The sequence below is a fragment of the Dama dama genome, chromosome 8, assembly GCF_033118175.1.
Source record: "Dama dama isolate Ldn47 chromosome 8, ASM3311817v1, whole genome shotgun sequence".
Taxonomy (NCBI): domain Eukaryota; kingdom Metazoa; phylum Chordata; class Mammalia; order Artiodactyla; family Cervidae; genus Dama; species Dama dama.
In genome coordinates, this window is record NC_083688.1 from 9,487,384 (window position 1) to 9,627,536 (window position 140,153).

General features: G+C 48.0%; 3 protein-coding genes and 1 long non-coding RNA gene across 10 annotated transcripts in view; 3 read left to right on the forward strand and 1 right to left on the reverse strand.

The window, feature by feature from the left end:
• Positions 1–7,334: 7,334 nt before the first annotated feature.
• Positions 7,335–75,904, forward strand: ARID1A (AT-rich interaction domain 1A). Of its 4 annotated transcripts, none has more exons than XM_061148295.1 (20): positions 7,335–8,529; positions 31,679–31,891; positions 33,407–33,859; positions 35,126–35,242; positions 58,453–58,693; positions 58,963–59,055; positions 59,607–59,774; positions 60,471–60,783; positions 62,105–62,250; positions 62,339–62,448; positions 63,640–63,849; positions 66,489–66,696; positions 67,821–67,953; positions 68,124–68,299; positions 68,624–68,774; positions 68,861–68,995; positions 69,084–69,180; positions 69,650–70,541; positions 70,905–71,035; positions 72,814–75,904. In XM_061148295.1, the coding sequence occupies exons 1-20, from the start codon at positions 7,384–7,386 to the stop codon at positions 74,542–74,544; spliced, it is 6,864 nt and encodes a 2,287-aa protein (XP_061004278.1). In that variant the 5' UTR covers positions 7,335–7,383; the 3' UTR covers positions 74,545–75,904. The 4 variants fall into 4 exon arrangements, with proteins under 4 accessions (XP_061004278.1, XP_061004280.1, XP_061004279.1 ...); XM_061148297.1 differs by having other exon boundaries at positions 68,127–68,299; XM_061148296.1 differs by having other exon boundaries at positions 58,966–59,055.
• A 6,195-nt stretch (positions 75,905–82,099) lies between these two features.
• Positions 82,100–91,874, forward strand: PIGV (phosphatidylinositol glycan anchor biosynthesis class V). 4 transcript variants are annotated; one of them, XM_061148299.1, is made up of 5 exons: positions 82,100–82,149; positions 83,155–83,234; positions 84,939–85,073; positions 88,149–89,270; positions 91,070–91,874. In XM_061148299.1, exons 3-5 carry the CDS (start codon positions 84,996–84,998, stop codon positions 91,349–91,351), a joined length of 1,482 nt encoding a protein of 493 aa, XP_061004282.1. In that variant the 5' UTR covers positions 82,100–82,149; positions 83,155–83,234; positions 84,939–84,995; the 3' UTR covers positions 91,352–91,874. The 4 variants fall into 4 exon arrangements, with proteins under 4 accessions (XP_061004282.1, XP_061004283.1, XP_061004284.1 ...); XM_061148300.1 differs by having other exon boundaries at positions 82,115–82,149; positions 83,150–83,234; XM_061148301.1 differs by lacking the exon at positions 82,100–82,149 and adding an exon at positions 82,156–82,601 and having other exon boundaries at positions 83,150–83,234.
• Positions 91,875–109,511: 17,637 nt separating this feature from the next.
• Positions 109,512–135,748, forward strand: ZDHHC18 (zinc finger DHHC-type palmitoyltransferase 18). Its single transcript, XM_061148304.1, has 8 exons — positions 109,512–109,865; positions 114,250–114,410; positions 128,652–128,801; positions 130,428–130,565; positions 130,693–130,741; positions 131,236–131,338; positions 132,796–132,908; positions 133,791–135,748. The coding sequence occupies exons 1-8, from the start codon at positions 109,549–109,551 to the stop codon at positions 133,906–133,908; spliced, it is 1,149 nt and encodes a 382-aa protein (XP_061004287.1). The 5' UTR covers positions 109,512–109,548; the 3' UTR covers positions 133,909–135,748.
• A 2,051-nt stretch (positions 135,749–137,799) lies between these two features.
• The window catches only part of LOC133060669 (uncharacterized), a 4,107-nt gene continuing 1,753 nt past the window's right edge, over positions 137,800–140,153 (reverse strand). Inside the window, exon 3 of the long non-coding RNA XR_009693802.1 lies at positions 137,800–137,842. This is a non-coding gene — a long non-coding RNA (uncharacterized LOC133060669). The remainder of the gene's footprint in view (positions 137,843–140,153) is intronic.

Consider the following 140,153-nt stretch of genomic DNA (forward strand, 5'->3'; position numbering starts at 1 on the left):
AGGAATTTGGAGCCTAAATAGAAGACCCATTTGGGTGGAAATTGGGTCAGAACAGCACATGCAACTCAAGGATTGCTGAAGAAGGGCAAGCGCATAGAGTGAAGCTGCTTCATCATCAAAGGTGAATATTCAATGTATAGACTGTGTGCCCTTGGTGAAATTTATAAAATGGTTTCTACCTAAACTTTCTGTAATAGTTACCACTTGTGCTCATAATAGATTATTAAAAATTTCAGTAGCCAATCAGGTTGTGACCTCCTCAGCTCTAAGCTTCTTCCTAGAAAATATCTTTTTGTAAAAAATAATTTTATTTGTTTACTTATTTATTTTGGTTGTGCTGGGTCTTCACTGCTGCACATGGGCTTTCTCTAGTTGAGGACAGCAGGAGCTACTCTTTGTTGCAGCGCACGGGCTTCTCATCTCGGTGGCTTTTCTTGCGGCCGAGCACAGGCTCTAGGCCCAGGGGCTTCAGTAGTTGCAGGTCATGGGCTCAGTAATTGTGGTCCATGGGCTTAGTTGCTCTGCGGCCTGTGGAATATTCACAGACCTGCATTAGCAGGTGGATTCTTATCCACTGTACCACTAGGGAAGTCCTAGAGAATATCTTAGGAAGGTTATGTAGTATCTCAGTTCTCCTATGTTTTCATCTTGAAAACACTGGCTGCTAGTCATAAAAAACCAGAGTATGTGCGAGTCGACTAGAATTCTTCTTTTCTAGTTACTTTGGACTTCCAGCTTTAGCTGGGCTAAAGCAGAACAACATCAGTCATGAACTCCAAGTTTTGTAGGACAGACTGCCATATTTTTAGGTGACTGTGATTGCCTGGGGAAAAAATTACTTAAATGAGCTCTTGGACTTTGTTCTGAGATCAAAAGTGACCTCACATTAAAAAATGGGTATTTTATATCATGATCTTGGTGTTTGGGGCAAAAATCGTACCTAATGTTGTGTGATATAATGTATTCTTTTGCTTGAACATAGTTTGTTGATGGACTCTATTAGACAAAATACATTGTGGTGGAGAGGAACGTGCGTGTGTGTATGTGTCTGTGTGTGTGTGTTTAAGTTTTTTTTTTTTAAACTTTTTATTTCATAATGGAGAATAGTCAATTAACAATGTCGTGATAGTTCCAAGTGAACAGCACAAGGACTCAGCCATACATATACATGTATCCCTTCTCCCCTAAACGCCCCTCCAATCCAGGTTTCTGCCTAACATTGAGCAGAGTTCCCTGTGCTGTACAGTAGGACTTTGTTGGCTATCCATCTGAGATATAGCAGTGTGTTGTTGTTGTTTAGTTGCTAAGTCGTGTCTGACTCTTGCTACCCCATGGACTGTAGCCCACCAGGCTCCTTTGTCCATGGAATTCTCCAGGCAAGAATACTGGAGTGGGTTGCCATTTCCTTCTCCAGTGTTTAAGTTTTTAAATGGTCTTTTGGGTAGGCTTGATGCAGTGTGTTAGGTTGTTTTACCTTTGTCTCCTGTTCTCTCTGTAGCAAGACTGGAAGAACAGCAACACACTTATACCCGGGCCTCCAGGGTTCTCTTCGAAGGGTAAGCCAATCGGAACCAACCTACTGGTCTCCACCCCCAGCCCCTCTGTAGCTTCATTTCAATGTTGTTAAATTTCAGGGCAGAAAGTGATAATTTGGAAAAGTGCCAAAACCGACTGTAATTTTTCCTGGCAGCTTTCCCTTGGTGTCACTGGTAAGTTCTGCATTTCACTGGAGTACCACACCACTACTACTACAATACCCCACAGCAGACTTTCTCAATTGGTCCACTTTCATCTTCGGAAGAAGCCATTTTTCGGTAGGGATAGATGGATTTACACTCTCTTAAAGCTAGTCGGAATGCTTTCCCTTAAGGGCCATTCACTTCCTGCCTTATGCCTTGTGAGTTCCTTTGGCTTTTCCTTGATGCTTACATAAAAAGCCTGGGATGATCATGCTGGAGTGTTCTCTTGAGGTGGCTGTGTTGCACACTTGCTGCTTTAGCCTCCTTTCGTGTTTCACAGGACTGTACGCCCTGCCTCCTTCCATTTTGTCAGTGCTCACTGGGTTTTTCTTTACTTTCCACCTCTCTTCTACAGATTTGTGTTGGAGCAAAAGACTCCATTCCAGATCCATTCCAGAGTTGCTATGAGAAACTTCCCCACTCTTTTTTTTCTCCTATCTCAGTAAAATGGCAGTGTAAGAAAGCTCTGTGCAATCAGGGTTGAAATAAATACCCACCTAGAATATTTGATTTTCTTTCTGATATTCTTCTCCACTCTCAACTTTCAATAATTTCCCTCACAATCACTTTACATGTGTGAAATGTTCTAGACTGGTTTTTAAAGAATAAAGCAGAACAAAAGCAGCCTGTATTGGTTTAATATGGGAAGTCAAAGAAAACAGACTTTTCCTGTTCCCGAGCAATACCTTCTGTATTAAAACTGGTGACCTTATCTTTCTTTGGTAGTGTTGTGAGTGTGTTGTTTGTGTTTAGTTCTCCAAATCTAAAAACAGCTTTGTGTATTAAGTGCTAAATACAAAATTGTCCTGTGTCTTCTGATGGACTATAAAGTGGCTTTCAAACTTCTTTGTAAGTAGGTTTTTCAAATATGCTCTGTCTCTGTGTCAGTTGGTAAATACAAACCTTCAAAGAGCCTCAGCAGAAATGCCCAAATTCCTGATATTTTCAGTGGTTTTATAAAACTCCTGTCTGCAATGGTTTGTCTTATAATATTATTAATACTTTTACACTATCTTCTGCAAAAGAATTGTCAGCAAGCTCACCAATGAGACAGGTGGATAAGGAGAATGTATATATTACAGTGTGAGAGAATTGGTGCCTTTCTCCTTGTTAGATTGACTCTGAGTCCTTGCTTTGTTTGAAATCCACCACAATCCAGATCAGCCTGGACCTTTATCTTACTTTACATTTCAGTTTTGGGGTAATTGATGGTGAGGCTAATTCTTTTTATAGTGGTACAGAAAAAGCAAGTTGACTTATACCTAAGGTTTTTTTTTTTTTTTGCAGGGCTCCTCTTCTGGTGAAAAAAAAAAAAAAAGACTCATTGAGAAATTAACATTTCTCCAAATGTGTTCTTTCTTATTCTGAAAGATAAATTCCTTCAAGTTGTTTATTTAAAATGAATGGCAAAAGGATCGAGACAAGCAGTTGTTGAGCCACCACCATGCTTGCTACCTCTGGACTTGCTTCTTTGGAATTCTAGGTGCTGGGCAAGCGCAATTTTACCAGGGTCTGTTGAGAGCGCCACTCGGACTCCGTTCCATTTTTTTCCGTGACGATCCAGTTCGTATCTTACAGCTCCCGCCTAGAAGCCGGCAATATAATGAATTGCCTTGACTCTTGCTTCAATCCACTTTCCTCGCTTAATATGCAGCCCAAAGTTTTGCAGCTCGCTGTCAGATGGTAGTGCTAGACTTTCACACTGCTCCCAAAGCCTCCGCTGGGGCTGTTTCAGAACACGGAGTTACAAACTTTAAGAAACAGACAGCTCCAGACGGAAATCCACGCCAGGCTTTGAGCTCTGCTTCTGGCTTCCGTCAACTGACATAGTTGCCCTTTTGCTCAAACTCGCAGCTCCAGTTCTCACTCGGGAGAGCTCTGCTGGGTGTCTGCTTGCTTCGCCGCGGCTGAGACGCGTGCAGGGCCACCACCCGGCGCTCCACCCGATTTCCCCGCCAGAACCTAGGCAAACCTTCACTTGGGTCCCTGGACTTAAACGTTTATCCTTCAAAAAAAAAAAAAAAAAAAAAAGTGGAGAAAAGAGGGAGCCGGGCCCGATCTTTTGTTTATGGAATTTTGTATTTCGGACACTTAGGGGAAGCAAATAGCCAGAAAGGAAAGGCTGTCCACCTTGCAAACGTTTCCATCTCTCAGCAAACCCTCCAGGCCTGGGTTCCACATTTTGCAGTTGACTGCGTGGATTTTAATAGGTTGCTCCCTTACTCTCAGGCCCAATCCATGCACAGCATGCAGCCAGATTAAATGAGAGCACATCCTCTGCCATTTTCAGTCGGTTTGTCCTGGCAGCCCTGCCCCCCTTCCTTGGCTGCGGCAGCCGCGGGAGTTAAGGCTGAGCGCAGAAAACTCCGCCTGATCCTCCGGGCCGGAGATCCAGTCCACGTTTGCCAAGTGCCGTGCGGTCGGGGACGGCGATAAGAACTCTCTCGTGAGGGAGCGAGCGAGACTTTAGTCCGGTTTCCATGTCAACGATTCAGTCCATATTTGCCATCAGGCTGTTGGTGGCACTGGAGCTTTCGTGCGGGTAGCGCTGTCCTAGTCCTAGTTCTCCAATCTGCGCCGGGATTCCTGAGCTGCCAGGGTGTGGGGTTAAAAGGCAGGGGCCGTGGGGGAGAAAACTCCACCATCGGGAGGACCCCCAGTCCCAAACCCGGGTCTCGGAGCTCGGGCCAGCCACGTGCCCAGCTCCTCCCCTCCCCCCCTTTCCCGCTGCCATTGCCCCTAGGGAAAGCTGATGGGCCAGTTTCTAAGAAAGTTCCCGTCCACTCGGCTGTCCCTGGGACAGTGATGTGGGCTCTAGAGGTAGCCGTGGAAGAGGATCCTAAAGGATTTGAAATTAAAAAAAAAAAAAAAAAAAGGTGGGAAAGGAGAAATCATACATTACCTCCTCCAACCCAAGTGGATAGATTTTTTTGCACTTTATTGCTACATAAAGATGGTGGCTATTTTCAAAACAGCGTGCCCACGTGTCAGAAAGGGATTTTGTCACTGTCCAAATTTCACAGCCATTGAAGAAGGGGGATCAGGGCTTCCTCTGGGGACAAATTCATTCTGGCTTCCAGATTTTCACTGGGCTCCAGGTTTCTCATTACACTCCAGCTCTGAGGGAAATGGCAGGGTAATTGCATGTAAAAAATTCTTCATTTGTGTGCAGGACTCAGAACTGTTTGCCAGCTCAGAGGCAGTTGATTAAATAGCCAAGCTCCATTTCTGAGGCAGCCTATAATTTGGTTTCTAGGACCTGATGCACCAGGAGAGTTGTTGCCCCTGAGGACTGTGAATGAAAGGAGGGCACTGGTCCATTCCAGTCAGTTAGATCCTGGTAGGCTGGTTTGGTTCTTGGCTTGAGGGGAAGAAAACACCACTCTTAGAGTCATAAGTTTGTGCCTTTTTAGTGTAAGATGATCTTGGGTTTTCTGGGGGTTAAGAATGAGCTCAGGTTTGGGGAATTATTCAGTGATCAGTGAGTGGCACAGCCAAAAAACTCCAGGGGCCTGCGGAATCTGGAAATTCTAAGGTAATGGTTCTGTGGTCATGAAGTGTCTATTTACAACATTTAAGCGGGGATGAAGCCCTGGTGTCTAATGACTAGCTGACCTAGCATCTCTCAAGGCAGCCCTGGGCTTGGTGAGGAGCTGGTATCCCCTCTGGCCTGTGTAGCCTGTCATGTCAGAGTATTCTAAGTCAGTCAGAGGAGGACAAGGCTGCTGCTGAGATGTGGTGGAGCCTGTGAATCTAGAATTTTCTGTGTATACCTCCAGTTCACTCAGAATCTCTTAAAATATAACAGTAAAATTTAATGATTCCTTACAATGAAGGATAGGAAAACAAATTTAGGTTGCATCTATTTTCTGAGTGAGGTGTTAGACTGCACCTTTTCTCTTTTTAAGGAGAAAATGGTTCCCTCTATTTGGTCATCCCTGTTCGGCAGTGGTTCCTTTGAACACTCAGGTTCCACCAGTCCCTGGAGTCTCTTCTGTGTTCTGTTACAGTCTTACAGGTACTGTCTTTGGAGACTGGGGCCCTTGGTCATTGTGGGCAAAGGTGGGGCTTGTGTCTTTCTGCAAGAAGGCTGTCATATGTCCCCAAAATATCTTCAGGGGTGACCATATCAGTTGAGATGACCAGTTTTGATCTCAGACCCATTCTGGTGTTCTGATCCCACTGTTATATATGGCACCACTTGACATTACCATTATTTCTAATGCTAAGTAGACAGCGGCAGCATTGGGTACTCTACTACTTGTTAAAGTCCCCCTCCACTGGCTAAGTGATAGTCCCGTCCCCTACGCTGTCTTATGACTCTGTAAAATGGGGATCAGGGACTTCATGCCCCTAGGGCCTGTGAGGACCGGCTAATGAGGGCAGACAGAGTGGGAAAACGGACAGTCTGAAACAATGATCTGTCATTCCATGCAGCTTGCAAAGAGGATACAACGTAAAGTTCAGCTGGGTCTTTGGAGCAGGTCTGCAAAACGCTTTGAAGAAGGAAAAGTGCCGCGGAGATGCTAAGTAGCGGCCAAGAGACCAGGCCCGCTGCCAGGGGGGTCAGGTCTGGGCCGAGGCGGCCGCGGTCTCGGGCTCAGGCCAATTTTGCAGCCGCGAGTAAAGTTCACGCTGCCCGCGGCGCGGAGGGGACCGACCTGGATAGGGAGGCCAGGAGGGAGGCGGCACGCAGGCTCCGGAGAGGCGCGAGCTCCGGGCCGGGTTTTCCCCGAAGCCTTCGGCGGCGGCGCTGCCGAGCAAGAGCGGCAGAGCGCCTGCCGCCGCCGCCGCCGCCGCCGCCGCGGCTGGTTCTCTCCCCTCCTCCTTTGTGAGGGGAAGGGAGCGAGTCCGTTCCACGGCCTGCGCCCCGCTCCGCGCTCCGTTCCGGGTTTGCCAGGCGGCCGCGACGGCGCTGGGTAAAATGGCAGTGCTGAGCCTCGTGTCGGAGTGAGGGGGACTCGGAGGAGAGTGGGGCGCTCTAGCCGCTCAGTCCGGCCGCCCGCCCGCTCGCCCGCCCGCCGCCGCGCAGCAGCCTCGGCCCGGCGCCGCGGCCGGGGAGGGGAGGCAGGGCGCCCGGCCCGGCCCACGCTCCGACTCTGCCTGCCGGCGCCCGGGCTGCTGCCGCGCGCCCTCCAGCCCGCCCGTCCCGGGTCCCCCTCCCCCCGCTCCCTCCCTCCCTCCCCGCCCCCTCCCCCTCGCCTCCCTCCCCTCCCTCCCTCCCTCCCTCCTTTCTCCGGCAGCAGAAAGCGGAGAGTCACAGCGGGGCCAGGCCCTGGGGAGCGGAGCCTCCACCGCCCCCCTCATTCCCAGGCAAGGGCTTGGGGGGGAATGAGCCGGGAGAGCCGGGTCCCGAGCTTACAGAGCCGGGAGCAGCTGAGCCGCCGGCGCCTCGGCCGCCGCCGCCGCCTCCTCCTCCTCCGCCGCCGCCGCCAGCCCGGAGCCTGAGCCGGCGGGGCGGGGGGGAGAGGAGCGAGCGAGCGAGCGAGCGCAGCGCAAAAGCCGCGGAGCCCCGCGAGGCCCGCCCGGGCGGGTGGGGAGGGAAGCCCGGGGGGACTCGGCCCCGGGGCGGGGTGGGGTGGGAGGGGGGTGAGAGAAGACGAGGACAGGGCCGGGTCTCTCCGCGGACGAGACAGCGGGGATCATGGCCGCGCAGGTCGCCCCCGCCGCCGCCAGCAGCCTGGGCAACCCGCCGCCGCCGCCCTCGGAGCTGAAGAAAGCGGAGCAGCAGCAGCAGCAGCAGCGGGAGGAGGCGGGGGGCGAGGCGGCGGCGGCGGTCGCGGCGGAGCGCGGGGAAATGAAGGCAGCCGCCGGGCAGGAAAGCGAGGGCCCCGCCGTGGGGCCGCCGCAGTCACTGGGAAAGGAGCTGCAGGACGGGGCCGAGAGCAATGGGGGTGGCGGCGGCGGCGGAGCCGGCGGGCCCGGCGCGGAGCCGGACCTGAAGAACTCGAACGGGAACGCGGGCCCTAGGCCCGCCCTGAACAATAACCTCACGGAGCCGCCCGGCGGCGGTGGCGGCGGCAGCAGCGACGGGGTGGGGGCGCCTCCTCACTCAGCCGCGGCCGCCTTGCCGCCCCCAGCCTACGGCTTCGGGCAACCCTACGGCCGGAGCCCGTCTGCCGTCGCCGCCGCCGCGGCCGCCGTCTTCCACCAACAACATGGCGGACAACAAAGCCCTGGCCTGGCAGCGCTGCAGAGCGGCGGCGGCGGCGGGGGCCTGGAGCCCTACGCGGGGCCCCAGCAGAACTCGCACGACCACGGCTTCCCCAACCACCAGTACAACTCCTACTACCCCAACCGCAGCGCCTACCCCCCGCCCCCCCAGGCCTACGCGCTGAGCTCCCCGAGAGGTGGCACTCCGGGCTCCGGCGCGGCGGCGGCGGCGGCCGCCGGCTCCAAGCCGCCTCCCTCCTCCAGCGCCTCCGCCTCCTCGTCGTCTTCGTCCTTCGCTCAGCAGCGCTTCGGGGCCATGGGGGGAGGCGGCCCCTCAGCGGCCGCAGGGGGAACCCCCCAGCCCACCGCCACCCCCACCCTCAACCAACTGCTCACGTCGCCCAGCTCGGCCCGGGGCTACCAGGGCTACCCCGGGGGCGACTACGGCGGCGGGCCCCAGGACGGGGGCGCCGGCAAGGGCCCGGCGGACATGGCCTCGCAGTGCTGGGGGGCTGCTGCTGCTGCGGCGGCGGCGGCCGCGGCCGCCTCGGGAGGGGCCCAACAAAGGAGCCACCACGCGCCCATGAGCCCTGGGAGCAGCGGCGGCGGGGGGCAGCCGCTCGCCCGGACCCCGCAGGTAACACGGCTGAGTGGGGTGGGGGGGGCTGTGGCCAGTGGGGTGGGGGCGTCCTGGGAGTGGGTGGCGGCGGCGGGGAGCGGGCCACGGCCGTGGGCTACCCCCAGTCTGGGGCCCCCACTGCTGGGGAGCTGCCATTGTCTCGCTCTTTCTCTCTTAAAATGGCTGCCTGTCTGCCTTCCTCTCTTTCCCTCCTTCAGCCTTTGTGTGGGGCTTTCCCTGAGGTGTCTGCTCCCCTCCTCCTCCTCCCCTGGTCCCTTCCAGCTCCGGGGGGTCTTCAGAGGGGTGCGGAGCCGGGTGTGCGGGAAAAGGGCCCGGCCCGGGGTGAGGGGGTGTTGGGGGCTCAGGTTAGGGGTGTAGGCAGCGCTCGGAGGTCGGGAGTTGAGTGAACAGTACTTTGCTCACCTGCCGCTCCTCTCTGCCCTCCCTACCTTCCTCTAGGCCGGTCCCCATCTGTGCTTTCAAGGAGGGGGCCCCTCGGGCTCGGGGGGACCTCGAGGGAGGGCAGGGGCCTGCTTGGGAGCAGCTAGAGGCCGGCTTCGGTTCACCCTGGGCAGCCCGGGTCGTCTCCTGTCTTAGTCTCCGTCGGCCCAGTGGCCTGGGCTTCTCCCTGGAAGTGCTGGTAAACAGCTGAGTGATTGGAGTAGTAAGTGCAGATTGCTTTGGTTTGGGATTTGAATTATGGAGGTAAAATCCTTCTGTCAAAGCCAGGAGACAGTTGGTCTTAGGTTGACATCCTATCTGTGATCTGATTGGCTCCCCATCTCCTGCTCTTGGCCATTTATAATTGCCTCTGATGTAATGGTACAACAATCCTGATGAGCTCATAAACTTTTACACTCTGCTTTTCTGCCAGTGATAACCCAAACCATCGCTGCCACTATCTGCCTTTTATTCCAGAGCTGAAATTGGCTGTGACCTTGAGGAGGGAGGTTTAAGCAGCAATACTGTATCAGCAGGAGCAGAGCCCCAGACAGGCTGCCCTTGTTACATTGTGCCCGGAACAAAAGAGGAGGCAGTGGCATTTTGCTTGTACCTTGGATTTATTTTGCTTGTTATGTTTTATGCAGCCTGAAATAGATTCTGTGTTATCCGAACAGTAGCTGAGTTTTTCTCTACAATGGGTTTGCTGTTTGTTTTGGTTTTGTGACTTTCCTGATGGTATAAATGACTTCTTTGATGGCTCTGAAGATGCGTTTTGTCTTGAGTAATTTTGACCCTGTTCGCTTTGCAGAATTGAAATTATTTTACTGAGCTTTTTATTGAGTGGCAAATGTGGGATCTTTATCAGAGGGGGTAAGAGAAAACTTTGAGAACTGGAGGCTTTCTGAGAATTTCACATTTAAGTGTTCTAAGGAAGGCTGGCGACATTCTTTGTTTACATGTTGAATCTTGTTAACACTTTCTTTTGTTAATTAAACTTTGGGAGAGCAGCTCAATTTAAAGGGAAGGACATCTTTCATGATCTTGAGAGGGACTGTTTCTTAAAGGCTTGGTTTGGTGAAATTTATCATTTATTCCTGGAATTAAAAAAAAACCAGTTTTCTCTTTTGTCATCATTTTACAGCTTTGAAATACAGGTCAGTTTTTTTTTTCTCTGCATTTTAAGTTCCATTTATTTCTGTCTTCCAAGATAATAAAAATATGACCTGCAATGATACTTAAGATTTGCTTAGAAATTACAACTTTTAGGTATGTTTCTGTGCATTCTGCTTTATTTTGCTCTTCTTCTTTCATCATGTTCTGTCTTCAATGCTTTGGTCAGGAATATTGGGTATTCTATGGAGTCATCTTATCTTTTCAAAGCAAAGGAAAAAGGCTCGATCCTTTTTCATGTCTGCCCCTCTCTCAGCAGTACCCAGTTATACCTTTGTCCTGTGAGATCTTGTTCACATTTTTTCACTTAAGTGGCATAATTTTATATATATATATATATATATATATATATTCCCTCCCCATCCTAGAACTGCTTTTCCACTGTTACTTGGAGCTGGGATTTTTAAAAGTAGTTGTATCAGATAGCAGGTTTAGAGGTCTGTGCCTTGACTCCATGTCTTCCATGATGTCCTATATCTGGGCAAGAAATAGGGGAATTTTAAATTGGATTCCTAGTGTTTGGAGGATAAATTTTGTTTTAGAACATCCTCTTGTCTCTGGATCATTCTATAGTTTATATCTCTTTCCCCTCATTCTTCGTTTATTTGTGGTGGAGGGGGGAAAGAGGGCTGACAAATTTGCCTTTCTTAAACCATTGGAGGAAAAATTTGGGGTAAGTCAAGGCTCATTTAAAAACAAAAATCACCTTGAATTCTTTAAGTTTGGGGATATTCAGGCAATTTTTTTTTTTAATGTTTATTGTATAGCATTTTCTGCTTTTCAGTCATTAAACAAATATTTGAGCATTCTCTATGTACTTGGTACTATGTTCTATGATGGGTAAAAGGTGGGAAAGTAGATACAGTCCTTGTTTAGAAGCTTGTCTATGCTGCCTTTGGGCAAATTTTCTGACTCCCTTTTAACATTACCAGGCTTAGCACTTCACACAACATAGATTCCTGTTGGATTTCAGTTCATTTGCCTATTCCCCTGAGACCCACAGCCATGGGCTGGAGAGCATTCACTCTTAGGAGAGACGGTGCAACTTCCAGTTTTGTAGATTGCTTCAGATATGTCATCTAGATGAAGGTTGTAGGTGGATAGATTTCGTACTGAATTCCTTTTTGCTACTTAAGGATAAATTTCTTGTCAGACCATGATGGCCTGTTCTTAACATTCTTAATTAATAAGATATTGCTCTGTTCTTTTCTTTCCCTCAGTCTTGAATTAACAGTGTTTTGTAGATACTTGATTAACACATCTAAGATAGTAATGCTCTCCTTTGACTCTGCCTTTATGAAAGAAAGATTAGATAAGTGTGTATATTGTGGCTATGTCTTTTTTACAGGATCTGGAAAGATCCCAGCAAACCAACTTTTCCTTTATGCCCTTCCATAAGTAAAATTGTATCTCAAAGAGTTGTATCCTGCTAGTAATGAAATACTTTTCAGTCACCTATGTGACTGAACATCACTTAAAGCTTTTTACTTGGGATGCTTTTAGCTATAGTACCTTGAGAGTAGTACCAGCTCATCAAAGTAAAAAAAAATCCAATAGAATATGTAGTCCAGGATCAAAGTGAATTTGATTGTGGAAGCTTGGCTGTTAGTTCCTGCTATGGAAATATCAAATGATACTTCCGACTCCTGGGAAACAAACACAGGAATCCTAGGCTTATTATGGGAATGCCTACTGGCAGAAATTCTGGGCTGGCTGAAACACAGGACTCTTGGAGCTCTCTCAAGTAGGAGGGATCAGGGTAACCACATTGAGACAGCACTTAGTTGTAGGGGCTTCATGTGTCTCTGCTCTCCACGAGAGAACTGGGGGTGATGAAGTGGGATTGATGGTGAGAGAAGAGAGAAAGCTGTCAGGACCAAGGCTGGCTTCTTTGTATTGGGCCCTGTGGGGACTTTTTAAGGTTCCTTCCTTTGTGTGTGACACAGAGTTACCATGACAAGTGGCACCTGCTGTAACAAGATGTCCTGGATTGCATTAAACATTCATATGTTAGATTAACTCCTGTAGGGTGTGATGTCTCTAGCAGGCCTTTTACAAAGTTAGTGAACCTTTTTTGAAATGTGGGAATCAGCTAACAAAGTAATGGTCAGGGGCTTTTCCCATCCCCGTCCCTCAAAAAGTTGTATTGATTGGCTACAAATCCCAAAATTCTAGAAGGATCTGAAGCATGCAAATATGGTATTCAGAATAAATTGGCACTGAACAGTTCTTTTCTGCCAGTGAGCTGGAGTGATACCTCGATTTCTGATATGGAGTCCTAAATTCCCTTTGCTTTTTATCTCTTGAGTTTTTCCCTGGTTAGATTGGTCATTATCATTACCGTTGTACATCGAATTGCGTGTGGTGCAGTAGTGAGGGGTCATGAGCAGAGGACTCGGGAAGAGGAGCTTTGGCTCCATATGCAGCTCTGGGTTAAGCTGTGTGACTTTGGGCAGGGCATTTGCCTTCTCTGTTTCATTTTCTCTCCCTCCGGACTGCATGACCTTCCTCTCTGATGCTACGGATCTGTCTGTGCTTCCATACCTGGCTTGTTAGGAGGGCAGCCTCTTCCTGTACCTTTTTTGATAGGGATCTGGAGACCATCTTTCTTCCCCTGGGCTCATGGAACTCGAGGCTGTTTTCTCTTCAGGATTTACAGAATCAAGCTCTAAATAGTTGGGTACCACTGTGTCTGTGGCCCTTCAAAGAAAAGGCCCTGTCAGACTCCTTTGCTTTGAGACTGTTAATCTGTTTGTTATTAGTCATTCTACCTGGCTTGTGGTATTAAAACACTAAGTAGTAATTGAAAAAATTAGGCAGACTTCATTAAAGCAAGACTTGAAAAATAGTTCTTTCAGAATCTCCATGAGAGGATTTTAGAGGTAGATTAGGGAAGGGGTGAGGAGTGGATATTCATAAATTGAATGTTAACACCGTTTCTTTTCCGGGGCAGGGTAGGAAGGTGGGGAGAGGTAGCATTAAGCTCTCCAGCTTCTTTGGGTGTGTGGGCAGGTCTAGGTCTGGTTTGGGCGGTTGGTTGTAATCTGAGTGCCTGAACTTGCCCCGTAAGTTTTGCTGAGAGAGGAGTAAAGGTTCCTGAGACAGGAACAGGAAAAGCTGAAGTGTTTCAGGGTCAGCTTCGTAGGTGTATTGCTTTCTCTCATACCCCTGGTTTTGTTGTTGTTGTTAAACTATGTGGTATGGTTTGCAATTGGTCCTGCATATGCTGTTCTTTCAGGTGTTCTCCAGTGCCCCTGAATTTCCAGTCTTTCTCTTCTTGGTTTAGTGGTTAAAAAGTGTAATTTAGGCATCTTAGAGGGGTGCTAGAAGGAAGCTTACCTTTATGAATGAGGGAAAGGTGTTTGAGAATTCTCTGCTTGACACAGCAGCTTCTTCTCTCTGAAGGAACCAAATGTTTCAGAGCTTTGTGTAAATACTTGCTGAGCTGTCAATATGTACCCAGGAGGTTTCTGTAGTAAGATGTAAACGGCTCTATAGAATGTTTGACAGGCAAATTAATAAACAGTTTTCAAGCAAAGATAATGCTAGTTTCTTTTCACGTGGTGGAATAAAATAACATTGAAGAAAAAGACCTGGGGATAGGGAAGAGAGAGTGATGTGGGGGGTGGGGGTGGAGGTGAGGGCAGGGAGCGTGGAGATAAGAGATCATCTAGAAGAATTTGAAGTGAAAAGATGATGCCATGGAAGAGAAGCCTTCCTTGTCCTGGCTCCGTGCTAAGTTCAGGACACGTGGAACCCTGTTTAAAATCGATTGCAGTTTCAGAGTGAAAATAAACAGAAGTTTGGAAAGAAGGACCTAAGTTTCAGTCAGTGAATTAAGTGTGCTTCTAACGCTTTGTTTATGAGACTGTGAGTTTTAAATTTAAAGCCTTATTCTTTCAGAAAGGTTTTGTAGTTTGGTGAGATGTTTTTAGGGTTGGGTTTGCGTTTTTAGAATACTATAAAGAGAAAAAAAGATACTACAATTTCAGTGTTGTCTGTCCCAAGCCTCTGTTGTGCTTTGGCTCTCAGGATTATAAGCCCACTCCAAGGGCTGGTTTTATTTATGTAGTTTTTACTGGACTCCTGTGCATCGCTTATTTATATATGAAAATTAATACCCAAGGTTTCAGTACAGTGTTTGGGGACTCACCAAATCCTGCCTGAAGGGTTATGTGGGTAGATTCAGTTTTTGTTTTTAAAATTGCCGTTTTAGGATTAAACACGTTTCTGGGTTCTTTTAGTGAAACATCCTTTTTATGGAGGAGGAAGTATTTTAGAATTGTTTGAACTGTCTTCTGATCGTACTCTCCCTTGGTGGTCTTGTGAGATGACTGGATTTACTTTCTCAAAGTCCCTTTTCAAACATAATCCACTAACTCTTGACACCAGTTTTCTTCGCAAGAACTGTTTTTTAGACCAGATTCCTGGAAGTGCCTTTTTGACTCAGCATAGTATCGATAGTGGGGAGTATGAATGTAATTATGGCTCTGACCATAATTTTTAGTTAGGTTCAGCTCACTTACCAAAGACTATCAGCTTGTTTTAAAACAAGATACAAAAACTTGGGTTGACACTGACATTGGTTATCCAGGCCTTTCCCAGTATGGTGGTAGGGAGGGTATTAGAACTTCAGGTTTGTTGCTGAGAGCCGGATTTCTAGCTCAGGGAGGTCTGGAGTTTCAGATGAGAGTGGGAAGTAGCTCTGTGTGAACATACCTACTAGATACTAGGGAGGGACTTGAGAGATAGAGGTAATATCTGCTTCAGAGGAATTTAGTTTTCTTGGGAAGCATGCTTATGTGCACACATTTGGAAAACTTGCAGAGCCAGGTTTTATAAATGGACGTGGACCAAGCTAAGTGTATGTATGGCCTGAAGGGATCTGGGAATAAGGAGCGGTCAGATTTGGGCAGGGTAAACCTGGGACAACTTTTCAGAGGCAGTGATTTGTGAAGTTAAATGTCCAAAAGGGAAAGTTACTAATTTGCTTTTTCATAGTGCTACTCTGGGTTTCACGGGCTTTGCAGAATCCAAATTACACATCCATCCCCAGACCTGTAGTTGTCTCATTCTGGTGACTTTGGGAATTTGGACTGTAACCAATTCCATGAAAGAGAGTGGTTTCAGGGTCTTAGTGGTTCCTGTGGTTACGTGGGGCCTTTAGTACAACCTGCCAAGTTCTTGGCCAGTTCAGGGCCTCTTTTGTAGTAATTTTGGGTTTGGAAGGTTGTGTCACCTTCAGAGTTGTGTGCCCTGGACACTTCAGTGTCAGTGGTTCAACTTTGGTTAGAGAGCCTGAGTTTTTTCTTTTTTGGCAGAGTTAACTGACCTTTCTTAAAACAGAAGCCCTGAGGTACCTGTCCGGATCTTAGACTGCTGCTGTTTCTGAAGATTTGGGAGCCATGATCAAGCTGAGTTGTTTGGATCAGACCTTATATTGCGGGATGTTGGGCATATGCAGTTTGCCCATCTGTTCACAGAAATGGCCTTTAATATTGTTTTTGACTAGACTGACTGTGGCCAAGAAGCTCCTAAATGCTGCACACACATGCTTATTCCTTATAGGAGCCTCTTTAATGTAGTGATTTTGGTTTCTCTTTACCTGCTGGTCCATGTGTGATTGGATCACAAGCAGTTTTGGGCACTTCTCAAAGGGCTCTAAGTGATGCTTAACAGATAAAGGTGCTTGGAGGGTCCAGTGCCCTCCACCTAGAGGAGGAGGGTGGGTTACGCTGTTCCCGTGTAAAGGTGTATGGAGTTTTGAATACAGATTCTAGTTTGGAAATATCTCTCGCACCACCTTTTCCGGGCCATTCTGGCATTTTGCAAAAGTGAGTTTCCAGCCACTCGGAAGTGGGCACAGTGGTTCAGCAGCAAGTTTATAGGGGCTGAGATGAACTCCTCAGTCAATCTAGGTTTTAGAAGAATCCAAGTTTGGGTGAATGTTGACTTAACTGTCATGAGTATTCTTCCCTGAACTCACTCTTCTCCCTGTTTAAGTGGATGCCATTAGTTTTTATTGAATTTGAAGGGACACCTGAGTGAACTTTTGTTTATTTTTGTTAGTCATTTGTGCATACTAGAAGATGGTCTTGGGACAGGTTGAATCTTTATTTCCCAGTGGCGTCTGCATTTTCTAAGGGTGGACTGCAGTGGGAAGAAGTCTGATGCCAAGAATGCATTCCAACATGCAGCCGAGTAGGAAATTTGATCCCTGAAATGTTGACTTAGTGTTGGTTATGGTACATGTTAGAAATCACTCAGTAATCCGGGACAGGTTTCTGTCGCCCTCCAGGAAGTGAATGTTGATATGAAATACTAAGGGGCTTTTGGGCGCTGGGCTATGTGCTCTTCAGGCCCAGAGTTGCTGCTTGGATATGAAGAGGAAATGTGCCATGTGCTTTTTTTCCCCCTTTTTTGCATTTGGGCTTCCTTATGGCTTCATAGCTTCTGGGTTCCCAAGTCTGCAGTGTTAGATATTAGACTTCCTCTTCCCTTGGCACTGGCGCATTCATGATTTTTTTGTGGCTCATCACCAGCAGCCAAGAATTTTGTATGCGTTTCCCTCTTAAACTTGTTAGCTTTCAGCTTGCTTGTTTATAGACATCTCTGTTAAAAGGAACTCCCCCTTCGAGATCTAGCACCAGCATGACAGCAGCAGGGGAGATCAGGGACTGGTGTGATACCAGTCATTTGAAAACCCATTTGCTGTGTGCTGAGTGTTTTTTATTTTGCCTCCTGTTTTCCTTGAGGTCACAACTTGCATGAGTGCATCTGGATCCAGCTGTTTATTCTCAACTGACTGGTGCCTGGTGTACTTTGGCTTTAAGAAGAGTGTGAGTTCAGCCACGTGGTAGAGGATTAAAGGCTACAGCGTGCTGGGTGCTTCCTTTTAGAGGAAACAGATATGTCTTTGGGCTCTTCTTGCCCAGTGATTTCCCCTGTCTCTTGGGTAGACCTTATTACTGCTTTCTGCTGTTCTTAAAGAAGTCATCTGAGCAGAAATGCTGGAAATAGGTTCCTGTTTGTTACTACATCTTCTCTGGTGAGTACAGATGGCATTCTCTCTTGCATTTTGGACAGGATTCTGTTCTGGCCACAAACTGATGGAGTTTCATTAGCATTAGCCTGCCTTTTGTTTCTAGACTTCTAACTTTTTTATTTGTTTAGGAATCTGGGCTGCCAAAGATATTATAAAAGATTTGGGGATCAGTTCTATAGGTAATGTATCCACAACTTTGTCCTGGGCCAGGGATAGGCCAGGGACCTCACTGAGGTCCCTGTTTTCAACTGATGGCATGTTAGAGGTGACCATTAATGACAATTACTGTGTATTTGAGTACTTACTATGTGCCAAGAGCTATGCTTGTGTCTCTCCATGAATTTCTGCATTTAATCTTCAAAACCCTGAGAGGCGGGTTCTAGTGTTAACTCCTCCCACTTTACAGGCAAGAAAGTAGAGTAAGAATGAGAAATTTGCCCTAGGGCAAAAAAACTAGTAAAAGGTAGATTTGAATCTAGGTTTGTCTGATTCTCCAGAGCTATCTAACATTATAAAATACTAAGTTTGCTTATCCAAAATAAATTATTCAAGCACTGGAGCTTGTTGGAACATTATTTTTGCAATAGTCTAGAACTCTTAAATGGGGTGAAAGACTGAAAAGCCTTTAGTTACAGTTGACATTATGCCAAGATTTCTGTCCCATCCATCTCTTCCATTTAGATTTTTATTTAGGTTTCTGATGAATGGCTGTATGATACCAGTGGTAAGAATTGGCAGCATTTGGTCCTGAGGCCCTGTTCTCTTTGACAGTGGGGGTGGAGGTAGGATTCAGACTCAAAGATAGAACCCTTCACTTTGATCTAAGTGAACAAAACTTGCATTATGAACATATTTGCCGAGTGATTTTACTTTCTAGAAGTTGGAGCACTCACTGGAGAGATGAAGATTTTTGTCTTAATTTTCCACTTCAAGAGAGTGAACGCACAAAGGTTAAGTGCCTCACACAGTTTCATGTTAGAGTCAGTTCTGAAATTGAGGTTTAAAGTTACCTTAGGCTGTGTGACTACGCAAGTCACTTAACTTCTCTGAATCTGTATCCTCAACTGTGTAAGGAGGAAAACTACCTACCTTGCAACTGTAGTCAATGTTAAATAACATATGAAAGTGTTATTTTTTATCAACTGAAATTCAAACCCAACTCCTAGTTGGTAGAGGCCTCTGCTTGAGAAAGGGGTAGAATTGAGTGCTTAAACACAGCATTAGTCTTTGCTGAATTCAAAGCTGTCCCGTAGTATTTAGCTACATCTGAGTTGTATTAATGCTAAAACAACAAAACCCCAACAGATTTTGTTAAGCATCTGCTCTAGTTTGAGAGGTGCATTAGTGCAGTGGTTCTCAGTGTCATCCCTAACCATTCGTCATCACCCAGCACTACCTGGGTCCTGTTTAGAAGTGCAAAGACTCATCCAGATCTGCTGAATCTGAAGCTGTGGCAGTGTGTTTCAATAAGACCTTCAGGCCACTGCAGTGCACACTCAAGCTTGAGAACTACTGGATTTATGCTCATCTAGGCTACAGAGTATATCTGAATTACCTGAGGGGCTTCTTCCAAATTGTACCAAAGGCTAAAATGTTTCAGATGTAACTGCCCTCACATTATGTTCAAAGTATGTTATTGGTTAGAGAAAAGTTTAAAAGTGCTTGGAGTTGGGGGAGAAGAAAGGAAATACTTCTTTTTAAAGAAAATACTTTTGATATACATAGTATATTTTCTACTAGGCAATAATGACAAACTCTGTTTATAGGACCTGGAGACTCCTTGCCTTCCATTTCTTTCTCTTCTAACTCTTTGGTGGCATAGCATGAGGATAATCTGAACCTGTGGTCTGGTTGTTTGATGAAGGTGGAAAAGCTCATTTTAGGATGGTGACCTATGGTGGTCTCCAAGTATGACCAGTTAAGGAAATTGCCTGAAAACTGATTCTTAAAATGCTACTCAGAGGCTAGTATGGGAGCCTTAATTAAATGCTGTGATATCCTTTCAGCTTGTTGATGGCCAGCTGATCTGAGAATCTGGTGGTCTCTGAGTAGATCGTTCTTAATAACGTCCCTCTGTCTCTCATCCCCGCCCCATTGCCCCAGTAGCCATCTTGCGTTTTGTTGTTTTTCCTTTCCTTGTGTCACTTGTTGTGAAGTCCTAGTAAATAAACCCTCTAAGAAGACTCCTGACAAGTTACCCCGTCTCTGAAGTGGATGAGGTCTCTTTGAGTAATGGACACTTGAGCCAAGACCTGTCCCTTGTTGTATGTCTTAAGGATTGTGGTTGGCACAGAAATGGAGGTGACAGAAATGGTCAGACAATAAACATTAATAATGGAAAGACCAAAAAAAAAAAAATAATAATGGAAAGACCAAGTGGAGAACCAGTGTTCTAGTTCATGTGGGCTTTCTGAAAATCCTATGTGGTTTCTGAATCCTTCCCATTAAAAATAAGTTTCCTGTACCAGACCGCTTGTCCCTCCTGCCTGAGTAGGGAAACTGTGATCGCTGTGACCCGGCTGCGATGAAGGCAGAGGCTTCCAGGAGGCAGTATGTTGGCAGTTTGATCTGTGAGTTGATATTTGTATGGACAGATGAATACTCTGGTAGGGAGTCATGTGCTCTGTGTGTGTTTCTGTGTTCTAGATTCACTATGTCATCCCTCTGCCATTTAGCTTTATTTTCTCTCTGTTCTTGCTTTTTCATTCTCTCCTTTGGTGTCTAACTCTGTTAGTAGAATGCAGAGCACATGGAGACATCAGTAACTTTAACACATCAGAGCTGGTAAAACATCTTAAAAGAACTGGAGAGGCAATTTATACCACTTTCAGGTCAACATCGTTTCAGTGAAGATTCCTGGTATCTGCTCACCTCTGTTGGAATGGCCTGGCTAACTAGAGGCAGGACGTGCCTTTGTCTAATTAAGTAATAAACCAGAGTTCCCTAGGTGATCTCTGCCTCTTCTCCTTTCCCACTTTATTTCCTTTGGTCTGGAGATTGTTTCTCAGCCCTCCTTAGTCTGTTTTGGGGGTTCTGTTGGTCTAGAACAGATTTGTAGCATTCTTGTTTTTCTTTCTAGTCTGTGATTTCAGTCTTCTGCTTTCCCAGTGCAGCTTTGAATTGGCTTCTTTAAAACCCCTACATAAAACCTCAAGTGACCAATATGTGGTCTCATTATGGTATTTTGGGTTAAAATAAAATGAGATTGAGATAGCTGTGTTCACCCACCCAGACACATTTACCAAAAGGAAATTCGGTGTGCCTTGAATAAGACAGTCTCAAAAGAGTCTGTGAGCCAAAACAGACTAGGGGGTGGGGGTACGGATAAATATTAGCTAGATTTCCATAGCTTAGCATGCCAAATATCCATCCCAATTTGATTATACTGGCCAGAGATAGCAAGAAAGACAGCTGGTATCTTTGGTCTGTTCTCATGTATTTCTGGTATAAATGATGATGAAGCAAGGCTTTTCTGTACACATTTGTGTGGACAGTGGTGTAGAGGAGGTTGGTACCCAGGTACATTTGGAGCTCAGAAGAGAGAGAATTGGAGAATCTATAGGAAGGACTCTATGGCTTTTCATTTGGGGAACTAATGACCTTTTTTAAAAAGTCTGATTTGGAAGCATCTCAGAGGATGAGATGGCTGGATAGCATCACTGATGCAATGGACATGAACTTGGGCAAACTTTGGGAGATGGTGAGGGACAGGGACAGGGACTGGCGTGCTGCAGTCCATGGGGTTGCAAAGTGTCGGACACGACTGGGCGACTAAACAACAGCATAATCTTAGTAATGTTGGCTGTTCCTTCAGCCATTCTTTAACTAGTTTTATTGTATCTGTTATAGCCCCAGTGGACTTAGGGGGACCAAGGGAAAGGCTGGCATTTTTGGAGAGTGGTCCAAGGCAGCCCTGGGAATTAATGAAATAGTGATATGGCTGCCTTTTCTCAGTATCTTTATCAAAAATATAGTACTTGTTTGGATTGATGACAGTCAAAGCATGATGACAAACAGAATCCCCTACTGCATGTAAGTCACATTCCTACAGCTAAGTGATGTATCACAGATACCTTTTTTAGTAAAGGAAAAACTGGCAGAATGTAGAACTGTGCACTCGGAGAAGCTTGGGATCTCTTTATATGACCCATGCCAGATCAGTCCAGCTTTGGAGATAAAAAGGAATGGGAGCCAGGGAGAGGGGAAGAGAGCTTTTTAAAAGAGAAAGCAAGGAGGCCTTAAAGTTTCTTGGTTAAGAGCAGTTTTTGCCTTTTTTCTTTGTTTTTGAGCAGTTACCCACGGAGCAGTTTAATGCATGGAAGAAAGAGTAGTATTTTAGAAACCAGGTTAAAAGAACTTGGTGTGATTTAGAAGTGTTGTCCTTACTGAAAAGTTGATAGTTACTCTCCTGGGTAAGGTTATGTGACCCTTGTTTGTCCAGGTATCCCTTAAGTGTACCGGATCAATTCATGATGAATGACAAATAGGTAGGGAAGAAAATATCTTAAAAAATTTCCCCTCTTGTTTGGGCTTGTGGTCCATCCACACTAAGGTCCTTTCCTGAGTAGAAGCACCAAGGGATGGCTTGCAGGAGGAAATACATTTTTTCTGATGTCAACCCATAACACTTAGTGCGGGTAGCAAGATCTGTACATTAAGTTTTTAATTATTAAGCATGTACTAGGGATACAGTACACCAATCTGTCTTCCTTGTATATCATCAAGATTTCTTAGGCTTTGATCATGCTTCATTTCTCAAGAATTTTCAGGATAAGAACTTTTTTTTTAGCTCATTTAATGGTCCAGTCCTGTTACTGAAATATTGTCTAATTTAAAGCATTCGATAGTTGGGACTTGCCAGTGTAAGAAGTCTTGTGGCAAAACTTTTTTTGAAAAACCTGTATCTACCTGCCATTCGGCAGTTGCTTACAGTAATGCAGCAAATATTTAATGAGCTTCTACAGTGTATCAGGCACCAGGATTCTAATGCCACGGAGTACTTTCTAGTAGGAAAAGATGTATATATATAAATAACCACAAATAACTATATAATTGTGATTAACACACTGGGAAAGTACCACCTTCAATAAATTATCTTCCAGCTATTTCATAAAGTAAATATTTAATTTATTATTATCTTGGCTAGTGGGTGACTTTGTACTTGGGATGGGTACCAGTCAGTTCTGATTCCCTTTCCCTCCACTGCTCCCGAGTCAAGTGTTACAGGAAATTCTCCATCTCAGATTCAGCTTGTAATGGGCTAGAGTCCATTGTTTCTGAGAGGCTCTTCTTTGTGTGGCGATACATTGCAGGACATTTGGCATCCTGCTCCCCAGGTAACAAATGCCAGTAACACTACAGAACCGCTGTGATAACCAAAAAGGCCACTTTTCATACATTTGTTTCCAAACACTTCTCAGGGGCTCGTATTGTCCTGGTTGAAAACTGCTGGACTTTACTGTCAGGATTCTTGGAAGGAGCTATTGAGCAAATTCCTTGGGAAGAACACACTGAAAGTAGGCGGAGCTTGGGAACTGGACTGGCCAACCCTCTGGTGTCCGGCTTGTGTGCTTCTGTTTTTTAAGTAGGTATTTTGAAACCGCTTTCAGCTCCATTCTGCTTTTTCTCCTGTTGAAGGTGTAGAGAGGGAAGTAATTTGTTAACTTCTAGTTGACCACTTTGGGTTTCTGGTCTTGAGTGTGTGGGACCGGACCTTAACTATTCTGGTTTCTAAGCTTTATTGCTAGAAATTTGGGATTTGTGTAGGATGACAATAGCTAATTTTAAGTTCTGGAGGATAGAGCAATCATTTAAACACAGACACATGCTTTGTATTCTATCTTGTAGCTTATACTAGTCTCAGTTATAGACATTAAACAAGATAAATAAGTAAACTTTAGCATATAGTATGCTTAGTGATATGTGCTCAGGAGCAAAGTTAATCAGGGGTCAGCTGCGAGAAGTGTGCTGGATTGAAATTTTAAATAGATGCATCAGGGGAGGTCAGTTTGAAGTGATATTTTACATGAGAGAGCTCACGTAATACCTGGAAGGAGAAAGAGTATTCCAAGTGGAGAGATCAGTGAGTACAAAGACTGAGGCTGGAGCATGTCCAGCTGGTTTAAAGAACAGTGTCTTGTGTTGTTTTGTTTTAATGTATTAACTTATTTCATTCAACCCTGAGGGTGCTACCACTGTCATCTCTATTCTGTTGACGTAGAAACTGAAGGACAGAGAAGTTGGAGGCAGAGCTCTTAGGACTGACCATGTTTAGCCAAAGCATTTCCTCTCGACATGAACGCTGGTAGGAATTGCCAGGACCTACAGAGTCCCACCTTCTCTTTCACAGTCTCCTTTCTTTTCCTTTTAAAGTGGGTAAGTGTGTTTTACATACAGGTGTCTTATGTTCCTTCCCAGAGCTTATGTTCTACTCTAGGGTATAGACAGCGAACAGGATAAATAAATAAAGCTTATAGTAATTATTAGTAATAGGTGCTTAGGTGGACAAGACAGTCAGGGATTGAGTATAAGAATTTGGGGAAATCTTCGCTTTGAGAGTGCTGCTTACTTGGGAATCTGAGTTCCATTCCTGGTTTTGCTCTATTGGCCGGGCACTGCCCTCTTCAGACCATTGTTTGGTTAAGGAAACCAAACGTGCATCTGAGTGCATCTGAGTTCTCGAGTCGCTCTGTGCTGGAGGTGGGAGGAGATTTGGAGGGAGGCCATGGAGCCCAAATGCTCCCAGACTGGACCTGAGAATCGCCTGAGGAGATTCCTGGCCCTATCCCAGAGCTGCTGATTCAGAATCTGGAGGGCAGGATTCTAGTATGTAGCTGAGGAGGTTAAGGTACAACCCGGTTAGTACCTGCCCCTGTGTCCCCAGTTGGTCAGAGAGCTGGGATGGAAACCCAGTCGTTCTCTCAGTCTGGTGTACTCTTTTCACCATTTCACTCTTGATTAGTTACTGTCTTGGGGCCTTGTGCGCCTACATGCTCAGTCGCGTCTGACTCTTTGTGACCCTATGGATTGTAGCCCACCAGGCTCTTCTGTCCATGGGATTTTCCAGGCGAGGACACTGGAATGGGTTGCCATTTCCTCCTCCCAGGGATCTTCCCAACCCAACCCAGGGATCAGACTCGTAACTCCTGTGTCTCTTGCATTGGAGGTGGATTCTTTACCACTGAGCCATCGGGGAAGTCTTGTCTTGAGGCCTCACTGTTTTATATATTTTATCCCTATGTTTTAATAGTACCTTTCTCAAGAAGATGGGTGTCTTTCATAGAGGTTTTTGTAATTCATTGGAAATTGGGAGAACTTGGTTTGGTAAGTTTGGTCTTTCAAAAAAGTGATCATCATTTTTGGAAGACCACTTTCTCTGTGAAAGGTGGCTAATGAAAGTGCTCTGAATGAGAAGAACTTTATCATTTGTTGGGGAATTTATTACTTTGATGCTCTAGCTGCTTTATTTGAAGGCCCTTTCAGAAACCAATGAAGAAATAAAGATGTATCAGCCACCTGGTTGTGGTTTTTCTGTCATATGCCTCTTTTGGATGGACAGCTGTGATGTGGTTATTACAGTTGGCTCTCATAATCTGAAGATTCAATGACTTTCCCCCTCTGGCCTCTTTTTTCTACCTTTAGTGAGTTTTTTTTTTTTTTCCTCCCCTGATCTTCTGGTTAGGAAGGATGGAGCTCAATAGCCTAAATACCTCTGAGCCTGGACAAGCCAGGCGTCCTTTCTTGTTCTCTGTCACTTTCGAGACAGTGTGGATTGGAAGGTCCTGAGTCTGTTTTCTGGTTGCAGCCCCTCCTAGGGGTTCCATGAGGTTGATGCTTCAGGCGATGTCTTTGAAATGAGCTCTTACTTAAGGCTGCAAAGAGGAATGTGCCCTGATCTTCAGGAATCACTTCAGTAAACAGAATGGGGGTAGGTAGAACTTTTCATTGACTTTGGATTTTTGTGAACACGTACAGAACTTTGAAAGAATTTTTTTTTTTTTAAACTGTCTCTTTGGAGTGGTAGTTGTAAACTAGTGTAGGTAATTCCTCTTTCACCACAGGCGTATGACCAGTTTGTTGAGAACTTGAATGAACTAGAACTAAAATGAAAGAATTTTCAGTCTCTTGTGAAGTAGAAAAATGGGGTGTGATTCTCAGGTTATGAATGATAAGACATATAGGCTGAGTGGGTTGATTTCCTGGGTCAGGTATGGGTAGATTTGATGAGAGATTTTCATTATCAATTTAGATTCAGGAAATCATCAGTGAATGCCTCTGGTGAGACCAGATAGGAAGTAAAGAATCTCTTACTGCCTTGGGTCACATTATCGGTGGGGAAATGACTGCTGAACTGCAAGAAAAAATGAAAAGGAAGGAATCTCCTTATTGTCAGAGGCAGGATCTGGGATGGAACTAAATAAGCAGGTTTCTGGGCAATTTATCTGTGATGGGGGTTGGGCTCCTAGACCAGTCCTCAAAGCCTTGAAGTGTGCCGGAGGAGTGAGAGAAGAGTGGGTGAGGATACAGATGTCTGTGTGGCCGGGGAGGGGAGCACAAGGAGAGTGATTTATGCTGGTCAGCTCGTGTGGCTCGGGGTGCAAAGGGCGGGTCTGTTTATGGAAGTCTGCTCTGTCCTTCCTTAGATCTGAGTGGGACCACGTGGAGCTTGCGGGGAAGCCGAGAGCCCTTAACTTTTTTTACTTGTCCCTGCCTGGAATGCTGCTCAGTAGGGGAGGGTCCCACACGGGAACTGGATCAACAGCTGCCGCCCGTCCCTATAATCACAGGAAGCTGAGGCCGGGTGCCTTTGTATGGGAGCTCCGCAGCCAGACAATAGTTTGTGCTGGCGGGGCCATGTGGCGCGTCACGTGACCTGGGGCTGTTTTCTGCCGGGGTCCTTACCCATCTGTTCTCTCGGCTCTTTCTGGGTTATCAGGCGCCAGTCCAAGTCCTCCCAGGCAGCCAGCTTCATGGCCAGAGATTACGAGCACTAACCTTCCTGGCAGGGGCGGTATGGCTTCGCGTTTATGCAGATTAGCCATGTGTTTCTCACTTCAAGGCGTTCCACAGGAAAAGCCTTTTCCTGTGTTTGGCTCTCAGTGGGCGGTTCCCAGCTTACTGTACCGGGACTCAGCAAGCAGCAGGCGTGCACGAGAGGGATCACAGTACACTGGCCCCCTCCCATTCCACCTCCAGTGCTACGTCACCACAACACAACCGCTCGCGCGCTCATACTGTTGGTGTCATTCATTCGGTGCCAAGATTGCTTTAAAAAATTCCCTTGGCCCCAGTTCAAACAGGAGTACAGCTGGGATGTGTTAGATTTTAGGCAGTCTGCCCTCAATTTGAGATGAGTTATAAATAGCAGTGCCGACTTCCTTAACTACCGCTCTCTGAGGTAAAATGCAGGTTAATTACTGTGGGAATCAATTAGGGGGTTCTTTCGGTTAAAGAGCCAGGGATGTTTTTTTTTTTATTGTTATTATTAAAAGTCATACAACAAATCTGGCCAGGAATAAATTTGAAAGCACAAGGAGTAGGAAATGATATTCTAGGTTTCTTCCGGCCCCAACTAGTTGGCATTTAGGGTGACAGGACGAGCGGCAGTCAAGACTTCTGCTTGCTGATGGACGCATTTGGGGCAGCCCCCGGCCCATCCCTCTCTGATCATGTTTTTGCTGGTCCTTGGGTACCAAATCTGGCTCCTTTGGTTTGCTGCCTGGTCACTTCCTTTCTGCATCTTTGGATTGGGACTGAAACCTGGAGCTTTTCTCAGTGGAGCTTTTATTTCAAGAAAATTAAGAAGTTTCTCTTTCCTGTTGCCCCTGCCATGTGGTGTGGTGCGTTTTGATGAATTGTATATCTTTTGCTTGGTAGTTGGGTCCTTGGTCCTGCTCTCTCTACTGCCTTCTGAACCAGTCATGATCACAAGTTGGAGAATTTGGAAGTCAAGTGTGTTTTATCTCAGCTACCCCTTAGGTGGTTATGGCTTCCCTTGGTGCAATAAGAAGTTGTAAGGGATTCCATTAGCCCTCTGATCTGGTGGGGCTTTTAATTCCATTTGCTTAGAGCAGGGGGACTCTATGCAAGTGGTGAGTCTAAGTTGTTTGTTCTGAATATATTCAAAGGGTCCAGCCTGCCAGGCATCCTTTTCCTTTTGATGCCCCTAAACAGCATCTTTTGATGCATTTCATTTGGCAGGCAGTTTGTAACACGTCCAGTGATCTGGAAAGAGATAAGTGGTGAATGGAGATGGGGGTTTTCTTATGGCTCTTTTCCTCTGTTTTATTTTTATTTTTATGAATGCAGGAGAGTATATAGCAGGGGGCCCCGACTTCCCTGATCAAGGGGGCAGCATTTTCCTCTCAATTATGTGTCTTTGTGGCAGAGCCTTTGCTTTTGAAGTGTAATCACAGTAATCTACCCCCGTGGTTTCCCATTGAAAGGATTTCCTCTCCGTCTCTCCCAGAGTGGAACCTCTGGCTCTTTGGTATTTCCCATCCTCTGCCTCTTCCTGGGTGCCTGCAGACTGCTGATACTGGTTTTTCTGTCTTGCATGTAGTAGGGATTTTTTTCTGGTCTACAATTGCTACTTTCCAATAAAACTGATTAGTGAAGATTTAAGGCCCCCTTCTCTGTTACAAAAGATTGGAAGATGACATTTCATCTATAACTGCAAGTCACAAATCTTTCACAATGGTTTTAAATGTCAGAAGTGTGAGTTCAGTCCCTGCCCACCTCCCCTCCTAATATGAGCAGATGTTGAACTTTCACATGAGACCAAAGTAATCTGATTGAACTGAATACATTTTAGTTTGCTAAGCTGCGTATTCTCTTGAAGGGAGGGGGTCAGAAATCTCATGTCCAGGAAAAGGAAATGTCTTCATTTCATTTTTTTTAAGAGTAAGAATTTCTTTAACTTGCATTTATTTTTGGTCTGCAAGGAATTTCTTCTTAATGGAAGAATCCTTGAACCCTTTATTAACTAGCCCCTACATTAGTAACTGTCCTTAATTGGGAGTGCAGTCCCCCTGATATGAGAGAGGAAAAAGTAAGTTGCCTTTAGCCTTTTTGTTTTTTAAGCAGTGTGTTTGTGGACGCCTGTGTAGTTTGATGACCTCTCTGGTTATAGGGTAGCACCCACGATTCTCCTCAGAAATGTGCTCATTCTTTGACTGCTTGTTCTACCCTCCCTCCTGCTTTTTCAGTCCCATCCCCATTTTCTTCTGCCCTCAGAGTCCTAACCTGGTTTAGGGTTTAGCAGTGCCCCTGGTCCTTTGACTCGATGGTTTAATCTAGGCTTTCCATCCATGGTATCTGCTACCGCTTCCTAAAGTAAGACAGCCTGGCACATTGAAGTTCCCGAACCCTAGTTCTGCAGATGGGGTCTTGGGGGGGACTTTGAAATAAAATACCTGGTCTCTGACTTCCAAGAACTTAGCCTTGGGAGGTGCAGTCAGTTAGCTGGACAACTAAGTGCTCAACTTGTGCTTGTGACTGATTTTACAGCAGGACCTTTAGAAATGTGAAAGAGCAGAATGTGCTAAAGAACTGGGAAGTGGCTTCATGTTGAAGGGTTGAGTTTCTGCTGGTGGAAGCCATTGTGGGCAGGAAGGTGGGGCAGGATACAGTTGCATGGAGCTGAACAGTGGAAAGTTTGGCGTGAGGCTGAAAAATGTGAAGAACCGGAGCACACTGGGGCAGACTTTAGAGCCAGGCAGAAGCACTGTTTATCATTATTGATAATAGCTGCTATTCACTGGGTGTTTTAAGTACCGGGCACTGTGTGAAGTGTGTTATGTGCATTTTAGATAAAGAACTGATGTGTTCAGGGTCAAACAGTGATAGAGTTAGGTTTTGAACTCAAGTCTATCGATTTACGATGTTCTTTGCTCTTTTCATTTGATACAGTACATGATGCAGTAGGTGGGAAGTTTGGAGCTGTTGTTGAACAGGGAGAAGTGCAGATGATTTGTGAGTGTTGTTCTAGGACTGCAGTCCAGTATGATAGCCACCAGCTACGTATGGTTATTTGAATTTAATTAAAAGTAAATAAAAATAATTCAGTTCCTCAGTCACTCTAGGCATATTTGAAGTACTTAATAGTTATATAACACAGAACATTTTATTGGGCATGTTTCTCTAGATCACTGGTTCTCAGCTAGTAATATACATTAGAACTGGGGAATTTCCTGGCGGTCCAGTGATGAGGACTTGGCGCTTTCACTGCTGTGGCCTGGGTCCAATCCCTGGTTAAGAAACTAAGACTAAGGTCACTCAAGCTATGCATCTCAGTGTGCATGTGCAGTCCAATATGCACATACTGGAATCATCCAGGGTTCTTAGGGGATTCGAGGGGAGGGAGCCCAAGGCTTTCTGGACCCACTAAGTTGAAATCTTGAGGGACAGGCCCAGGCATTTGCGAAGCTTCACAGAAAACTGATCTGTAGCCCTGGTTAATAGCTGCTGCTCTAGAAGCTCCATAGTAACCATGGTAGTGACTGCCCCTTGTGTGTTGGGGAGACCTGGACTGACAGAGATACCCAGAGTGGGCTGGTCTCTGTTCAGCAAATGTAGTCTCTTCACCTGGGGGCCACGTGGAAAGCAGCTGCAGTCTAGGATAAAATGGGAATCTCCTTGTCATCTGCAGCATGATGTGGCTGTGTAAGGCCCAGAGTCCTTGTAAGAGAGAATGGTGGTATTCTGGCTCCATTGCCAGGTGTATCTGGGGAAGATCACATGATATTTATTACTCACTGGTGCAGTTGTTGAATTTGAATTTCCCAAAAGAATGCATGTAGCTCCAAAATTATGATCGGAAATGTTGTTGGAGCTTCTGATACCGAGGCTAGACTGGGCAAAATTGTTCAGTTATGGTTGTTGGAAAGAGCACTTTAATAATACCGATATGTAATAGTGATTTGGGACATGGTTTTACTATGATTCTCATAGTTTAGAAACTTGGAGAGTATTCTCATGATCCGTGTTACCTTTAAGGCTGAGATTTGAGAGAGCTTTGCTTCTGCTTTTTTTCTGTTGATATTTAGAGGAATAGTCTCTGTGGCTTTTTAATCTTAGCTATTTTCTTCAAGACAGCTCAACTTCCTCTATCATAAAACACTTAGGTGTAGTATGCTACCAAAAAATAAAGGGGGATACGTACAGAGAACCAATTACTTGAGTGCCCCCTCCCCTTATTTTTTTCTTTTTTTTTTTAAGGCTAAAGTAATGTATTAATTAGAGAATAATAAAATCAGAAGGGGACCCGTGGTGTCATCTCGGTCAGTGGTTCTCAGTGTGGTGGTCCCTGGACCAGCAACGTCAGCATCACCTGAACACTGTTATAAATGCACATCCTAGGCCCAGCCCCGAACCTCCAGAATCAGACTTGGGGAGTAGGTTCCAGCAGTGTGCATTTTAACCAGCCCTCCAGGTGATTCTGAAAGTATTCTAAAGTTTGAGAACCTCTGAATTCCGTAATTTGAAGTTACTGATATTCAGGTCCGTGGTATTAGTATCTGCTACCCACCCCCAATTTAAGATTCAGTTTTCAAGTTTTATGTCAGGTCCAGGCCTGCTCTGCAACCAGGGTGTACCTAGTTAAGTGCTTGGAGACACTCCCTCCTCGCCTCCTCACCCCCAAAAGACATGGTTGGGTGTCTTGGGGAGGGGACAGTGTGCCAGGGCTCTGTTCTATGCAGCTCCACTAAGGTAAAGTGGGGTCAGAAAATGAATGAGTTGATTGATCGTGTTGCACTGTAAAGAGCTGAAAGCTTTGTTTGTAGCCAAATACCTATGAATTGAGCTGTCATTACTGGTACCTCTGTATCTTGCTCTTTAAAGAGATGTAAGTTATACCCACCTTGCCACTCTCAAGGAGGTGAACTTGTCAGTTGAGTTGTACAAGGCTCTTAAGTAAATTCATGGTCACAATTCCCTCAGCAACAGTAACTTAACTATGTTACCCATTTGGAAGAAAGCATAGATTTAAGTGCTTGTGCCATAGTACAAATGGGCTACTGATATGCAAGGAAATAAGATTTAACCATTTAAAGACTAGAAACATCTAGATGCTTGTATATTTAATTTACCAACCACAGTGTTGAGGCATCAGTTTTGGTATTACTGAACAAGATCATGGCAGAGTATAGCGACACCAACCCCTCCCAACCAAAGGGCCTATGTTCTTGTTTTCTATACCATAGAGTCCATGTATTCATTGCTCTGTACCTGGCCTGTTCCTTGGGTCTCGAGTAGTACCATAGTTACAAGGTAGAATATAGCTTACAAGGTGCTTTCATAAACGGGTGGTGTTTTTCTTTCACATATGACAAAATCCAGTTCTGAAGAAGGTTAAATGACTTGTCCAAGGGTTACTGGGTATATATCATTACTTTTTCATAGTAACTGTTTTCCTCTATGGTATACAGACTTGTATGCCTAGGTTGTGTTCATATTGGCCAGAGGCCATCAAAGCTTCAGGTTAATGAAATGCTCTTTATTTTGTAGCCATCCAGTCCAATGGATCAGATGGGCAAGATGAGACCTCAGCCATATGGCGGGACTAACCCATACTCGCAACAGCAGGGACCTCCATCAGGACCGCAGCAAGGACATGGGTACCCAGGGCAGCCATATGGGTCCCAGACCCCACAGCGGTACCCGATGACCATGCAGGGCCGAGCGCAGAGTACCATGGGCGGCCTCTCTTATGCACAGCAGGTAGATGGTGACTCCAATGACCTTAATCCTTGTTGCTGTCCAAGATCTAGTCTTGAGCTGTAGGATCAGAATGTGTCTTTGGTTTCTAAACCCTTTGAAAGGAACATAGGCCAGCTGACTCAATTTCAGTCTGCTACGTACAGGGCCGAGGTTGTGGTCATCATAGCATGTATACTTGAAGGAAAACTGCTCCCTGGCCACTTGCTATACATAGCTGTCTTCTTTGACCTGGCTGGCCTGCTTGTATCCACTGTGTGGCTATCTCTGAAGGAGGTAGAAAGAAAGAAAAAGGCAGTAGCTGAACACCAGTCCACTGCTACCAAGGAAAACCACTTACATACCATGTGTCCTGGGGAGAGAAGTGTTAGTCGCTCAGTCGTGTCCACCTCTTTGCAGCCCCATGGACTGTAGCCCGCCAGGCTCCTCTGTCCATGGAATTCTCCAGGCAAGAATCCTGGAGTGGGTTGCCGTTTTCCTCCTCCAGGGGCTCTCCTGACCCAGGGATCAAACCCAGGTCTCCTGCATTGCAGGCAGATTCTTTACCGTCTGAGCCTCAGGGAAGACGGAGGGGAGAAGAGGCCTTTTGTGTTTCTCAAGGCCTTCAGCACACAGCTGTCTGGCTTACAGTGAATTCGTAGAAGAGACTGGGAGTGGCAGGAAGGGGAAGAGCGAACAGTAAAGGTGCTAACGGTGCTGTTACAGGCATTAAGCTTTTACTCGGCTCCTTTTGTCTGACCATCCGCACCATCATCTTTTTATCACCATTTTTTTTTGTTTGTTTTGACAGCATTTTCTATCATCTATATGTGAGTTGAAAATGGTGTGAGGAATAGAATATTAAACCTAGCTTTACTTCTAAGACTGTGAAGCAAAGTATGCCCTTAAATATAATTGCCTTTTTTTCCCCCCACTGAGAAAATAGAGGAGATTTGGGGTGAATATTATTGGTCTTTTTTCTTTCCTAGTTGGCCAGATGTATCCCTCGTGCCTAGAATAGTGCCTGGTACAAGTGAGCAAGTAGGCTCTCAGATACTTTATGAATAAAGACAAAGTGAAAAAGAGAACCAGAGTAGTTCAGTCATTGGCATACCATCTAGACTACTAAACCCTAGGTTTTCAGTTGACTGAGCCAGTCTGCTAGTGACTCTTCATTGTGGCTAGGATACAGATTCCTAGCGCTTATAAAAACAGTTTAGGCCATGATAAAAAAGAGTAGTCTCATTGGTGAAGACAGCTGTTCTTGAACTCTTGTAAGTTGCCCAAATTTTTATTAAACAGTGTAAATTTTCCATGGATGAATGTCGTCCATCTGTAAACAAACCAACCTTGTAACCCAGCTTGGCTGAGCCTCCTGGCTCAGTTTAACAGGGTTGGTAGAAAAACCCTGGGCCTTCCAAGTGTGAGGCTTGGCTTGCCTGCTTTCTGTACCCATCTTCAGGGCATAGCTTCTGGCAGAATACCTCACGTTTCTTCATTCAGAAGTGTCAGTGCTAAAAGTATCCTTTCCTTTTACAGATTCCTCCTTATGGACAGCAAGGCCCCAGCGGGTATGGTCAGCAGGGCCAGACTCCATATTACAACCAGCAAAGTCCTCACCCCCAGCAACAGCAGCCACCCTACTCCCAGCAGCCACCATCCCAGACCCCCCATGCCCAACCTTCGTATCAGCAGCAGCCTCAGTCTCAGCCACCGCAGCTCCAGTCCTCTCAGCCTCCGTACTCCCAGCAGCCATCCCAGCCTCCCCATCAGCCGTCCCCGACTCCATACCCCTCCCAGCAGTCCAGCACCCAGCAGCACCCCCAGAGCCAGCCCCCCTACTCACAGCCGCAGGCACAGTCTCCTTACCAGCAGCAGCAACCTCAGCAGCCAGCATCCTCGACGCTTTCCCAGCAGGCTGCGTACCCTCAGCCCCAGTCTCAGCAGTCACAGCAAACTGCCTACTCCCAGCAGCGCTTCCCTCCACCGCAGGTAAGATGCGTCCTCCCTCCACATGACCGCAGACTTTGGGGGTTGGTGTCATGAGAACTTTGCCACACGAATTGGTTCTCTAACTGAACTAGCTGCATGAAAACTTGTAGCTCTCTTTACTAATAGGGCAGTGGAAAGTTGCATAGACAGACAAGAATAAAAGATAATGGACTAGTTTTTGTTTTGTTTTTTTTAAACTGAGCATTCAGAACTTGAGCATCCAAGTGAGTTTGGTCTTTTTTAAAACAGTCACTTTGGGAGACTGTACTGTACTTTCATGCAACTGCCATTCTGTTCTGCTATTACTCAAAATATTTTGGACCCCTTCAGTTGACATTGCTATCAGGGGTGATATAACATTCTTTAGAATATGCTTAGTGGTGAAAGTGAAAGTCGCTCAGTCGTATCCAACTCTTTGTGATCCCATGGACTGTAGCCTGCCAGGCTCCTCTGTCCATGGAATTCTCCAGGCAAGAAAACTGGAGTGGGTACCCATTCCCTTCTTCAGGAGATCTTCCCAACCCAGGGATTGAACCTCGGTCTCCTGGCACTTGCAGGCAGATTCTTCACCAACTAAGCCACCAGGGAAGCCCGTTCTCAGTTGTAGCAAATACTTTTTTTTGAGAGTGGATTTTGGGAAATAGCTAAAATTCATTTGTAGCAATGTCTATGAACAAGTTAGGTGATAAAAGTCTGAAAATAACAATTTGGGCTTTATTCTCTAAAGAGCAAAAAGGAGAAATGACTGAATGATGACAAGTCCCCTAAAGATTCTGTGCATTGGTGGCATTGTTGGAGTCTCATTCCAGGCCAGTGCCTTTAAAGGAAGCACTACTCATTTTAATGCAGAGGTTCTAGTATGAGTTTTTTGTTGGTGTTTTGAAATCAGTTGGTCTCTTTCCTTGATAGATAACAATTTGTAGTTAGCTAGATTTGGGCCTTTAGTCCCAAAGAACAGTTTTCTGTTGGTGGTGATAAATGGTCAGCAGTGCCATCAGAGAGCCTTATGTCCACTGTTGACATTCTTTTTTTTTTTTGATAATTCTTCATCATGAGTTTTTATTTACTCCAAATAGTAACTGTTGACATTCTTAAGAGCCACAGTTTGTATTTTTCTGCCTTTGAATAGTGTTGTGTGCGAGTGGTCAGTCTCTCAAACCCAGTTTCCCCTGTGTGATAGAGTCCCATAGCCCTTTTCACCATGAAGCACGCTGGCCTGGTTTATCAATAATCAGGCTCTCACAGCCTTTGTTTCTCTTGTTTTAGGAGTTATCTCAAGATTCATTTGGGTCTCAGGCATCCTCAGCCCCCTCAATGACCTCCAGTAAGGGAGGGCAAGAAGATATGAACCTGAGTCTTCAGTCAAGACCTTCAAGCTTGCCTGTGAGTATTTCTGCCAACCTCTAAAAGCTGATGAGGGCAGAGAGAAAAGCAATGAAGACCAGTTTCTGATTGGATGTTTTGGTGGTATTGAGCTAAATGAATGATGAACTATTCCTTAAATTCAAGCTCAGAATTCTGAATACGAATTGGTGGACTGACTTTATAGAATGTCTGTTTTGGTTTCCTGCCCAGGGAAGAATATATTTGTGATCTCTGTTCGGAGATCTCAACATTGTTTAAATGGTTTTTTTGTTGCTGTTGTTTGTTTTAAATCTTGGGCTCTTAGGCACAGACGCAACTGAGGGACAGAGAAGATGGACATGATAGAAGCACTGTCTGCTCTCCATCAAAGCTGAGAAAAAGCTCAGTGTTTTTTGCTTTTTTCTATATCTTACTTTTGAAGGCTAAATTTTTAGGTATTTGTCTTAACTTTAGCTAGGCGGTAGAATCTGGAGTGCTTTCAGCATGGATTGTCACGTTTGAGCATGGAGGAGTAAAAGCAGATTTTCTGGTTGTTTTATGTGAATAGGTGCTTTTGTCTAGTAGAGTTTTCGGTGCCAGATACTTGATGCAGTGTTTATAGAATGGATGGACAGTATCCTGAAAAAGACAGTATGGTCTGCTTATGAAAAGCTTGGGCTCTAGAGCCCTGGATCTGCATTTTGACTCTGCCACTAACTGTAGCCTTGAGCAAGTCACTTAATCTGTCCATGTCTTAGCTTTTGCATCTGTAAAATGAAACCAGAAGTACACACTTCATAGAGAGGTTAATATTAAATTAGTATAAAGAGAGTGTTGGTGCTTGTAGGCCCTCCATAAACATCGGCTCTAATGACCATCATCTTCAAGGAACTATACTCGATACTCAAAGGCAGGTACAGCAACTGTTTAATAGTAGGCTGGTCCTGGGAGCACTTACCCTTGGTCTTAGCTCTGTCACTACATGTCGGCAAGTCCCTCAGGCTGGGCACAGGAATAAAATGGACTGTCCTGAGAAGATTATAGGCAGCAAACCTTTCCTTACAAATTGGCTTCAGTTAGGAAATGGAAATTCAGCCACAGGTAAGAATAAGATTCTTTTGAAATTCTTATTCTACTTGGATTTGAAGCTTGTCTCTTACGTTACTCTGACTTGTAAGAAAATGGTTTTCTGGATATTTAAGGTAGGAGATGGAAACTCACTTTATCATGAAGGCCCCATGGCTTCCCCTGAAGATCTCTAAGCCGTAACCTTAGGAGGACAAGGTCTGTGGAGTCCCTCAGCACCTGTAATTCAGGCATCCAAGGCCAGGATGAATTGCCGTTGTCAGCTAGGACTTCTGAGACTGTTGACTATTTCAGCTGAGGGATTGGGGGAGGAAGTGTCTGAATAAGACAGTCACTCTTGCCCCCTTCTCATTAACGTCTGTTGCAACCCTGTTCTGTATCCTGCACTTGGCTGGGATGTGCTTCTTAACCTGATTCAGTCAGAGCTGTATAACCACTCCCTCGTCGCCGCTCATCTGTGGCTGGCCCCGGGCGAGGCGGCTCTGTGAGGAGCTCAGATCGGCGGATTTCCGCCCGTGCTGTAAGTCGTGCCTCATCAGGAAGGTTCTGCTTGCTTCTGGTGACATTTTGGTTGAACTGCATCTGGTAGTTTTTAGTCCTGAGAAACCTACCATCCAAACACGTTGTCTGTTAAGGCTTGAGAGCCTTATACTGTTGAATCCAAGAGCTTGATTTGACCTACTGAAGTGAAGACACCAGTAGCCTGTAGCCTCTTGGACCCAGGAAAGAGTTGTTCCTGGGTAGCCCATCACAAGGAGCATTCCCAAGTTCAGGCCTCTGCCCTGGGCTTATCCAAACAGGTCGTCTGTTCTGTAGTAGTAGAATCTCCACATGGGAGGTGAACTGGCCGGGTTATTGGCATCTTGTTTGTTGAATTGCTTTTTATCCCTCTGCTACTTAGACAAAGAAACAAAAGGTGGTTTATTCTTTGAAATTTATTCTGGTTTGATGCCAGATTTGCCTAGCCAGGCTGGGGAAATAGTCACATCTGAAGAAAGGAGAAGGCGGGATTTCCTGCAAGGAGCCCGCTCCTATCTTAAGCAGCTGTTTTAAGGGATCCCTGGGTTCACAGTGTATCCCTCCACTCAGCACGTGTTTGTGTTTGACTCCAGAGCAGATGTTCTGCTGACTGGAGGGCAGCCCCTTCAGTTTTTCACATCCCTCTTTCCACTTAGGCACCCTTCCAGCTTAGCCCTAAAGGCATTATGATTGTGACCCCTGATTTAAAGACTCAGTATGGTTTCTGATCCTGATTATTACAAAAATTAGATTTTAAGGAGTTTTTGCTCAGCTATTTTGTTTTGTTTTGTTTTTTTTGTTTGTTTTTTGGCTCAGCTATTAACACCAAACCATTTAGTTACTGTTATGCTGTTATTCCTCTATTTAAAACCTCTCAATTATTTTTGATTAATTTAAGAAGAAAATCCAAAATCCTTAATATTACCAAGGCTATCCCCACCTCCCCAACTCTCCACCTCTTTCTGATTTAAGTCTGGAGTGAGACCTGAGAATTTCTAACAAATTCTTGAGGCTGCTGATGCTGCTAGACCAAGAATGGCACTCTGAGAACCTTTGTATGTGTGCTTATCACTCAGCCGTGTCCGACACTTTGCGGCCCCCATGGACTGTAGCCTGCCAGGCTTCTCTGTCTATGGGGATTCTCCAAGCAAGAATACTGGAGTGGGTTGCCTTGCCCACCTCCAAGGGATCTTCCCAACCCAGGGATCGAACCCAGGTCTCCTGCATTACAGGCGGATTCTTTAATGTCTGAGCCACCAGGGAAGACCCTGAGAACCTCTGCTTCATCCTTTTTTGCTTTCTGCCTTCTCAGTTTCTGTAGGGCCCCATGCCTTTTCTGCTTCCAGCTCTTGCACACGGTCTTCTCTTTGCCTAAGGTACTTTTCCTTCTGACTTTTTTTGTTTATATTTCAGACTACATCTTCAGAATCATTTCCTCAGAAAACCCCTTAAGCTTCAAAATTCAGCTTAAATAATTTCTATGTTGCCTTCACTGACTAAAGGCAGATTTTATTTTTACTTTTTTTAAAATATTTAAGATGTATGAAATGTTATAAAGAATAATCAGGTGCCTGAGCCAAACCTTGCTGCCACAGGTAAAAGCATCTTATATATCCATTAGGATCACTTCCCCATCCTTGTGCCCAGAGAAGCATTATGCTGAATCTGAGGGGTTTTTGCTCCATGTTGCTAGAGCATTTTGCTAATACCTCTGGGTTGTTGGGTCTTTTCCACTAGATAGAAAGCTCCTGGAGGGCAGGCATTGTCTTACTGTCTTTTGTACCCCAAACTGTGTCTCATTATACCCGAGACCAGCGGTTCTCTACCTTGCCTGCATGTTAGAATTACCTAGGGAGCAAATGATTTTTAAAACCAATGGCCAGGGTTCACAGAATTCTGATTTGTTTGGTATGGGGTAAGGGTTGGGCTTTGGCATGCTGGAAGCTATGCTGGGTGATTCTGGTTTACAGCCCTGGTAGAGATGCTCTCTAGTCCAAACTGTGTCAGGTTCCTTTACTACAATAGACCGTCTTAGCACCCATGCTTCTTGTCAGTGCTCGTCTCAAGGGTAATTCCTATTACTTATTTCAAGCTCACTGAGGGTCAGACTTGCTCTGTCTTGCTCATTGCTGTCCTAATGCTTGTCATATAATAGGTTCCAACTGATTGAATAGGTACACCTGAGCAGATTCATTGCTCATCCAAAATGTGTATGACTGACAGGGCACAACTTGACCATATTGCCAAATTGTTGTTTTCCCTGCTAGTGCAAGACAGTTATTACAGGCTGTTATAGGACCACCCAAACTTCATTTTAGAGGATGAATTAATTTATTTGTGCTTCCTGACAGTGGCCTTAGGAAGAAGTGGGGTTAGGATTTTTCATTATCTTGTAAAATAGTCTCATTTCACCTTATGTTAAGAAGGTTCTTGGGACTTCCATGCTGTAGTCCAGGGGTCTAGAATCCACACTTCCATTGCAGGGGGCACAAGTTCAGTTGCTGGTCAGGGAAAACTAAGATCCCACATGCCACACAGTGCAGCTCACCACCCACCCCCCCAAAAAAAATAGTTCTTGTAAGGGATAGGTGAGCAAATCTCGTGGTGTTTCATTAAGTCTTTCGTTTTCTTTATTTGGGGGTGAAATCTGTAAGGGACTCATCTGAAAATTGGTTTCTGACTTTTGATTATAGTCATTTCTGAGAATGACTTGGAATAGTTGCATCTTGAAAAGCTTCTATTTAAGTGATTCATTCAAGTGTATGTGGTTTCCTTAAGAGTAATGATGGCCTCCCGAGTTTTTCTTACTGAGGCACATTTGTAAATTTACATGTTAGTCTTGCAAGTGTACCTGGAATAGAGTTTCCATTCAGTGGTGCAAAATGGATATAGGATTAAAAGCTTTGATCTGGGGAAGTTAGCTGTATCACTGCTTCTCAAACTTAGGCATGCATTAGGAATCATCTGGAGATTAATTAAAACACAGATTACTGACAGCCACCCAGAGAGATTCTGATTCAGTAGTTGAACCCAAGAATTTGCATTTCTAACAAGCTCCAGGTGGTGCTGTAGTTCTTAAGACCATACTTGAATAGCAGTGAGCTTTGGTCTTCCTTTGAAAAGGGAAGAAAAAACTACTGGACTGGGAAGCCACAGTGGCAACTTGGGTAATAGTGGTGACTTATGCTATCGTTTGACTCTTGATGATCTGGAGGGAAGACTGGGTTGAAAATGGGTGAAGGAAGAGAGACCTGGGAGAGACAGACTGCCTGCATCTGGGACCCCTGCAGTTTATTCCTGGCTTTAGGGTACCTCTTGCATTGCCAGCTCCACCCTGGGAACTCTTGCTCTCTGGCACTCATCACTGGATCCCTTGTCCTTCCTCACTGCCTTTCTGTCGGTCTCCCATTATCTCTTACCTGGTGACAGAGTCCTGAGCTGTTTCTTTTCCTTCCAAGTCCATCCTCAACATAATCACCAGGGTTGATCATCTTTAAAAAATCAAACTTCACAAGTTACACTACCTCTGACTACTTGATTCCTATAGGTCTAAGCCCAAGTGTGGCATACAGATTCCTTTGTGATCTGGAGGATTGAGGATATTTCAAAAAGAAAAGTAGATAAACTCCCTGTCTCTGGAGTAAATTCTGGCACTCCATTTGCTCTGGTTTTTGTATAGAAGGCCTAGACGCATCAGGCAAGGGTTGAACTCCAATACTTCTGAGGTAACCTGAACTCTTAAGTGGGTGATTCTGACTGTGATATGGTTGTAACCCTCAGGGATCCTCCTCTGTTTCATTGGTAAAATAGATCGAAGAATGTGTGCCTGAATGTTACAGTGAGTGCTATCAGGGTTTGGTGAAGTCAGTGATCCATTTATGTCTAAAGAGTAGAGTGGGAGGGAGATTTAAGAGGGAGGGAACGTATGTACACCTGCGGTTAATTCATGTTGATGTATGAAAGAAACCAATATTGTAAAGTAATCATCAATCAATTAAAAATAAACATAAAAAAATAAAGTCGTAGAGGGGAGACATCATGGCAGAAGTTTAATTAGAATGAACTAGATATGGATGTCTTGGGTGGGATGGAAAGGAAAAGTGCTGGGCTGAGGCTTGGTGAGGGTGGGGTGCAGTGTGGATGACCTCTAGGGGGCTGGTCAGAATCAGGCTTCCTGAGGTGGGCAGGAACAGGAAGGAAAGCTAGATCACAGGGGCTGGAGCCCTGGTAGGATAAGTAAGCCACTTGGATGTGATCTCATAGTCCTGCAGATACTTAATTAGGCAATAACATGATGAAGTTAATGTTTTAACAAAAATAATCCACTGGTGTGTAGTATGGTTTGGAAAGGGGGTAGTCTGCAAGCAAGGAGATGAGTTAAACTATTGAAATAATTCTAGCATTCGGTGGAGTTCTGCTCCTCAGCCTCATTTACATAGCTACCTAGTCTTAAGTTGTGAGGTGCTCAGGAAAGAATCTATAGAACTGGGAATAAGTGGATTCTACTGGCTGGAAAACTTAACAATCTTGATATACCAGGTTTGGGGAGGGTGGGGCTCTCATTGACAGAAATAGAAGGTTAATAGGAAGACTCACCTTTCAGGAGAAGTTACGTTCCATATAGTGAGATACCTAAAAACGAATGCTTCATTGCTAGTTGGAATTTAGGAGGCTGAAACTCGGGTAAGAGCTGAGTCTGGATCGAGTTTGAGAGTTGTCTGCATAGTGGTTAATAGTTAAACCTCCCAGGCCATGCAGCATGGAGCGAGGAGTCAGATGGAGTGCTAGACTGTGCTTGGGGCCACTGAATAGAAGTGACCAGCGCGTAACTGGAAAGGTTGGAGGGGGCCCAGAGTTGGGTCATATTTCTGGAAGCCAAGGAAAGGGACAAAGATGGTCTGCATCTAATGTGTTTTCAAGGAATGTAAAGTTGAATTTGTCATGAAGCAGTTTATTGGGGTCCTTCTAAGGTAGGGAGAAGCCCTGACTTCTGAGCCTGGAGGGAAGGAAATGAGTAAGGGAAGGGTATAAAGGTGAAGAGGACTTTTGAAAGGCATGCTAGGAAGAGTCAGCTGAATCGGCCCAAATTCCTCAGCTTCATCTCAAGACCCATATATGTATAAAGCATATAGGGCACAAAATGGTGAAGTTGGCGCCAGAATGTTCAGTTCCGTCACTCAGTTGTGTCTGACTCTTTGCGACCCCACGGACTGCAGCACACCAGCCTTCCCTGTCCATCACCAACTCCAGGAGCTTGCTCAAACTCACGTCCATCAGTCAGTTATGCCATCCAACCATCTCATCCTCTGTCATCCCCTTCTCCTCCTCTCTTCAGTCTTTCCCAGCATCCGGGTCTTTTCAGATGAGTCAGTTCTTCACATCAGGTGACCAAAGTATTGGAGCTTCAGCTACAGCATCTGTCCTTCCAATAAATATTCAGGACTGATTTCCTTTAGGATTGACTGGTTTGATTTCCTCGCAGTCCAAGGGACTGTCAAGAGTCTTCTCCAACACCACAGTTCAAAGCAAAGAGGAACTAAAGAGCCTCTTGATGAAAGTGGAAGAGGAGAGTGAAATTGCTGGCTTAAAACTCAACATTCAGATAACTAAGATCATACCATCCGGTCCCATCACTTCATGGCAAATAGATGGAGCAACAGTGGAAACAGTGCCAGACTTTATTTTCTTGGGCTCCAGAATCACTGCAGATGGTGACTGCAGCCATGAAATGAAAAGACGCTTGCTCCTTGGAAGAAAAGCTATGACAAACCTAGATAACATGTTAAAAAGCAGAGATATTACTTTACTGACAAAGGTCCATATAGTCAGAGCTATGGTTTTTCCAGTAGTCATGTATGGATGTGAGAGTTGGACCATAAGAAAGCTGAGTGTTGAAGAATTGATACTTTTGAGCTGTGGTATTGGAGAAGACTCTTGAGGGTCCCTTGGACGGCCAGAGTGTTAGGAAGATATAAAGAGGCACATCCTCCAGTAGTTAAACAGGAGAAGAGAGTCAAGGGCACTGGGTTAGCTTAAAAGGGACACTATATCCTTGATTGAAAAAGTCTTATTCGGCTGCTCTTGAAGGTCTAGACCATACTTGCTTGCTCTGTTTGGACAGGAGTGAAAGTTGTTGATGCCAGGAGTGAGGTGAATAGAAATAGGATTTTTAATGTCTGTTAAATTATCGAAAGATATTCTTTGATAGTTTGAGTTTCCAAGCCCTCCTTTACATTTCTACTTAACAAGAGAGTACCTAGTCACACTCAGGCTTTACTACTGTGATGTTCTCAAATCTTGAGAGCTTGGGTTATAGTGATCTGGAAAGAAAAAATGGAAAGGAACTCTTACAGAATCTGAATCTTAAAGGGTAGGAGTGAGGCCAGGAAAGGATCCTCAGTCATAGTGAATCCTCCTGGAAGGGCAGGAATTGAAATGTACTAAGTTTAATAATCGCTTCTATTTTACATGGGAAACTAAGGGTTGGAGTTAAAGAGTTTGAATCCAGTTTTCTCTGATATTTCAGGTGAAATATTTCCCTTACCATCCCGCCCAGCAGAGGAAAGCCATGGACAATCTGATTCTCTCTTAATATTTAGCCAAAAACCTCAACCCTTTGTCATTTTTCATTTACTAGAGTTGTCCTAAAAGGAGGAGTGTAAATGGATATCCATTTCACTTTCTTCCCTCAGACCTCCCTGTGATGGAAGCATAGACGAGTTGTGAACTGAAGGGACAGGGAGGAAGGTGGTTAAATCTATAGGTGAGGCCTGCTGGAGGGGCTCCCGAAGCAGGGCATCAGCTCCGACAGCGCAAAGCTGACGAGAGCGGTTCTTTGGTTCCCTTGTGTTGTGTGGGAGCAAGCCCTGTCCTGTGCCTTTTTACCTTAGACAGTGTCCTGATTAATGGTGAAACTTGGATCAGTCAGATCCTTGTTGCTGAGGAAAATGTGGTCCATTATCAAGCAGCACAGACATTACCTGGGAGCTTGTGAGAAATGCAGATTCTTGGGCCCTATACCAGCTTGATTGAATCCAACACTGTTAACAAGGTCTTCAGGTGATTCATGTGTCTTATGGTTCTGGAGCAAGGAAGAGTTGGACCCTGAAAGCTGAGTAAACTTTGCAAATGAAATATCTTGCCAGAGACTGTGTGTGTGTGTGTGTGTGTGTGTGTGTGTGTGTGTGTGTGTGTGTGTGTGTGTGTGTGTGTGTATGTATATGCATGCGTGCGTGTGCATGCCTGCATGCGCACACATGCAAGTGTGCTCAGTCTTGTCCGACTTTGTGACCCCATGGGCTGTAGCCCACCAGTCTCCTCTAATAAATGTTACATGTCTAGTAAACTAGTTGTTCTGTGTGCTCTGGAAGTACCTGTACCTGCAGCCCAGAACCTACTATGGGGCCATCCAGAGCTCCCAGCACGCCTCTGCAGCCTCATCTCTGGCCCCTCAGGGGTGCCTTTAAGCTCCTCACAGCTCCTTGCGCTCACAGAGCCATTGTCCTCTGGCTTAAGGTGTGTGTGACGTCTCTGTTCCTCCTCCCCGACCTTTTTTTTTTTTTTTTTAAATGCCCAGCAAAGTTCTACTTTGGCTTCAAAACCTAGCTGTGAAATACCTTCTCTGGGACTTCTTCCCATTTGCTTCATGCTGGTGTAGCATTATGCTGGTACTTCTGCTTGAGCATTCAGACCTGTGTCTGATACCTGTGTTAGGCAAATCTTAGTCTACCTTTGTTGACTAGCCCATAGGTTCTTACTACATACCTGAGCTTTGGGACCTGCTTTTCATTGTCTAGGTTTATTGGTGAGGGGTAGGAGAGGTGACAGAAATTCTCTAAAGGCTTAATAAACTGGAATGTTTGAAGGATTTAAGTTTTACACTATGTTCCCTTTTGTTACATTTCATGGTAAAAGAACGCAGGACCAACAGTTTTTGCCTGGGTTTTTGATGGCTTATTTTTTTAAGGGATAACAGAAATGTCACTAGCAATTTTGGTACCCAGAGAAGCTGAGCCATTCTGAGGTCGGTGACCTGTTTTCTTTATATCTGACTGTGTATCTGTGTTCGGTCCCCTTGAATTGTAACCCAGGTGCTCTTACAAAGTCTCAGAAAGGAAATCCCCACCCCCTCTGTCACATCTGCCCAGAGTGCTCAGAGCAGCATGTACCCTATGCAGGTAGCCATCCCTTCTCTAGAGTGCCGGTGCTCTGGCAGGACCAGCCAATCTGTTTCTCCATCTTAGTCATGCTGCTTCGGCCCTGATACTGCCTGGTGCCTGCTGGAGCTGGTGCTGCTTGCAGCAGATTACTCTATGCTTGTTCCTGGGCCCGTTTCCTGTTTCTATTCTAGTTGCTGGTGGCTCAGCTCTGCTTCCTGCCTGTGTGTCTCACACAGATTCCTCTTGCTGGAACCTTTTGTTTTCTTCAGAAAACTTCATTCTGAAAACTAGCGGAGCTTTACCTAGTGTGATGGCTCTTGGGTTTAGTTAGCATCACTGAGGACTGGTGGGAAATGCCCCATCACACCAAGCATGCCACTTGGATTTGACCTTGTTTTTTTCAGTTTGTCCCCACTCCTGCTACAGGAAGCTGGTGGTTTGTTACTTCAACCAGAAATTGGTATAAGAAGATAAACTAGGATCTTGTATGGGCCAAATGTGTCTTTGGTCATTAGCTGTGCAGGGCCGTGCCCTGGTTCTTTACCCCCTGGATTATGTAAACATATTTCCTGCTTCTGAGGAAGACAGTTGATATCCTCTCCAGCCCAAGCGCAGAGAATACTTATTTGGGGTTGGGCAGGTAATGCTACCCTCAGCAGAGTAAAAGCCTGCAGAGAATATAGGGATGGAAAGGAAAGCGTGTGCTGACTCAACCTTCCATCTTCTGTGAGCCATTCAGCTCCCCCCAGAGCTTAGAGTGGGAGGGAGAAAGTACAGGAAGATCGTAAAAAGGGAAGAGGTGAAGGAAGTTGTCCTGGGCAAATGTATTTTAAAGTTCTAGGCTTCCCCATCTTGCCCGTTTTTCCTCAGAAGACTCTGACTTAGGGAATATGCTTTGTGAATAATTTCTTTCTTCTTCACAACTTCTTCTTCATGTCATCTGACAAAATTGTGCCAGTGGTTTCTACACGGAACCTAGGCCATACTAAACCCTAGGTAGTTTAATAGCGAAGGATTTAATATAGCAAATAAGGCTTGAAGATTGGTCAAAGGGCTGAGGGAGCATGTCTCTAGGCTTGTCCTCGGGAATTGGGATCTAGACCTAGATTTGACCCACCAAGGGAACTGCTTGTGCGTCACTCTCAGCGTGAGTGCTCTCAGTCTGCTATCCGGGGATCAGTGAGCTGGAATCCAGCAGCAGCAGCTGCAGCCACCAGAACTGTAGCACCCAGTTAACTGGAAGATGAAACCAAAATGCTCCTGTAGAAACCAGTGAAGGAGACAGAAGTATGGTCACTGCCATACTTTGATCTAATCTTGAGTCTGATTCTAATTAGCAGAACCTGAATTATAGCCAAAAGCATCTGCAGGGAGATTCTGGGAAATGTAGTTTTTAGCTTTTTTACCTCTGCAGTTAGGAAAAGAGTAGCGTGGAGGCAGCATGAGCTACTCCACAGAAAATTCACCACACTCACACAAACACCACCATCCCCCTCACCCCACACTTTACATAAATGAGAACCTAAGGCCCAGAAAGGGTAAAGGACTTGCCCAAGGTCATTCAGTAACTGAGAACAGGGGTTCTCTGACTTCTAGCCCATTGCTTTTACTATGAGGACCAGCTCCTATAAAGGATCTGCAAAAAGCTCCTTTAAGAGAAGGAAGAATGCCATATTAAAAAGACAAGACTTTGTCTTCCATATTTTCTTCTCTTTGGAGAAAGCGAAGGAGGTGGGATGGAGAGATGTGAGATTGAGACTTCTAGGCAAAGGTAATGATACTATAGCTTCTGGGTCTGGATCTGCTCCCCAGGAAGATGTAGGAAGCATTTATTCTGGAAGGAAGAAACCTCAAAAGCTAGAATTTCTTGAATTTCCCGAGTCAACATATGGATGAACTCAGTTGCCTTGGTGATAATGGCTTTCCTCCATCTTTACCTCCTCTTCCCCTTCTCTCCTGTTGGTGCTTTTACAACCTTCTGCAAAGCTGTCTGGGAGATGACCTCAGTGAGGTACTTGCTCTGGTTCTGCCATTGTCCTCCTTCAAGAAAACCAACTAGAATCCAAAAGCTAGCCCCTAGGTGTGGGACTGCCAAGCTGTGTCTTGTCTTTTTGGGGGAGAGGGTGAGAAGCAGCGGAGGGTGAGGGGTATCTTGGGCTTTTTGAACAAATTTCCCTTAGCAATGCTGTCTTTACAGAAACCACTAGGACCCCTCTGCAGCAGAGTAAGAATCTGGGCCCAGAGGGGAGGGCCCAGAGGTGTGGAGCTGTGTTAACATACCTGATAAGTCAAGCATAGAATCAGCTCTGTTGTCTTTTTCTCATGTTTCTAAGATGTTTGGTGTTCTACCTGAAAGCTGTTATGAAAGTGGTATGTGATCTAGTGCTGTTCCTCTGGGGACCACTGCTTGATCTCTTGTTCCGTCCACTTCTGTGGCCAGAACCTATTCCTCCTCCACACCTGCTGTCAGCATAGAATTGTCTGGTATTGTGACATAATCTCTGATTGCCCTGAGGCGGAGCTCACCCCCAAGCTGTTAGCTTGCTTCCCATTTGACTTTTCCCAAGGGAACTAAGAAGCCTTGCCTTGTTGAAGGTGGGAACTGGGCGTTCAAGGTTTAAGCTGACAGCATATCTGTCCCTTCCTGAAGGCCAGCTTTGATGTGGGAAGAATATTGAATGTTGTTTACTGAGATCAGACAAGGTAATTTCCTGATAGTTGGGGGAAAGGTAGGAGAGAAATTGAGTTCCAAATAGATTCAGAGAATCTGTATTCAGAGGAACTGTTATCAAGAATATTTATTGTTCCCTCCTCCCCCTCCTTTGTCTTCTACCTTTAGGACTTGACTATCTCTTTCCCTATATATAGAGTTGGTTTTTTTGGTTTTAAAGGCCTTCAGGGTTGATGGCTGTCTTTTCTGGTTTAAGATTCTATCCATTTCCCACTCAGATTTGTTTGTTCTGCTCCCTTCCTCTAAATCTTTGGATTTTATCTAGATCTGTAGGTCATGGTAGGGAAGACCACTGGCAGATACACATTTAGAGCTTTAAATATCAAACCGAGGAGGCCATCCAGCCCCCCAGACCTTGGTCTGCGCTGAGTTCAGCACAGTGCCAACCTCACCTTCCCCGCTGGTGCACGTCACATCCTCCTTGCTTTCTGGTTGCTGTATTTCTGAGGAGCAGCCAGATGAGGTGGAAGCTTAAGGCAGTACCCCTCCCCCTTACATTTCTTAGACCCAGAATTCTACTGTGTTTTCTGTGTTATTTTCCTCTCCCCCTTTTCCTAGTCTCCTTGCTCAAGTTCAAGGATTCAAGCTGATGACCACGAAGGAACACGGTCTGTGTGGTTGGCCTTCCTGATGGAATGCAGTACTTGGAGAAAGTAGGGAGTTCTTCACTTCTTTGCCTTCTCCAGCTTTACAGTGCTCTTTTCCTGCTGGGATTAGAATAGCCCTTTTCCATAAATATGCACTGGCCTTGACTGCTCTAACTCAGACCCAGCTCTGCCCTAGTTTCTTTTTTTTTTCAAATTTGAGTCTTAGCTAGTGACCCTTAGAACACGCTGTACATTTTTGGCCAAGAGGTGGTTTTTGACTAAAGGAGACATTTTCTATCCTGGCCTAAGTGAAAAACCCTGGTAGGGGGAGGGGTGTGTGTCAGAAGACTGGTCGGGTAGTAACATGGGTATCGTACAGACCTGGTGGGGTCTGTGACAAAGCAGCAAGCAAGGTTTCAATCCATCAGCACTCTCTGGGAGTTCCAGGATCTATTTGCACAAGTTGGGAACCTGGATTTTTTTCTGTAGAACGTCTGCATCTTTAGAAAGGTCTCTGTGGGGATGTTGGGCAGTGGATTAAAAGGCTCTCTGGGGTCTGTGGGTTGGCCCAGGCAGCGTCTTGTGGGTTGCCCATGTAGCTTTGGTTCCCTTGAACTGGTGTTTATAATTTTTCTGGGGGTGGGGGTGTGTGTGGGGAGCACCATCTCTGTCACCAACTCACATTGTGTTTGGTGTTTGTTTTATTGGTTTGGGGAGGGGCCAGTGCAGGGAGATGTTGGGCAGAAACACTCAGTGTGATTCAGCCTCCAGCTGAGCAGATCTGTGGGAGCAGAGTATCGACCCCTGGAAAATCAATGGCTGCTGCAGTGGCCGAGCTGCCGTTCGAAGGGGTGCCCATTGTAGGAATGCCGGCAGCCCGGCACTCTTTCCTCTCCCCTCTTCTCACCTCAGTGGCGCCCTCAACCTTCACTCAAAGGGTCAGACCTACCTCAAGAGATTCTGCTGAGGTGGATTAGGACAGCGGGTTCTTGTGTCTTTGTAATTAGATGGAAATTTCTCCAGTGACACAGAGCCCTGCCTCCCAACAGCCTCCTCTCCAGACGTTCCTCCCTGCAGTGCAATTCTGTCAAGAGTTCTTAGGAGGTGGCCAAGGTCCTCTCAGCGTCGCGCCTCTCAGTTTTAGTCAGGAAAGTCCGTTGCCTTGATGACAGCACCCAGAGTCCCTTCTTCAACTGTGGAGGTCTAGAGAGAAGATACAGTGCTGGGGTGAGGGAGGGACTGTTAAAGAAGAGAGAGAGACTAGTAGAGATTGGATCTAAAGAGGATGCTTTTGAGTAATATTTATCAAGCATTTTATCTTTTGTGGGCCTGGCATTAATAGTAACATTGGAGGATCTCATCCCACGAGCTAGTGAGGAAAGGGGCAGATTTAGCACAGTGCCGCCAGTCCTGAACTTTGGTTCTGGAGGATCTTGAAGGGACTCTGGGTTTTGTCTGTGGAGGAAGAGGGGATCAGGAAAGTTATCCTGTGGTTGTGGAGGCTTTGCCCCCACGAAGCTGTTTTCATCTTTGAAGTTCCCAAGGCAGAAAACAGTTTTAGTCTATAGTCGCTGCACTTCACGTGCGACTTCACGCGACTGGTCTTCCCACCCGGTTCTCTTTGAAAGCTGGGACATGGGCCACCCGGTGCTGTTAAGGGCGGTCTGTCGCCCCATTTGGAGCACGGCTGTGGGCAGGGGGTTGGGGCTTGCTTGGCTCATGCCCCTGGAAAGGAGCTTTCCCATGTTGGGGGTTGGAGTTCCTCAGCAAGACCCAGTGGTCCTTCAGTTTGGAAGGGTGGCTACAGGGCTAGATGAGGAAGAAAGTGTGAGGGTTTGAAATTATCCGAGATGAGGCCACCTGGAGGCCAGGAATGTGTTGACTTCTCTCTGAGCCCCACCCCTGCGGCTGATAGTAGGATTGGGGCACAGGGACACAGGCAGAGACGACATCCCTGCTTCCATGGGACTTCTGTCTGTCTCCCCAGATTCAAAGTCATTCTCGCCCCCTCTCCATCCATTAAGTACCGTTCTAAGGACCCAGAGGTGAGAAGTACTGTACCCTTTAGTTTAGAAAAAGTAGGCTTAAATTAAGAAAGTTATAGGTGAAAGGGCTGACTTGAAATAACCATGAAAGAAAAGTTTAGTAAGGAAGAGAGGCTAGGAAAGAAAGGGACACATAGCGTGGTAGACTTGTGGAGTTGAATTATCTAGTTTTGCTTTTTCCTTCTGCAGAAGAACTAAGTGATGCCTAGTGAGGTTAGCCTCTCAGGGTCGTGTAGCTAACCAACCAGCATGTCTGGAGACAGGCTGTTGCCTCACGTTGTGTGGAGCATGGAGCCCAGCCTTTGATGGTGGCAAGCTTCCACCTTATGGTGGGAAGAGTGCAAGCTTTGGAGTCAGAAAGACGGGTTTAAACCCAGTTCTCCTGTTTAATAGATTTCTCTCCTTGGGCAAATCATTTAACTTCTGAGCTTCTTGCTTCTTTGCTAAAATGGGCATGATCCCTACCTCAGAAGATGATGTGAGGATGAAGTGTGAGATAGCCATGTCCCCTTGGGTTGAACACCTGAGAGTCACGTATTCATGTCAGTTGAGTCCCTTCAAGAGGGAGATATGAGGAATCTTGCTTTACTCCTCTTTCTAACATTCTTTGAATTTGGAGATTTGGGCTCCTAGAGCTTTCTTTATGAAATTCAACACGTATATGTATGGGATTTCCTCTTGGAGGTGGGTGGGCCCTGAAAAGCATCCTGGAGACAAGAAGAGTCTGACCTTTCTCTACTGTGCATTCCCCACCAGGCAGCCAGAAGGTACCGAGAAGAAATCATTCATTGTCCACAGAGCAGTAATCTGTAGAAAAAGGGAAGAGGGAGTTTGGTGAGGGTTTTTTTGGAAACTTGGGGTGGGGGGTTAAGAAATAAAGAGTTCTCTGAGCTTTTCCCAGAGCGGTTTCTGCTTTTCCACACAGTGAACGCAGTCCAGGCAGGAGATGGTGCATGGCTCCAAACTATCGGACAGTGCCAGGCTCCTTGTCTTTTCTTTCTTCTTCCTTGAAGTGTAAAAGTCACTCAGTCGTGTCCGACTCTTTGTGACCCCATGGGCTATACAGTCCATGGAATTCTCCAGGCCAGAATACTGGAGTGGGTAGCCCTCCCCTTCTCCAGGGGATCTTCCCAACCCAGGGTTCGAACTCTGGTCTCCCACATTGCAGGCAGATTCTTTACCAGTTGAGCCACAAGGGAAGCCTGCTTCTTCCTTAGCTCCTGCTTAAACCCTGACTGCAGAGTAAGAGGCAGCCTCTTCTGTGTGTTGATTCGTTCCTGGTATTTCAGCCAGCAATGCTCTCTAGGGAGGGTTGGCATTTAATCTCTTGGACGAAGACCACTCATTGGAACAACAGAGCAGCAGTCATGTAACTCTGGAGTCCCTTCTAGTCTGGGTGGGTCAGATCACCCATCTTTCCATTTAGCAAAGACTGAAGGAAAGAGAATTATTGTACTGAATATTTGGGGTGGGGGAGGTGTTTAATAGAGGTAGTCTCTTCTTCCTCTGATCCCTGACAAATAAATGTTGCTTTAAAGAAGGCTTTATGAAAAATCAGGCCTCCCCAAAACTTATTTGCCTTAAGTCATTCCTAAGTAATTCAGTTTGTCTTTTCCTTGAAGTTTGTCAAAACTATTGCCTCCTTTCCTCCCACTTGCTCTTCATCCAAGGTTAAGTTTCCCAGCCTCTTCTGTGTTCTTTAGGATTTCCTCTCATTCTCCAGCCTGGGAGCAGCCTCCCACCATGGCTGTGGATCCGTTAGGCTAGGCTGACAGAAGTGCGAGTGCAGATTTGGTCTCTTCAGTCTGTGCATTTGGACTTTTCTCATCTGGGACTTGTCATTTAAGTGAGTATGGCTGAGTTGTGAAGTTCCTACCACATACACACGCACACCATGCTTGCACACACACACACACACACACACACACATTTACTACAAGTATGTGTGTAGGATTTACCTGGGGTGGATGGCTTCCCTGCCAGCAGTCGGCACAGCTTGGCAAAAGCTCTTCACAAGTGAAAGAATATGAGAACTCCATCTGGGGGGTTAACAAAAGCTCCATTTCTCAAGGATTCAGCCAAATTTCTGAGAAAACCCTGAACTGAACATTGCCATGAAACTTCCTTATTGATATTGTTTAATGTGTTCAGCAAAACGAACTGATGTCATCCTTGTGAGTCTCTGTTGGGAGATTGTTTAACCCCCTTCTGTAACCCTGATGTGGTATCTTTCTGCTTGAAAATGTACTCGATCAGGCAGCCAATTCATGTTAGAACTCGCAGCTCCTCCCGTGAGAGCACCAGCAAACCCCTGCCCCACACCCCCGATGAGGTATGGGCGGTGTGATTTCGGGCATGGTTTTGTTGTGGTGTGAAGAGGAGGTGTTAGCTGCTGAGTTTTGTTTGTCAGCAGAGCCTGACAAACCCATGCTGGCACTCGCTGGGGCTGGGCAACCAATCACAGCTGGAACGCTTATCGTCATGGAATCCCTATGGGCTTCCTCTATCAGGTCACATCCCAAAATAACATTGGGCAGTATTTCAAGTGAAGAAACGAAGGCTTTCGGGGCCGTAGCCAGCCTGGAGTGTGAGATTCTGTGTGAAATAGTTGGACCTGCTCCAGCGCTTTTGATCTGCATGGTAGATGAGCAATAAAATGCATGAAACACGTTGGAAACACGTGAGGAAATTCTCCCTGGCCCTGCTGCTTCCTTGGAACTGGCAGGGCACTGAGTGGGTTGATCCTCACCTCCTGTCTCTCAGCAGGATTGTGCTTGGAGGAAAGCAGAGCTGGGAAAAGAGATCTTTCCACTTACAGGGCGTTGCTGTAGTTTTTTCAGCAGTCCTCCTAGGAGGCACCTGTTGGGTGGACTTGGGAAAACTGGGAACCAGAGTCCTGAAATGCTAAAAGGTGGCCCCACCAGAGTGAACAGGGGCTTGGATTGTTTGGACTTTGTGTGCTAAGTGTTGTAGAAAGTCGAACTCAGGCACATTGAAGTCTGACTCAACAACCAGACATCCGGCTTTTTACGGAACAAAAGACCTGAAAAACTGGCTTTTTGTAGGGTAGAAAGCAGAGGTGTGTCCTGTGCAATAACAGGACACGGAGTTTAGAGCAGTGTCCATGTAGATGGAGCGGGGAGACCTCTTTTGGAGTCTTCCGCCTTTACCTCTCCCTCTCATTTCCCAATAAAAACTCTTCCTGTGATTAGCTGAGACTGATGGGTGTGTCTTACATCTTATACCGCCGCGTGTTGTTGTGTCTCTTATTCCAGGGTCCTGCTGCTGGTATTGCACTTTCCTTATGGCCCTGACCGTGTGGTGCCAGTAGTTTCTTGCAAATGCCCCAGGGGCATCACAGACTCAGATTTGTCTAGTCGTCTTGTTGTTTTAAGTGACAGAACTGAAGCCTAGCTTGTTGCTAGCTTGCTCAGGGTCACAACTGATAACTACCAAGAGCTTTAGTCTCCTAACTCAAGGTTGTGATGCTTTTTCCTCAGTCTTTATGGTATCACAGCATAATGGAGAGAGAGAGAACACAGACTTTGGAGTTCAGCAGATCTGGGTTCAGAATCTTAATTTCTGTCACTTACTTGGTGGGTGGCTTGGGCATATAACCTAGTCTCTCAGAGCATCAACTTACTCCTTTTTAACATATTAGTTGTAGTGGTACCTACATCTGAGAATTGTGGAAAATAAGGAACTCCATAGCATGGCTCAGATGGTAAAGAATCTGCCTGCAATGCAGGAGACCCGAGTTTGATCCCTGGATGGGGAAGATCCCCTGCAGAAGGGAATGGCCGCCCACTACAATATTCTTGCCTGGAGAATTCCATGGACAGAGGAGCCTGGTGGGCTACAGTCAGTGGCCTCACAAAGAGAGTCAGACATGACTGAGCGACTAACACTTCCACTTCCATAAAATGTTCGAAGCGTCATAGATGCTCAAATGATCGTTAGTATTGATATAAATGCTCAGTTCTTTCCTGTGCTCACATTCTAGTTCTTTTTTTTCCTCTTAATTTGTTCTGGTTGCACTGGGCCTTTGTTACTATGCGTGGGCTTTCTCTAGCTGCGGGGTGCGGGCTTATTGCAGTGACCTCTCTTGCTGCAGAGCATGGGCTGAGTAGCTGTGGCGTACGGACTCAGTTGCTCCACAGCACGTGGAATCTTCCCAGACCAGGGATGGAACCCATGTCTCCTGCATCGGCAGGCAGATTCTTACGGGATCTATGCCACCAGGGAAGTTCAACATTCTGATTCTTAAAGAATTTCTTTTTTTAATCAACCCCTCCCCTGACCAGTTGCTATCTGATGAAAAGGGTAGTTTTGAGGGACTTGCCTCATACCAATCAAATGAGAGAGATAAGAAGATTAATGCTGATTCTTTCCCTACTGTTATTCTCTGCCCAGGCATTCCAGTCCACGTGGGCTGCTGTTGACAAGTGGTTTATTCAGTGCTTTTTCTCCAGAGGAGCCTCGGGGCACTTGACCAAAACTGACAGCTCTCCTCAGAGTGCCTCTGTGAAGGGAGCAGCCACGTTGCCGCCACGGGCCTCTAGGCCCCTGGGGTCCCTCCGCTGGACTGGGACATTTGCCTGTGTGTCTCTGGAGAGCCTGATTGATAACACACTCTGTAACTGAAGGAGCATTTGCAGGCTTTACTCTGACCTTGTAGCAGTGGTTGGTGAGCTGGTAGGGTTTTTTCCTTTTATTTTTGTTTATTGAGATACAATTGACTTACAACATAATATTAGTTTCAGGTATATAACATAATGATTCAGTATATGCATATATTGCAAAATGAGTACTGCAACGAGTCTAGTTAACATCATCTGTAAAGTTTACAGGAGCTTCCTGGTGGCTCAGACAGTAAAGAATCTGCCTGTAGTGCGGGAGACCCGGGTTCGATCCGTGGATCGGGAAGATCCTCTGGAGAAGGGAATGACTACTCGTTCCAGTGTTCTTGCCTGGAAAATTTTGTGGACTGAAGAGCTGTAGTCCATGGGATCACAAAAGACTCGGACACAACTGAGTGGCTGACATATAGCTGCAGAATTTTTTTTCTTGTGATGAGAACTTTTGAAAGACGTCACATACACAGTTTTATTAACTCTAGTCGCCATGCTGTACATCACATCCCCTTGGCTTGTTTATTTTATAACTGGAAGTTTGTACTGTTGACTCCCTTCTCATTTCTCCTTCCCCCTCTGGCAGCCAACCAATGTGAGCTAGCTATGTTTTGTTTTAGATTCCACATGGAAGTAATATCATATGGTACTTAGCTTTCTCTGACTTTTTTCACTTAGCGTAATGCCCCCAAGGTCCATCCATGTTGTCACAGATGGCAAGATTTCATTCTTTTTTATGACTGAATATTCCTCTGTGTGTGTACACACCACATTTTCTTATTCATTCATCTGTCAATCGGGTTAGGTTGCTTTCATGCTTTGGCTATTGGAAATAATGTTGCAGTGAACATGGTGGTATATGTATCTTTTCAAGTTGTTGCTTTGGTTTACTTAGGATAAATATCCAGAGTGAAATAGCTGGATCACTTGGTAGTTCTTCTTCTTCTTTTTTTTTTTTCTTTTTCATTTTTTGAGAAACCTCCGTACTATTTTCTATAGTGGCTGTACCAGTTTATATTCCCACCAGCAGTGCATAAGGGTTCCCTTTTTTCCACATCCTTGCCAATATGGGTTTCTTTCTACTTTTTGTCAGTAGCCGTCCTAATAGACGTCAGGCTCATTATGGTTTTGAATTGCATTTCCCTGATATTTAGTGATGTTGAACATCCTTTATTTTTTTTCCCCTCCTCAGTTCCTCGGAAGGTCTCCAAGGATTCCACCAAATGGAATTGGGTGCCTCTATTGAAAGTGGCCAGAAGAGAGCAGAGGGGGACTTGAGTTTACTTGTACTATCTGAGCTATTTTTACCATGAAAATGTTCATGTTTTACTTGTTTAATTAAAGACAAATGTTTAAAACAAATTTTCAAGGCCATATGAAGAGTTCTTATCTTATGGCTGGACCATTGATTCTTGTTCTGTTCCAAAATATGCTGATTTTTTTTTCCTCTAAGCAAGTAGCTCTTATTACTAGAAGCTGGTGGTTTGGTGAGGAATGGAGACAGTAGGAAGGAATGCGAGGGAAGCTCATGGTCCCTAAAACAGAGCATTGGGCTGTGGTTTCTGTTATAGACCAGGGCTTAACAAGTGGCTTTCGAGGCCTTTTCTGGCTGACACAGTTGGCTCCTCTTGTCATCTTGCTGCCACTTTGGGTTTACCCTTCTTGGTTCAGAAGCCAGGTGTCCTGGGACAGCTCAGCCCTCAACGTGGAAGGAATCCTCTGTTGGGATGAACCCAAGGCTCTTTAGAACTCCAGGTGCTTTAGTCCTTTGAGAAGAAAGAGACCCTTTGGTGTTACCTGGAGGAGGGCTTCTTGAGTTCTCTTCCATGCTGGGACTAATTCTAATTGCATTTTTAAAAGCATGCTATGGTGTACTGGGTCTGCTTATAGGAAAGCTAGTATTTTCTGAAATCTCAGCTAACTCTGAGAGCTGAACACAGACACAGATGTACATCTACCTGCCTGCCTTGCCTTCAAGGCAAGCTTTATTCCCACAAAACTCAGCAGAAATACTCCCAACCTAGTGAAGTAACCAACTGGTTTGCAAAAGGTCCAACCAACCTGGACACTTGGGGAGAGCTTAACAGGTACTCTTTGATCTCCAGTGTTATTGTCTGACTCTAGGGTCAGGATCCCCTTGAACTCATCTTTACAAGGTGAGCTTCTTGTGGGAATAGGAATAGACTCAAATCAGGCCATTTTGAATTTTTTTCTTCTTCAGATGTGTCTCTTTAAGAGAACTCTTTTCTTAACCATTTGAGTCTTAGGATTTTCCCAGACCCGAGCCTGTTCCCAAAGCTTTCGTCCTTTCTTCAAGGTATAGTTAGTTCCCACCTTGGAGTTAATGTATGATGTTGAGCCTGTGGTGTTGCCAGAGAGTGAAATTGGGGCTGAGATGCATTTCCTGGGGTGAATATCTTCCTTTTTTTTTCTTTTTTGGCTGGGCCACATGGCATGCAGGATCTTGGTTCCCTGACCAGGGATCAAACCCAAGCCCCCCTTCAATGGAAGTGTGGAATCTTAACCACTGAACTGCTGGGAAAGTCCCTCTTTTTTTTTTTTTTTTTTTCTTTTTCCAAGTATTTTTTCATATTGAGGTCCTAATAGCTAACCTTGGGGTTTACTGACGTAGCGTGAACTTTTTTTTAAGAGTGAACTCTTTAGTTTAATTCAAGACACAGTCCCTAAGCACAACCCCCAAATAAACACCAAGTTCTCATTGAAACATAAAAGTAAAAAAAAAAAAAAACTTGGTTTGTTCAGTTGGCAAACATTTGTTCATCCCTGTTATTGGCCAGGTGTTAGGAACGTAGTCCCAGGCCTCCTTGGCAGTTAAGGAATTGTCTGTGTAATATATCCCTCTCTTACCTCCTAGCCCTTATGTTTTAAAGTATGGCAACTTGGAGTGAGTTCTTGGTAAATGTAGGTTATAATAATCTGATGCAGAGGGGGTCTGTGAATGTTGCCCAAGCTTGTTAACATTTTCTTATAGCTCCTGGTGCCATGCTGGCAGTGTTCTAAGTTTCCCCATTGGAAGAGAACTAAAGGCTCAAAGAGCTGCTCTCTTATGACTATAGAAGTTTGGGGCTGGGAAAGAAGATGAAAGGACTCAATCTGCTTCTGGTAGATAGACCAGGGGTCAGCAAACAATCGCTTGTGGGCTAGCTACTTGTTTTTATAAATAATATTTTGTTGGGGCACAATCACATCCATTTGTTTACGAATTGTCTGTGACTACTTTTGCACTCTGATGGCCTGAGTTGAACAGTTGTGACACGGACTATATGGGCTGCAGAGTCTAAACTATTTTGTATCTAGCCCTTAATAGAGAGTTTGCTGTATGTAAGCTCTAGTATCATGAGTACATAAATGTGTGCCGTGTATTTACTTTGGGCTGTTTAAGTAAAATGTTAATCATGTAGTAGGATTGTTGAGCAAAGAATCTTTCTGCCTCAAAATTGCTAATCCATATCCTTGTGTATATGTTCCAGGATCTGTCTGGTTCAATAGATGATCTCCCCATGGGGACAGAAGGAGCTCTGAGCCCTGGAGTGAGCACATCAGGGATTTCCAGCAGCCAAGGGGAGCAGAGTAATCCAGCTCAGTCTCCTTTCTCTCCCCACACTTCCCCTCACCTGCCTGGTATCCGAGGCCCCTCCCCGTCCCCAGTTGGCTCTCCTGCCAGTGTTGCTCAGTCTCGCTCAGGACCACTCTCGCCTGCTGCAGTGCCAGGTACCTTCAAGTGCTGGCCTTTGGGGAGAGGGAAAGAGGACTGCTGTGTCCCCCGCATGATATCAGGGAGTCCCAGGCTTCCACTGGCTGAGAGGGTCCCTTCAGCCTTTGAAGAAAGGAGGCAGGAGCCCCTTTGCCAGATCCTCCGGTGTATGTGATCCTAGGAGGTTCTTGGCCCTTCCCAGAAGCCATTTGCACTTCAAACTTAACCTGCTGACGAGGATTTCCAGGTTTAGCCATGACTGGCTTACTTCTTTCTCTCTCTGGAGCAGGCAACCAGATGCCACCTCGGCCACCCAGTGGCCAGTCGGACAGCATCATGCATCCTTCTATGAACCAATCAAGCATTGCCCAAGATCGAGGTGAGAGCCTGGGCTTCAAGGGAGAGGGGTGGAGGGCAGAGGCGGACCTTTGATCGATTATCTCTGGAGCAGCTTTTGGAGAACTTTATGACCGTGAAGCTTAAGACAGTCTCAGCAGCAGGTTGTGAAGTTAGGCTGGGCTTGGCCATCTTGGTGGCTCCAGAATTACGTTCCCCTACAGCTGTTTTTTGTTGGTCGTGTGTTTTGATGAATTACCCCTCCATTGTGCCTAATTTGGTCAGCAAATACTAAATACTCAGCATCAAATCTTTACCCTGTAAATCCTACAGCGTTTTTCAGGGATTTGGGGCAGGGGTCATTGCTTTTTTTTTTTTTCAAACCTCCATTTAGTAGAGACAGTTGGCATGCCCTGGGTTAATGACTATGTCACTTTTGAGGGTGCCTAAAAGAGCACATAATTATACAGCAAATAAGAGACTTGTTGTAAGTATTTGCTAAAGAAAATGTAGATGGTGAAGTCGTAGGATAAGGGAGAGCATTCGTTCCCATGGTGCTGAGGTAATAACTATGTGGACACTACCCACAAACAGGTTACATGCAGAGGAACCCCCAGATGCCCCAGTACAGTTCCCCCCAGCCCGGGTCAGCCTTATCTCCACGTCAGCCTTCCGGAGGACAGATGCACACAGGCATGGGCTCCTACCAGCAGAACTCCATGGGGAGCTACGGTCCCCAGGGGAGTCAGTACGGCCCACAGGGTGAGTATACTACCCAGGTAGGAGTACATGGGGGTGAGACTAGAGAAGAGTTCCTTGTTTGATATGCTGCTGTCTGGGTTTTAGGAGTAGAACTACGTTTGCCTTAAATCCACCCAGGCCAGGCCTTAAAGTAGAGCAGGACTGCCATCATGGGAAAGTCCTTGAATCTCTCTGAGCCTGTTTCATCTGTAAAATGGGATAAGGTAATTTAGCCCAAGACAGAGCACAGACACCTAGTAAGTGGTAATTATTGGTTATTAATTTTTATTTTTTAGTAAATTAGTCCCGATAGAATAGATCTTTGCTCAAAATCAGCCCTAGATGGATCTCAAGGTGAATTTCTTAGACAGAGCATGGAAGATGAGTGTGTAGAAAGGGAAGAATTCCGGGAGTTGAAGGACCTGGCTAGCAGCATAGCCAGCCTTGCCCTGTGCTGTGCTGTCTTTAAGATGAGGGGCAACTGAGGCCTGGCTTCATACACTCCTGCCACACCCTCCTTACTTTTTTTTTTAAATGGACTATGAGGTTTTGTTGTTGTTGTTTTTTTAAAGAGACATGAAATTGGTCTCTTTCCAGACCAAATATTGAATGATTCCCATTGTTTATGTCTTTAGAATTTTAGAGTTGAGTGTTATTAAGTGAGTTGCCAGTGAGTCACTAACCAGGTCTCTGTATCTTCTCTCCTTCCCCTCCTAGGAGGCTACCCCAGGCAGCCAAACTATAATGCCTTGCCCAATGCTAACTACCCCAGTGCAGGCATGGCTGGAAGCATGAACCCTATGGGTGCTGGAGGTCAGATGCATGGGCAGCCTGGCATCCCACCTTATGGCACACTCCCTCCCGGGAGGATGAGTCACGCCTCCATGGGCAACCGGCCTTATGGCCCTAACATGGCCAATATGCCACCTCAGGTTGGGTCAGGGATGTGTCCCCCTCCCGGGGGCATGAACCGGAAAACTCAAGAAACTGCTGTCGCCATGCATGTTGCTGCCAACTCTATCCAAAACAGGTAAGACCTGGGAAGTGAAGAGGGAGGGTAGCAGTGCAAGGAAAGCATTTCATCTAATTGTGAGGCGAGCATTTAATCTAATTGCAGAGTCGTTTAGATCATTGAGATACTTCTGGACCTAAACCATGTTATCTTGGTAAATAGGCATTTTATTGAGAGTGCTTTAGAAAACCGGGTTTCTTTACATTGAAAAAGACAGCAGAAGTGCTGACTTGTAAGCATCTTAGATTGGTATCATATCATATGTAAAGAAATTTATAAAGTATTCGTTACTTTGATTAGTAAAATAGGTCTTCGGAGTTTATTTCTTCTGCCAATCTAGCTTCTTGGTTTCCAAAAATATTTTTAATGATGCACATGATTTAGGTCTGTGGTGTGGGAAATGGAGGATGGTAAGGTTGCGGTTTGCCATTTCTCTTACTCTTCTGTGTGGTCCTTTGTATTTGACTCTGATGCAAAAATGCAGAAGGCTCGTGTGATTTGGTTTATGACTTCAGCATTCATCTCTTCCTTGGCCACTGGCTTCAGTGACCATGATTCTACTGTTTCTGAAGACTCTGTCTGTGTACCCCATTGCTGATGCTGACAGTTCTTAAAGTGACTCTTAACTGGGATGTTGGTGAACAAAGGTAGAATAGGGTTAAAGAGAGGTGGATTTGGTAGTACTTTAGGATGATAGAAACACAGAGTTTGCAGTAGGCCCATCAAGGAAGAATACAAAGGGGTGTTCCCTGGTGGCCTAGTGGTTGGGATTCTGGCTCTCACTGCCATGGCCCAAGTTTAATACCTGGTCAGGGAACTGCAATCCCACAAGCTGTGCAGTGTGGCCAAAAATAAATAAAATTAAGGGTTTTTTTGTTTTTTTTTTTTTTTGAGGTGTAGTTAAAAATACACAGCCGCTCCAGGTGCTATGCTGTGAGTTTGGTTGGGGTGACATGACAGCGTAATAAAACTTAGCATTTAATCTAGGCCTTTTGCCATAGTGAGGACCCTTAAATGGAAACACAGCTTGACTTTGGAGAGGCATTAAAGGGAGGCAGTATTTAAGAGACACAGTAAGACTCCATTCTTCAAGGAGTGCATCCTTTAAAATTGAGCGATGATTTCGTTTTGGGAGCTTAAACCCTCTTAGAACTTTCTGTGGGTGTTAGAAAATAAGAATATCTATGTGCATGGTTGTAGTTTGTGGGACCCATAAGACTTTCCCTTGTAAGCCTCCCTAGATGATCTTGGCTCACACAGCCCTGTTTACCTCAAGTCCTAATTTGAAAACTTAGTGTCTCTAACTCTTGTCTCTCACACTCTGCATCTTCTTCCTTAGGCCACCCGGCTACCCCAATATGAATCAAGGGGGCATAATGGGAACTGGACCTCCCTATGGACAGGGGATTAATAGTATGGCTGGCATGATCAACCCTCAGGGACCCCCATATCCCATGGGTGGAACCATGGCCAACAATTCAGCAGGTAAGTCATAAGCATTGCTCACCCCAGGGATTTCTTCCACAATGGTCTTCGTGTCACAAACCCATCCGACTTTTCTCTTCTTTTGTAGGGATGGCAGCCAGCCCAGAGATGATGGGTCTCGGGGATGTCAAGTTAACTCCAGCCTCCAAAATGAACAACAAGGCAGATGGGACACCCAAGACAGAATCGAAATCCAAGGTAATGGCTTATATCTTGACTCCTCAACTTTCTGTCCCATCCTTTCAGTGATAGGAAGGAAAAAGAAGAGAGGATGATTAGATTCCAGCCTTTTATATGACACCGACTAGATAATCTTGGCAAAGGGTGCTGTTACCTCTTCTTAACCGTGAAAGGGTCTCAGGATAATCATTCATTGAATTAGGTTTGAGTTAGCCCAAGGGGTCCTAATGTAAATAACATAGCGTTCTCATGGCTGTCTGATATGGAGGAAATGCCAGCCCGGCAGAGTAGAATTCTCTACGCTGTACTCTCTGAAGCTGTGACCCCTGTTCTTATGCACTGATAGATGACGTATGTCATGGGTGACTGGTTGTTGTCTTCCCGGACCTTACTCAGAACAGCAGGAATGGTTGGTGCCCTATGTTCTGTAAAGGGGGAGAAGAGGCGGGGGGTGGTTTGGGTCCTTGACCTCTCTCAGGTTGGTCCTGGGTGTGCTCTCTGTTGGGCTGTGTGGCATTCTGGGGACCTGCTCAGTATTTGAGTCATTTAAAATATTTCTGCCCTTCGTCATACCTCATTTTCCCTACCTTATAAAGTAGGGGAAATAACAATCATAGCTGCCACCTCTTGTGGACGTTCACCTCTGGCTTCCAGACCCTTTTAGTCATCCTCATGTCTTGGATAGTCATCCAAAGCCATTCAAGCAGAACCCTTCCTTTCTTGAGAGGAGGAAAAGTTCCTTTTCATTTTAGTCTATTGTCTCAAGGTCATATTTTGAGTTTCTTGAGTTCTCTGAAATGTCTGTAAAAGTGTGTCCAGGCTCCTAGGTAGCAGTGTGGGTGTATTAGTGACACTGATGTCAGGTGGACAAGGGTTTGACTCGCAGTCCTGCTACTGAAACACTAGGAGATCTTAGGCATGGCCTCCTTGGTGCCTGCAGCCTTACCTTTTAAGAGAAGGATAATTTGTAATACCTAATGTGTAAAGGCCTCTGGCACAGCACTCAATACCTACTCTATAGGCAGGGTTAGCTTTGTTTCTTTACAGGAAGCTCTAGCTCCCTTTTGGTTTTTGTGAAGGCAGGGCAGATGTTAGTGACCACCTCAGAATAAGAAGCTTTACTACTGCCCTAATCAAGGGGCTTCTGAGACCCCTAGCATAGGCTTTGAATCTGACCAGTTCCTATGAATCTTGACCTGCCCCTTCCAGAAATCCAGTTCTTCTACTACAACCAATGAGAAGATCACCAAGTTGTATGAGCTGGGTGGTGAGCCTGAGAGGAAGATGTGGGTGGACCGTTATCTGGCCTTCACGGAGGAGAAGGCCATGGGCATGACAAATCTGCCTGCTGTGGGTAGGAAGCCTCTGGACCTGTACCGCCTCTATGTGTCTGTGAAGGAAATTGGTGGATTGACTCAGGTGAGTGCCTGGCACTTGGCTTCCCCTGTGGTTTCAACAAGCCTTTCTGTAGGTACTCAGTGGCCTCACTGGTGCCATGCCTCCCACAGGCACATCACCCTCCCCTGCTCTCTGAGCCACATACTGACAGGCCAGGGAGCTCAGGCCTTCCAGAAGACAAGGCCACGGGAGGAGGCTGAGATCTCCATGGGTAGCGTGAAGCATTAGCCTTAACTTACATGTGCCCAGAGTCCCCCTGAGTTGCAAAACAGGGCAAGTCTATGAGCATTCTGATTCCATGGCAGGCAGTTTGGAGTATGAGACAAGGGCAAGATTCAGAGAGGGGTCTGGTTTTGAATTCTTTCTTAGCCACTTACAACCTAAGTGACTTTAATCAAGGTGTATAACCACTCCGAACCTTCATTTTTCTTATTTGTAACGTAGGGACAGTGTGTATCCTGCTAGACTGTTGAAAGCTAGGGATAATCAAACAAAACTTGGAGCAAGATTTCTGCCACGTAAATTGGTCTACAGGATGGTACAAGGGAAGCCAGAATAGTTGCTGATCCTTTCATTCTAGAAAGCTTCCAAGTGGAGATGGGACTTCAGGAGCTATTAAGTAGAAATAGTTTATGAAGGAAGAAGTAGGTGGGAAATTGTGTTTAGTTACTCTGTATGGGAGACTTAAATGAATGGATTAATCTCCACTGGAAACCCAAACTGAACACCACCCTGAGCCTTGCGCCTGCCCTGATAGCTTAAATCTTTATTTTATACTCAGCCCAGGAGTCAAACAGTTGAGGCAACACTGGCAGACAGCCCATTGTGCCTTGCAAACTTTCTTTCTATGTATGTTCTGTAGTCATCATACCAGGAGCTTGCTATTGGATCTGAATGTGCAGCTGAGCTCAGGGGGATGCATAGTGGGAAGGGGTGGACTCCAAATCTTCTAAATCAGAAGAGGAAAACAGCTGTCACCAGCAGAAGAGAAAATGATTGGAATGAAGCCAACCAACAGTCAGTTATGAATTCCTTCTCCCTCAGGCTTTATTCCCCTCCCTCACAAAAGGAAAACAAAATAAAACAAGACACGTGCACACTGCCACATAGCCAGCGTGGGAAGCAGAGCCCCAGCAGGCCTCTGAGGTGACCCAGGTTCAGTACTGCCATTCTCCCTGGTGTTGAGCTCTCATAGTCAGGGCACTCCTGCCTGTAGAGAAAAGGGGCGTTGGGTTAGGTTTGGCATACTTTTTGATTGCATGGGCTTCTGGATTCACCGGACCGAAAGTGAGGTATCGAGGGAATCCCAAAGCCCAGGGTTCTGTCTTCCAGTTTCCAAAAGGTTTGCCAGCCTTTTAGATGCTGTGATGTGATTGAACTCTAAAGACAGTTCAGAGAAGATAGAGTGCTGTTATGAGTTAGTTTGTGAAGGCTTCAAGAAGGCAAAAGATGAGTCCTCAGCTCTTCTGAAGGATTGATAGGGTCTGGGTCAAGGGAGGAGCTGTTCCAGTTGACTGGCCCTGATAGCATGAAGATGGGAAAGGGTCTGGAATATACCCTACCAATGCCACCTCCAGCCTTCCAAGTCTCAACTCAGACATTGCCTGCTCTAGGAAGTGTTCCTGGTCATCTCCCCTCCATCTAGACTGTTCCTTTCTTTGCTTCCTTATCACTCTTGTCTCTGGTGTCACAGGTACCAGATCAGCAGGTGTCAAAACATTTTGAACTCCCTGTGGATTGGGACTGGAAAGTCGGTGTTTGTAGCCCTTGAGAGACAGGCTTATTACATGGTGGATGAATAAACATAAGAATACCTCAAGGGGGATTCCCTGGTGGTCCAGTGGTTAGACGCTGCCACTGCAGGGGACGCGGGATCGTGCCCTGGTTGGGGAACTAAGATCCTGCATGTTGTGCAACTCAGCCAAAAAACAATTACATGAAGAAGGAATCCTGCCTGGCTAAAGCAGACAGACTAATTGTAGGGATGGGAGACAGTGTGTTCTGGAGCTGAGGAAAGGAAGCAGAGCTCTGGACTGGTCTCTGGGAAGGTAAAAGGAAGTCACGGGGCCTGAAGCACCTCCTGGACAGTCAGGACAGCGACGGCTGAGGGCAAGGGGCTTGTAGTCATACCTCACTGAGATGCGGGAGCAGGGACACAAGAATGTCAAATTTGCAAGAAGGCCTACACTGAGAGAGAAAAAAATCATATGAAAACCCCCAGTTTGACAAAGTAAGTCAGGCAGGGTGGTTGTTGATATTGCCACACACATCTCCATTTTATAAAATGTTAGTGTTTATCAGTGAATGTAAAATATGATTTGGATCTGATGGTGCTTTGCACATCATTTTTCAGCAGTACACTTGTGTAACGCAAAGCCCATACCTTCTGAATTCTGATCTCTCTAATAGTGATGTAAAGTTCACCCTATTTAGAATAAGCGCTGTCTGACAGTTGCAGTGATCTGTGGATAAAACCTGCTGAGGGTAGAGGGATTAATGTTGGCTGTGTACTATCCACCAAGCAGGGTTAACTTCTGTGGTTAACTGAGAACTGTGATTTCACAAGATGAGTACCTGGTCGGTCGCCTGACGGGGTTCAGGGTATGTGGGCAGGAAGGCCAGATGGAAGATGCACCCCGACTCTTCTGGTTGTTGTACAGGTCAACAAGAACAAGAAGTGGCGGGAACTTGCGACCAACCTCAATGTCGGCACCTCAAGCAGTGCTGCCAGCTCCTTGAAAAAGCAGTACATCCAGTGTCTCTATGCCTTTGAGTGCAAGATCGAACGGGGAGAAGACCCTCCCCCAGACATCTTTGCAGCTGCTGATTCCAAGAAGTCCCAGCCCAAGATCCAGCCTCCCTCGCCTGGTAAGGATGGGGTGAGCAGCCTCACCAAGGCTCCTCCTGCAGGGGTAGCATTCCAGGACCCAGGCTCCTCATTCAGCAGTGGCCGCCACCGGGGATGTGTGCTCTGTCCTGTCCTACCACAGAGTGTAACAGGTTGGCAGGCTGAAGAGCAGGCAGTGGTGACTCCCTTGGGAGGTAGTTTGCAGCAACCCTAAGTTTAAATTTTTATTGTGTACCTGGCGCCTTGCCAAATGTTTGTAAACTAGTAAGTGGGAGGGACACTGAACAAGTCGGGAAATCTGACAAATAGCAGTGAGGCAGGCCATCTGGGAGCCTTGGCCCACTGATGTCAGTGCCTTAGAATGCAGCTCAGACTAGAGCCCTGAATTCCCCAGGGAGCTGTGGTGGCAGTGAATGGGAAGGAGGGGGTGGGGTGGGAATATGAATGGAGCGCCTCTGCCCACCCTCCTTTCTGAGAGGAGGATGGGGCCTGGACAGGCATGGTGAGGGAGGAAGGCCAGGGCTCCTAGAAGGTGGGTGTGAACACATGTGCCCTGGGGTTGACCTCGGAGGGTGTAAGCTGTGCCTGAGATGACTCATCAGCTGGGGAGGCCCAAGCCTCGGGGTATCTGTTGCTGAGAATGGTAACTAATGGAAGCGTTAATTACTGGTACTTGCGTGCTCATCAGCTTCAGGGAACATTCAAACTGCTGGTGACATTGGGTTAGATGTTTGAGAATAGGAGTTCCTGGGTTCCTACAGTGCTCTGCAGGTTTGGGGTAAGAGGGAACCTCGCCACCCAGCTTTCCAGGGCCTCTAACTGGGAGCTTGTGTACCAGCATTACAAGGTATGATAGGTTAGACAGGGTCCTTGGGGAAGTAAAGAAAAGGAGTTGGGAATCTTGACAGAGACTCACGTCATCACCAGCATGCTAATGGTCTCTAAACCTGAACAGCAGTGAGAAGCGATGGAGCCCTCAAATTCCCTTCTTTATTACTGGCCTTGCAGATCTCCTGCTGAGAAGGGTGATTTAGGTTTTAAAGAACCCTAGTTCTAGCCTTTTTAGTGTTCCTCTTCAAAGAGATCCTAGGGCATTTGTGTTTCTGTGAGAGTTTTCCTGCTCATCCTGTATCACTGTCCACAGCAGGATCAGGGTCGATGCAGGGGCCACAGACACCTCAGTCAACCAGCAGCTCCATGGCAGAAGGAGGAGACCTGAAGCCACCAACTCCAGCATCCACACCACACAGCCAGATCCCCCCCTTGCCAGGCATGAGGTAAGGCCAGGAGCAGGGCCAGGCGGCCTGGGGGATCCTGGACAGAGTACATGAGCTCCTGTGTAGCCCAGGGTGTGTTCCTGCTCTGTCCAGCCAGTGACCCCCAAGTGCCTTGCATTATTGGAGGAATTGCTTTATTTAGGGTTTAATTGGCTCCCTTCACTCTTGAGTAGGAGCAATTCGGTCGGGATCCAGGATGCCTTTCCTGATGGAAGTGACCCCACATTCCAGAAGCGGAATTCCATGACTCCAAACCCTGGGTACCAGCCCAGTATGAATACCTCCGACATGATGGGGCGCATGTCCTACGAGCCAAATAAGGATCCTTACGGCAGCATGAGGAAAGGTGACTGACTGCTGTCGGCCTTCTGTCATTGAGGACAGGGCCAGGGCATGGGGGCATTTGAGTAGTTTAAGGTTCTTGTTGCTCGTCACGCCATCCCCTTCATCCTCCTTTCTTGTCGTCTTCTCCCTGGGCTCACGCATCATCCTTAACAAGTACATGTTCTTTGCCGGTTGGGGCCTTTCTAGATCTCTGTTTCAAACCGGTCAGGAAAAGTTGGAACAGACCTGAACTCTGAAGCGGGTCTGGGCCTTTGGGGCAGGCGAGGTAGAGGTTGCCCGGCCTGCTGACCCACCAGTTACTCACTGCCTCCCCTTTTGCTCTCAGCTCCGGGGAGCGATCCCTTCATGTCCTCAGGTCAGGGCCCCAACGGCGGGATGGGGGACCCCTACAGTCGAGCTGCCGGCCCTGGGCTGGGAAATGTGGCAATGGGACCGCGACAGCACTATCCCTATGGAGGTCCTTATGACAGAGTGAGGTAAGCACGTCCCCCCGCCCCCACCCTGTCCCACCCCAACACCCCACAGCTATCATGGACCAACCTGCTCTTCCGATTTTGTTTAGGACGGAGCCTGGCTTAGGACCCGAGGGAAACATGGGCACTGGGGCCCCGCAGCCGAATCTCATGCCTTCCAACCCAGACTCGGGGATGTATTCTCCCAGCCGTTACCCGCCACAGCAGCAGCAGCAGCAGCAACGGTAAGTAAAGCCTGGTCTGTAAGTAAAGCTGCTGTGGCTCAGGCTTCCCCACTCCCACCCTGATTGTCCGCTTCTCTCCTGCCCACAGACATGATTCCTATGGCAATCAGTTCTCCGCTCAAGGCACCCCTTCCGGCAGCCCCTTCCCCAGCCAGCAGACCACAATGTATCAGCAGCAGCAGCAGGTGAGGAGGGCAGTGGGTGGGCTGATCCACAGGTTCCCCCCCAGAGCCAGTTAGCAGGCCGAGTTGAGAAGTCCCTTCAAATTCCTTGGCGTTCTTCTCCCACCCCAACAGCCAGTTTTGTGTGAAGAGTCGAGCCTTCAGTCTCTTCTGCCTTGTTTGGGGTCTAGGCCCATCTCCAGTGCTCCACGAGGGTTAGGGTATTTTGTATTTTGATTTTTGAACTTTTCTACATTTTTCTGCTTAGAGCAAGGGAGAACCAGAGGGAATAGAGAATGATTCTTGCTTTCAGAAGGAGCTTCAAAAGATAACTCGTAAAGGTGGCTCCTTTGTTCCCGTGGAGTCTGTGTCCTCTCTCCTAGAGGGGCAGAAGTAAGCCCAGCACGTGTCTGGTGTTGCATCTTGGCAGCTGTGGTCTTGCGTCCCTGAGTGCAGAGTGTTAACTTTCTCTCTGCTTCTGTCCCCGTCTTAGAATTACAAGCGGCCGATGGATGGCACCTACGGCCCTCCTGCCAAGCGGCACGAAGGGGAGATGTACAGCGTGCCGTACAGCGCGGGGCAGGGGCAGCCCCAGCAGCAGCAGCTGCCCCCCGCCCAGCCCCCGCCTGCCAACCAGCAGCAAGCTGCGCAGCCTCCCCCTCAGCAGGACATGTACAACCAGTACGGCAACGCCTATCCTGCCACTGCCGCCGCTGCTACTGAGCGCCGACCAGCAGGCGGCCCCCAGAACCAGTTTCCATTCCAGTTTGGCCGGGACCGTGTCTCAGCACCCCCTGGCTCCAATACCCAGCAGAACATGCCACCACAGATGATGGGCGGCCCCATACAGGCATCGGCTGAGGTTGCCCAGCAAGGCACCATGTGGCAGGGGCGCAATGACATGACCTACAACTACGCCAACAGGCAGAGCACGGGCTCGGCCCCGCAAGGCCCCGCCTATCATGGCGTGAACCGAACAGATGAAATGCTGCACACGGATCAGAGGGCCAACCATGAAGGCCCGTGGCCTTCCCATGGCACACGCCAGCCCCCCTATGGTCCTTCTGCCCCCGTGCCCCCTATGACAAGGCCCCCTCCAGCCAACTACCAGCCCCCACCAAGCATGCAGAATCACATTCCTCAGGTATCCAGCCCCGCTCCCCTGCCCCGGCCAATGGAGAACCGCACCTCTCCAAGCAAGTCTCCATTCCTGCACTCTGGGATGAAGATGCAGAAGGCAGGGCCCCCAGTACCCGCCTCGCACATAGCACCTGCTCCTGTGCAGCCCCCTATGATTCGGCGGGACATCACCTTCCCACCTGGCTCTGTTGAAGCCACGCAGCCTGTGTTGAAGCAGAGGCGGCGGCTCACAATGAAAGACATTGGTAAGGAGACCTCCTTGATTGGGTTGCTTAATCTGCCTCTTTACATCTGGTTCAGTGTTCTCTCTCCATCCTGATGTTCTGGATGAGTTAAAATCTGATCCAGTGTTGACTAAAATAGAGCCAAAGAACTTTGAGTAAGGAAGAAATCAGCCGGTGTCAGGCTTTACTAAAGGAATTGCCATGCAGTGATGTCCTAAGCGAGCCTAGAAGCCATGAGGGGCAGATGTGTGTCCTCTCCCAGATGGGAAGTGCCTCTCACCATGTGTTCTCTTCAGAGTAGCCTGACTAATGAGCCAGCTCTGGGGTGGGGGGCCTCCTGCCAACCTGGGCATGGTGGATGGACGACGTGGAGGTTTATTTCAGGAACCCCGGAGGCATGGCGGGTAATGATGTCCCTCAAGTCTGGGCTGCTGGCAGAGAGCACGTGGGCGTTAGACACCATTAACATCCTGCTGTACGATGACAACAGCATCATGACTTTCAACCTCAGTCAGGTGAGTCCAGGCGCTGGGGGAGACCGGGAGGGCCTGGGGTCCTCTTAAAGGAGACGGAGCTAAGTGACCAGGGAATTACGCCCTCCCTGGCCAATGGTCTCCCTTATTTCACTTGTTCTTTTGTTATTTTCTATGCCGATACTTTGCCACTGGCTATAGGCCTGATAATTCGTGTTAGTCAATCAGGACTGACTTCAAAGGGAGTTTGGGAGAAGATTCTTGGTATTGGTAAGAAGGGCAGATTCTGCTGATGTCAATGAGGACACCATGTTTTCTAGACCAAAGAGAACCTGGGGTCTCTATCCATGAACCTGTGGTCTCTGTCCGTGAGCAGAGCTGTTTCTTTATTTTCACTTTCTTTCTTCACCCACTCTGAATAGTTGAAGTCTTTATTGACAACCATTTTTCCTAAGATGTAGAATGGAAAGTGTGAAGAGGTGTACATTGTGGGGCAGCAGGGGAGGTTAACACAGAGGTGGCTTTCCAAATTCCAAACCTTCTGTCCACAGACATGTAGCTGGAGTTTTCTCAGCTAGGAAGAGGTTCTTCTGCACCACCCTACTCTTTGTTTTGATCATCCTCGGTACCTTCCAGCCCTTCCATCAAGGAATTGACTAGCGGGGCAGTGTTAACTAATAGTTGCATTTACCGGGCCCTCGCTTCGTGCGAGGTCCTTCAGCGGGGCAGTGTTACCGATAGTTGCGTTTACCGGGCCCTCGCTTCGTGCTTCCTTTTGTGTCATCCTCCTGTGGCCATCTGAGCAGATGTGGCTGCTTAGAGATGAGTAAATAGGCTCAGAGTCTTATTTTTGCCCAGGTTCACACAGCTGTTAGCAGTCTTTCTGAATCCAAAGCCTGCTTCCCATGAGAAAGAAAGGAACAAATATTGATTGAGCAATTTCCATAAGCCAGGCACTTGACATACTCCATTTAGACCTCAGAACAACTCTATGAAATTTAGGAATTTGCATCATTTTCAGTGGAAAGATAGGAAAGCTACAGCTCAGAATTTTAAATCACGCAGATAGTTCCTGGAAAAGCCAGAATTCAAACCTGGATCCTTCTTTAAGTCTAAAGCCCTATTTTTTCCTTTTGGTTATACTCTTCAGCCAGAGATTAATCTGACTGGATTAATGTTTTCTGCTAGGCGTAGGAAATAGTCTGTACAGGATCTAAGCTGTAAAGTTGTACCAGCTTGGGAGCAGTGTTTAGAGAGCGTAAGCCTCATCCCATTTACTGTGTTATGTGATGCACAGAGGTCCAGCCTCCTGGAAAGTTAGGGAGCTTGGGGAACAGAGTAGACGAACACCTGTCCAGCCTGCCTTGTGCTGGAAGGCATCATCCCAGCATGCCTAGCCTTGGGCTCCACTTCAGTGGAATGTAGAGAGTGTCCTCCTAGAGGGACAATGGCAGTGACCAACGGATAGGAAACTGAGCCTGGTGAAGAAAAGCAGAAATCGGTTGAGAAAGGTGAGGTGGAGCAGTGGGTGGCCCTGGTAGGTGCAGAGTTGCTGGTCAGTATGTCCATCTGCAGAGGCAGGCTTCTGTGAAGACTGGGCTGAAGGAAGAACTTTGTGCTAGGCAGAGGAGAATTTAAACAACTTGCTTTGTGAACAGCCTTTGGGAAAGGAGAACCCTGACTCTCCCAGTGATACAGATGTGTTATCTGGAAGGGAAGAAGGGAGGTTAGGTAGAAGACCTTGGCAGGCCTCTCAAGTCAAGGATTCTCTTCTTAGCCACTTTTCTCCCTTAATTTAGTTCCTGTTCTTTCTCTTTTAGCTCCCAGGGCTGCTCGAACTCCTTGTGGAATATTTCCGACGTTGCCTGATAGAGATCTTTGGCATTTTAAAGGAGTATGAGGTGGGTGACCCAGGACAGAGAACACTATTGGACCCTGGGAGATTCAGCAAAGCGTCTAGTCCAGCCCCTGTGGAGGGGGAGGAGGAGGAAGACCTTCTAGATCCCAAACTAGAGGAGGAAGAAGAGGAGGAAGTAATTGAAAATGATGAGGAGATGGCCTTTTCGGGCAAGGACAAAGCAGCCTCAGAGAATAGTGAGGAGAAACTGATTAGTAAGTTTGACAAGCTTCCAGTAAAGATCGTGCAGAAGAATGACCCGTTTGTGGTGGACTGCTCAGATAAGCTTGGGCGCGTGCAGGAGTTTGACAGCGGCCTGCTGCACTGGCGGATTGGTGGGGGCGACACCACTGAGCATATCCAGACCCACTTTGAGAGCAAGGCAGAGCTGCTGCCTTCCCGGCCTCATGTGCCCTGCCCACCAGCCCCTCGGAAGTATGTCACAGCGGTAGAGGGAACACCAGGGACAACAGAGCAGGAGGGCCCCCCGCCTGATGGCCCTCCAGAAAAACGGATCACGGCCACTATGGATGACATGTTGTCCACGAGGTCTAGCACACTGACCGAGGAGGGAGCTAAGAGTGTAGAGGCCGCCAAGGAAAGCAGCAAGTTTCCATTCGGCATCAGCCCAGCGCAGAGCCATCGGAACATTAAGATCCTAGAGGATGAACCCCACAGTAAAGATGAGACCCCACTGTGTACCCTTCTGGACTGGCAGGATTCCCTTGCCAAACGCTGCATCTGTGTCTCTAACACCATCCGAAGCCTGTCGTTTGTGCCAGGCAACGACTTTGAGATGTCCAAACACCCGGGGCTGCTGCTGATCCTGGGCAAGCTGATCCTTCTGCACCACAAGCACCCAGAACGGAAGCAGGCACCACTAACTTATGAGAAGGAGGAGGAGCAGGACCAAGGGGTGAGCTGCAACAAAGTGGAGTGGTGGTGGGACTGCTTGGAGATGCTTCGGGAAAACACCTTGGTCACGCTTGCCAACATCTCGGGGCAGTTGGACCTCTCCCCGTACCCCGAGAGCATTTGCCTGCCTGTCCTGGACGGACTCCTGCACTGGGCAGTCTGCCCTTCAGCTGAAGCCCAGGACCCCTTCTCCACCCTGGGCCCCAACGCCGTCCTCTCCCCCCAGAGACTGGTCTTGGAAACCCTCAGCAAACTCAGCATCCAGGACAACAATGTGGACCTGATCCTGGCCACGCCCCCCTTCAGCCGCCTGGAGAAGTTGTATAGCACCATGGTGCGCTTCCTCAGTGACCGAAAGAACCCCGTGTGCCGGGAGATGGCTGTAGTACTGCTGGCCAACCTGGCACAGGGCGACAGCCTGGCAGCCCGCGCCATCGCAGTGCAGAAGGGCAGCATCGGCAACCTCCTGGGCTTCCTGGAGGACAGCCTTGCTGCCACCCAGTTCCAGCAGAGCCAGGCCAGCCTGCTCCACATGCAGAACCCGCCCTTTGAGCCAACTAGTGTGGACATGATGCGACGGGCTGCCCGTGCGCTGCTGGCCCTGGCCAAGGTGGACGAGAACCACTCGGAGTTCACGCTGTACGAGTCACGGCTGTTGGACATCTCGGTGTCACCGCTGATGAACTCGTTGGTTTCACAAGTCATTTGTGATGTACTGTTTTTGATTGGCCAGTCATGACAGCCGTGGGACACCTCCCTCCCCGTGTGTGTGTGCGTGTGTGGAGAACTTAGAAACTGACTGTTGCCCTTTATTTATGCAAAACCACCTCAGAATCCAGTTTACCCTGTGCTGTCCAGCTTCTCCCCGGGAAACGAAGTCTCCCCTGTTTCCTCTTTCCTCCCCCTTCTCGCCCCTTCTTCACCCTCACCTTTCTGTTCCCTGTCCTCACTTTACTCCCCTCAGGACCCTGCCCTATTTGAAAAGACAAAGCTCTGCCTACATAGAAGACTTTTTTTATTTTAACCAAAGTTACTGTCGTTTACAGTGAGTTTGGGGAAAAAAATAAAATAAAATAAAAATGGCTTTCCCGGTCCTTGCATCAAGGGGAGGCCGCATTTCATAACTGTTTTTAATGGTTAAAAAAAAAAAAAAAGGAAAAAAAGTACAAAAAAAACCCCTGAAGGACAAAAAAGGTGACTGCTGAACTGTGTGTGGTTTATTGCTGTACATTCACAATCTTGCAGGAACCGAGAAGGTGGCAGTTGTGGACAGACCCTGTCCGCTGGAGAGGCCTGTGCAGTAGCGTGTAGACCCTTCATGTACTGTACTGTACCCCTGATACTGTAAACATACTGTAATAATAACGTCTCACACGGAAACAAGAGAAACGCTGGGTCAGCAGCAAGCTGTAGTTTTTAAAAATGTTTTTAGTTAAACGTTGAGGAGAAAAAAAAAAAAAAAAAGGCTTTTCCCCCAAAGTATCATGTGTGAACCTACAACACCCTGACCTCTTTCTCTCCTCCTTGATTGTATGAATAACCCTGAGATCACCTCTTAGAACTGGTTTTAACCTTTAGCTGCAGCGGCCGCGCTGCCACGTGTGTATATATATGATGTTGTACATTGCACATACCCTCGGATCCCCACAGTTTGGTCCCCCGCCCAGGTACCCCTTTATAGTATGACGAGTTAACGAGTTGGTGACCTGCACAAAGCGAGACACAGCTATTTAATCTCTTGCCAGACATCGCCCCTCTTGGTGCGATGCTGTACAGGTCTCTGTAAAAAGTCCTTGCTGTCTCAGCAGCCAATCAACTTATAGTTTATTTTTTCTGGGTTTTTGTTTTTGTTTTTGTTTTCTTTCTAATCGAGGTGTGAAAAAGTTCTAGGTTCAGTTGAAGTTCCTGATGAAGAAACACAATTGAGATTTTTTCAGTGATAAAATCTGCATATTTGTATTTCAAACAATGTAGCTAAAACTTGATGTAAATTCCTCCTTTTTTCCTTTTTTGGCTTAATGAATATCATTTATTCAGTATGAAATCTTTATACTATATGTTCCACGTGTTAAGAATAAATGTACATTAAATCTTGGTAAGACGTTTGTGAGGCTTTTTATTTTCAAACTGTTTAAAATCTTGACCTTTTGGGGCTTGGGGGAACTCGTCTTGTTCTTGCAAATCTATGGTATGTATGCTCTCTCCCTAAATGGTGACATCCTGGCCCTTGTCATTTCTGTACCATATTCCACTTGACCTTCCACAGTGTAAGTCTGAATTTAAGAAAGCTCTGTAGCCCACTAGGCTGCTCTGTCCACGGGATTTCCCAGGCAAGAATACCGGAGTGGGTTGCCATTTCCTTTTCCAGTGGATCTTCCCGACCTGGGGAATCAAACCTGTGTCTCCTGCATTGGCAGGTGGATTCTTTACCACTGAACCACCAGAGAAACCCAAAAATCTTATTAGCCTCCTGAAATAAAGTGGGTTTAAGTAGCCAAAGAAAGTAATGATACTCCAGAAAAAGAAACCTTTTGGAAATAGTTGGCAGAGAGAGTATCTCTTTTTTTTTTTTTAGAAATATTTCCCCAGACCAGCTCTCTCCCCTGATTCCAGATTAAAGCATTCAGCTGTCTTCTTGACATCTCTGCTTGGAAATTCAGTCTGAACATGCCTAAAAAGCCCTGTCTTCCCCTAGAAGCCTCAGGAAATGGCAACTCCATCGCTTGGCCAAAGACATCCTTGACTCCTTTCATGTCCACGTCCAGGTTGTTGGTACCCTTCAAAAAATAATCCTCAGTCCAGCTGCTATCTCTGTAGTTCAAGAAACCATCGTGTCTTTCTTAAACTTTTAAAATATCCTCCAAACTGGCCTCCCTGCCTCTGTTTTGCCTGGTGTTTGAACCTATTCTCAACATAGCAGCCAAATGCTCCCATTAAAATCTAAGATCTAAGAATCTAAGATCAAAATCCTTCAATGCTTCAGCCTTACTCTGAATAAAAGTCCAGATCCTTATAATGACCTACGTAGCCCTCAGTTATCTATCTTGCAGTTACCTTTTTGGTTTCCTCTTCTCTCTTCCCCATTCACATTCCGCCATACAGAGCCGTTTCCACCTTGGGACCTTTGCACTTACTGTACCCTCTGTCTAGAAACTGTTTTGCCAGATAACTGCATAGCTAAAGTCCTTGTCTTTTTTGAGTCTTTGCTCAAATATCGTCTCAGTCTTTCCCTGCCTATCTTACTTAAAATAATAATTTGGGACTTCCCTGGTGTTCCAGTGGTTAAGACTCTGCTTCCACTGCAAGGGGGTATGGGTTTCCATCGCTGCGGGAAGTTCCACATGCTACGCCATATGACCAAAAATAAAAGCAACCTGTTCCCCTGTCTCATTTCCCTTCTCTGCTGGATTTTTCTTTATAGCACTTGTTACCATCAGACTTATTGTATATTGTACTTAGCTATTGTCTTCCACTGTAATTAATGTAAGTTCTCTGAGGGCAGGGAGTTTATTTGGTTCCTTGCAATATTCCTGCCCTACAGAACAGCCTGGCACATTGTAGCCACTTACTAAGTAGTTGTTGAATGAAATGGTAGATGTTGGCCAGACACAGTTATTTTAAAAGGTTAATGTTGCAATATATTAACCTTGTTGCAATCAAGCTTCTCTCTTGATTGACTTCCTTAAGGACACAATGGAGAAACCAAAAGCAGTATCAGAAAATGCTATTATCATGGACATTTAAAGTGAAACTTGAAACAACAGCTTTCTATTGAGTACCTACTTGTGTACCAGACATAGTAGGGCAAATAATTCCCCAACAGTTCTATGCCTGTGAGGTAAGTAGTCTTGCTCCCATTTGACAGTTGAGAAAAGGAGCTTCTTTGAGCTCACACACAAAGGCCCATGACTCCCAAGTCCCATGTTCTTAATACACCCTCCACCTCCTTCCTGGGTTGGAGGACAACCAGGAGTAACTGGATCTAGTTGCAGAGCACAGCAGGCAAGATTTGGTTTTTGTTGTGTTTAGCATGAGGTAAAATTGTTCCATTTATTTCAATCAAGTGTTTGTCAAATTAAGTGTAGTTGTTAATATTTGGGTCAGGGAAAGGAATGAATAATTTCTATATTTCTCCATTGAGAAAGGGGAAATAGAGACAACTGGCTAATGTTTGTCAATTAAGCTGCCTTCCTAGAACTCTCGGGGAAAAAAACTAAATGGCAAACTTTTCATATCTATATTTTGGCAAGTAATACCACTAATGGATATTTTTCTCTGGGCCTCTGAAACTCCAGTTTCTAGTCAAGAAAGTGCATTTCTGGGCTGTGTGTGGAACATTACCTAGGAGTTTGGTTTCCTGGGTTCCTTTCGTCTGCTCTCCTGCAATGCAGGAGGAGCCTAGCCTGGTCTCCAGTTTCTGACTGGAGTTACCACATGCAGAAAGAACTGGTGGCCACTGAGCTGTGAGTAATTTGCTTTGGAGAAGTAAATAGAACCTAGCCAGTGGAGAACCCAGGGGTGTGGCCAGTAGTTCTTTTCCCAGGCTCCTCCCTCCCCACCCCCCAAATGACCTTAACCTTCTTTCATAACTGGAGAGCTGCCAAGTCCAGCCTAAACAATACTCTCAACCTCATTGGCTCCTTCGCCCTGCAGCCACTACCACCCCCAAGTGGCTAAGGCCCTTCCCACTAGGCCTCTTTGTGGGGTCAAGGCTTTCTAACTACTGAAAGGCAAACACCAAAGAAAGGGTGAAAAATATCTAGTATCCATGGCCTTTAAAGGATCAGCATTTGACTGCTGAAATTGAGAGGAGGGTGGGGTCTTTGTCGCAGGGTGGATGGGCATTCCTCAAGTGATACATATGGCAAGGCCAAAAAGGATGCTTCTGGTGGTGGCACCCCTAATTTCAAGATGGATTTTAGCATCATCCAGCATCCTTGAAAACTGCCAATAAATGCCCACAAAAAGAATCCACATGAAAAGAAGTAGCATAAAGTTCTGGTAAGGCACATCTGCCTGTCATCACAGGCATTAGCACTGCCTGCTAACAGTTGGCATGCCGATCAGAGGCCAGTGTGGTCACTTTTGTCCCATAATGGCATGCCCTCAAAACCAAGATCAGCATCAGCTACTCCATCTTTCCCGTAGGATTGTCTCGTCCAACTCTTGTGAAGGAAGTTTAGTTCTCATGGAACACTCGCTTCCTTTGAGCGACAACTTACTTCTCTCCAGCTACCTTGCTTTGCTCTGCCATCACATTTGGAGATGGCCTTGGCCGTCTCTCAGTAATTTTGTCTCTAGACACTCCATGGTCCTAATCCTATGGAAACTACCAAACTTCCTTCACATCGTCAATGGGAAAATCACTTGCTCCCCTTTTTGTTCAGGGAGTTGCAACAGCCCAACTTTATCGAGCAATTTGTGCCAAGCACTATAAAATCCTTGTAATAAACGATACCATCATGGATTATGATGTCTACCTTCTTTGTGAATTGTATCTTTTATCACTAAAAATAATTCACCTTTGTTTCATTTAAAGATTAATTTAAAAAGGATACCATCATCTCCATGAGGACAAGGACCGTGTCTGTCTTGCTTCAATGTTATGTTCTCATCCTCATTACATAGTAGTCCTATTTTGTTGAGTAAATCAAAAGGTAAAATTGGAATTTAATGAAGGAAATAGTAGGTAGGAACTGTTAAGACTTGGTCTTCCCTATGTAGAATTTTCAATATAGCCCATAAAGACCCATAGTTGAGTGAAAAAAGGAAGAGAGGGAAAGAGGTAAACCTGAGAAAGATTTAAAATAGTGTGGGGAGGTTAAAAAAAAACAGCCAGGGAGGTTTTTAATTCAAATCCCACCTCTGCCACTAGCTGTGTAACTTCAGAACTGGTCACTTTCACCCCAGCCTCAGTTTCCTCATCCATAAAGTGCAGGTTAAACAAACAGATTTATTCACTAGATCCTTACTGAATACACACAATATGCAAGGTACTAAGTGCTGGAAACATCTTGGTGAACAAGGCCCCCTTCCCCCCATAGCACTTACATTCCATAAGAGGAAAACAAGACAATGAAATAATCCATGGACAGGACAACCAGGTGATCATAAATGCCATAAAGAGAGCAGAATTAGGGTGGTGGGAAGTACAGGGTGGTGATTGTGGTGGGGCAGACAGAGAAAGCTCCAAGGAGGTGGCATTTCAGCTGACCTGAAGTGGATTGGCCAAAGGGTAGTCAGTTGGCAGTGAAGCATTTCAAGCAGGGGAAACAGCAAGAGCAGAGCCAGGCAAGTTCAAGAAAGAGAAATGCTGTAACTCTCTCACATTCTAGGATTCTAGAAACAGTGGTGCACTGCTTACATTGTTTAATTTAGTCAGAGATTTGTATTATGAAATCGTTTCTTGGTGGTGTGGCATATTTACTTCTTTAGGGAAGTGGCTGAGTGGTGTAGAATCTTTTGGGAGCCCTGGGGTAAGTCTCAGTCTCCCTGGCTCTCCCACAGCGCTGGCCGCTCAGCTGGCTCCCTATGTGGATGCAGGCTCCATTTTAGCAGCACACTCTAAATGCAGACTAGAGAGAGCTGCCTCCTCCACTACTTACTCACAGCCCTGGAGGCCCAGAACCCCTCCCATCCCACCTAGTGTTCCTCCATTCTGACAAGCCAGAGCTTTGTGAGCACAAGATTCAGCCTCCTTGTTTTCCAGTCGGAGCAGGAGCCAGAAAATGAAACAGGAAACAGAGCGGAAGAGGAGGGGGGTGGGTAGTAGACAAGGAAAGGAAGGAGAAATTGCAAGAAAGTAGAGCTGAAGATCTGGACAAAGTTCTACCTCTAAAGGGTGACAGTTGAGCTTTTAAAAAAAACATTCTGAATTGTCACAATAGACGCCTGTCCTTTTCACAACTAGATTTTTGAGAGAATTTGGTGTGTGAACAGAGGGAATCTTAAGAATGCATGTCTTTTTCCCTTGTGAATTCACAAAGGAAGGATAGTTCATTTCTCGGTTTTGTCCTTACAGACACAGTACTGCTTGGAGCCTCAAAGACTTCTACAGATTCAAGCCACAACCTTAGGCCCCAGTCACGAGTGTAACCCACAGCTTTGCCGACTCACTCACATGCCTCTGGAGCCGAGAACAAGGGTGTGTCAATGAGAAACCTAGGGTTCTAAGCCCCGTTTTTCCTTCTCCAACACTCCACGACTAAAACGTGACGGATCCACCTTACACACAACAAATATCTGAGGGCAGTTTAGGTCTCAGGGCCTGAAATGAGCTATAAAGAATCCAAAGATACAGTCCCTGGCCCCCACAGAACTGCTGTGGGCTGCCTGTCTTTGCCTGGAGAGATAGCAACCACCTCTTTTGTTCCCACCCACAGGAGTAGCTGTGGCGGAAGATAAACCCCTCCCTCAGCCAGGGCTGTGGCCAGAGGCTAACCCAGACCCTAGCTTCGTTTGGAGGGCAGATAACTGAAACCACAAAGGGCTCTGGAATCCTGAGAAACGAGAAATCCACCAACGGAGAAGGATTTATTATCTATTTCCTTTAAGGAGGGTGCAAAGTTGTTCTAACAGTTTCCGTTACAGGGGTACCAACTGGCCGCTCCTCCCTAACAGACGGTTTTGTTAAGTTAGCTTCTTTTTTGGCCCCACTTCCTACAAGAGAAACGGCTTCAGTGAAGGAGAAAGGAGTCGTGGGGGGCGTTCTCTTAAGTTTCCTTCACCACCCTCATTAGCCACCTGACTTGGGGCTGAGGACTGAAGCAGGACAGAAGGTCCCTAGTAGCCGGAGGGGAAAGTCCGGGGGAACCCCCACTTTCTTCACACCCAAGACGCGGGGTGCCGCTGCTGGCCACAGAAACCCCAAGAAGGCTTTTCTTTCTACTCAAACTACAGCTATTGTGTGCCAGGCCCTGTGCTGAGCTGCTCTTGCCTGACAGCAGGGGAAATGCGGCTCTGGCTTCCGTGAAGGGGCCGCAGGGCAGCCCCCAACTCCGAGGGCCTCGGCCCTCAAGGGAACTTATGGATGTTTGAGGGGTGGTTCGAACTCTTCCAAGAGCACCGACGCTGAAACAGCAACCCTGGAGGACTAACTGAAGGCGGGGGGAAGGGGCTAGCGGAGCGGGGACTCCTCAGGTGTCACCAAGGCTGGCAGGGGCCAAGGCAGAGGGGCGCTGAGTCTCGGGGCTATGCCGTCCCCGCCCCGCTCTCCCGGAATCAACATGGCCGCCGCGGAGGGGGGCGGGGCAGCTCCGACTCCCGGCCGGAGCGGGGCGGGGCCGCCACCCGCGGAGCCAGTGCGCAGGCGCGTCCGCTCAGAGCCCCGGATGGAGGAGCTAAGGTTCGGGCCCCGCCTGGGAGGTTGAGACTCGCCGGCGCTGGGGACCCGGCGCCAGCTTCGGAGCTTAGGAGTTTTGAGTGGGGGGAGGGAAGTCGTCAAACGGAGGCCGAGGGAAATGAGGCGGATGCCGCCGAGAAGCGAGGAGCCCCGCCCCCTCCGCCATTGCGGCCTCCCAGTGCCGCCTCTTCCTTCACAGCCTCCCCACCTCCCCTGCCTTCCGGTCGTAGGCCGGGCCGGGCGTCGCCGGCCCCCTCCAGAGTAACCCCTGAGCCTTGGCCCTTTGGGGAGAGGAGATGTCCATTCTCTGCTTGGGACTCTTGTCGAAAAGGAAACGGCTGGAACGGGCTTCGGACCCGGGTGGGCGGGCAGAAGGCGGCCGCTGAAGTTGGCGGCCAGCAAGGCCTCTGGTCCCGGGGACCCTGGGTTCGAACAAACCCCTCGCCTCCGAGGATGTTAGTCTTACCCAGAGGGTCCAGGGCTTCCATTCAACAGATTTTCCTGTCTGCTCAGATGGGACCCTCCCTGCCCTAAGCATACAAGAGCATGCGCTGTCATCTGACAAGTACTGAGCTCGGAGTTGGGAGATCTTGGCTCTGAAAGAGCGCATCCGCTTTGGCAGGAGTGAGGGCTGGTGGAAAGACTGATGTTTCAGACAGGAAAAAAAAAAAAAAAAAATAGACGTTCTCCTTAAATATATCCTTGGGTGTGCCACTTGACCCTAGTGAGCCTCAGTTTCCACATCTGTAAAATGGCGATGGTAATTACACAGGGTCTAATGAGCTCTCTGGTGTAAAAACTCTAGAGAGTTTTTATTACTCACTTCCCTGGGGCATATTTATCTCAAGGGAAAAGAGAGTAAAACTAGTTGCTCCGTACGTGTCCTGCCAGTTCAGAGTCTGCTTTCGTAAAGGGGTTGTTGGGAAGTGAGGGCCGCAATTAGCTGAGAAGGAGAGCTCACTGGCTTTATTCTCGTTTTCACTTGGTTTGCCTGCAAACTAAGTGTAGGCTACACGTCTTCTGTGGTCGCTGGGTCTAGAATTTGAGTCTGGAGAGACGAAGAATGGAAGCCTGGTGAAGAGGCAGAGGTGGGTTATGTGCTTTTCTGTTCCCAACTCTTCTGCATGTGGGTGGGAAGTGAAGGAAGGTAAAAAGTGAATTCATCCTAGGATAAAGAACTAGCGGCCGTGTAAGGTCGGTTGTTCTTGATTCTACGATTCCTCTCGATTCAGCGAGTCAGATATTGGCAATGTTGGGTAGATTCATAAACTACCGCTGTTCTCTGGGGCTTTCGAAAGCTTGCCTTTGAACTGAATTTTGATGAGCAAACCGATGTGGCGTTGGTGGCCCCTCCCTTCCTCCAGGCCTCCTGGTGATGGAGTAATCAGCAGGCGCCCCCTTGTGCTGAAGAAAGAGAACTGTTGCTTCTGGAGAAATTGTATTTTCCTGTGGCTTCTGTGACTGTCGTTTTGCTCTCAACGTGAGATATGGTGGGAGGAGTACTTGGAGCAGAGATTTTATATCCAGAGCCAGTGAACTGGTGAAGCCATATCCAGTTCCTGCCACTTCCAGTAAATCAGAACACAGGTTTAATGTGCCTGTGTGTAATGCTAGGCCCTGGAAGGATAGTTGGGAACAAGATAGACAAAGCCCCTGCTCTCATAAACAACTTAAATAAGCAATAGCTATAAAGACAACAAGGGAGAGGGTAATGAGAGCATATCACATAGTCTAGTGAGGGTCACAGAATTCCAGAAACAAGTGATACTTAAAGGTTTGATTGGTGTTAAGAAAGGAAAATCCAGCCCTCCCTCTTAATTTCTCAGTTTAAGTATAATATTTTTCCTTTAGGGTTAGTTCCTCACCCCAAGTTGATGAGCTGCCTCTGATGCTCCTGCCCTCCCTTCTGATTTCTGACTGGTTCTGTAAGAGCCATTGCTACTTGTGTGAACCCAAGGAGTTGTGTTTAAAAAGAAAAAAAAAGAAAGCTGTAAAGTGCATTCCTTCCCTCAGAATGGCTTTGCAGTTGTTTATACATTGCTGCCATTCCAGTGAAGAGATGGGAAACAACAGTTTCTTCATCTGTAGTAGTCAACTTTGTCGTCCCTCTCAGTTTGTTTAGCTGGCTGAAGTCCTGCTGAGTGGTGGTTTTCTTTTCCTTCTCCACTTAATTTAACAGACCAACTGAACACACATCAGAGAGCTTAACTAGAGTGTGTAGTCATTATGGTCTTCCAGTTCAGTTCTATGCCCCACTTTTGGGACTCTGGTTTGGGACCTAGTTTATTATTCTGGGCGAGAGGGAAAGGGCACACACCAAATAATAGCAACCGCAATGTAGATTTGGTAGTACTTTTTTCACACTTCAGTCTATGTCACCATCATGACAGTTTCATGAGACAGACAAGAAGAGTCCAATCTCACTTTCACCTAGAGAACTGAGGCTGAGAAGAACAAAATGAAAACTTGTGAATGAGAAAGTCAGGACTTGAATCCAGGCCTTTAGTTCCTGCACAGGGGCTCTTAACAGACTTTTAAAGTTTTTCTGTGAGCTTAGCTTTCCAGCTTCCTGCCTAGGGGAAGTGTGGAACTTCCCCTACAAGAATATAATGCTTCAGAGTGATGGGAGGCAGTCCCATCTGCCTTTAAGATGCTTTTTCTTCATCTAGGAGGTTAGGTGGTTAAGTTTGCCATAGTAATGCTGAAGCCGGAGGGTGTTTCTGTGAAGAATGCTTTCAAGAATTTACTTTCTGCCCATGTGTGATATTTCCTCCTTGGGTTTTGGCGTTTAGAAGCCTGAGGGAGCTCAGCCCTGGCAGCAGCCCCCCTGAGTTCCTGGTGGTGAGAGGATGTGGCCCCTGGACCCATCCCGGAAAGAGGTCCTGGGGTTTGCAGTCAGCTGCCGTGTCCTGACTCTGGTGCTGCAGGTCAGTCTCTGATCTTTCATCCTGAACGTGCCATTGCCACATGACTGAGCTAGATGCTAAGAATAGGCCTCATCTTTCGGTTTCCCAGATGTGCCCCTCCACATGATTAGAACTATAGAGACCTAGACCACATAGCTGAAAAGTGGACAGGACTCTTAGAAATGATCTATTAATCTCTTATTTTACACATGAAATGGCTGAGGCCCAGAAAGGTTCAGTGGCTTCCTTAAAGTCACAAGACAAGTTCCAAAAGGCCCAGAATCATACCCCAGGTTTCCTTACCCCTGGGCTAGTGATCTTTCCACCAGACCATGATATTTGGTAACCTGATGGCTTTAGGGTATGACAGCTCAAAGCATTACCCTGGGTCCCCAACCAGGAGGCTGAGCACGGTATCAATCAGTTGAGTGCGAGAGAGGGGGCACTGTCCTGAGACCATCTGTGTTTATCTGTTTAGTCATCAGTGTCTTCTCCTCTTCCCCTAGCTGTGTCCCCTTCCTGTCTCACCCACACACAACCTCCAATGCATTTTGCAACTCCCTTTCCCTTCCACGGCTGCCCTTGATACATACTTTAATCCGATTTCAGGTATACATGAACTATACATGGCGCCTTGCACAGTACCCACTGCTTGTAGGCCCACAGTAGCTATTATTATTGAATGTACGTCAGTAGCCTAGGGATGTTCTGTCAACATATTCTGTGTGCCTTTCATCACAAGCACGTTCTCTCTGAGGCTCATAGCTGGTTCCTTTGTGGAAAACTCCTTTCCGCTCTCCTCCCCAACTATATGTGGCATAACAGGCTCTGTTAGGTCCCAGGTTTAGTTAAAATGCTCTTCAGCTTGGAGCCTAGGACTGTACCCTGTGACTATCAGTCCTGTCCCACTTGTTTTCACTGTTCAAAGTGGCCTAGTAAAGAAATTGACCAAAAAAAGAAAGAGCCTTAAAAATGAGGTTGTACTCCTGTGGCCAGGCTTGGGAAAACTGACTTGATGATGGCTTTGAACCAGCATCAGCCGAGTGATTGGCAGAACTAAGGAAGCAGTCCTGTGACCGGATGACACCTGGGATAGGGTCCCAGGAAGCAGGGGTTCTAATTCAGGTGGTGATTTGGAAACAAGCGTGTTTGCTCTGTGCTGTTCACTCAGCCACCAAATTTTATTAAGTCCCTGCTCTGTCTGTTCAAAGAACTGCTAGGTGGGAGTACAAAAAGTCACAATCTGTTTTCTCTTAAGTAGCTGACAATCTAATGGGGGAAAAAACATATAATAATGCTATTTCATTGTCCTCCCCTTCCCCACTGGCAGCTTTAAAACTCCTGCCATCAGGTTATGTCCCCAGTTACCCCTCATTGTTGCTGTCATCTCTGCTAGTGACAGCTCATTCTTTCTCATTCCTTGAAGGTTTTAGCTCCTGATTCACTGTTGCTCTTTCTAGCATTACTGTATATTTCTTGGTAGTTTCAATATTAGTAGAGCTGATACATGTAACCACTATCTACTGTCTTTCCAGTTCACTCCCTCAGGACTTATCCATTGATTCCAGCTCTGTTTCCCTGTCCCTCACTCACCTCGTGGCTTCAGCTCCCTTTCTTACCCAGCTTAGAGTCCATGATCCACCATGCATACATGTACAACTCACTTGCTCCCTTCTTCCTGTCTTAATCACAAGACAAAAGCCCAACCTTGATTAAATTCAGTTCCATGTGTACTCTGTGCTGGCATCTGCTCAGAGAAAAGCATACAACTGTATTAACTAGTCTCTTTTTATTCAATACCATTAACCCAAGTGAGTCCTTAGTGCTGCCTGGCAATATTAGTGTATTTCCCTGGTCCAGTCCCTCACCTATTCTCTAAATTTTTCTGCCTATCAGAATCACCTGGGAGAGCTAAAAACAACCTGAATGCCCAGGTTGTACCCCATACTGGTTAAATCATTAATGTTATGGAGCAGAGGAGAAACCCAGGCATCTTGTATTTGAAAATCCAGTGCACAGGCTATTTTGAGAACTAGGGTCAGGAATTACTTACTTTACACATTTTTCTTCCTTAAGTCTCCAGCACCTTTTCCCTAACTTGTTTTCCTGAATGAAAATTCAGAAAAATAGAAACAATAAGAAGCAACCTTCTGAATACTTCCTCCACAGCCATCCGCAAACCTACATCTGCACCTCTGCGCCTTCACTGCTGAAGGCGGGGTGAAATGTCTGTCTTCTCTAAACTAAGGTCAGCTCCTCCACTTCCATAGCAGATTCCATCCCCTTTTGCTTGCTCCATCAATTGTTCCCTTTCTTATTCACGTACACAGTGGTTTCTGTTCTGCTATATTATTCCCATTGGCAAACAAATATCTCCCACTTAAAAAAAAAAAAAAGATTTTTCTTGACCCCACAATGTCATTCACCTACTACCCCATCTCTGCTCCCCTCTACAGCAAAAATCCTCCAAATAGTTGTCTATATCTACTGTTTCCCTTCTCCCTTTCTCTGTTGAACCCAGTCTAGGCAGTCTTCTCTCTCCTCCACTTCAGTGAAATAGCTCTCGTCATAGTCACTGGTGACCTTCACTGTATTGCTAAATCCAGTGGTCAGTTTCAGTTCCCATCTTACTTGACCTGTCAACCACATTTAACAGAGCCGATCGCTCCTTTGCTTCACTTGGCTCTATGACACTGTGCTCTCCTGTTTACTCCCAACCTCACTGACCCTTCCTTCTTTACCATTATTGCTTGGTCCTCACTCTCTGTGGGCCTCTAATTGTTGGCATGTCCAGGACCTAGTCCTCAGAGCTCTTCTTTTCTGTATCTGCACTTCTTACCTGGGTGATCTCATTCAGTCTCACACTTTTTATTACTATCCATGCACTTACGACTTCCGAATTTATATTTCCACCCCTGAGAGTTCTCCTCACTGTCAAGATTCATATATCTCACTGCCTCATTGACCTATGCACTGGAACATCCACTTCAGACTGAACTTGTGATTCTTCCCCAACGTGTCTTTTCTTCCTCATTTTATTAAATGGTAGTTCTTCCACTTGCTGAACCAAAGTACTAGTTCTTCTTCATCCCACAGGCTCTCTTCAATGCCATCATCCCAGACCATCGTGCAGAAGCCTTCTCTCCTCCTCGGCTCGCCCCCTCTGGCTCTGTGGACCAACTTGTGGAAGGTCTTCTGGGTGGCCTGTCTCACTGGGATGCTGAACACTTCCTGTTCGTTGCCGAGCACGGCTACCTGTATGAGCACAACTTTGCCTTCTTCCCTGGTTTCCCCCTGGTCCTGTTGGTGGGGACTGAATTGATGAGACCCCTGTGGGGGCTACTGAACCTACGGAGTTGCCTGCTCATCTCAGTAGCACTGCTCAATTCCTTGTTTTCCACGCTGGCTGCACTTGCACTTCACGACCTGGGCTGTTTGGTTTTGCACTGTCCCCGCCAGGCCTTTTATGGAGCACTGCTCTTCTGCCTCAGCCCCGCCAATGTCTTCCTGACTGCTGGTTACTCAGAAGCCTTATTTGCTCTCCTGACATTCAGCGCCATGGGGCAGCTGGAAAGGGGCCAAAGCTGGACTAGTGGACTCTTTTTTGCCCTTGCCACTGGTGTACGATCCAATGGGCTAGTCAACATTGGCTTCCTCGTACATTCTCAGTGCCAAGACTTTTTCTCATCTCTCATGGTGCAAAGTGCTCTCAGACAGCTCTTGAAGCTGATGGGTTCTGTGTTCCTATCAGTGTTCACACTCGGCCTTCCCTTTGCCCTCTTTCAGTATTATGCCTATACCCAGTTCTGTCTGCCAGGCTCAGCCCACCCCATTCCTCAGCCCTTGCTGCAATTAGCTATAGACCAGGGCTACCGAACTGCGGAGGGAAACAAGCCGCCTTGGTGCTCCTGGGAACTTCCCCTAATCTACAGCTACATCCAGGATGTCTATTGGAATGTTGGCTTTCTGAGATACTATGAACTCAAGCAGGTGCCCAATTTTCTACTGGCTTCACCAATGGCTATATTGGTTGCCTGGGCAACTTGGACATACGTGACCACCCACCCTTGGCTCTTCCTTACACTTGGGATGCAAAGGAGCAAGAACAAAAAGGCCCTAGAGAAGCCTGAACCTGGATTCCTCAGTCCTCGGGTGTTTGTGTACCTGGTCCACGCTGCAGTGCTGCTGCTGTTTGGCAGTCTATGCATGCATGTTCAGGTGAGGTGGACTCCTGGCTGGGAATAGGTGTGAACACAGGCCGAACCCATTGGTCAGGAACAGGCAAGACAGCTAACTTCCATTTGAGTGACCTGTACCTAATTTGTTCGTTCAACTACTATTTGGGGGTGTTTTTATTGTGAGTCCCTGGGTAAGACCACTGAGGATAGAGCATGAATAAGATAAGATTGCTGCCCTACTGTGTCTTGTGGTCAAAATGGAGAGGCAGACATTTAACAGGTAAATGGTAAAACTACAGTATAGTGGAATGGAAGAGGAGATCCTTTTGAGATAAAGTATTGTGGAAGCACAGAGGAAACAGTAGCCAACTGTCCAAGGAGGTGAGCAGGGCATCATATGTAGGCTGGGTCCTGAAGAGTAAGAAGAAATTTCGTTTAAGAAGCAGAGGATGAGCACTCTGGCAGATGGAAGGGCATGGGTGAAGGAAGACACGAGAGTCCTAAAAGGACCTGATCTGACTGAGTTATAGGGATGAGCACAGACAGTGTCTCTGGGACCTTCCTCTAACATACGACTGTACCTGGAATGTCTCCTTGAATGCCGACTTTCTGAGGTACTCTGAGCTCTGGCAGGGGCCCGGTTTTCAGAAGGGACGTCTTGTGCAGTATTCAGTCAGTGGTGAGGATGTCGAGGGATGGGAAGGGTTTGACTGTACGTCCGATTGTTTTTGTTCCTGGTTGTGGCCTCAGGTCAGGATGACCCCGGGGAAGTCTTTTGGTCTCCATACTGGCCACTCCTCAGCAGTTTCTGCCTCCTGGAGGTGCACATTGGCTGTCTTTAAAGTTCTCCAAGCTATATGAATAAGAGGCACAGGGGAAATAGAAAGTAGCGTTCTGTGTTTATAGCCAGATTAGCTACTGGAGTGAATGCCAGCAAAGCTTAGAGTTTCCAGAGATGAGGGAGGCCATTTGGAGACCTGGCTCTGAACACCCCCAGAGGGGCCATGTTGAACCACAGGATCCCCTGCCTCTTTGCTTCTGCTTTACCATCCCCAGGGCATGAGAGAACCGCTTCAGGTTCCCAAAGCCTCAGGGGCAGCCCAGAGCTTAATATATATTTATTTATTTGGCTGTATCAGGTGTTAGTTGCAGCACTCGGGATCCTTAGTTGTGGCATGTGAGATCTAGTTCCCTGACCAGGGATCAAACCTGCATTGGAAGCACTGAGTCTTAACCACTGGACCACCAGGGAGGTCCTCAGCCTAGAGTTTAGAGTCCTGCTGCTGCTGCTGCTAAGTCGCTTCAGTCGTGTCCAACTCTGTGTGACCCCATAGACAGCAGCCCACCAGGCTCCCCTGTCCCTGGGATTCTCCAGGCAAGAACACTGGAGTGGGTTGCCATTTCCTTCTCCAATGCATGAAAGTGAAAATGAAAGTGAAGTCACTCAGTCGTGTCTGACTCTTAGTGACCTCATGGACTACAGCCCACCAGGCTCCTCTGTCCATGGGATTTTCCAGGCAAGAGTACTAGAGTAGGGTGTTAGAGTCCTGGTCCTGGGCTAAAAGTGGACCCCATGGAGTTTTTAGTATTGATTGGCCCATTATTGTGGTAATTAGTCTGTAGCTATGTTTATTTGTAACATTGCAGTCACCTGGCTGGTGTTATACACAGCTTTATAAAGCAGATCTAAGCTCTGCTGAATGAGTATCTTTTCCAGTATAATAAATTCCTAGTCTGGGAGCTGTAGTTTACCCAGTAGCAGGGAAGTCCCAGGCTCATCCCATTTGAGGCAGTGAAATTCCAATAAATGTGTGGATTTTCCCCCTCTTGTGATTCCAGGTTCTCACCAGGTTTTTATGCTCCTCCAGTCCTATTGTGTACTGGTTCTCGGCTCACTTGCTTCTGGATCAAGAACCACTGCTGAGATCCCTAGAGACTGTGCCTGGGAAGCCTCCTGCAGGGGACCCCCCACCAGGACAAAAGGTCCCCAGAAACTCTATCATGGGACTCTTGTACAACTGGAAAACTTGTTCTCTGGTCACACGATGCATTCTAGGCTACTTCGTGACTTACTGGCTCTTGGGACTACTCCTCCATTGCAACTGGCTGCCTTGGACATAACCTGGAGACTTAGGGGACAGGCCTGAAGCAGACGTAACCAGGGTCTGAAAGGACAAATACACTGGGGCTGCCTGTGCTCCCTGGTATCCTTACTCTGCCCATTAGAACCTCTCTATCTGAACGTTGGTTAGGAATGGAAGAAGTGAAAGCCTCTAGAGAGCCCTTTCTGGTCCTTGCTGTGGCAAATTTTAGAGTAGTAACTGGTTTCTCTATAAAGGAAGAAATCTTATTCCAGATCTATGTTGTCAATCAACCTTAGCAGAGATAGTCTTAAACTTACCACCTACCCACATGTAAATTTAAATATAAATTTCATCAAAGGCTCTAGCTGACAAGCTGGTCATAGTTCACACAGTGATGATGGAGGCCTGAACAGTATAGCAGCAATAGTAAGTAAAATGGGACCATCTTTTCTAAATGGGACATTGTTTCTGATGAGTTTTTTCATGATTTGTTCACTTATTTATATGAAAAATCTTACAAAGAAATGCAAATTAAACAACATTTGTTTATATCTAATGAACTACCTTTTTATTGTTATTACTATATTGGCTTGCAGGACCTTAGTTCCCCAACCAGGGATTAAACCCAGGCTGCTGCTACTGCCGCTGCTGCTGCTGAGTCACTTCAGTCGTGTCTGACCCTGTGCGACCCCATAGACAGCAGCCCACCAGGCTCCCCCGTTCCTGGGATTCTCTAGGCAAGAACACTGGAGTGGGTTGCCATTTCCTTCTCCAGTACATGAAAGTGAAAGTGAAGTCGCTCTTAGCAACCCCAATGACCGCAGCCTACCAGGCTCCTCTGTCCATGGGATTTTCCAGGCGAGAGTACTGGAGCAGGGTGCCATTGCCTTCTAAACCCAGGCTACTGCAGTGAAAGTACTAAACTGGACTGCCAGGGAAATCCCATAAATTATCGTTCAAAAAAAATAATACAGGACTTCCCTGGTGGTGCAATGGTTAAGAATTCGCCTGCCAGTGTAGGTAGGGGGACACAGGTTCGATCACTGGTCCAGAAAGATTCCCACATGCCGTGGGTCAGCTGAGCCCGTGAACCACAATTGCGGAGCCCACGCACAGCGGCTCCTGAATGCCGAGTGCAGCCTGAGTGGCCACCGCAGTGAAAAGCCTGTGCACCGCCACGAAGAGTAGCCCCTGCTCGCTGCAACTAGAGCAAGCCCACACATAGCAACGAAGACCCAGGGCAGCCAAAAATAATTTGAAAAATAAAGATTTTTAAAATAATAACACAAATTAAGGGCTGAGACCCTGCTACATGCTCTGCATCAAGTTATTTGAGGGGAAAAGTCACAGTAAGAAGAACATTTCATGAGAAGGCAGAAGGCCTAGATTCTGGTCCTCTCAGTAAAAACCCACTTAACCAGCTGTGGGACCTTCGAAGAGTTTCCCGAGCCTTAGTTACATCTTCTGAAACTAAGGGGAAATTGTATTAGCCTACTGGAAAAAATATCTAGTTCTTCTGTTTTCAGCCCGTAGAAGAAACTCTCCCTCTTCTCAGGTGCAACTCTGAGGAGTAACTTCAGTGACCTTTTCTTTGAATGAGGGAAAGCACTGACATTGCATTGACTTGGCAACTAAGGCTCCCTGTCGTGTGTTAGTAAACCTGCCCAAGGCAACTAAATGTTCAACTTGGTGACCAGTGACTGGATTTCCTGCCCTTCCCAAGTGCCTGTGCTTGCTTTATTAGTAGACAAGGATCAGAGGAACCAACCATCACAGCAGCAGGAATTGATAAATTGTAGGTAAGTCCAGGGTTGAATGAAGTGGTATTTTCTGGCACCCGTTTGGTTATGGGCCTGTCTGTATAATTGTAGTAAAAACCTTGACCCCTGCTGAGCTCTCATTCTTTGAGCCAGGTCAGAGGTTCTGCATCATCACCACTCATTCCCCATTTGAACCAAAAATTCCAGCAAGCAGAAACTTCAAAATAGATGGATAAGCAGCTTCTGGAGAGCCCTGAGAATTAGAATTATGACATACTCCCTCTGACCATGACTGAAAGCTCAACTTGGCAGCTGAAGGGACGCTCCTGGCTGAGCCCCAGCACCCTCTGTTGGAGCTCCTAGTCAGCCTGGCCAATAAGCATTTCCCATCCATTGCTCCAGCTTTAGCACAGCTGAGAGAATTTGGTCCAGAATCAAGTGCTTCTGAAAATGTACACACAGATCAGGACAGCCCTCTGCCTTCTGCCAAGGCACCCAAGTGCCCTTCTTGGCAAAAGATGATCACCCCTGCCCTAGTGTCTCTCCAGTTGGCAGAAACTGCTCCCTCTCTCCTCAGCAACAGCTGCAAGTCTGGGGCCTTCCACGCTGTGTGCAAGAAGAGTTGAGGTCCTGAGTCAGCTCTTCCATTGCAGAGGTAGGAGTACTAGGTTGTTTGCCCTCATGGATGAACCTTGCTGCCTCTTTTGGCGGTAATCAGGACTGATTATTCCCCTACTGGAAGAGGTGACTCAGACTCCACAGGTTAGGGGGTGATTTCACTGCTCTGGCAGCCTCAGCTTAACCTTCACACTGGATCTTATCACCCCAGAAACAAATGATTTCAAGGACCAGAAACCCTTATAAATTGGAACCTCTCCTTCTCAACTAATGTCAAGGAATTAAATCACTCTGGTATTTTGCAAAGACCATTCTAGTTACAGTTGGTCATAGAGGAGATAACTGAGAACCCCAGCTAGGTGGACACCTGGTGTGACCTGGGACGGACACCATTTTCTCTGACCTTGGAGGGATCTAGTCACTGTTCTCTAAGGAACTAAGGAATGGGCTGATTTTATGGCCAGCAGCTGTCTTTTTACTATCCTATTAACAGTCTTTAATAGTCTGGGAGAGGGACATGAAGGGCCCAAGGCAGGAAGCTTCCTGTTTACTCTGAGGTCTAACAATGCTGCAGCTGGGTTGGGCTTCTACAATTTCAGAGAAAAGTCATTTCCTTCTGAGACTCAGCTAAAACAGAAACCAGACCCTTCATGTACCTCGAAGTAGATGCTTTTTTGTTCTTTAATGAAGGTGGGAGGAGAGGGAGTGTCTGACATGTCTTTACCAGCCTCCCTGGAAAAAAAATCACTTTTCTTGAACTGACCCTCTCACCTTCATCTAAAAAACGTAGTGTGTGCAGGCTCATGGGATTTGAAACTGATTCTCTGGGCAGTTATTTAGTAATGCCTATTCTAGGGGAATAAAGAAGACTGGCATGCCTCTTGTCCTCAAATAGCTGTTTGATAGAGCTTCTAGCAGAAACACAGGCTTGTCAAGGGAAAAACTGATAAATTCTGGGGAATGAGGAGACACTTAAAACTTCTTGCTCTGTATTTCTCTACTTGAACTCATTAATGATGAGGATGAATTTTCCTTAGGAAAAGGTAAGTGTGGTACAGAGTCCTGACTGTTGCGACCCCATGGACTGTAACTGACAGGCTCCTCTGTCCATGGGATTTTCCAGGCAAGAATATTGAAGTGGGTAGCCATTCCTTCTCCAGGGGATCTTCCTGACCCAGGGATGGAACCCCCGTCTCCTGCATTGCAGGCAGATTCTTTACTGCTGAGCCACCAGGGAAGACCCCGTGTTACAGAGTGAGTACACTGTAAATTCACACAAGATGGAGATTCCTCCCAGCTTGAAACACTTGAAAAGACTTCACAAGGGATAGACTTTGAAGGACAGTAGGATTTGAAAGTTAAGGCCGGAGAATGAGTATAAGAAGCAGGAAATGGAACAGAACAAGGAGAGCTCAATTTGAGTGGAACTTGAGGTGTGTCATTGTTGAGATCTTAGCCTTGAAATCAGCCCCAAGCCCAGCTCCACCTTGTACTAGCTGTGTAAAGGTGAGCGAGGTACTGAATCTCTAGGCCTCTGTTCACTCATCTGTAAAACGTGGATAATACGCTCTACCTCATAGATATGAATAATAGCATTGTCTATCTCATAGGTTGTTGTGCAAATTAAACGAAGAGGACTAACAAAGGAATAGCTGCATTTCGGACATGTTGAGTTTTGGCCATCAGCACATTCATAGGCCAGGAGAGGTGGAACTGGAGACCGGAGTCGGAGCCATCCACGCTGACATGATAATTACACCTGCCACGATACTGGATGGGACATCTCTAAGATGGGGATGCTATCACTTAACCACACAGAGTAGTTATGAAGCTTCAGCTAGATACCTGATAGAGCACTAGCATAGCACCTAGCGCATAGGAAGAACTTAACGAAAGGTAGCTATTTTTTACTGTCATTATCATCAGTGTCATCGTCATTGTCACTGAAAGACCAGGAACAAATAATATCAGGTGGAAAAGAGTTTCAAGAAGAAAGAAATGGGGACTTCCCTGGAGCTCCAGTTAAGACTTGTTTGATCACTGTTCAGGGAACTAAGATGCCACATGCTGTGCTGCACGGCCAGAAAAGAAGAAAGAAACGGTTACCAGGTTCATATGCTGTTAAGGAAAGGATGAGAAAAGCTATTGAATTTAGGGATTAGGGACATTAATCAGGGTAGGCTAACTGCGGTAACAAACAACTCCCCAAACTCAGTGGTTTAATAATAAAAGATTTTTCTTGCTCACATCAGAGTCTAGTAGAGATTTGGGGAGGGATGCCTGCTCCATCAGGTCTTTTGGGACCCAGGCTTCTTCCATTTCATGACCCTGCCGTCCTTCAGATAGATACTCAGAGTCCTCTACTTGCAGAGAGGTTTTCAGGGGCCAGATCTGGGAGAGTTGTACGTCACCTTCACTGTCATTCCCATTGACTGGAACTTGGTCATATGGTCACATCTAACTCCCAGGGGAGGTTGGGAAGTAGAGTTGCCAGATAAAATACAGGATGCTCAGTTAAATTTGAATTTCAGGTAAATGACATGTATTTTTTCAGTATAATAAAGTTCCAGATATTGCAGGAGACATGTAAGAAGTTGTTCATTGTTTATCTGAAATTTAAATTTAATTGGATATCCTGTATTTTTATTCGCTAAATTGGCAACCCTAGTGGGAAATGAAGTCTGGCTGTGAGTTTAGGACAAAGGGAACACAGATATTTGTGTGTCACAGTATGCCTCAGTCTGTGTTTCTGAATCAAATGCCTGTTTCTGCCCTTCCCAGAAAGAGAACAGTTACCCCTCCCAAGGGAGATACTCCCAGATCCCATCTAGTTACTCAGTTCAGCTCCAGGTCACTCAGTCAGCTCTAATATGGTTCCTTAAGGTGATGATGAACTAAAAAACTAAAAAAGTTATCCATGGGAGAAGATTCTTAAGAAGAGGGAATATATATGTATGTATGTGTAACTGGTTCAGTTTGCTCTACACCTGACATTAACACTGCTGTAAACCAACTATATTGTTATTTAGTCACTAAGTCTGGTTCAGCTCTTCGCGAGCCCATGGACTGGAGCCCACCAGACTCCTCTGTCCATGGGATTTCCCAGGCAAGAATGCTGGAATTGGTTGCCAATTCCTTCTCCGGGGGATCTGCCCAAGCCAGGGATCAAACCCACATCTGCTTGGCAGGCAGATTCTTTACCACTAAACCATCTGGGAAGCCCAAAATCAGCGATACGCCAAAAAAAAAAAAAGTATACACACCCATAAGAAAAAGTTTGGTGGAATTCTCTTGTGAATCCATCTGCTCCTTTGTTGGGAGTTTTTATCCATACCCTACAAGAAAATATACAATGATAGAGCAAGCTATCTTGTAAGCTTGTAGCTTGTAAGCAAGCTCAATGTAAGCTCCTAGTCAGAAAAGGAGAGAATGGAAGATGTAAAGCTGTCACTTCCAAAGCAGTTCTGAACCTCTAATGGTCAGACTTGTCAAAGCTCTCTTCCCTGGGCCTGGGGAGAGTTCCTTGATTAACCCTGACTTGCTCTTGGAAAGACTCCTTTGTCCGTTGCTCTCCACTGTTCTCACAGCTCCTGGCTTGTTTATCCTTCATGGCCACACAGGAGATGGGCTTTGGGAAGTATGACCTCCTTGGTGAATGTTCAGCCACTTCCTGCTGGTACAAGCATGGAGGGCCTAAAAGTTACTTTAAATCTTGGCCAGCCAAAAGCCTATGTATGTGTGTGGGGAGGGGGTAAGATATACATAGCATAGAGTTCATCATTTTAACCGTTTTTAGGTGTAAAGGTCAGTGGCATCAAGTATATTCCCATTGTTGTGCACCCGTCACCACTTCAAGGTTCATCTGTATTACAGAATGTGTGAAAATTTCCTTTCTTATATAGAATGGATAAACAACAAGTTCCTACTGTATTGCACAGGGAACTATATTCATATCCTAGGATAAACCATAATGGAAATGAATATAAAAAAGAATGTATAGGGAATTCCCTGGTGGTCTAGTGGTTAGGATTCCAGGCTTTCGTTGTCATGATCCAGATTCACTCGTTAGTCTGGGAACTGAGATCCTACAAGCTCTGCAGTGCTGCCAAAAAGAGAGAGAAAAAAAGAATGTATATATGTGTATAACTGAGTCACTTTGCTGTGCAGCAGAAATTAACATTGAAAATCAATTATGCTTCAATAAAAAATAAATTTAAAAAGACTTCCATTCTTTTTAAGGTTAAATAACATTCCATTGTAGGTATGTTGTTATTGTTCAGTTGCTCAGTCATGTCTGACTCTTTGCAACCCCACGGACTACAGCTTACCAGACTTCCCTGTCCTTCACTAACTCCCAGAGTTCTCTCAAACTCATGTCCACTGAGTCGGTGATGCCATCCTACCATCTCAGCCTCTGTTGTACCCTTTTCCTCCTGCCTTCAGTCTTTCCTAGCATCAGAGTCTTCTCCAGTGAGTCAGTTCTTCTCACCAGGTGGCCAAAGTATTACAGTTTCAGCTTCAGCATCAGTCCTTCCAATGAATACTCAGGACTGATTTCCTTTAGGATGGACTGGTTGGATCTCCTTGCAGTTCAAGGGACTCTCAAGAGTCTTCCCCAACACCATAATTCAAAAGCATCAATTCTTTGGTGCTCAGCTTTCTATGTAGTCCAATTCTCATATCCATACATGACTACTGGAAAAACCATGGCTTTGACTAGACAGACCTTTGTTGGCAAAGTAATGTCTCTGCTTTTTAATATGTTGTCTAGGTTGATCATAGCTTTTCTTCCAAGGAGCAAGCTTCTTAATTTCACGGCTGCAGTCACCATCTGCCATGATTTTGGAGCCCAAGAAAATAAAGTCTGTCACTGTTTCCATTGTTTCCCCCTCTATTTGTCATGAAGTGATGGAAATGCTGTGAAGAAAGCTGAGTGCCAAAAAATTGATGTGTTTGAACTGTGGTGTTGGAGAAGACTCTTGAAAGTCCCTTGGACTGCAAGGAGATCCAACCAGTCCACCCTAAGGGAGATCAGTCCTGGGTGTTCATTGGAAGGACTGATGCTGAAGCTGAAACTCCAATACTTTGGCCACCTCATGTGAAGAGTTGACTCATTGGAAGAGACCCTGATGCTGGGAGGGATTGGGGGCAGGAGGAGAAGAGGACAACAGAGGATGAGATGGCTGGATGGCATCACCGACTCGATGGATAGGAGTTTGAGTAGACTCCAGGGGTTGATGATGGACAGGGAGGCCTGGCGTGCTGCAATTCATGGGGTCACAAAGAGTCGGACACAACTGAGTGACTGAACTGAACTGAATTGAACTGATGGAAATGGATGCCATGATTTTAGTTTTTTGAATGTTTAGTTTTAAGCCAACTTTTTCACTGTCCTTTTTCACTTTCATCAAGAGCCTCTTTAGTTCCTCTTTACTTTCTGCCATAAGGGTGATGTCATCTGCATATCTGATGTTATATTTCTTCTGGAAATCTTGATTCCAGCTTTACTTCATCCAGCCTGGCATTTCACACGATGTACTCTGCATATAAGTTAAACAAGCAGGGTGACAGTATACAGCCTTGATGTACTCCTTTCCCAATTTGGAACCAGTCTGTTGTTCCATGTCTGGTTCTAACCTGCATATAGATTTCTTGACCTGCATACAGATTTCTCAGAAGGCAGGTAAGGTGGTCTGGTATTCCCATCTCTTGAAGAATTTTCCACAGTTTGTTGTGATCCACACAGGCAAAGGCTTTGGTGTAGTCAAGTAAGCAAAAGTAGATGTTTTTCTGGAACTCTCTTTCTTTTTGGATGATCCAATGGATGTTGGCAACTTGATCTCTGGTTCCCCTGACTTTTCTAAATCCAGCTTCAACATCTGGAAGTTCACGGTTCACGTACTGTTGAAGGCTGGCTTGCAGAATTTGAGCATTAATGTGCTAGCAGTGAGATGAGCGCCCATTTAGTCAAAGCTATGGCTTTTCCAGTAGTCATGTATGGATTTGAGAGTTGAACTATAAAGAAAGCTGAGCACCAAAGAATTGATGTTTTTGAACTGTGGTGTTGGAGAAGACTCTTGAGATCAAACCATTCAATCCTAAAGGAAATCAGTCCTGAATATTCATTGGAAGGACTGATGCTGAAGCTGAAACTCCAATACTTTGGCCACCTAATGCGAAGAACTGACTCACTAGAAAAGCCCCTAATGCTGGGCGAGATTGAAGGCAGTAGGAGAAGGGGACGACGGAGGATGAGATGGTTGGATGGCATCACCGACTCAATGGACGTGAGTTCGAGCAAGCTCCAGGAGTTGGTGAAGGAAAGGGAATCCTGGTGTACTGCAGTCCATGGGGTCACAAAGAGTCGGACACACCTAGACTGAACTGAACTGAGTGCAGTTGTGCGGTAGTTTGAACATTCTTTGGCATTGCCTTTCTTTGGGATTGGAATGAAAACTGACATTTTCCAGTCCCATGGCCTCTGCTGAGTTTTCCAAATTTGCTGGCATATTGAGGGCAGTACTTTCACAGCATCATCTTTTAGGATTTGAAAAAGCTCAACTGGAATTCCATCACTTCCACTAACTTTGTTCGTAGTGATGCTTCCTAAGGCCCACTTGACCTAGAGCCAGGATGACTGGCTCTAGGTGAGTGATCACACCATCGTGGTTATCTGGGTCATTTTCCCTTGATATCTCTAATTTTCTTGAAGAGATCTCTAGTCTTTCCCATTCTATTGTTTTCCTCTATTTCTTTGCATTGTTCACTTAGGAAGGCTTTCTTATCTCTTCTTGATATTCTTTGAAACTGTGCATTCAGATGGGTGTATCTTTCCTTTTCTCCTCAGAGTATGAAAGGGCAAAAAGATATGACAATGAAATGTTATTGTATGTATACAGCAGTTTATCTATTTGTCTGTTGATGGATATACTTGGATAGCGCCACCTTTTGGCTATTTCAAATAATGCTACCAATGAACATTGAAAAGTGAAAGTGAAAGTCCCTCTGCTGCTGCTAAGTCACTTTAGTCATGCCCAACTCTGTGCGACCCCATGGTCAGCAGCCCACCAGGCTCTTCTGTCCATGGGATTCACCAGGCAAGAATGCTGGAATGGCTCAGTCCTGTTCAATTCTTTGCAACCCCATGGAATATACAGTCCATGGAATTCTCCAGGCCAGAATATTGGAGTGCGTAGCTGTTCCCTTCTCTGGGGGATCCTCCCAATCCAGGTATCGAGCCCAGGTCTCCCACATTGCAGATGAGCCACCAGGGAAACCCAGGAGTACTGAGTGGGTAACCTACTGCTTCTGCAGTGGATCTTCCTGACCCAGGAACTGATCCAGGGTCTCCTGCATTGCAGGCAGATTCTTTACCAGCTGAGCCATCAGGGAAGCCATGAACATTACAGTTGCCTGTTTTCAATTCTTTGGGGTATATACTGAGAAATATATAGTGCTGGATCATATGTTAATTCTATGCTGTTGTTGTTGTTTTAGGAACTGCTGTACTGTTTTTCATAGCAGATGCACCATTTTGTATTCCCACTAGCAATGCACAAGGATCCAGATTTCTCCACATCCTCACTAACACTTATTTTCCTTTTTTGTCCCTTCTATTTTTTTTTTTAATACTAGCCATCCTAGTGGGTATGAAGTGGTATCTCACTGTGGTTTTGATTTGCATTTTCCTGATGACTAGTGATGTTGAGCATCTTTTTATGTGCTTATTGACCATTTGTATACTTTTGGGAAAGTGTCTATTCAGATCCTTTGCCCATTTTTTTTTATAATTTTACTTATTTATTTTTGGCTGTCCTGTGTCTTCATTGCTCTACAGGCTCTTCTCAAGTTGTGGGGAGCAGGGCTACTCTCTAGTTGCGGTGTGCAGACTTCTCATTGCAGTGGCTTCTCTTGTTGCAGAGCACAGGCTCTAGGCGCATGGGCTTCTGTAGTTATGGCTCCTGGGCTCTAGAGCCCAGGATCAATTTGTGTGGTGCACAGCCTTAGTTGCTCCATGGCATGTGGGATCTTCCTGAATCAGGGACCGAACCCATGTCTCCTGCATTGGCATGCGGATTCTTTACCACTGAGTCACCAAGGAAGCCCTGCTCATTTTTAAATTGGGTTGTTTCTTTGTTGTTGAATTGTTGAAGTTCTTTATATATTTTGGATATTAATCAGATATGTGATTAACAGATATTTTTTCCCATTTCATGTGCTGCCTTTTCACTCTATTGATAGTGCCCTTCAGTGCACAAAATTTTTAGTTTTAATGAAGTCCAATTTATCTATTTTTCTCTTGTTGCCTATGCTTTTGGTATCATATGCAGAAAAATCATCACCAAATCCAATATTATGATTTTGCCTTGTTTTCTTCTAAGAGTTTTATAGTTTTAGCTTTTATGTTTAGGTCTTTTGTCCACTTTGGGTTCAATTCTGTATGTGGTATAAGGTAAAGTTTTTACTTTCTTATACATGTGAATATCCAGTTTTCCCAGCACTCTTTATTGAAAAGACTGTGCTTTCCCCATTGAAAGGTCTTGGAATCCTTATTAAAATCACTTGACTATATATGGAGGGTTCCTAAGCTGTCTGTTCTATTCTGTTGTGTATATGCCTGTCTTTATGCTGGTACCACACTGTTTTGATTACTGTAGCTTTGTGGTAAGTTTTGAAACCAGGAAGTGTGAGACCTCCAACTTTACTCTTCTTGTTCAAAATTGTTTTGGCTATTCAGGGTCCTTTGAGATTTCCTATTATATTTAAGTTGTCAAAGTTTGGGTTTTTTTTTTTTTTTTTTTTCTTTTTTCAATTTGGGCTCATAGTTTCTTTGACAATATCATTACCTCAAAATATTTTTGGTGTGTAAGTCAGAATTCTCCAGAGAAACATAACCAATAGGATTGTGTGTGTATGTGTATCTATACCTATCTATTTATTTATCTGTCTATAGAGAGATTTTAATGAATTGGCTCCTATGATTGTGGAAGCTTGCAAGTCCACAATCTGCTGGGTAGGCCAGCAGCTGGAGACCCAATAGAACAGTTGATGTAATTCAAGTCTGAAGGCAGTCTACTGGCAGAATTCCTTCTTTCCCAGGAAAAGTCAGTTTTTTTCTGTTAAGGCCTTCAACTGATGAGATGAGACCCACTTAATTTATGGAGGATAATCTGCTTTACTCAAGTCTTCTGACTTAAATGTTACACTCACCTAAAAAGTACCTTCACAGAAATGTCCAGAATATTTGACCAAATATCTGTATACTGTGGCCTAGCCAAGTTGACACAAAACTAACACAATATGTTTCTGCTCTATTTGCTTCTAGTCAGATCCATGCAACACAACCACACTCCAGTTCTTTTCTAGATAGAATTTTCAAGCTGATATATTTGTCTCCTCCTTATCCCTTTGCCTCACTTCCAATGTAATGATGGCTACATTGAGGTCATCTGAAATAATAAGTGGGAAGGCCACAGCCTTCACCTGATATTTGCCTTAGAGATGACCACATCTTTCAACTCATGTTGTCTGAGAACTTTTTCAATCTTATACAATTTCTAGTCCAGAAACAGTCACTTTTACTGACCCTGAGAGGACCATCGTTTTTGGACTTAACAGAAGCAGAAGATATTAAGAAGAGGTGACAAGAACACACAGAAGAACTATACAAAAACAATCTTCATGACCCAGATAATCACAATGGTGTGATCACTCACCTAGAGCCAGACATCCTGGAATGTGAAGTCAAGTGGGCCTTAGAAAGCATCACTACGAACAAAGCTAGTGGAGGTGATGGAATTCCAGTTGAACTATTTCAAATCCTGAAAGATGGTGCTATGAAAGTGCTGCACTCAATATACCAGGAAATTTGGAAAACTCAGCAGTGGCCACAGGACTGGAACAGGTCAGTTTTCATTCCAATCCCAAAGAAAGGAAATGCCAAAGAATGCTCAAACTACTGCACAATTGCACTCATCTCACACGCTAGTAAAGGAATGCTCAAAATTCTCCAAGCCAGGCTTCAGCAATAGGTGAACCGAGAACTTCCAGATGTTCAAGCTGGTTTTAGAAAAGGCAGAGGAACCAGAGATCAAATTGCCAACATCCGCTGGATCATCAAAAAAGCAAGAGAGTTCCAGAAAAACATCTATTTCTGCTTTATTGACTATGCCAAAGCCTTTGACTGTGTGGATCACAATAAACTGTGGAAAATTCTGAAAGAGATGGGAATACCAGACCATCTGACCTGTCTTTTGGGAAACCTGTATGCAGGTCAGGAAGCAACAGTTAGAATTGGACATGGAACAACAGACTGGTTCCAAATAGGAAAAGGACTACATCAAGGCTGTATATTGTCACCCTGCTTATTTAACTTATATGCAGAGTACATCATGAGAAACGCTGGGCTGGAAGAAGCACAAGCTGGAATCAAGACTGCCAAGAGAAATACCAATAACCTCAGATATGCAGACGACACCACCCTTATGGCAGAAAGTGAAGAGGAACTAAAAAGCCTCTTGATGAAAGTGCAGGAGGAGAGTTAAAAAGTTGGCTTAAAGCTCAACATTCAGAAAACTAAGATCATGGCATCTGGTCCCATCACTTCATGGGAAAATAGACGGGGAAACAGTGTCAGACTTTATTTTTTGGGCTCCAAAATCACTGCAGATGGTGATTGCAGCCATGAAATTAAAAGACTCTTACTCCTTGGAAGGAAAGTTATGACCAACCTAGATAGCATATTTAAATGCAGAGACATTACTTTGCCAACAAAGGTCTGTCTTTTCAAGGCTATGGTTTTTCCAGTAGTCATGTATGGATGTGAGAGTTGGACGGTGAAGAAAGCTGAGCACTGAAAAATTGATGCTTTTGAACTGTGATGTTGGAGATGTCCAACATCTCCATCTTGTTGAACTGTGATGTCCCTTGGACTGCAAGAAGATCCAACCAGTCCATCCTAAAGGAGATCAGTCCTGGGTGTTCATTGGAAGGACTGATGTTGAAGCTGAAACTCCAATACTTTGGCCCCCTCATGCGAAGAGTTGACTCATTGGAAAAGACCCTAATGCTGGGAAGGATTGGGAGTAGGAGAAGGGGACGACAGAGGATGAGATGGCTGGATGGCATCACTGACTCAATGGACATGGGTTTGGATAGACTCCGGGAGTTGGTGATAGACTCCAGGGAGGCCTGGCGTGCTGCGATTCATGGGGTTGCAGAGTCGGACACGACTGAGCGACTGAACTGAACTGAACTGCTTGAAAAATCACTAATCCTCACCTAAGTTCACCTCTTTATTCTAATACTTTATAAAGGTACCTGTGCTAGTTATTAAGTTATTGTTTCAGCCCCAAATCCACCCTTCTTTCTACTATGAGATACTGGAGCTGGGACTTTGCAAATAACATTGCTACTGTCGGCGGGCTCTATGTTTGACTCTGCTAGTAAGGGCCACTAGAGGGAGATAGTGAGGTCAGAGGAGGAAGAAAGGACTGTTTTCTTCAGTTTGCTTCCTGTTCCTGTGAGATCATCCTAACTATGCTCCTTCACCCCAGCAGCAGCAGTGCCATCCTGTAGCAGCAGCTGAATCCACTTTGCAGTTTTTTCCAAAAATTGCAGACCCAGCTTCATGGCGTACCAATCAGAGACACCAGCACCATCTGCGTAGCACCTCTTTCTCAGAAGTGTTGGTCCCTCCTCCAAGTTCAGGGGTACCAGCCACCAACACTAGACTTAGAGGTCTGAGTTTCAGCTCTGTAGGACCTCTCTTCTAAGTTTCCAAGTTTTAGTAATTCCAGACTCTTCCTTTTGTTCTCCTCCTCCTAGGAGTTTAGATGCTTCCTGCTGTTGCTGCCTCCATAGTATCTGTTTTCTTTTCACCCTTTCAGATAACTAATAACAATGTTATAGCTAGAATAACCATTCTGTTTATTACATTTTCTCCAGTGAATTGTGTGGTTTCTTTCTCATTGGCAGGACCCTGAGGGATACAGAAATTGGTACTAGGAGGGGTCCCAGGGAATCAAAAGATGGGATTAGGGAACTGTTTTGGTTGTGTCATGGGTTTGAGTGTATTGAGCTTCTTGCCAATGAGAAATGTGATGCTGCTAATTCATGGCATGCTGTGGCAACATGATTAATCAAATTATCACCTGTGGTTATTTGTGATGCGTGCTAACTAAAGCAAGTGCCTTGGGGGCCCAAGTGGTTGTACTTGACGGTTATGGCAGTGATGATGACTACAGGGACTGTGTGATGATGACCACAGAAGGAATTCTGAGAGCATCAGAGTCCTTGCAGAAAGAAAATGACAAGCTAGGGCCTTTAAACTCTCAGCTCAAATCATGGTCAGAGAGTCGCAGAGCTTCCATGATAGCCCATAAAAGATCTTTGATTTCTTGTAGTCACCAGACTTATTTGCTACAAATAGAACAAAAATATAGTGCATGTTGTTGAATGTTATCAGTTGAATTCAGTCTCTTACTAAGCCTTTCCTGTGACAGAAGGAATGGGGCCTTGAAGCTTGGAATGACACATCTGGTTTGACACTCTTCTAGGTTCTCAGAGTCTTCTCCATTCCACCAGCAGATGGGAAGAAGAGCAGTGATCAGTACTTTCGAGTTTTATGGGATAGCCTATCACTTCTGGCTTTCCTGGTGGTTCAGTGGTGAAGAATCCACCTGTCAATGCAGGAGATACAGGTTCGATCCCTGGGTTGGGAAGGCCCTCTAGAGAAGGAAATGGCAACCCACTCCAGTGTTCTCATCTGGGGAATCCCATGGACAGAGGAGCCTGGTAAGTTACAGTCCAGGGATCGAAAAAGAGTTGGGCACGACTAAGTGACTAAACAACTGTTACTTCCACTCACATTCTGTTAGCCAGGATTCAGTATCTCTCTGTAACAGAGGTTGGGAACCGTGAGTATTGATGAGAATGCTTAGTTTATACCACACTAAATGGGTCACTCCAGTATTCTTGCCTGGAAAAGCCCATGGATAGAGGAGCCTGGTAGGCTAGAGTCCATGGGGTCACAAAGAGTCGGACATGACTGAATGACTTCACTTTCAAATGGGTCACAGTGACCCACTGAAGATAGAATTCTTGGGGGAGTAACATAGAAGCCAAGCTGCAAAAAGCTAAGAAATTATTAAGTGACAAGGAAGTAGTAGCTACTTTTACTAAAGAAGTAATAGCTACTCTTATTTAATAAGAGTAAATAATGAGAGACAAGAATGGCAGAAAGCAAAGAGGAACTAAAGAGCCTCTTGATGAGGGTAAAAGAGGAGAGTGAAAAAGCTGGCTTAAAACTCAACATTCGAAAGACTAAGATCATGGTATCTGGTTCCATCACTTCATAGCAGATTTTATTTTCTCGGGCTCCAAAATCACTGGGGACAGTGACTGCAGCCATGAAATTAAAAGAAGAAAGCTATGACAAAATTGCTCCCTGGAAGAAAAACTATGACAAACCTAGACATCATGTTAAAAAGCAGAAACATCACCTTGCCGACAAAGGTCCACAGAGTCAAAGCTACGGTTTTTCCACTAGTCATGTACAGATGTGAGAGCTGGATCATAAAAAAAAGCTGAGCACCAAAGAATTGATGCTTTGGAATTGTGGTGCTGGAGAAGACTCTTGAGAGTCCCTTGGACTGCAAGATCAAACCAGTCAATCCTAAAGGTAATCAGTCCTCAGTATTCACTGGAAAGGCTGATGCTGAAGTGGAATCTCCAATACTTTGGCCACCCGAGGCAAAGAGCCAACTCATTGGGAAAGACCCTGATGTTGGGAAAGATTGAGGGCAGGAGGAAACAGGGGCAACAGAGGATGAGATGGTTGGATGGGATCACCAGCTCAATGGACATGAGTTTGAGCAAACTGGGAGATAGTGAAGGACAGGGGAGCCTGGCATGCTGTAGTCCATGGAGTAGCAAAGATTCGGACGTGACTGAGCTACTGAAAAACAACAAATGCGAGGGAAAAAGGTAAATCTGAAGCTAGTAAGAAGGTAGCCAAACATAGAAAGCTGTTTCTGTGGTTGGTTTTTTAGTTTAGTTTTGTTTTTTAATTGATAGAGGAGAACCGAGCATGAATTTGTGGTCTCAGTGAACAGGAAGAGAGATAGGACATTCATGGAGGGTTGGCCATGGACAGAATGGGGCCCGTATCTTTAAGATGAAAGGAAAGGATAGAAACAAATAGAGAAATGTCAGGTAGACAGGAGGGTAGCTAACAATCAAACAGGATTGTTTTGGTTTCTATAAAGCAACGAGAAGCCAGAATTAGGGTTGCAAGAAGATCCAGTTGAGGTGGGACAGGAATCTGTCCTTGAACCTGTAAGTCCAGCTTTGTGACTTTGTTCCACAACCAAGGAGCAAGAGGGGAGGCTCATCAAATCCAGAATCTTTGGCATCAAGGGCATGGTTCAGTGGCTTTTGGCTTGTGTAACAATTACAGGTCCTTAAGGTCACTGTTGTTGTGTTTACTACCTCTGCATAGTGTATTCTGACTTCCTTTCTCTTATCCTAGTCTGCAGTTCTCTCTTTTCTCTACACTTTTCCTTTGGTTTCCCAGTAATCCCAGTGTGGTGGGCCTCAGTGATTGCCTCCTGGTATTCACGCCTTTGTGTGATTCTCTCAGCTTCAAGTGGGACCTGTGACTTGCTTCTCATCTATAGAACACAGTGAAGGTGTCAGGCTGTCCCTCTGGTTACATATACAAGATAAGCTATGTTATATAAAACTCAGCGTTAGCAGCCTGGAGCTAGAGACTCTCCTTGTGAGCCTGAGGAAGTAAGCAGCCGTGTTGGAGAGGCCCACGAGGCAAGGCACTGGGGTGACCTCAAGGCGCTGACTGCAGGTGGCCTCTGGAACCTCAGACAGGCCTCCAGGTGACAGCCAGGCTCTCAGTCAGACAGTCACCAGAAATAAGTTCTGCCCACAAAGTCTGAGTGGGTCTGCAGGTGTCTTCTTCCCCAGTTGAGCTCCCACACAAGCAGGCAGCCTTGCTGACACCTTGTCTGCAGCCTTCTGAGACTAAGCAGGGGACTCAGCTAAGCTGTCCTGGGCCCCTGACCTGGAACCTGTGAGATATAAGATGTGTTGTTTTAAGCCGCTACATGTGTGGTAATTTGTTACACAGCAATAGAAAACGAATACACCCTGAACTCTTGAAAAACACTGGGGCCCTGTGACATCCACCCCCCATCAGGTGATAGGAAAGCTGGGTCTGGGTCCAGATTGCAGAGCTGGGTGAAGCGGGCAGAGACGTGCCGCACAGACTCCTCGGGCACTTTGAAGTTCACGACAGTAATTAACAGGCCGCTGGCCTTCCAAGCAGATTATGTCCCTAGCCCACCCCTGCCGGCCCTGGAGATGCCTGTCCGGTGAGTCTTCAGAGATGGGTGGTGAAGCCTGGCCCTGGAAATCCAGATTGCCAGAAATAGATCACCTCTCAAATCTCGGCGCTCGGCACGGTGTCCGGCACCCAGGGGACGCCCAACAAATGGTCAGACTGCAAAAGAGCAGAGAGTCCTGGAGCGCGCCTCCGCGGCCGTGTCCTCTTGCGGCAGCGATCCGGGCAGCGGGGGATGGGGTCGGGGCCCTGCGGCGGGTCAGGACCGGGCCGCCGAGCGGCCGGAGCGCCATCCCGGGCCCGGTCGGAGGGGGCGCTGCGGCGGGAGGCCGCGCGGAGCGGGGCGGGGCGGGCCGGCCGAGGGGCCGCCCCCTGCGAGCGAGCGCCGCGCGCGCCGCCGCCGCCGCCGCCGTCCCCGCTACCATCTCCTCCGCTCGGCCCCGGTCCCCGTGCGGCCCGGCCGGCCCGCGGGGCGCGGAGCCCAGGTCCGCGGCCGGCCGCATGAAGGACTGCGAGTACCAGCAGATCAGCCCCGGGGCCGCCCCGCCGCCCGCCTCCCCCGAGGCGCGCCGCCCCGGCCCCGCCTCGCCCCCCGGCCCGGGCCCCGGGCCCCCGCCGCCCGCCACCGCGCCGCGCTGGAGCAGCAGCGGCAGCGGCAGCGGGAGCCTCGGCCGCCGCCCGCGGCGCAAGTGGGAGGTGTTCCCGGGCCGCAACCGCTTCTACTGCGGCGGCCGCCTCATGCTGGCCGGCCACGGCGGCGTCTTCGCACTCACGCTGCTGCTCATCCTCACCACCACCATCCTCTTCTTCGTCTTCGAGTGAGTTCCGCGGCGCCCCACTGCCCTCCTCGTCCCCGCCCCGCCCCCCGAGGCGCCGCGTACCCTCCGGTGCCCGTTGCCCCCTGCCGCTCACCTCACCTTCCCCAGGCCGTGATGGACACTCCAACTCCTCTGGTCGCCTGCAGGGCACCCCGTCTTTTTCCATCTCCCCGATTCTCCACCCTTTGCAGCACCTGCCAGGCACCCTCCTTTCCCAGCCCCTCCTTGGCCGTCATCTTCCCTGTGCCTCTCCGAGTCTGCCCTCAGGCCTCTCCCGTCTCCTTGCTTATCCCCCATCTGTCCTTCCTGGTCCCCTCCAACACTCCCAGACTCGGCATCTCCCCCGTGCCCATGTGGATCATCATCTCAGCTGGTCCCCTCGTCCCTGCCTGCCAGCCGCCTCATCCCGGCCCTTCCCTTAGTACCCCCTCCTTCCCTGACACTCTGCCTTTGCCAGCTTCTGGCCAGGAACACCACCCTCCCCCATGTCCCTCCAGGACGCCCATCCTTTCTGCCGTCTCAGAAGCTGCCCCAGGCCTCTGCAGCTCCTCACCTGTCCTCTGGACTGTCTCTTGCCACCAGCTTTTTTCTGACCCCTCTAGGCATCTTATCTCTGTATCCCTTCCAGACAACTTCTGAATATCTTCCTTGGCCTCTGGCTATATACTCTCACCTCCAGTTTCCCCAGCCACCTTCCCTATTCCCTCCAGGGTCCCCTGGTCATCTCTCTACTCTCAGACCCGACCCCCTCACTTTCCCCTCAGTGGTTCTCACCCTAGACCCTCACCTATCTTTGGGCCTCCCAGACCTCCCCTTTCCCCTTCAGCACCTTCCTCAGTTTCTCCAGAGCTTTCTGCTCTTCCCTCTGCCTCTTCTGGTCCCCCAGACATCTCCCAGGCCCCTGCCCCCACCTCCTGACTTCCTGGCTTTGTTTCCCTTCCCAAGACTCCAGAGCACCTTCTGGCTGGTTCCATAGCAGGAACAGCTGCAGCGTCTTGTTATTTTTCAAGAGTTCAGAGTATTTCTGTGTGACAGGTCATATTTGCCTCCGTGGGCATTTGACCTCTTCATGTCCCCAGTGACCTGGTACTGGCCCACACAGGTTCTCCATTTTAGGGATGGAGGAAGGGACGTACCAGGTCACATCTTTGTATCAGAAGTTTTCCACTGTACCCTTGATCTCCAGCTTGAGCTGCCTGCTCCCTGATTTCCTTGCATGCTCACACACTCGCGCTGCCTGAGTCCCACCTCTCCCTCCTCCGCTGCCCATCCTTCTTTGTGGTCTTACTCAGTTACCCAGGTGGTCAGGAACACCATCTCTGCAGCCCGCAGAGCGAGTTCAGATCTTAGCTCCACCAGGCACTAAGTGAGTGACTTCGGGGCATCGCTTTGCTTCTCAGACCCCAGTTTCCATATCTATAAAGCAGGATTTATGACACTACCCACCCCCTCAGGGTGTCACGAGGATGACATGAATCTAGGCACGTAAGCTTTTAGCTGTTAATAGGTGTTTAGAGCTGGCTGCTGCTATTACTTGTCATCACCAGAAAACCCTTCCCAAGGGCCATGGTTGGGCTGCCGCAAAGACACGAGCCCCGAGGTACCCTTTCAGCTGCCAGGTCCTGTTTCTGCAACCTTGGGCTTCCCCTTGAAGCAAGATGAGGACTTTCTACAAATTAGGTTCTCCCTTTCAGCTTGCCTTTCTGACTCAGGGTGGATAAAAAGTTCTGGACTAATGAGCAAGCAGAAGCTCTGGGGAAGCTCCCCCAGCCCCCAGCACGGCCCCTGGGCTGAGTTTCAGATCCACCTCCTTGAGCCGGCCCATGTGGGTCCTTTGAAAGTGCCTTTTCCAGCCTCCCTCGGGCTCCACCAGGTCCTTCCAGCCAGGGCCGTAGCTGAAGCAGGAGGAAGTGGTGCTTGCTCAGGCTGGCCCCTGTGACCCTGTAGTGTGGGATTTGGTCCGTTCAGAATCAGGACTTCCTCTGGGCTGAGGGGATGTCTTCATGGGTGCCAGGCTTGTCCCCAGAGAGGGAGCAGCAGCGAGGACTTCTGGGTTCCAGGAGGGCTGGTAGAGCATCTCCTCTTTGTCTCTGCTCCTCCTCACCTGGACTGGTGGCGTTGGCAAGAGGGTCCGGGTTTGGGCCGAGAGCTCACCTGGGCCTGGACTGGGGTAGGGGCTCAGTCGGGGCCCCGCATAGGGGAATGCTGTCAGTGAGGGCCTGGAGGCTGAGAGGACTCTCCCAGGGCTCTCAGCAGGGACCTTTCCTGCTGTGAATGGTGTTCTCTTCTGTTGGGTTTGAAGCAATATTGCACAGGCGTCCCAGCTTCTGCCCTGCTTCCTGCCCAGCGCAGCAACCAGAGGGCTCCTTTAATTCCACGTCAGATCTAAATATCCCGTGGCTCTCTAGATAAGAGCCGGAGCCCTGGTGATGGCTTCCTCCCTGTCCTGTCCCCTCCCACTGTCCCTGTGCCCTCCCTCCCAGGCATGCTGGCCAGCGTGTGCACGCCAACCTCAGGACCTTTGCACGGTTTGAGATATCTTTCCCTTAGAGAGCCACCTGGCTCCCTCCCACACTTTCTCCTGTCCTTCCCTGACCATCCCTATAATAGAGGCAACTGCGCCCCAGCCTCCTGTCACTTCAGCCCTGACTTATTCTCCAAAACACTTACCTCCATCTGACATACGGTACTTATGCTTTTTGTTAGCTTCTTGCCTCTCTCTATGAGAACAGGAATTTATTTTCACTGTTGTACCCAGAGTGCCAAAAACAGGGCTTAGTATGTAGTAGGCACTCGATACAGTAACTATTTTACAGTACAATAGAAAATATATGTATTTGTTGAATGAAATGGACAGAACACTTGCTGGGAACCTGGAGACCCCCATCCTGCTATTGCCTGGTTGGGTGACTTGGGGTCCTCCCTCAGTAAAACCAGGGGGCCAGGACTTGCTGTCTCTGAGGGCTTTGCAAGTCTCAAACTTCAGGCCTTCTCCGTCGCCCAAGAAGTCTAGTTGTACGTGAACATTTTTGAGTTGTCACGTGGGTGACATGAGGGCCCAGCTCCGTTTGAGGCTCAGACCGGGGACCACTGATGTATTTGGAGCAGCACGTGGCCCCCTGGGAGCCCTTCGTTTTGGGTCTCTGCTCCTGAAGGGAAGGGTCTCTCTGGAGGCCAGAACCTCTGACAGGGGAGGCTCCAGAGTCAGTGTAGATAACCCACAGGTTTGTTCCTGCTGCTTCGCCGGCTCCTGGAACCTGGGCTGACTCAGGCCTCCCAGCGGCCAGTCATCCCCAGATAGTAGTTTCTCAGCCCACCAGGGGCCACTCTGGCTCTGGGACGGAAGGCCATGTAGGACGGTGGTTAATAGTATGAGTGGGCCTCAGCATTAGACCCATGCTCGCGCTGTTGGGGCTCACCAGGGTCAGGGGGCCTGATAGAACCGAGCCGGGATGCCAGTCTTTGGGTGACAGGGGCAGTGGCTGGACCAGGCTCTTCCCTCAGCCCCCCTTTACCTGGCAGACCCGACTCATTCAGGTCCTAGCTCAGGCTTTCTCTCCTCCAGCCAGTCTTTCCTAACTGTTCTGCTACTTCCCCCTTCCCCATTATAACATGCAAACCCTGTGTGGCAATTCTTTGTTTACGTGTCTGTTTTCCCCACTAGACTGAGCCTCATTGAAGGAGCAGGGGAACTCTTGTCTTACTCACAAGCAGCCATAATCCCTGCTGCTTGTTAAAGGTATTGCCTTTAAGGCTGGAATTGTGTTAGTTACTCAGTCGTGTCTGACTTTTTGCGACCCCATGGACTGTAGCCCACCAGGTTCCTCTGTCCGTGGGATTTCCCAGGCAAGAATACTGGAGTGGGTTGCCATTTCCTTCTCCAGGGGATCTTCCCGACCCAGGGATTGAGCCCCGGTCTCCTGCATTGCAGGTGGATAAGCACCTGAGCCACCAGGGAAGACTGAAAAGACCTCAGTAAACACATGTGGCGTGACCGAAAAAATGAGTGAACGTTGTCATGGATGAGTCATCTCAAGTGACAGTCCAGTTCATTGGTGATGGCTGCCTGAAGCTCTGTGTGTAGAAGGATTCAGAGGTTGCAGCCAAGTGCAGGGGTTGAGTGCCAGGACCTATTGGTCACGTCTGCCAGGCACTGAGGGAGAAAGGGCAAGGATCAATTAGTGATGTCTGCTCTAGGCACGGAAGGGCAGGGCGTAAGGACGTAAGGGTGTGTGGCTACACTCACCCAGGGGCCGTACCTCTGCATCCGTTCAGGACCATGGTGGTGGTTACTGGGATGACAACGCCTGCCTGGCGATGCAACCCTGTGCCCCAGGCAGCCCCCGGGGTATCTGCTCACGTCTCTTTCCCTCTCTTTTTCCAGCTGTCCTTTTTTGGCCCGCCACCTGACCCTCGCCATCCCCATCATTGCTGCCATCCTGTTTTTCTTCGTCATGAGCTGCCTGCTGCAGACAAGTTTCACCGACCCCGGAATCCTGCCCCGAGCCACCGTCTGTGAGGCAGCCGCCCTGGAGAAACAGATCGGTGAGGCTCCTGCTCCAGCTGCGGCTGTTCCTGCAAACTGCACCTTCCTTGATGTGAGAGGAGGCCTGATTTTCTCTTCTCACAGTGTGCTAGGCTCTGGGGGTCTGGGGGCGAGCAGGGCCAGCTGGAGCTGATGCTAAGAGTGTAAGAAGCAGAGGATAAGCAAGTGAGCATAAGCAAGAAATACCTGCATGGGAGGGCTGGTGTTGGCAGCCGGACAGTCCTGAGTACTTACAGGAGGCCAGGCTCTGTGTTCACCTCTGTATATGCATGATCATATTTAATCCCCTGGTAATCCCATGAGGCAGGTACTGTTGTTGTTCTCCTTTTACTGATTAATTACCTTGGGTGTCTCAGAAGTTAAGTAAATGGTCACAAGTCACAGAGTAAGTGGAAGAGCCCAAATAGGACCCTAGGCACTCTAACCAGAGACCCTGCTCTTAAAAATTCATACACACTTATTCATTCACTCCTCAAACATTTACTGAGCCCCTACTACGTGCCAGGCACCTTTTCTAGATACAGTAGCAAACAAATCCGATGATAATCCCTGTCTTCTTGGAGCTGACATTCCAGTGGGAGGAGAAAGACAGTTAACCAACATCTAGGCTGTGACACAGAGAAGGAAGCTCGGGGAGCCAGGGTGAGAGCTCGGGGAGGATGTACAGTTGTAAATAGGGGGGTGGAAGGCCTTGTGAAGGAGCTGATCTCCGAGCAAAGACACAAAGACCCGCAGAGATGAGGGGTTGAGCCGCCGCTGCTGTCTGAGGAGAGCTCGCTGGGGTGGGGGGTGGGCTGGTCTAGATGAGGTGGTCAGGCTGGCCCTCAGGAGGAGGTGACACTTGAGATGAGCCAGTCACATGTGGCCTGGACACAGTACAAGCAGAAGCTGGGAGCGGCGAGCAGACTGCTGTGTTCGAGGGGCGGCAGGAAGGCCAGCATGGCTGCAGAGGACCTGTGCTGGCAGCACCCAGGTGGCCCTTGGCCTCCCGGAGGCGCTGCCCAGGTTGCCCCCCCAGATGGCTGGGCACCGCCGGCGCCAGGCCTTAATCTCAGCCTGCTCCACCCTGGCTTCTTCCTGCTGAGCAGTGACGTGGATGGTTGCACACCTCGGGGGTTTCCGGTTGTGGTTGGCTCCTTCCCCTAACAGGGTGACTCTCAGACAGACTTTTAAATAAGCACCCAGCTGCCTCTGAAGAGCTCTGGCAGCCTGCGAGGGGCAGAGCCCTGCGGCATCCATCCTGGAAGTCTCTCCACTGATGCTCTGGAGCGGCTCGGGAGGCAGGGGGCGAGGGCATGCTCACCCACGCCTGTCTGTTCTTTGTCTCCTCCCGCTGCCCTGGCCTGTCCTCAGCCACACCCTTGGTTGCCTTCTTCCTCGGCCTGCATCCAGCTTCCTTCCTTCTCGCACCCCTGGGCCGCTTGCCACTCAGCCTCCCAGCGTCCACCATTCCAGTGTCCCAGGTCTGACCCGGCAGCTGGTTGCAGGCAGCCCCGTTTCTCCTCCCTCCAGGTCAGGGCTAATGAGGCCGGATTAATGTCCGACTCAGCCTGGGCCTTGGAGGTCTGGCTGCCTGGTGTCCTCCGGCCTCCCTGTGAGCTGTTTGGGTTGTACTGACCAGGATAATCCCCAGGTTCGGGGAGAGCCTGACTGTGCTGAGTGTGTCCCATCCTTTATTCCTACAGATCCTTGCAGCTATGAGGCTGGCTGGGCTGCTACAGAAACTGAGGCAGGGGGTCCCACGGCCCCGGAGCCTCGATTCCCAAATCCTCTGTTTTCTCCTCTGGGATGGTGGCCAGGACACATCCCATTCTTCCACGGGCACATGCTGTTTGTTATTAGGTCTCAGTTCAAGTGTCTGGGAAGCCTGCGTGACCCAGTGGGGCCATACCTTTGTCGTACCTTCCCAGAGCTTCTGGCCCTGGGTCGTTTCAGAATCGTCAGGCAGGCCCAGCAGTCTTTCCTGGGTGGTGAGTGTGTTGTTCACTTTGTCTGCATGTGGGGGTTGAATGCATCAGCTTCTGTGAGGCCCTCCTTGCTTCCCTCAGTAGCCGGTGGAAAAACGGTTGGAATGTCTCCCAGTTAGATGTCATCAGTTTGGCCATTCATGTGTCAATTCTGTATGCTGACTTCTGACTGCTGGGAGAGGAGGCACGGAGGTGGGGGTGGGGGGTATGAATCTGATGTGAACCCTCCTTCTGGGGATCTCCAGGCTTGCTCAGTCCCTGGGGGAAGCCCCGTCTGGCCGCCACAGGTGAGATCGGGCTTTGGAAGAGGATAGAAGGAACCAGGAGTGTCTTGTGCTGAGAGGTTTCGGGGAGGCTTCCTGGAGAGGCTTCCATGAGCCAAACCCTGCAGTGTGAGTGGACTTCAAACATAGGAAGGTGTGTGAGGGGAGCCCCCCGTGTCAGTGGGGCCTGAGGAGAGGACAGTGGTACAAAGGGGCCGGTGTGGATTCTGAGCAGGCAGTGTTAGCTGGACACAGGGGTGCTTCGGAGAATTTGGAGCATGGGGTGGAGACAGTCTTGTGGACCCCTGAGTGTCAGGGTTGGAAACATCCCTTTGAGAACAGTTGCCCAGCCTGGAAGGTGCCACCTTTGGGGCCTTTGAGTTCTGAACTTGAGCTGGCGGCTTTTCCTCAAGGTGAAACATATTTTCTTAAAAAGGACCAAAGTCACTGAGCCTTTTCAAAAAATGTTTATTTACTTTTAATCGATCGATGATTGCCTTGCAACATGGGTTTGGTTTCTGTCATACATCAGCATGAGTTAACCACACGTGTACCTATGTGCCCCCGCTTCTTGAGTCCCCCCCCCCCCATTCTCACTCCTCTGGGTCACTACAGAGCGCAGTTTGAGTTCCCCGAGTCACAGCAGACCCCCACTGGCTGTCCCTTTAGCGGTGGTCGTGGAGAAGGTGGTGGCGGCCAGAGCCGTGGAGAGCCCACCAGGTCTTGGCCCGCGCTGTCACTGAGCCTTTTCGAGAAGGTTGGGGGCTGACTCTGAGGCGGGTGATGTTGTTTATATAAACATGAGCTGGTCACTGGGGCCCTGCATCCGTGCAGACAGTGTGACCTTCTCGCTTTGGCCCCATAGACAGCAATTCCAGCCCCACCGGATCTGGCTCGAGGGCTCCCACCCTTTAAGGACCGTCTGGGGTGGGGTGGCCAGCGCCTCACAGTTTGCCCAAGACGGTCCCTGTTTTAGCGGTGGAAGTCTGGGGAAACCCCAGAGGCTCAGGCCGACGGGGCTGATGGGCCAGCCTGGTCTGAGCCCCTGAGTTGACAGCCGGGGAGGCCGGCATCTGGACCACCTGCAGGCTCTGGGCAGGTGGAGAAGAGGTAGGAGGCGGCAGCATTGCTCCTGAAAGCCCCCAGTGTGATGGGAGGTCATGGAAACACCCGAATCCGGGTGACAGACACTCCCCTCGCCACGGTTACAGCTCACACAACAGAGACAAGCCACACGGCAGGTCACAAACCACATCCTGTCTGTCTCCAGGATGTCTCCCGTGGGGTCCTTCTGAAGCCCACTGCCCCGGGGAAGACACAGCTCATTGTCCACCCCAACTGGCCCAGTGCTCCACTGACCACTCTCCCTTCGGTCACGGTTGTCTCTCCAAGGTCCACGTTAGACCCCGCCCCCAGCCCAGAACGTGGGTCGCTCCCCAGTGCCCTCAGCCCCATTTCCTGAAGGTCGGCCATTGACGTACAACCTGAGTGGTTTTTGCTCTTTCGGCATCTCACCTTGGTACCCTCCTTTATTTAGAGTTTTCCTGTAAATGGCTTGCTTTTAGATGTATTTTTCCATGGGAAAATGTGTATCACTCCTGTTAGCAGAAGCCACTTGCTCCAAGTAGAAGATAATCATAAGGACAAAAGCGTAACAGTGTTACAGAATTCTTGGTGGTTACAGTTGCCTGTGGAAAGCAGTTACTTTGAGGCCTGTGAGGAAGGCTTGTGAGCTGAGACCTTGCCCTGGATGGAGTCAAGGCGTGAAAGAGAATTGAAAGTGGGAATGCCTTTTCTCATCATGTGATTCAGTGCTGCTTAGTGTCATGACCAGGAAACACCGTCTCCCGCCTTCCTGAAAGCTCGCCCCCTGAGGCGCGCTGGCCTTCAGAATCAAGGCGGGCTCCGGGCCGCCTTCCCTCCTCACCTCCTTCCACTCCCCAGCTCCCCAGCCGCACCACATGCTCCTGCTTTGACTCTCGGGGTCCCCTCTGCTGCTGTGCTCTGACCCCCACCCCAAGAGCCTGAGGTCTCTGTCTTTCCCATTTTCCCATCCATTGCAGCTTCTTCATCCCTTCTTGCTTTCTTTTCTTTTAAATGTTTATTTTTTAATTTATTTGTATATTTGCGCCGGGTCTAGGTTGCAGCACGCAGGATCTGTGTTGCCCCTATTGGGATCTTTTCACTGCTTGCGAGCTCATAGTTGCAACATAGGGGATCTCAGTTCCCCACCCAGGGATCGTCCCCTGCATTGCAAGGCGGATTCTCAGCCACTGGACCACTAGGGAAGTTCTTCTCATTGCTTTCTTGAATGCTGCCTCTTGCCTCCCACCCCACGTATTCCACTTTGTCTCATGGTGTTGAGTACAGACACTGGTAACACCATTGATTGATCATCCCTGGGTTACATCTTTCCATCGCTCATTGGCATCATCATCTGATAAGGTCAATACTGCCATCACCCAGCGAGGAGGTTGAGCAGCTTCCTCCAAATCACAGGCTAACAAGGGGCCAGGCCAGGTTTCACAATAAGGTCACACTGGTCCCAGAGTCATTGCACTTGACTCAGTGCCTCCTGCACTGACTCTGTAATTATCCACCTCTCCTGCTCACTCTGTCCCCAGGCCAAGCTCTTTCTGTATCCCCAGGCCTGCCAGGAAGCCTATGGGGCTCCATAAACCTCTAGCAGGAACAGAACTGGTCAGGCGGAGATTACAGTGACCCCGGTGCTCACAGCCTGGCTGCCCTGGCTGACGTCACTCCTGGGAGCTGGGTACCCACAGCTGTTTCCTCCGCAGGTGGGGCATCGGGAGGGCAGCGTCAGGGCCCAGCAGGGCAGATAGAGGTGCTCAGTCTCCCCTCACTAACACCTCCCAGTAGCTCATGGCCAGCCCCAGGGGCCTCCCCGCCAGCCATGGGGCTTCAGTCTCAGCTCCAGCCATTCATGCTCACCCTGCAGAGCTGGGGCTGTGTGTCTTTGGGGCTGGGGTTGGGGTGAAGAGACCCAGCGCAGGCCCCCTGGTCAAGAGAAAGGCATGGGAGATTCGTTTCCTTCTCCCAGCCATGTAGCGAGAAGGAGCCTCCCACTCATTACCACGTCCGGGGGGGCTTTAGTTTCCCCCCTGGGGGTGCCTTTTACTTCCTGGGGCAGACTCTGTGCCAGACAGAGCCCTGGAGGAGATCTTAGATTCCCGCAGGGCAGGGCTTCTTCGTTCATTTCTGCAACAACTGTTTTCTGCACTGAGTAACAAAGCAACCACATTTACTCACCTCTGTGTACTTACCCCTATTTCCCTTACCCGCAACCCTGGGCCTTGTGCAGTAACTTGTCATCACAGATGCTGGTGTCTGGAAGAAGGGACAGATGAATGCCCTGGAGGACAAGGGTTCTAATTTCAGCCCCACCTTGTACTGGTGGAGTGCAGTCGATAAAACTCAGGCACACGTCCCAGCCCAGGGTGTTTGGGTACAAGTGAAACAGGGAATGTCCACGTGCTCTGAAAGTGGTTTTCTTCTGCTGAAAGTGAAGAGGCTTGAGCCTTGTGGTCGGCGTGGTTAGTGGCCTTGGCTGTGGGCACTAACAAGCTACCACTGGTGACGGGTGCCCGGGGGAATGGGGTTGAGGAAGATTCTGAGGCCAGCTCCAGGGCAGCTGTTGGTCAGCACAGTCTGGCCTGAGAAAAAGCAAACAGTTGCTCGTCTTCCCCTACCCCACGTGGGGCTCAGCCCTGTAGCAGCATGCCCACAAGGCCTCCTTTGCCCCGTCTGGGACCCTGCAGTTGGTGACCTTACTCAGCATCTGGGGGCACCTTTGTACTAGTGTGGCCCTTTTTCTTCTTCTCCACCTTCAGCTCCCAGGAGCCTGAAGACGCTGGGTGCCCAGAGCCTCACTTCCTCTTTCTCAGAGTCCTAGAGAGGAGGGGGCCTGGCTGCTGGAGGCCAACGCATGCTGCCAGGAGTTCTCTTCCTGCCCTGGGGAGAGGTGTGGGCTCCCCTCTGCCCTGGGAGGGCCTCTGGGAATCCAGTGAGGGGTCCAGGAACTTTGCTCTTGGTCCCTGAAGAGGGTCTGTGGCTTTCTTCACTCACAGCTGGGTTGTGTTGTCAAGTCTCTGCATAAATCAGTTTGGAATGTAGTGTTCCACAGAAACAACACTAGTGATAGTAATGGCTAGTGTTTATTAAGCTCTTGCCAGCTGCTTGACACTTTGCTAAACCCACTTGATGAATTCTCGCCTGATCATCCTAACAGCACTAGGAGGTGGATTCGATTATGGCCCATTTTCTTTTTCAGCAGATGAGGGCACAGAGAAGTTAAGCGACTTGATACACATCACACAGCTAGTAAGCGATTGGGCCAAGATTCATACCCACATGCCTGTCTGGCTCCAAAGCCTGTATCCAAGTCTGGGAGACACCAGTGGGCAGGGGCAGGCACTGGGACCAAGGGCCTGAGGAACAGGATTATTGTTGAGTTTGCAGCAGAATCAACAGCTTTGGGAGGAGCTGGGGAGTTCCATACCCTGCGTGTCACAGCCTGAGCTGTTTGTCAGGACCGAGGCTCCTGTGAACCCAGTGCTCTGCTCAGGGCTGCCCTCCCAGCCTCTCACTCAGCCCTCACCATGGCTCTGTGAGAGTGAGACAGTCTTGTCTCCATTTTATGGATGAGGAAACTGAGGCTCAGAGAGGTGAAGGGACTTCCTAAAGTAGCAAGTGACTAGCAAAACCAAGATTCAAACCAGCGTTTCAGACTCCAGATCCTGTGCCTTGCTTGTTATTATTGTTCAGTTGCTCAGTTGTGTTTGACTCTGCGATCCCATGGACTGTAGCACGCCAGGCTTCCCTGTCCATCATCTCCTGGAGTTTGCTCAAATTTATGTCCATTGTCAGTGATGCCATCCGACCATCTCATCTTCTGCCTGCCCTCTTCTCCTTTTGCCTTCAGTCTTTCCCAGCATCAGGGTCTTTTCCAAATAAGTCAGTTCTTCACATCAGGTGGCCAAAGTATTGGAGCTTCAGCTTCAGCATCAGTCCTTCCAATATTCAAGGGTTGATTTCCTTTAGGATTGACTGGTTGGATCTCCTTACAGTCCAAGGGACTCTCAAGAGCCTTCTCCAACACCACAGTTCAAAAGCATCAGTTCATCGGCGCTCAGCCTTCTTTGTGGTCCAACTCTCACATCCGCATATGACTACTGGAAAAACCATAGCTTTGACTAGATGGACCTTTGTTGGCAAAGTAATATCTCTGCTTTTTAATACACTGTCTAGGTTTGTTAAAGCTTTACTTCCAAGGACCAAGTGTCTTTTAATTTCATGGCTGCAGTCACCATCTGCAGTGATTTTGGAGCCCAAAAAAATAAAGTCTGTCACTGTTTCCATTGTTTCCCCTTCTATATGCCGTGAAGTGATGGGACCAGATGCCATGATCTTCGTTTTTTGAATGTTGAGTTTTAAACCAGCTTTTTCATTCTCCTCTCTCACTTTCATCAAAGGCTCATCAGTTCCTCTTTGCTTTCTGCCATTAGGGTAGTGTCATCTGCATGTCTGAGGTTATTGCTATATCTCCTGGCAATCTTGATTCCAGCTTGTGCTTCATCCAGCTCAGCATTTCGCATGATGTACTCTGCATAGAAGTTAAATAAACAGGGTGACAATATACAGCCTTGATGCACTCCATTCCTGATTTTGAACCAGTCAGTTGTTCCACGTCTGGTTCTAACTGTTGCTTCTTGACCTGCATACGGATTTCTCAGGAGGCAGGTAAGGTGGTCTGGTATTCCCATCTCTTTAAGAATTTTCCAGTTTGTTGTCATCCACAGAGTCAAAAGCTTTAATGTAGTCATTGATGCAGAAGTAGGTGTTTTCCTGAAATTCTCTTGCTTTTTCTGTGATCCAACGGATGTTGACAATTTGATCTCTGGTTCCTCTGCCTTTTCTAAATCCAGCTTGTACATCTGGAAGTTCTCAGTTCACATACTGTTGAAGCCTATCTTGGAGGATTTTGTTCATGATCTTGCTTAGCACGTGAAATGAGTGCTATTGTGTGGTAGTTTGAACATTCTTGCTGGCCCTCATGAAAACAGCTAGTTGTAAGTACTCACCAGGGCTTCCCAAGTGGCGCAGTGGTAAAGAATCTGCCTGCCAGTGCAGGAGACACGGGTTCGATCCCTGGGTCAGGAAGATCCCCTGGAGTGGGAAATGGCAACCCACTCCAGTATTCTTGCCTGGAGAATCCCCATGGACGGAGGAGCCTGGCAGGCTGCAGTCCATGGAGTCGCAAAGGGTCGCACATGACTGAGTGTCTGAGCACACACTCAAGTGTTTACCGAGTGCCAGTTCCTTTACCTGTGCTATTTCCGATCCTTCTCGCTTTTCAAGGTAGTCATCATTATTTGTCTGCTTTGACAGATGCAGGTTCACAGAGATTAGGCAGCTTCCCGGAGGGCACCAGCTCCTACGTGGGAGGGTCAGGGTGTAAGCTCCAGGCCCGCCTGCGTCTCTGCCCCTTGCCTGCTGCCTCTCGGGTCCTAGGCCCCGGGACTGCCTGTTGGTCTGACTGTCTCTGCTCTCAAGTGACAGAGGGTCCAGCTGGGGAGACAGTGTACACACAGCGGTCCTGTCACAACTCAGCACAGAGTCAAGAACGTGTTCTATGCTCTGTGTGAGGCTCCTGTGGTCAGAGAGGCTGCTGCTGAGGCCCATGAGTCCTGCTGAGCAGAGGGAAGGGAGGCCCGGCTGCAGCATGGGGGGCAGGAAGCCAGGGCAGGGTGGCGGGAGCAAAGCTGGAAACGGAGGTTGAGCCCAACTGTGGAGGGCCCTGATATCAGGATGGAAAGTTTGCCTTTATCCTGGTTTTTTTTGTTGTTGTTTTAAATCCTGTTTTTTTGTTTTTTTTTTAGGGGAGGCCAGTGAAGGGTTTCTGAGCTGGGAAGTGAGTTGAAAGGGGTTATTTAGGGGAATGTGATGGTGTGTGCCCGGCAGGTTAAAAGGCAGTGGGACGGGGAGCAGGAGTCTTTTGGGGGTGCTGTTCCATAATACCGGCCTGGGCTGGGATGGGGGTTGGGAGTGGAGAGGAATGGGTGATGAAGAAAGAACCTGACCAGACCTAGTGACTGGCCAGGCCCAGATGAAGGAGAAGGAAGGATCTGCACGGGGAACTCCCAAACTGGGTTCCTCTGGCTCAGTCACTCACTGGCTGTGTGACCTCGGACAAATCCCCTAACCTCTCTGGGCCTCTTTTCTCATCTGTAAGCTGAAGGAGTGAGAGCAGTGGCATCGGGTATCTGCTGGGGGCCGGGGGCTGTGTTACATGCTCTCCGAGGTGCCTTTCAGGCCTTGAATTGTGCCATCAGAAATAAGGAACCAGGCAGGGAAGAATAACACTCATTGTGACACTTGCAAATTTACAAAAAGACCTCAAGCCCTAGCTTCAGGAACTTGGATTCTCATCTTGATTCTGCCACTGTGTGGCCTTAGGCAAGTCACTAGCCTCGCTGGAAAGGCTCCTAAACTGTAACCTGGAGATTAAGATGATAACTTCACCTCCTGGGACGTTAAAGAGGAGAATATATGCAAAGTGCTTAGCATACAATAGCACTCAGTGACCTGTTCTCATTCCCTTCTTTCTCTCAGTAGTTCTATGAGCTGATAATAACAGTGTATACATTTTTTTAATTCATTTTTATCTGGCTGGATGGGGTCTTAGTTGCAGTGCGTGGGATCTTTGGTCTGTCACGCGATCCCTCTCATTGTGGTGCGCGGACTCTCTAGTTGGTGGCGTGCAGGCTCGGCAGTTGTGGTGCGCAAGCTTAGTTGCTCTGTGGCGTGTGGGGTCTAGTTCCCCGACCAGGGATGAACCTGTGTCCCCTGCATCACAGGGTAGATTCTTAACCACTGGACCACCAAGGATGCCCCCAGTGTACACGTCTTAAGCATTTGCTTTGTGCGTCTTCACGTGCATTACAATAGCCCTATGGGGTAAGTACCCTTATTCCCTTTCAGTGATCACGGAAACAGAGGCAGAGAGGTTAAATGATCTGCCTTGTCACACATCTCGCAAATGGCATCATCAGAAGAAACCCAGCTAGTAAGAGGTGAAGCTAGGATTCATGTCTCATTCTCCCTGTTATTCCCATTTTACAGATGAGAAAACTGAGAAAAATTCATTTGACTGCAACTTCACACACAGCCTGTGGCAAAACTGAGTTTCAGAGTGTGTCTGTTAGCCTCAAACCCCCTGCCTTAACCATACTGCCGTTACTAAGGAAGAGATGCTTCAATGCTTAGTTCCACTTTAAACATGCCACAGTTGAGGTGGTGCAGAGACAGCCTAGCGAAAGTCTCTTTGGTAGCTAAGAATGTGAGACACGAATCTGCTTCAGTGATACATACCAAGCGCCTGGAATAGTGCCTGGCACATGGTAGGCACTCAGTAAGTAGTCAAACTGGGAGCAAGTGGCCGAAGTAGAGATATTATTGGGAGTCAATCCCGTGGAAGTGATGGCTGGAAACATAGCCAAGGGCTGGGGATCCCAGGCGCCCCTGTGACTCGGAATTCCATCTGGGGAGGAGCCGCTGCTCTGGGGAACACTGGTCCTCTTGGCCTGGAGTACCAAGAGGCTCCCTGAGTAGCTCTGTGGGTTTTGATCTAGGTTCAGCACCCTGTTCTGCCAGCAGATCCACCATGTGACTTTGGACAAGTTACTTTCTGTTTTCTTTTTCCTTTTTCTTAGGCTTTTACTGAAGTATAACGGGTTTGCCAAAAGTGTACAGCTCATAAGTGTTCTGTTTGTTGAGGGTTCACAATTGGAACACACACATCTAATTAGCACACCCAGACCAAGAAACAGTGCTGGAGCCCCCCTTGTTCCCTTTCCAATCGCTGTCACCCCTCCCCCCGCAAGGGGTGGTCCTGACTTTTAACACCATAGATTACTTTTACCTGTTTGTGAACATTTGTGCGCCTACGCATTTGTGATATTCATTCATATTGTTGTGTATAATTAAGGATCATTCATTCTCACTGCTGTATAGAATGCCATTGTATGAATACACTACATTTTTTTTTCTCCGTTCTACTATTGATGGGAGTTTGGGTTGTTCCAGATTTTGGCTATTTTGAGAATTGTTGCTAAGAACAGTCCTGCACTTGGCTTTGGTGCACTTCAACTCATGTGCATTTCTGCTGGGAAAACACCTCTGAGTGGGACTGCTGGGCTGCACATGCTGAGCTTTGGTAGTTAGCGCAGAACTGTTGTCTAAAGTGGTCAGATGAGATTTTGAGTTGTTGTACATTTTTGCCAACACTTGACAGAGAGATATATATATATATATTTTTTTTTTCATGTTCGCCGTTCTGGTGCATATGTACTGGTAGCATATTGTGGTTTTAATTTGCATTTCCCTGATGACTAATGAGTATGAGCACTTTTTCATGTGTCTATTAGCCATTTGAACAGCTTCTTTTATGAAATGCCTGTTTGAATCTTTTGTCCGCATTCAGATTCAGTTGTCTGATTTTTTTCTTACTGACTCATAAGACTTCTTTATAGACTCTGGATACACATCCTTCGTCCTTTGTCAGATAAACATACTGCACATATCTTCTACTACTCTGAAGGTCGTATTTTCATTCTCAATAATCTCTTTAGATGGATAGGAGTTCTTAATTGTGATAAAATGCTGTTTATCAAATTGTTCTTCTATGATCAGTTCCTTTGTGTCTTATTTAAGAAGTCTTTGTCTACGCCAGAGTCATGAAGCTGTTCTGTTTTTATTTTTCTTTTTTTTAAATCCAAAAAAGCTCAATACGGTGCTTGTATTGAGCACCGTAGTCCATCTGGAATTGAGTTTGTATTAAGTGGGAGGCAGGGTTACAGTAATATGTGTGCTCAGTCATGTCCAACTCTTTGTGACCCCATGGACTATAGCCTGCTAGGCCCCTCTGCCTATGGAATCTTCCAGGCAAGAATACCTGAGTGGGTAGCCATTCCCTTCTTCAGGGGATCTTCCTAATCCAGGGATCAAACCTGCGTCTCCCACACTGCAGGCATTCTTTACTACTGCACCTCCCGGGAAGCTCTTCTAACAGTTACATCCCCCCCCGCTCCCCCATTTGTGTATCCAGTGGATCCCGCATTGTTTTATCAGGAAGAGACCATCTTCCTCCTTGGCCCTGTGATGTTGCCTTTGTCCCGAATCACATGATCATATACATGTTAGGCCTGTTTCTGGAGTCTGTTCTGTTCCACTGGTCAGCATTTCTGCCCTTGTGCCCAAACCAGGCTGTCTTAAGTACTTAGGCTTTATCATAAGTGTTAATGTCTTGCTGTATAAGACCTCTAGCTTTGTTCTTCAAGAGTTCCTTGGCTACTCTATTCATTTGATTTCTATATGAATTTTAGAATGAGTTTGTTAATTTCCACACATACACACAAAAACCCCAACTGAGATTACGTTGAATCTAAAAATTAATTTGGAGAGAATAAATTGTTTTCTAATACTGAATCTGCCAACCCATGAATATCATATATCTCTGCATTTCTTTTTCTCTTAAAATTTTTATTATGAAAAATTTCAAACGTTCAGAAAAGTGGGAAGAATTAGTATGACAAATTTGTATAAATTCACCAACTAGATTAAATAGTTGTTACTAGTGTGTCAGATGTGTCACACAAACATATATGTCATATTAAACCATTTCATAGTAAATTATACACATAGTAAAATATTCACTTACCCCATAAATACTTCAACATGTATCTCCAAGGTTTAAGGATAGCCTCCTCCATAATGACAATTCTATTATCCCATCTGGGAAAATTAATGGCTCCCAGATTTTTAATCTGTAGTCATTTGTTCCCCCTGCTCTCCAAATTTCTTTTGTTGCTGTGTTTTGTCCTATTTTTTAATAATTTTATTTATTTATTTTTTGGCTGCGCTGGGTCTTCATTGCTGCGCAGGCTTTTCTCCGGTTTCAGAGGCCAGGGGCTACTCCCTAGCTGGGATGCATCTCACTGCAGTGGCTTCTCTCCTTGCTGAGCACAGGCTCTCAGGCCCACGGGCTTCAGTGGTTCCAGCTCCCAGGCTCCAGAGCACAGGCTCACTCTGAGGCCTGTGGGGTCTCCCTGGATCAGGCAGGCAGATTCTTTACCACTGAGCCACCAAGGGAAGCCCCCTGTTTTGTTTTGTTTTTGAAAACAGGATCCATTCTAGGATCAAGCATTGCACTGGTTTCTCTCTCTTAAATCTTTTAAAATTTAGAAGCATCTCCCTTTTCCTTTTGTAAGCAACACTTTTAAAATATTCTTTTTTTGTCTGAAGTAGAGTTGAAATACAGTGTGACCCTGACGTTTGTCAGGGAGCAGGGCAGCAGGCTTGTAGACATCACACGTTCCGCATCTGATTGTTTCCTCCTAGCTTTGCTCTCACTGTGTTCTCTGGCCCTCCTGGAAGCCAGAACTTAGATCGAGGCTTGTTTGAAAGAACGTGAAAGTGTTAGTTGCTCAGGCATGTCCGAGTCTTTGCGACCCCCTGGACTGTCGCCTGCCAGGCTCCTCTATCCGTGGGATTCTCCAGGCAGGAATACTGGAGTTGCCAGTTCCCTTCTCCAGGGCATCTTCCTAACCCAGGGGTTGAACCCCGGTCTCCTGCATCACAGGTGGATTCTTTACAGTCCCTGGTGGGTGAGAATCTAAGGATGCAAATAAAGCTCGCTAAGATGTTTAGATGCAGATAAAGCTCACCAAGCCTTCCCAGGTCTCCCTCTCTGAAAGCCCTCCCTGAAGTGGCACGTGAGCAGGCGTGTGAAGCTTCTCCACAGCACTTGGCACGCAGCACGTCTCGGTGGGTGGTCACAGCTCTCCATGCCCTTGGTAGCCATCTTGCCCTAATGTTTGTCCCCCCAAAGCAACCTCCCTGAAGCTTCTCTCGTCCTGGCCGGGCAGCACTGGCTCCCCCCTCCCCCTGGACAGGGCTTGGCCATCCCGCATCTGTCTCTCTCTCTTCTCAGACAACACAGGCAGTTCCACGTACCGGCCGCCCCCGCGGACCCGGGAGGTGATGATCAACGGGCAGGTGGTGAAGCTGAAGTACTGCTTCACCTGCAAGATGTTTCGGCCGCCCCGGACTTCACACTGCAGTGTCTGCGACAACTGTGTGGGTAAGTGGGAGGCAGCAGAGAGGGGGGCGCGGGCAGTCCTGAGAGGGATGGAGCCCTGGAGATTGGGAGTCGCTTGTGGGCGGGTGGGGGGCATCTGGGCAGGAAGTCTGGTTCCCTCAGATTGGCTCTGACTGAAGAGGGGCTGCGGGGAGGGGCCCTGAATGTGACCAGTGGTATCACGGCTTCGGCCCGGGAAGGGGGGATTCCTCCCCTAGCTCTGAAGTGGACATAGAGACGCCTGAACCCTCCTCCCAGCTGTTGGCCTGGTCCTCAGCAGGTCCAGGGTCCAGAGTCTGGACCATGACATTCTAGACATGTGGCCCAGGCCAGCTCTACTGAAAGTCTCGGGGTTTGGACTGACAGAAATCTGGGAACTGAGGAGTTCATGCCAGTGAGGTGGAGAGGGTGGAGCTGGGACTGGAAGCTAAGCTCCTGACCCACGACTGCCGTGGTTGTTGGGGAGCCAGAGGCTGCCTCGTCCCCCCTCGCCGCTCTCTGGAGGCCCGGCAGCTCTGACGGGGGCCCAGGGTGTGCCTCTGGGAGGGTGTTGTAAGGGAGAGGCTATGCGAGAGGACCCAGGCGAGCTGAGCCGTGGTGACTGTGCACAGTCCCCAGGGCGGTGAGCTCATGACGCTAGCTCAGCACTCCCTCGCCGCGGAGCCGTGGGGAGCACCCGGACGGCAGGCCGTGCAGTGGGTGACTCAGTGGGTGTCGCTCCTCCCTGAGAATCTGCCCCACCCACCCTCTGTGAAGGGCGCTGGCCCGGTGCAGGCCTGCGTCGGGCTTGTGACCCACATTCCCACAGGGGACTTTCTTCACCTGCCTGGGCGTGACCCCACCCCTGGGACACAGTGCTGGTGTGAGCTCAGCCCTCTGACTAGGCCTCCAACGCCGGTTCTCCACAAGTTACCTAGCAGGCCCGCCCCTCCCTGGCCCTCTATTCTAGAGCTTGGGAACAGGGGTCATTGGTTGTTGCCAAGGGGCCAGGATCGTAGGTGCCAAGTCCTTTCTGTGGGTCTTCTTCATACCAGACTCTGCCAGGCCCTGGGGTTCAGCCCAGGCCCTCGCATGGCGCTCACAGTGCAGCAGGGGTTACAATTTGTGCTTACTGTGTTCAGTCGCATCCGACTCCTTGTGACCCCATGATCTGTAGCCCACCAGGCTCCTCTGTCCATGGAATTTTCCAGGCAAGAATACTGTGGGTTGCCAGTTCCTGCTCCAGGGGATCTTCCTGACCCAGAGATCGAGCCCGATTGGCAGGCGATTCTTTACCACTATGCCACTTGGGAATGGGTTACAAGCCAACCTGTTAATTATAAATAAATAAATAAAAATATAAATAAGTATAAATAAATAAAACCGATGTAGGCAAAGTGCTGCAAAGGACAGGTGCTAGAGCAATGGGGCAAATAACAGGGGCCTCACCCTCTCTGAGGTTGAAGGAGAACTTTCTCAAGGATGTGGCCTTGCAGCCACGACACAGAGGAACCGGCGGGTGAAGGACCAGAGGCCAGGAATGTCGAGGAACTGAGAGTTGCATGTGGACAGAGCGAGGGGTGGGGTCACCCAGCCGTGGCGAGAGGCGTCTAAACACCCGGCGCTGACCTGCCTCCCTGGCCCTTCCAGAACGGTTTGACCATCACTGCCCCTGGGTGGGCAACTGTGTGGGGAAACGGAACTACCGCTTCTTCTATGCATTCATTCTCTCCCTCTCATTCCTGACGGCCTTCATCTTCGCCTGTGTGGTCACCCACCTGACGCTGCGTGAGTTAGGGGTGACGGTGGGCGTGGGGCGGGGCTGAGCGGGAGGGCCGGGGGCCAGCTCAGCCAGCTCAAGGGGCCGTGGTCACCGTCCCTTGAGCCATGCCCTCTCCTGTCTCTTCCTCCCCAGGCTCTCAGGGAAGCAACTTCCTCTCCACTCTGAAGGAGACACCAGCGAGATATCCTTTTGTCAGCAAGGGGGAGCCCTGGTGGGACCCAAGGCCCCTTCCCTGAGGCGGGTCCCCGCCCACGTCCTGTAAACAGAGGGCAATGGGTTAGAGCTGATGTTTGTTCTCTGGAATCCAGCGTGCCAGCTGCTCCTGTTCACCCCCAGGCTACAGCCCATTCTGAATGGGCTGTTGTGGGGCCAGAATTGCCAAGAACTCCCAGGAGCACAGACCCCTAAGACACCCAGCTCTCTGGACTGTGCCGTGTCCGTGACTCTGGTGTTTGAAACCCTCGCTTCTCTTTTCCATTCATTACCCTGGGCTTGTCCTGCCCTCTGGGGGCACCTGAACCCTCCTTGTGGCCCAGGAGGGGATCTGCTGAGATAGATGGTTACAAACTTACCTCCCTTCTGGGGGAGTAGCTGCACAGAGGGATGGGTGAGAGGGGCTGGTGAGGGAGGCTCCCCGCCCCAGTCCCCGTGTGGGTCCTTGACTGCGCTGCTCACTGTGCTGGAGTTGGTGATCTGCTTCTTCTCCATCTGGTCCATCCTGGGCCTCTCAGGGTTTCATACTTACCTCGTCGCCTCCAACCTGACAACTAATGAAGACGTGAGTAAAGGCTGGAGCAGCAGCTTATCCCCGGGCTGGGGGCAGGGCTGAGGGAGCCTGGGGCAGCCACAGTGCAGCCCTGACCCCCAAACTTCTGGGCAAATGTGGGCAGAGAGGCGAGGCAGCCCGGCATCTCCTTTCAGGGCTCAGGGCTGGGTTCTGGGGGACCCTGGGCAGGCCCCCGAGGTTGCTTTCTTCCTAACCCCAGCAGAGCAGCACTGACCCCATTGCTGTCCTTACATTTGGCCGGCTCATTACCATTTCCAGGGTTCTTTCAGTTTCCATTATCTCTTTGGGTCCTTTTGCCTCCGAGGCAGAAGGAACAGAGATGCTTTTTCTTCATTTGATGGCTGAGTGACTTGCCCCAGGTCACCAGCTGGAAAGGGACAGAGCCCGGGTTGCACTTGGAAGCTCAGGCTCACCATGCTGTCCTTGTAGACAGCAGCGATTCCACTATTCTCAGGGAGTCCTGGGGCTCTCTGAGGCATCCTTAGTGAGGGGGGCAGTCAAGACAGAAGCATGAAGCTCCATCAGCCTCCCCACTCCACTTGCTGCCTTGTAGATCTCTACCAACAAACCTTGTCTGTTGGAGCGCCCACTATGTGCTGAGCCCTGGGCCGGACCTGATCCCTCCCCTCCCATCCTTCCAAACAACAAAAAAGCAAATGAGAGCATCTGTCCCAGGGCCAGCATCTAATATTGCTCAGAGGCCCGTGGACCAACAGAAAATATGTTCCTTGACCTCAGCCTGTCATTTGGAGAAAGGGACTTAACAAGCATGACAGGGTATCACATGCTGGGTGATTGGTACAGAGCAGAAATGACATCAGCCAGCTTCTCCCAAGGTGATTTCCTGGGGGCTCTTTCTGCAGGATATCACTAGGGGTTAAGCAAAAAAGCGTGTCATGGCCAGATACATTTGGAAAACTCTACGGTAAAGTCAAGCCAGTCTCCTTCACTGCTGATCTCAGTGCCTTTGACAGCCGGCTCCATGGAGCTAGAGGGGGGCAAGTTTCATCTCATGCTCCGACAGGATTGCTGGAGTTCCCTGTTTTTCAAATGAGAACTGAGACTCAGAAGCGGTGCTCTGTCCGAGGTCACGAGCAAGTCTGTGGGAGAACCAGAGTTCACAGCCAAGTCAGCCTGAGCCCTGGGCCTTTGCACTAGCCTCCTTCCTAGGTGGCTGGCAAGAGAAAGAAAGATGCACCCTGAAAGCTTCCTCTGGAGGCTTCTCTTTGGCTCTGCTCTGACTTCTGTCTTGGTCAGAGCCGCCTCTTCTGGGTGCCCCCCCAACACCCAGCAGTCCCCCATATTCTCACGGAATGACTAAAGGGTATAGGCACATTCCCTCCAGTAGGCTAGCCAGAATTGGTTTCAGAATTTGCTGGTCTTCCCCAGCCTCTAGAACAGGGGAAATGAAGGGAGGTACCTGACCCAGAGCTCCTTCCTGCTTGCAGATCAAAGGCTCGTGGTCCAACAAGAGGGGTGGCGAGGCCTCTGTCAACCCCTACAGCCATAAAAGTGTCATCACCAACTGCTGTGCTGTGCTCTGTGGCCCTCTGCCTCCCAGGTAAGCCAGGGGGTGCGTGGGGGAGGTCACAGGGCCGGGCCTGGCCAGTGTGTGTGGGGGGGGTGGGCGGGGGTAGCTCTGTGAGTCTACTTCTCTCAAAGAGGTTCTGGAATCACTGACCTCCCCACACCAAAGATGCCCTCTGTCTATCATCCTCTGCTGTATGCATTCAGGGCACTTGTTGCAGAAAGGAATTCTGTAGAGTTGTAATTTGTACTCCTGTGTGCTCATTGTAGAAAAAATTAAGTACAAAACATTAGAAAGAGTGTTAGATATCACATGTAATCTTACTCCCCAGGGATAACCACAATGAATGTTGTGTCTACCTTGAGGGACTCTGCCATCCGCTGCTGATGCCTGGGCTGGGTGGAGCCTTGTCTTCCTCCTGGTGGCTCAGCTCTGCCGGGAAACGCCCCATCTGTCCGGACACCAGGGGGCGCCAGATGTCCAGATCGGGAGTTCAGTTGGATGCTGTGGGAGTGGGGTGGGGGTGGGGTAAGATTTCCCCACACCTTCCCCACCTCCTCCTGCCCAATATCCGATATACCTGTCACCCATCCTGCCCCTGGGGAGAGGATAGTAGGAATTGCAGGATCTCCCAATGCCCTTTCGTCCTTGCTCTTCTCACCTGCAGCTTGGGAGCCCGACAGAAAGCCAGACAGTCTGAATTAATGGTGGATAAATTCTGTGGCCCAAAGCCAGGTATCCAGAGTAGGGAGAGGACCCTTCCAGAAAGGAAGGGTCTCAAGCCGCCAACTTGAGCAGCCTTTCTAGGGCTGGGTCTTGCCTCATCTGGGAGATGGACCCAGCCATCCATTCCCTGGCCTCGAGCTGTGGTGTCAGGCAGGGCCCTCACGTGTCCCCCTCCTTGTCTTTTGGAAGCCTGATTGACCGGAGGGGATTTGTGCAGTCTGACACCGTGTTGCCCTCGCCCATCAGAAGCGACGAGCCAGCCTGCGGAGCCAAGCCCGATGCCAGCATGGTAGGAAGCCTCCCATGAACCGGGCTCAGTACTTGCCACCTGCTGGCCTGTCTGCTCCTCCGCACTCACCTGCCACCCTCCACACCTGCCAGGACCTCCTCCCCATTCCACCCGAAGGGAAGCAGAGCCGCCCAAGACTGCTTGAGTCTTTTCGTATTTATTTCCCACCCTGCGTGGCTTTCCCCACACTGTGCCATGGCTGTACCCTCTGCTCCCCAGACCAGGTTTACACAGCCGGGGGCCCTAAATTCCCCCAGCTGGTCAGTGGCAGGAGTGACAGGAGAGAGAGGCCAGGGCCCCTGAGGCCGCCCAGCGGACCACGCCAGGCCTCTGCCTAGCTGTGCCCTGTGTGTGAGGCTGCGGACTGAGTGTGATGCCTCCTGGGTAGGGCAGCTGCTGGGCCCTGCTGAGCCGGGGTCCGAGGGGTGAAGCCGGACCCAGGAGAAGTCGGCTCTGGACAGCAGACTGTCAGAGAGGATGCCTCTGGGGGCTGCTTGGGCGTCTGGGCCCCTTCCTTCTGGGATAGCCATCGTTCGTTCTTCCGTTTTTGTTTTTGTATGGAGTCGGCCAGTAGACTAGAGCTGGGGCTCCAGGTAGAGAGGGCAGAGTTGGGGGTGAGTGGAGGGAGCAGCCTGCGTCAGAGGAAGCCAAATCAGCCAGCCAGGCACCCGAGACCTCAGCTCCTGCATGATTCCTGGGCAGCAGACTAGGAAGGGGGCGCCTCACCCCCCTCTGCCCACGGAGGGTTCTCCAAGGGCCCAGCCTGGCCCCCCCAGCCCACCTCTCTCCCAGGTCAGGTCTGGGGATGGGCAGGTTTTACTCATGCTGGCAATACTTGAAACGGGTTTATTAATGCTGGGTATTTTGCACAATTTTATAGACCTTTTTTCTACATAGCATTTTTTATGGAAGAAAAAAAAAGTCAGCCACATTGCTATCTATGTAGTGCCAGGTGAAGGGTTATCAGAAGGCACCTTGGTTTTAATAAGTTTATTACAAGAGACCTTCTGGCTGTGAGTGTGTGTGTGTGTGCGCATGTGTGCTCTGGTATGAATGTGACTGGCTCCCTCACCCCCTGGGTTGCCTCACTCTCCGCCATCGCCCTTGGGTGCCAGCCGGTGGTGGCAGCAGCAGGAGCAGCCTGAGCCATGGGGACGGGGAGTGTGTGCGTTGGTCACAGGAGACCCCTGGGCTCCTGCTGCAGTCCAGCCCATCCTTCTTGCCCTCCTCCAAGGACCTCAAACAGTGGCTGGGACTCGGCCACCCAGCCCCCAGGTCAGGCTTCCAGCTGGGACCTGCCCAGACAGGCTAGGGCCTGGTCAGGTGGATGGGGTAATGGCTGTGGGGAGTGGCTGCCTTGCCACACCCCCTCCTCCGGGATCTTGACTATGGGACCCAGCGCCAGGGGCTAGAGCATGGCCAACTGAGGACCTCCCTCCAGGAAGGACCAGGGTGGGCTGAAATGAGTGAAGGTTGGCCTAAATTTGGGCCAGAAACTTAGAGGATGGCCCTCCTCTCCTGGGAGCGATAGTTTCTTGTCAAAATAGATAGGAAATTGTCCCTCTGTCCCCCTCCTTGGCCCTCTAAGAGGGCTGAAAAGGACATAGGAAGTCCCCGCACCTTGTCCTTCCTTGCTGCAGAGGCTGGTGGGTCACAGGCAGCTGAGAAGTCGCAACCACCCGGAGTCCCCTCTGGGAGAAACCACTTCGCCCCAGCCTCAGGGCCCTGGGCCCTCCCTGCTGAAGTGGGAGTGAGGGGTGGGGAGGAAGCTGGCTAGAGGAGGGGACTCCTACCTGCCTTTTATTTAAGCCAGTATTCTTTGTTCCTGCTTGTAATAAAATTTTTGTTTTTAAGAATTGATTTGCTTTGGTTTGGTTTTTGTTTGCTCTTTCTTTGCTGAGGCCCCAACTGGCAGCCCTCTGTTCTTTCAGCCAAACGTGGTCTTTCCTCTTCAGTTCAGTTCAGTAGCTCAGTCGTGTCCGACTCTTTGCGACCCCATGGACGGCAGCACACCAGGCTTCCCTGTTCATCACCAGCTCCCGGAGCTTACTCAAACTCACGTCCATCCAGTTGGTGATGCCTGGGGAGACAGAAATAGGGCAGACAGCCCAGTGATCCAGCTAAAGTTCTCTCCTGGCTGGAGTCTGTTTGCTGGAGGCCGAGCACAGAGGGCTGTAGCTAGGCCCCCGCAGGCAGGGAAGAAAAGGCCATCCTGTCCTCTCTCCATCCCCTCTACTTTCCCCGGCCCTTGGGACTTGCGACCCCTAAGTTCTTTCTTTTCTGTCTTTCCACTCTGACCTCCAGTGACTGCTTAGCTAAGAAAATGTTTGTAAAGAAGTAGATTGCAGTTTGAGAGCCAGAGCCTCCCTGGCCCCCCACCCCGGCCTGGGCAGCAGGGCCCCACCAGACAGCTCGTAACCCTGGCCCACCTCTCTGGTATCTCCCCCAGGAGGACACCTGTCAGGATTTTGCCATCTCCTGCACAGCCTGAGGGGAGCTAACAGGCCTCTTTGCAGAGGGTTAGCTGGTAAGACTGTATCTCCCCCGTCAGCCAGCAGCACTGCCCGCTCCCCTCACACACCATACCATCCTCATCGCATGCCTCGCCGCCCCCACGGGGCCCATTCATCTGTCTGGTGTGTGGTGCAGTGTGTGTGCTGGCGGTGGTAGGGCCCTCAGGACTCCCCCCCCATCAGCAGAAGGGCCGGGGCGTGGGCGCAGGGCTAGAGCCGGCCCCACCCTGGACGGAGGAAGTGGCTTCACGCAGAGCAGCTCTCCAGCTGGCGCAGGAGGTGAAGGGCGAGGTTGGGAGAGGATGGCGCACCTGCCCTGAGGCGCTGGGGCCTGCTCTCGGCGTCCTGGTGCACAGGGGCCCTCGGTCACTAACTCTGTGTCCTGGCTTTCTGTCCTGCTGAGCGTTTTCTCTCCTGCTTGGTTGCCTGCTGCCTGAGCCTCGGCCCTTCTGTGGGGAAGACACAGGTGCTGTGGCCGCCCCCCGCCCCCCCGCTCCCCGCCGGCCTCCTCACTCCTCCCCATCGTGCTAACCCTCTCTCTTCTCCTCCTTTGCTGTCCTGCCTGGGATCTCCAGTGTGTGCGGGGGCTTAAGGACCTCCTGAGGACCGCTGCTCTCTGCCTCTCCAGGAGCGGCCTGGGGGGAGCCAGGCCCCCAGCACCTCCACCTGCCTAACCCGTGGCCCGTCTGCCACCGTCTGTGCCTACAGGGTCTGCCCCCAAGCCTGCCCCACATGTATCCTCCCTAGGGCGCCCCCCTCCCCCTGCAGAGGAGGCAGGGGTTGGCCTCTCTGCCCCCGCTCCCACTCCACGCGGCCAGAGTGTAGAAGGTCAGAAAGCAGCTGTCAGCACAATGATGTCAGACTCTGCTGAAACTCGCCCTCCCCTCCTCCACCTTCCTTCCCCTTCCCCAGATCTGTCAGAAGTCAAGACTCTAGGAATCTTGCCTTACAGCCTGCCCACCCCCAGGACCAGGCAGAGCTCTAGTCTAGCCTAGCAGGTTTCTTCAGGAGCCGTCTGGGGTGTTGATGACGCTGCTGAACAAGTTTGGTGACTGTTCTGAGCACAGCTGGTTTGACACTGTTCCCACGGGCCCCCCTGCGCCCCCCCCCACCCAGCGGGTAGGACGCAAGGAGGACGCTGTCCCCCTTTGCTTCAGGCACCGAGGGTAGCGCTGACAGTCCCGAGCTCTTCAGAGGAACTGAAGGCAACCAGGTGGGCCTCGGGAATCTGCTGAGCCCATGGCGGGGTGGGGGCGGGGGCTGCTGGTCTACTGTCCTGTACCTTTTTTAACCAAAATAAAGATCTCCCTCTTCTTGCCATACCTTTGAGTGTCTGGTACCACCTTTATTTGGGATCCAGGGCTGGGGCCTGTGATGAATCTGCAGGAGAACATCTGGCTTATCCTCAATGCTGGCCTAGTCAGCTGGTCAGAGCCATTCTAGAGATTTTTAAAAAGAGGCGCAATGAAGCCAGAGGGGACACAGGCAGAGCGGCTAGGGTTGTCTTCACTCTGCCCCTCTAGAACTCCTGGTCTCAGTTCCAGAGACCTTCAAGTCTTAGCTGACCTCTGAACTTGGAGAGGTCCCAGTCCAGGCCGGGGCAGCGGGTTTAACTCCAGTCTGGGGCTGTCACACCCTGAACTGAGCCCAGCCCAGGGTATTAATGGAATCTTGCCTTTCCCCAGCTGACACCCCACATCAGAATACATGCACTGACCCATTCTCTCGCCTAAACCTGTGAAGAAGGTGATGACAGCCTTTTTAGGAATTGCCAGGGTCTCGCAGCTGATAAATCCAAGATCTGCACCTGCTCATGTCTCCTCCAATCTTAGACTTTTCTGTACCACCCAAGGAATGAAGATGGCTGCTGTGGAAGGAGGGGATCTCAGAGAAGAAACCTTAATATCAGAGAATGTCATTCAGAGATAGCAGGGGCTGAGTGATGATCTGTGTTGGCCTCCTTGAACTGATGGGGAAACTGAGGCCAAAAGACCGGAAGGGACCTGCTCAAGGCCTTATAATGGGGCTGGGATGCAGTTCCACACCCAGACCTCATTCCATTCTCTCTCTCTTTTTTTTCATTCCATTCTCTTTCCAGTAATTCCACACTGTGTCCTAAACTGGAATGGCCGAGGAGACGTAGGGTACTCTAAACAGCAGTGCCTTAAGGAAAAAAGACTCAGGTAGCTGAGTCATTTAAAAGTGATCTAATATTTCTCCCAAAGACAGCCAACTAGTGGAGTGAGCTCTAACTGAACTCTTGTTCACAACTAACTATGGGAGAAGGCACCATAGTTTCCTCTCTGTTTCTCTAGTTGCTAAGTCATGTCCAACTCTTGCGACCCCATGGACTATAGCCTGTCAGGCTCCTCTGTCCATGGGATTCTCTAGGCAAGAATGCTGGACTAGGTTGCCATTTCCTTCTCCAGGGCATCTTCCTGACCCAAGAATCGAACCAGGTCTCCTGCATTGCAGGCAGATTCTTTACTGACTGAGCTATAAGGGAAGCCCTTCGTTTCCTCTGAAGTGTCTGCCTACAATGCAGGAGACCCTGGTTCAATCCCCTGGGTTGGGAAGATCCTCTGGAGAAGAAAATGGCAACCCACTCCAGTATTCTTGCCTGGAGAATCCCATGGACATAGGAGCCTGGTAGGCTACAGTCTATGGGGTCGCAAAGAGTCAGACACGACTGAGCAACTTCACTTTCACTCTCTTTCACTTTAGTTTCCTCTAGTTACCTGATTAATTTGATCATTCCAAGACTGAAAAAAATTTCCTAGGAAGTTCACTCTGAAGTCTAACCAGCATCCCTCCTGCTGCAATCAGAGCCCTGTCCTTGTTCTCAGTGGAGGTAGATAGCAACTGGTTGGTGCCTTCTCTATGCCACAACCCTTCAAAGCCTGTTATTACCAGTTAAGAAGGAGTGGTTGTCTGTGGGATGAGAGGCTTTGATCCTGCTGGTAGGAAGGATGCTCTATGGGAGGATGGGGAGGTAGCAGGTGGGGTGAGGAAAGCCCCTTTGAGCTGCAGACCCCACTCCTGCCCTGCTGACTCAGGCAGCTGACAGTGGAACTCCATGCCTTGTCAGGGCCTGCTGCGTCCTGCCTGCCTGGGCTCCGGACTTGGGAAAGGGAGGCCTGGAGGCAAAGGGAGGTGCCTGAGACAGGAACTGAGTCAGGACTGACAGGCCAGAGCGGGCAGGAGGTGTTAGGTAGCCTGGCTCCCAAATTCACCCCTGAGCTTCAGCAGGGGAGGGGAAGGAGTGACAAGGCTTCCTTTCCCCTGCCCAGCGCTGTGCTGAGGGCATGGAGCTTGTGGTGTGAACCACCACCAGGTCTCTGGCATGAGTGGTAGGAAGAGAAGTCTTCCTGCCTTGAGACAGAAACATCTGCAAAATTCCTAGGCCTACCAGGCCCTGCCCTCCGGGTTTCTAATGTTCTGGAATCTCCAGCTTTCCTCCAGGACCTGGGAAAGCCCGGGCTGGATGACTAGTACCAGGGAAGGTCCTCGAGGGCCCAAGGCCTGTGGAGGCCAGAGGAATGCGTGAGCTGGAGAGGGTGGAGGTAGTGCTGTCAGACTGCCTCTGACCATTCATTCATCTCTCCAGTTGGGCAGGGTCTGGGCTTTGGTTGAGACTTGGTTTGGGGTCCTTCCTTATTCCATAGAAACCTGCTCCATATTAATGCTTCGAGTGTGCATGTTTATAATAATAAGGCTCGGTTTTCTTTTCACATGATATTAATAGTTACC

Bases quoted from the DNA above. Each gene is read 5' to 3' on its own strand.
- ARID1A (XM_061148295.1), top strand. From the start codon at position 7,384: ATGGCCGCGCAGGTCGCCCCCGCCGCCGCCAGCAGCCTGGGCAACCCG. The intron at 60,784-62,104 runs GTAAGACCTGGG...CTTCTTCCTTAG, and splicing joins GCCAACTCTATCCAAAACAG to GCCACCCGGCTACCCCAATA. The intron at 71,036-72,813 runs GTGAGTCCAGGC...TTTCTCTTTTAG, and splicing joins TGACTTTCAACCTCAGTCAG to CTCCCAGGGCTGCTCGAACT.
- PIGV (XM_061148299.1), top strand. From the start codon at position 84,996: ATGTGGCCCCTGGACCCATCCCGGAAAGAGGTCCTGGGGTTTGCAGTC. The intron at 85,074-88,148 runs GTCAGTCTCTGA...TTCATCCCACAG, and splicing joins TCCTGACTCTGGTGCTGCAG to GCTCTCTTCAATGCCATCAT. The intron at 89,271-91,069 runs GTGAGGTGGACT...TTGTGATTCCAG, and splicing joins GTCTATGCATGCATGTTCAG to GTTCTCACCAGGTTTTTATG.
- ZDHHC18 (XM_061148304.1), top strand. From the start codon at position 109,549: ATGAAGGACTGCGAGTACCAGCAGATCAGCCCCGGGGCCGCCCCGCCG. The intron at 130,566-130,692 runs GTGAGTTAGGGG...CTTCCTCCCCAG, and splicing joins GGTCACCCACCTGACGCTGC to GCTCTCAGGGAAGCAACTTC. The intron at 131,339-132,795 runs GTGAGTAAAGGC...TCCTGCTTGCAG, and splicing joins ACCTGACAACTAATGAAGAC to ATCAAAGGCTCGTGGTCCAA.